This window comes from Chionomys nivalis, chromosome 4 (assembly GCF_950005125.1).
Source record: "Chionomys nivalis chromosome 4, mChiNiv1.1, whole genome shotgun sequence".
Classification (NCBI taxonomy): Eukaryota; Metazoa; Chordata; class Mammalia; order Rodentia; family Cricetidae; genus Chionomys; species Chionomys nivalis.
In genome coordinates, this window is record NC_080089.1 from 63,110,707 (window position 1) to 63,254,198 (window position 143,492).

Below are 143,492 nucleotides of genomic sequence, written 5' to 3' on the forward strand. Positions count from 1 at the left end.
ACCAGCCTTCTCCTTTATGTAACTGGCAAGTTCCTGTGCCAGCCAGCGTCCTTCCAAAGCAGCCACCGCGTTTCTTACTGCTTCCATCCTCGCTGGTGCCACACACCTTCAGAGTCAGAGCCTGGGCTAGAACCAGGAGACCTGGAGTCTAAGCCTTGTTCAGCCCCCAGCCCCCATGGGGGTGGGTGGGGTCTCTCTACTCCCTGTTCTGCCGCCTGAGACTAATGGCCTGGGTACGCACGCATCTTGAGTCTGCAGTGCGTTTCCTAGGCCTTTCAGGAACAGCCCTTCCTTCTGTCTTTGCAGGATGCTTCCAGCGCCTAAAATGAAAACATGCAGCTGTTGTGTGCTGCCCAGTAGGTTGAGTTCAGACAAACCATAATGGGCTCGTTCCCAGAGGGACAGTTCGCATTTTTTGGAGCTTACAAAGCCATTCAGTCAGTCAAGGGAGATGGCTGACCTCCACATGCCTAATATGACATGGGTACAGATACACGTACATAAACTAACTAAATAAAATGTCATTACATTTCTTAAAGAAAAATTTTAGGGTCACGCATGGTGGCCCATGCTTTTAATTCCAACACTCAGAAGACTGAGACCGGTAGATGTCTATGAGTCTGAGGCCAGCCTGGTCTATTTAGCAAGTTTCAAGCTAGCTGGGGCTACACACTGAGAACACCAAAGGTAGGGAAAGGGGGAAAAATTAATTTAAAAGAGAGCTGTTCAGATTCCATATACTGGGCCTACATTACGTTTATTTTATTTTAAGACAGAATGTCACTTTATAGCCCCGGCTAGACTTGAACTCATTTTGAGGAGTGTGCCACCATGCGTGGCCCAGGGAATCTCAACTAGCAGCCGGTACAGAGAAGTGTCTGAGGTCTGCCTAACTCAGACTAGCCCAGCAGCCTCCTCTCTCTCAGAAGCAGAGAGTCATGATATTTCACTGAGGACGGTATTCTGGAAAACACCTTGAACTCAACCCCTGCCTTTCCAGTTCCTCTGCAAGGCCATGGAGGGGAAGCTACTGTGGGTGCTAGCCCAGTGTCCAAATTTGGGAAATTTGGAGGTGAATAGAGCTGAGGCTGGTCTATTCAAAGACTCAGGAGGTCATCTTTCTGGTCAGCCAGGTGTTGGCTGGGCAGGGACCCATATACATGAAGGAGTACCTCCACTTCTTCTGAACCAGTGGTTCCCAACCCTCCTCATGCTGCAACCCTTCCTTATACAGTTCCTCCTGTTGTGGTGACCCCCAGACATAAAGTTATTTTCATTGCTACTTCATAACTGTAATTTTGCTACTGTTGTGAACTGTAATGTAAACATTTGTGTTTTCCGATGGTCTTGGGCAACCCCAGAGAGATGTTTAGTTGACCCCCTCCCCAGGGGTCGTGACCTACAGGTTGAGAATTGTTGTTCTCGACCCTCTTTTTTATCTTTTCCCTTTCAGTCAAGCACACAGACCTTTGGAAGGGCACAGGGTACCACGGGAGCCCTGGGTAGGAGTCTAGAGCCTCAGACCTGGTCACCATAATGTGTCAAGTGCCTTCCCCAGGCCCTGGTGACTCCTAGAACAGGGACAAGAATTACTGCCACAGTCACCACGTCTGAGCCCCACCCTAAATTCCCTCTTTCAAAGATTATATCCAAACTGCACACCATACTTGCCCTTACTAGGAACTTATGAAGGATGTGCCCCTATGGCTCCTTTTTATAGGGGAGGAGAGAAACAAGGAGAAATTGACTGGGAGAGTCATCTCACAAATAAAAAGACGTTCATTTCACAAATATTAGCTTTATGTAAGTCAAAGCATGGAGGCCTTCAAGGGATGGCTCAGGGGGAAAGAGTGCTTGGTGTACACACATGAAGATCTGAGTTCAAATCCCCAGAACATAAAAATCTAGGCTTGACCTCATGGGCACCTGTGACCCCAGTGCTGTAGGGGACAGATGTGGGAAGATCCTCCAGGCTTGTTGGTTGCCAGTAGAGCTCCAGGCTCAGCAGGAGACGATGTCTCAAGAGAACAAGGTAGAAAGTGACAGAGGACAGAGGATTGTCCCTTCTGGACTCAACAAACGCACATGGATGTGCACACCAGCACAGGTACACACACACACACACACTGTGCAGAGCTGAAATCGCAGCTCTTAGGAGGCTAAGGAGGGAACATGGAAAGTTTAGGTCACCTGAGGTGCATAGCAAGACTCTGCTTCAAAGGAGAGAAAAAGAAGGCAGCATGTACAAAAATGGCCCTAAGTGCATTCACAGACACTTCACAGAAAAAGACATGCAAATGCCCTCGGCCTTTGGAAGGCTTCCTAACATGGCAAAATAAAAGAAACGCAGATTCAAACTGCCCTGGGATACTATTTCTCACCTATCAGATTGGCAAAAGTACAAAAGTTTGGCAACCCTCCTTGCTGGGAAGGCTGCTGAGAAGCAATCACTCTCACAGGGGGCTGATAGAATGCTTTATAGATATTAAATTAATATAAATCAATCTAAGGGTAAAGTAGATTTTTTAAATTAAAGTTAGGAGGAGGAGGGGGCTGGAGAGATGGCTCAGTGGTTAAGAGCATTGCCTGCTCTTCCAAAGGTCCTGAGTTCAATTCCCGGCAACCACATGGTGGCTCACAACCATCTGTAAAGAGGTCTGGTGCCCTCTTCTGGCCTGCAGACATGCACACAGACAGAATATTGTATACATAATAAATAAATAAATAAATATTTTTTTAAAAAAAGTTAGGAGGAGGATTGGGTAAAGGAGACCCAGGAAGTGGGCCTTTCTTAAGGCCCTTTATTTTGTCTGGTGAATGTTTAGTTTGCTTCCCATCACTGTGGCAAAATGCCTGAGGAAACCGCTTTAAAAGGAGGAGAAGTTTATCTGGACTTACAGGGTCATAGTCATCGGTCACAGGGTGCTTGGTCTAGCTGCTCCGAGCCTGTGGACAAAGCTGCCCACTTAACAGCAACTGAGAAACAAAGGCAAAGGAGGGACCCGGGTCCCAAATATCCCTTCAATGAGGACCTTCTCCCACTCGACCCACGGCTTAAAGTTCTACTATTTCCCAATAGCACCATCAATGGAGGCCATTTTCAACAGAAATGCCGGTGAGCAATGGTAAAGAGTTAATCCATAGGGAGCCGGGTGGTGGTGGCACATCCCTTTAATCCCAGCACTCTGGAAGCAGAGGCAGGCGGGTCTCTGTGAGTTCGAGACCAGCCTGGGCTACAAGAGTTAGTTCCAGGGCAGGCTCCAAAGCTACAGAGAAACCCTGTCTCAAAAAACCAAAAGAAAAAAAAAGAGTCAATTTATAATAATTGACTTTGGAGTCACAAATAAAAATTAAGTGACTAAATAAACTGGGCGGTGGTAGTACACATCTTTAATCCCAACACTCGGGAGGCAGAGGCAGGTGGATCTCTGTGCGTTCAAGGCCAGCCTGGTCTACAAACCAAGTTCCAGGACAGTCAGAGCTACATAGAGAAATCCTGTCTTGAAAAGCCAAAATCACAAGATCCTTATATTTTAGAAATGGTGTTGAATGTGAGTGAAGTGACAATGACTTCTGGAATTTTCTTCAAAAGTAGTTCAGCTCCTGAGGACCTTGAGAAGGCTTCATGGGTAAAAATACTTGCCATGCAAAGCTGATGACTCACGTGTGATCCCTGGATCCCACGGTGACAGAAGTGACTCCATGAAGGTATCATCTTACCTTCATACATGCACACCATGGCACACATGAGCCCCCTAAAACACACACACACATAATAAATAAATCTCAAAAGAACACTAATAATTTAAATTACTTCAGGGAGAGGGTAGACAAGCCATGCAGAGGTACCTGCTGGGTCTCATCCACTATGGGTCTCAGAGGTTCATTAAAAACAATTTTTTCTATTTTCACAGATGTTACAAATTTTCCTGCAGAGCAATGGTGGTGCACACCTTCAATCCCAGCACTTGGAAGGCAGAGAATGGCAGATTTCTGAGTTCAAGGCCAGCCTGATCTACAGAGAAAGTTCCAGGACATTCAAGACCTGTTTAGGGAAGAAAAGAAGAGAAGGAGAAAGAAGAGAGAGAGAAGGAAGGAAGGAAGGAAGGAAGGAAGGAAGGAAGGAAGGAAGGAAAGAAGGAAATATTTCTAACAGAGCTGGGAATACACCACAGTGTTACATTGTTGTGGTGTTACATTGTTGCGATGTTACAGTGTTGGGTGTTACAGTGTTACAGTGTTGCAGTGTTGCAGTGTCACAGTGTTACAACGTTGCAGTGTTCCATTGTTACAGTGTTATGTTGTTGTGGTGTTGGTGTTGCGGTGTTACGTTGTTGCAGTAGTGTTACAGTGTTGCGGCGTTACGTTGTTGCAGTGTTACGGTGTTCACCTACCAAGTATGAGACTGTAAATTCTAATCCCCAGGACAGTTTCTGCTCTTCTTCCTTCTCCTCCTTCTCCTCCTCCTCTTCTCCTTTTTTTATACTCAAGTTAAAATTTAAAAATTAAGAGTTATACTTTGGGAACTGGAGAGATGGCTCAGTGGTCAAGAACACTTGCTGCTCTTTCAGAGGTACTGAGTTCAATTCCCAGCATCTACATGGTGGCTCACAGCCATCTATAGTGGACTCTGATGCCTTCCTCTTGCACATACAGATAGAGCACTCATATACATAAAATAAATAAATCTTTTTAAAAAGAAAAAAAAGAGTTATACTTTGGAATAACTGTTCTGAACTGTAGTTTGTCACACAGCTGGGAATCTAAACACACATTCCCCTGAAGTCCCTCTGATAGGGATCAACCCCAGAGAAGTGGGCATCTATATTTGCACAAAATCCATATGTGCAGCCGGGCGGTGGTGGCGCACGCCTTCAATCCCAGCACTCGGGAGGCAGAGGCAGGTGGATCTCTGGGAGTTCGAGGCCAGCCTGGTCTACAAGAGCTAGTTCCGGGACAGGCACCAAAGCTACAGAGAAACCCTGTCTTGAAAAACCAAAAAAAAAAAAAAAAAAAAATCCATATGTGCGACATATTTAGTGACATTCTTCATAACTACCCCAAACTAGAAACAAGCCAAATGTCCTTCATCTAGCAAGCAGATAAACAAATGGCACCGTGTCCATGCGAAGCCATCGAACAGTGACAGGAAGGAACGAGTGTGGATTGCTTTCCAATCCCTGGAGCCAAGTGAGAGAAGCCAGATTCCATGTGTGCAGGCACGCCATGAGGACAGAGAGCAGGCTGGAGGTGGGAGGAGGGGCTGCCTACCTCAAGGCTCGATGAAAGTGTTCTGTATCCCGATTGTCATGGTGCTTATGTAGTTGCTAAACATTTGTCAAGTCTCATATAACTGTACAGTTTCAAGGGATAACTCTTACAACACGGGGATAATAGGACATGGCGCTTGAAAATGGATCAATTGTGTGTTGATTGACTATCTGATGCATGAGTAAAGGAGGGGAAGTCAAATAAGGAGAAAGGCTTGAGCAAGAATGTCTAAGACCTACAGGACCTTCGGGTAGGAGTAACAAGTAACAGCAGGGCACTCAGGGTGGAGTCCTTTGACTCCCCGCTAGCCTACCCTTCTGAATTCTCCTGTCCCCACTACCTTGCCTCCTGAAGGAAACTATCTTCAGTTCCATGTGTTACCCAGCTCATTCACTCATTGCTCAAGTCCCTCTGGGAGCTGAGCAGGGCCTGTGTGTGCAGAGATGCCCATGCTGGCATCCACAGAACCTTCCTGGTGTTTCTGTACCTTGTTCAAGCTTCAGGAAATAGGACTCTCACCCTGTCTGGGGAGCAGCGAGCTACCCATGGGAGTAAGGAGTGGGGGCAGCACCTCCTGCCCACCCACTTCTCTGAAGGGCCTCAAGCCAGTGTGAGAGATGAAAGTCCCTGAGCAGGGGGATGAGAGAGCACAGACCTCTCACTCCAAAGTGTCCCCAGTGCGCTTTTGTGGCTCTCAGGGTTCCCAATCACCCCAGTTGCTGGAACCTTAAGTCTCCCGACTTTCTTGAAGGGAAAGTACCATGTCTGAGTCTCGGAGTTTCATGTGATACATGTGAACATGTGCACACACACATTAATTAATTAATTAAAAAAACCAAGAATGGAAACTGGATAAATGGATCATTGGTTAAGAGCACTGACTAATCCTTTAGAGGACCTGGGTTCAATTTCGGGAACCCACATGGTGGCTCACAACCACCTGTACCTCCAGGTTCAGGAGATCCCATGCCTTCTTCTGACCTCTGTGAGCACTGCACATACAAGGTGAACAGATGTATATACAGGCCAAATACCCATACCCATAAAATAAAAATAAATCTTAAAACAAAAACAAAAACACATGGTAATGTATGTCTGTAACAGCAGCACTCAAACTGTGGAGGTAGGGCCACTCGTGGTGGCGCACGCCTTTAATCCCAGCACTCGGAAGGCAGGCGGATCTCTGTGAGTTCGAGACCAGCCTCGTCAATATAGTAGACTCCAGGACAGCCAGGGCCACACAGAGAAACTCTGTCTTGAAAAACAACAATTAAAAAAAAGTTGTAGATGTGGGTGGGTCAGAAGTTCAAAGCCAGCCTCGGCTGCACAGAAGCTTGGAGGCAAGCCTGGACTTCATGAAACTCTATCTCAAAAAGAGTTCACACATCCAGCCAGTCGGTGGTAGTGCATGCCTTTAATCCCAGCACTTGGGAGACAGAGACAGAGGCAGGCAGATCTCTGTAAATTTGAGGCCAGCCTGGTCTGTAGAATGAGTTCCAGGATAGGCTCCAAAGCTACACAGAGAAATCCTGTCTTGAACTCCCTCCACCCCACCCCTAAGGAAAAGAAATAAGAGTTCATACAGCGCTATACAGCCCCATGCTCCAGGACTGGCCGTCCTGTTGGTGGCCAAGCTGCCCTCCACATGGCCACCAGAGGGAGCTCTGAACAGTACCAGGCCTCCAGCCTGACCCAGCCTTGCTCTGTACCAGTGCACACAGACAGGACTGAAAACCAACATCATCTGCCTGCCTGCTCAGCTACCACAGCCTTCTCCGGGGCCCAGTTCTCACTTCAAACCCTGTAGCACTGTAGGGCCACAGTTACCTATACACAATACAATTCTATCGTTTATCTGGAGCTCAGATTCGACTGAACAATCTCTATTATATTTGGAAAGATGACTCTAAGAAACCACACCCTTTTACCAAAAGAGATATGCCATCTTAATGTCCCCAGGGCTCGGTATATGGAGGTGCTCCTTCATAGCAGAAAAGCAACGTCTGAGCTGAGTCATCCCCTTGCCTGCTGACAAGGATTTCAAGCCTGCTTGCTTCAGAGGAAAGATGTTTTGTGGCGTGCAACCTGCCAGACTCTCTGAGGTAGTTCTGTGGGAGGCCAGACAAGCAGGTACTTCCTGAATGAGGAGCCAGCCTTCCAGCTCTTGCTTCTCCCTAGCAGAGTGCCAGGATGGGCAAGGACTGGCAGGGTGTGTCCATGTCCAGGCTCCCACTGGCAGCCTGCTCTGGGTGCTTTTGCACTTGGGTTCTATCTATAATGTGTCCCATAGTAGTGGGGAGAGGGATCCTATGCCAGGCGCCAGCTGCCCCATGGCCTGCCGGTGTCCACTGCAATTATTATGAGTAAACAGTTGACCAGCCCTCATCCCATGCCAACACTTGGCCCTTGTTTCTGGGTCCCATTCTTTGTGGCTGACATTTCGTTAGGGTCAGGCAGCACTGGGGTAACCCCCGAGCCCCAGGCCCATTCTAGGGAGAGGGGGCTGGTCCTGGCCATGCAGATACTTGGCGTGGGGAGCCCAGGCAGACTGGCTGTCGCCAGCTAGGCAGCCACCCCCTTATATCCAGTGTGGGTCACAGGCTGATATGGAGCCGGGGGAGGCCAGCTGACTCGGATGCTTTTGTTCTGGGCCTGGCGTGGTCTGAGTGTGGTGGCTCCTTCACTGAGGAGACATAGACAATGGGCGGCAGGGTCTGATAAGGTGTCTGCCAATGGTTCCCTCCCAGACAGGGCCCACTGCTCCCATGAGCCCAGGAGGACTTGGCGCATGCCTGTCACCAGAGGACAGTCCCCCTGGGGTCTCAGCTTCTCCACATAGGCCAAAACAGAGGCCAGAGGGAGTTTTGTGTGGAGAACTTAGCAAAGCATCCAGAGGCTCCAGGCTCAGAGAAGCCTCAGCAGCCTGGTACTCTCCTGAAGAGAATGTCAGGAAAGGCATCTCCCTTGGGAAGTCTATAATATTCCTATATAATGAATGGGGCTCCTGGGGATGGGGGGGTCTCTGGATTGTCCTAGATCCCCTCAAATAACATCAGAGTTGCCTTGGATACACAGGCTCCTCTATATTTGGTTCTGTGGTAGGTAAAGGGGTTTGGAAAGAGATAAGACATGGCCCGGGACTATATAGGGCTTCCAGAAGGAAGCAGCTGGAAGATCTGCCACCACTCACCTAACCCTGACCAGGCCTCCAGCCCCAGGCTCACAGAGTGGAGAGGCACCCAGCCAGTTTGGGGAGTTATGGAGCCTGGGGTAAAATTCAGGACTAAGAGACCACAGTGCTGAGGTGCCCGGGAGCAAAGGATCTAGTCTGATGGAGGAGGCCTGTCCTGGTCCTGCCCTGAGGAAGACCTGGCTTCTTAAGAAGTGTGTGTTTACTCATATTGTGACAAAAGCAACTTCGGAAAGGAAGGGGTTTATTTCAGCCTCCATCACGGTGGGAAAGGCGGGCAACAGATCCTTAAGGCATCCGGGCACAGTGCATCCGCGGTCAGGAAGCAGAGAGTCCAGTGCTGGGCTCAGTTTACGTTCTCTGTTTTATTCAGCTCGGATCCCCAGCCCCAGTATGATCATGACACTTCTCACAGTCAGAGTGGGTCTCCGCCCAGTCTAAAGACTCCCTCACAGACATGCCCAGAAAACCTCTTAGGTGCATCTAGATCACATCAAGTTGGCAATCAGCACTGACTATCATAAGGACTCAAGACACCCTTAGAAAGACCACAAAACCAGGCAATTCTGAAGTCAGGCCTCTCAGCACCCCAAAGGCAGTTGGCGTGATCAGGTGGCCTCAGGAATTACCAGAGAAGGTTTTCTGACGGTAGTTTGTGTTCCCCCCTGAAGACTGCATCAGAACCGTGGGCTCCAGATTTACCCACAGTAAGTGGAAGTCAGGGCTGGCCAACTGCCGTGTGGCTGCCAGGATGAGCAAGGCCTTGCCCTGAGGCAGGTGGTGGGAAGTAGGCTGGCAGCAGGGAGTCTCAGCCTTCCCTCAGGCACACTGATGGCTTTCTCTGACTTAGAGGCTCTCTGGGGCCTCTTAGGGATTAAACCCTAAAGAGAGGGCCACAGATCAGTGACCTGTGTGGCCCCAGAGTGACCTGGGATTCTTCCTGCCAGAATCCTAGGGAAAACGGAGCAGGAGCACCCAAGTTACTGTATCTGGAGTTCCTTCAAGGGACCCAACAGTCTCACAGCCAGGCTCCACACCCTCTTCTCCAGTTCAGAAAGAAAGACCTGGAGTTCTGAAATTCTGTTTCCCCAGGGAAGCTCATGGGGCCTTCTGCCCTGTCCAGCCAGCTCACAGAGACCTCCCCAAGCAAGGCCCGGACCAGGGGTCTGGCCTCATGAATACACATGCGTTCTCCTCCATAATCAAACACTGTTCCTCCCCCAGCATCACCTCGCTGCTAGGACAGTTTTCACTGTGCATCCATAACCCCCACTGTACACCCAAGTACCACAAGCCAGGATGGAGGCAGCAGACCCAGCTTCTGCTCCAGACACGTCCAGCCTCTGGGAAAGACAGAGCCATAGAGTCACAGGAACAGGGAGTAAAGTCAGTGCTTGGGCTGGGTCACTGTCACCTCTGGTCCTTCCCTCAGGCCACCTCCTCACTCCTCACAGACCACCAGGCTATGCACATCAAGATGATGCTAGGACACAGGGAAGGCATGGAGACAAAACAGGGGACTACGAAGTAGTGAACCTGAGGGAAGGACTGGGGTGACAGGCTCTACCGTGTACAGCACCTGGTAGAGAAGTCACTGCTTGCTGATTTAACAGTGAATGTGCTCCTTCATCCATCCAGGGGGTGTCCCCTTCAAAGGAGGGGATGCCGACAGACCCTAGTCTGGCCTGGCTTCCAACCCTCCCAACCACCCAGAACTTGGCCTGGATCTGCTTCCATGACATCGGGCAAGTTACTTCTCCTGCTTTGGACTTGGAACATTAATGGGGACAGGGAGGATGGGTAGGGAAGGTGTAGCCTCCCAAACAGATGACCTTGGAGGCACCTGGATAAGGTAGAGCAGCTCCTTGCTTGGCAAGCCTGAGACCCACCAACCCATCTTTGGGGGACTCTGTAAAAAGGGCAGGGTCACCCCTAACTCAAAGATCTTTACTGTACACCAGGCCTGGGAACCTGAATGCCAGTGAGTAATGATATTGTATGATCATAAGTGCTCTAACTTTCTCAGCACAAAACAAAACACTTGCACACTACACACACACCACACGTGCGCACGCGCGCGCACACACACACACACAAAATAAAGCCAAACAAACACAAAGCCCAGCAGAACTGTGTAACCGTGTAACCATGGCAGTGACAGCAGCCGGTGGCAGGGAGGAAAAGGCAAGGGACAGCCTTCTGGAGAACGACATCATCCCTCTGCTGCGGGGCCAGGAGGCAGGGATGTTCGCTGGCACCCATCCTGACGAAGGTATGGCCGCAGCCTCCCTCACTCTTAGCTGCCCACACAGGCTTTCTGGGTTTTTCATTTGTTTAGCCTTTGTATGTAACCCCACTGTGTATACAACAAGCATGCAAACATGTATGTGTGTATACATACAGTCATACATGGTACCAGGTTAAAAAAAAAAGGGGCATTTCCAATGTGCCAGAAGCTTCTCTAGAGCCTCCTTCCAAGCAGCTCCCTCAGGGATAAGTAGCCTGGACCACTCCCCACAGGACATTGTCTGCTCTTGAACACATCGATGGACACCATGGTACCTGTCTGTTCCTTTGCATCCGGTTCCTTCACTCAGCAAAATGTCAGACAGCTCAAACTGAGGAGTCTACTGGTGGTTTCTTTATATAGTTATTTATTGGTTTTGTTTGTTTGTTTTTGAGACAGAGTCTTTCTATGTAGCCCTGGCTGTACTGAAACTTACTATTGTAGACGAGGCTGGCCCTTACTATTATAGACCAGGCTGACCTCGAACTCACAAACTCACAGAGATTTTATGAGTTTGCCTCCTATGTGCTGGGATTAAAGGCATGCACCACCATGCCAGGCTTGGTAGTTTCTTTTTAAATGTTGTCTCTTTATAATATTCTATGGCAGGCCATAACTTCTGATGTGGTCTGCTTTCTTCTTCCTCCTCTCCTTTCCCTCTCCCTTCCCCTCATGTTCGGCTGTGTTTTTTGAGAAATAGTCTATTCTAGACTAGGCTAAATTCAAACTAACTACATAGCCTAGGACTACCTGGAACTTCTGACCTCCTGCCTCTACTTCCTGAATGCTGGAATTACAGGCATGTGTCACCATGCCTGGTTTACATGGTGCTGGGGATTGAACCTGGAACTTTGTGCATAGTAGGTAAACACTCAGCCACTGAGCTACTTCCTCAGCAATCTTTTTTTTTATTATTATGTATATAATGTTCTGTCTGCATGTATGCCTGCCCACCAGAAGAGGGCAACCAGGTCTCATAGATGGTTGTGAGCCACCATGTGGTTGCTGGGAATTGAACTCAGAACCTCAGTCAGTGCTCTTACTCAACCTCTGAGCCATCTCTCCAGCCCCTCTTCCTTAGCAACTTGATTTTGTGTTTTCAGGGTCTCATTTTGTATTCCTAAATGGCCTGAAACAACTCATTAAATAGACCACACTGGCCTCAAACTTGCAACAATTCTTCTGCCTCAGCTGCCTTGGTGCTGGGATTGAACAGCATGAACTACTGTGTGTGTGTTAATGTGTGTGTATGTACACGAGTGTAAGAACATGTAAGTATACATATGTGTATAGGTGTACATGTGAGTGTATGTTTATGACTTGTATGTGAGTGTGTATGTGTGTGTGTTTATGTGTGAGGGTATATATGAGTGTGTGTAAATGTTTTTGTGTGCATTAGTGAGAGTATATGTGTTTGTATGTGAGTGCATAGTGTATATGTGTGTGTGTGTGTGCGTGTGTGCCTGTGTGTGTGTGTGTGTGTTTAGACAGGGTGTCCCCTCTGTATCCCTACTAGCCTGGCTATCCCTACGTGTCACAAGCCAGCCTCAAGCTCCCAACAATATGCCTGCCTCAGTCCCATGGAAGCTGGGATTACAGTTACATTCCAGGACGTTCTTTCTTTCTTTCTTTTTTTTTCTTGTTTTTTTCGAGACAGGGTTTCTCTGTGGTTTTGGAGCCTATCCTGGAACTTCTTTTGTTGCTAGGCACCAGGGCGCATCACCCTCAACACCCTGCCTGAGCCTGCGGCCATGTGCAGCTAGGTTTTACAGGTGGGTCCCTGCACACTTGGCACTAACAGCCGTTTTCACATCAGGTGCAACAGGCTCCACTGGGGATGGAGAGGAGGACTCAGAGGGCGGAAGTCGCCCTTCAGCTCACGCAGACCGAGTGCAAGCAGCCTGTCCGTGTTTCTAGCATCTTTTGGGACAGTCAGTTTACTCCTCTACCCAATTCCATTTCGTAGAACTGGGCGGTGTGTGTGTGTGTGTGTGTGTGTGTGTGTGTGTGTGTATACAACAGCAGGGGGAGGCACAGGACATTCTTGACAAGGAAAGCATGCCTGAGTCCCAGCCTGCAGCAGTCAATACTCCCCACTGAACTTTTACCCCGCACCTCTGGCCTTTCCACTGGTTAGGTGCCAGACTTACCTCACAAAGCAGAGTGATGTGTGCAAGGTCATAAGGCTAATGGGTCGCACAGTCAGAATCTGAAGCCAGGTCTGGGGCGAGAGGTACAGCCAAGCATGGGGTTCAATCTATCAACCTAAAATATAATAAATAGGAAGCAAACTAGGATTGCTTTGCCTGCTCTGCTCTGAAGATGAAGGTGACCTTGATCCTGCTCTCTACCTCCCAAGTGCTGGGATCACAATCATGCCACCTCAGGCTCCCTTATGCAGTGTTGAGGATGGAACCCAGAGCTTTGGGCATGTCAGGCAGGCAGTCTACCAACCGAGCGACATACCCAACCCCTTCTTCTGGCTTGTCACCATTCAAACCTCGAAACTGGACTCAGGGCCTGGCCTGTGTTTCTGCTGGGTCCCATGTTCGCTTTGGCAGAAAGAGTGAATGAGCAAACGCCCTTGACCTTCACAGGTCATAAAGCAGAGCATCAGCTCGCTGAGAGGTGCTCTGGTCTCTCAGCCCAACAGGGACCCCCGGGCTACCCTGACTCCTGCCGCGGCCCCCAGACTCTGGGCGCCGCAGGCCCCGCGGGCCAGGGTAACCGGCAATTTCCAGGGCCGCTCTGTACTTATCCTGATGAAGGGTTCCGCGGCCCTAATGGCCGGGCGGGCACGGGTTCAGGGCGGGCGCAGCCGGCCCAGCCGGTCCCGTGCTCCTCTCGCGGGCGGCCGCCTGGCCTGTGTCATCTACCAGGAATTTCTGTTTTCCCCTCCGCGGGGTTGGAAGAAAAAACAATAATTAGGTCACTGGGCAGGCGGCAGAGAGGGTGTGGGACAGGCCAGTGGCGCCCTGTTGGGCAGGGAAAGGGTCTGGGAGGCCCCAGGGTGCTGCCTCACCCCCTCCAGCACTGCAGGATGCAGGAGGGGGCCCTGCCGTCCCCACCCTACACTCTAGGTCCAAGCTTCCATTGCATTGACCTGGTACCTTCTGCATCAAACTCTGACCCTGAGATGAAAAAAAAAGGTCGCGGGGGGGGGGGGGGCGTGCAAGGGGCAGAAAACGGCGGTAGCCTTCCAAGGAGTTTGCTGGGAGCATGGATGCGGCCCGTGGCATTAAAGAAAACATAGAAGAGGAATGAGTTTGGGAAGACTAAGGAGAGAGTAGTTGTAAGCAGGCGAGGGGTTTGGGCTGGAGGTAAAAACGCAGGTGTGCTGCAGACATGGGGTCCACCAGAGACACAATAAGAACATCCGTGTAGCTCCGCTGACTAAAGACAGTTTTGGTGCTATGAGTCTCTTAAATGCAAGCCAGCAACTTTACCTGGTGCTCAGCTAAAGAGAGCCACAAACTAGAGGAAAGTGGTGTGGACTGGCGCGGACTGGCGCGGAAGCTGATCTCAGCATTGTGCCTGCAAGAAACTGAAGGACTGTCTGAGAGGGAACCCCTGGATTCAGCTGTATCCTCTGCTGCGTGTGCCAGCCTCTGGGCTCGGGGCACCCTTCGATGGATTCTCAGAGTGACTCCCTCTGCTGTACTGTGGAAGGGCTGAGCTGAGGCTAGGAGGTGGGCAGGATGGAACACGAAGGGTCCTACAGGCTAAGGCAAGGAGTTCAGACTCCCGCCGAAGGGAAGCAGGAAGCAGTGGTTTAGAACAGGGTGGAGGGACAGGATCCGATTTCTGAAAGCTCATAACTGGGTAATAGCTGCCATTTCTTTAGCTATGAAGAACTGGTGCTGGCCGGGTTTTACACCCAGCACTGGCGATGATGGCAACCCCATTAAGAGTACAGCCTGCTCTTACCACAGGAAGCCGAAGCAGGCTGGGGGTTGGGCGAGAGCTCACCTGCCACCAAAGGTCAGAACCAGATCTCTGATATCCCAGGCGGGTCCTGACTCATCTGGGGGCTCCAGGGAACTTATCTGTTGGGGAAGACATGCTCAAGATGTCTCAGGCCCCATACCAGCCATTGTTTGCTGTTCTCACCTGGATGTTATCCCTCAGTGTATCCCTCAGGGTGGCTGGGACCTGGGATCCTGCACTTACTTGGTCAGGTCATCAGAGCACCTAGGCAGCGTTTGCCATCTTGGGGTACTCAATGGACTTCCCTCCATGTTTATGTTCTAGACAGAAGAATGGGGAAGGAGAGTCCCAGCTAGTTCTCCTTAGGGTACATCACATACACTCACTTCTCACTGGTACAATTTAAGCAAAGGACACTGGGTAATGTAGTTTCTAACTAAGTAGCTCATGTGCCCAACAAAACAAAATATAGAGGGATGGCCTACCATGGCTAAGACCCTTGGTTCACACCCTGGGAGGGAAGGAACTCAGACATCTAAAACTATGGAACAGGACTCTATAAGCTTTTTCTATAAAAAGTCAGAGAGTTTTGTGGGCCATACTGTTCTCTGAGGCGCTGCCTGCTTTTTCACAGATGATGCAGCAATAAGCAAGCGTGTCAGCGCCTCCAAAATCATTCGTTCATGCACACGGAAACCTGCATGCGATCTAATTTCCATGGTCCCCAAAGTAGATCTCTTTCATGTTTTCCAGCCATTTAAACATGTAGATAATGGCATTCTCATAATCCCAGCTCTCAGGAGGTGGACGGACAGGTCACTACAGTTTAAGACTACTCTATGTAGCCTGTTCCAGGCAAGAAAGGGCTACATAGCAAGACCCTAACTCAAAAACAAACAAAAGCAAATAAAATGTAATTGGGGCCTGGAAAGATGGCTCAGTGGTTAAGAGCACTAACTGTTCTTGCAGAGAACCCAGGTTTCAATTCCCAGCATGCACAACCACCTATAACTCTAGTTCCAGGGAATCTGAGGTGGTTTGAATAAGAATTAAAGGCACATGGTTTTAATCCCCAGCATTCAGGAGGCAGAGACTTGGGGGATATCTGTGAGTTCGAGGCCAACCTGGTCTACAGAGCTAGTTCCAGCACAGCCAGTGCTACACAGAGAAACTCTGCCTGGGGGATGAGAGAGGGTGTCTCTCCATAGGCTCATAGAGTTGAATGCTTAGCCATCAGGGAGTTGAACTACTTGAGAAAAGTTAGAAGGATTAGGGGTGTGGCCTTATTGAAGGAAGTGTGTCACTGGAGGTGAACTTTGAGGTTTTGAAAGCCTATATCAAACCAGTCCCCCTTCCTCCCTCTCTCTCTCCTTTCTGCCTTCAATCAGAATGTAGCTCTCAGCTACTGTTCCAGTGCCATGTGTGCGACTGTGTTCTCTGCTGTGATGATCTCAAACTAAACCTCTGAAAAACAAGCTCACAATTATGCTTTCCTTTATATGAGCTGCCGTGATCATGGCGCCTCTTCACAGCAATAGAACAGTGACTAAGACAAGATCCAATCTCTCCTGGTTTCTGCCCACAGTGCACAGATGTGGTGGATAGACATACGTGCAAACAAAGCATGTATGTAAAATTAAATTAATGAACTAAGAAATATTTTGGGGGCTGGAGAGACAGCCCAATGGTAAGAACACTTGCTGCTCTTATAGAGAACCCAAGTTTTGTTCCCAACATCTGCATCAGGAAACTCCCAATTGCCTGTAACTCCAGCTCCAAGGGATCTGACACTCTTGCAGAAACTAGCGGCCTAAGGATAAGACAAGGAAATAGCAGGAGCTTAGTCCCTGCCCCCTTCCAAGATCTTTTAGATTTCAGAGTCCAGGCTCAAACCCCTGTGCCCCCAAAGAACAGGATATAGCTGCCAAGCACCTCCCAACAGTGCTTTCCCAAGTCCTGAAAAAGGCCAGACCTTTATCAAATAACCTTTAGGATCATGTGTGCCTGCCTTCCGTGGACCCCCACCCATGGAATGCTGTCACAGGACTAGGTGTTGGGGGAGGGGGAGGGGGGCGACGAAGGCTCTGAGACCCAGGCTTAACTCTGATCCTTGGATTCCTGCCATGGCTTTGCAGTTATCTGTCAATCTTGTCCCCGGGCCTCAGTTTCCTCCTTGGAAAATGGAATCACACCATCTGTCAGACTTTGGAGCTGAAAGCAGAGCAGGCAGGTGTCAGGCAGGTGTCTCTTGGTTAAAGAGCCCAGACTTGGGATTCCTTCTATTCCTACTTCCTTTAGCTTGTCTCTCTGCCTAGGCTGACCGCCCATGGACAGATTAGAAAGGATGATACCAGAAGAGGCCCAAGGCATCTGGAAGGCGTTTGGCTGACGTGGGCTGTATTAGTAGTCATTACTTAACTGATGGCCCCAAAGGTCAACAATGCACAACAGCAAATGCTTATCATGTCACAGTTTTGTGCAACAGGGGTCCAGGCATTTCCTGGCAGGGTCCTCTGCCCCAAAGTCAGGCTGCCATGAGGCTGTGGCCAAGCCTACAGAAAGAGACAACTAGCTGTCCTAGGAATGAGGTCTTCTTCAGCTTGCTCTCGGAGGTCACTAGCCTGAGAGCCTACGGCTTCTTTCTGGCCTTGCTGGCCTAAAGGATCTTGGCTGGAGGCCTCTTGCTCTGCAGATCTTTACCATCTGATATTTTCCACTGGGCAACTCACAGCACTGATTTTGCTCAGAGAGAGCAAGAATGAAAGCCATGGTGCCTTCTCGGTAACCTGGCATCAGGAGAGGCACCCTTACTTTTGCTGTGTCTGATTGTCAGAGGCAGGCAGGTACCAGGCACCGGGCGCTAGGACCAGAAGTGGGATTGTAGGGATGCATTCTAGAACTTCCTTGCCACACCAGTCAAGCTTTGCTCTGGCAGACCTCCTACATGGGAGGACCCACAAGCATGCTGCTGGTAAACAGCAGACCATGGAGGGCTCCTAAGTCAAAATCCAAGCCTGTCCACCCCATCTTTATCATGGTTGTGTCTGTTTGATGGCCAGGGAGTCTGCAGCAGCAGGGGCTGCATTCCAGGGCTGGCACTGAACATTCCAGAGGCATTCAGTTAATTAGTGCTTTGCCTGTCCCAGGCCTGGACCACCCACCTCCCCAGAGTTCCCATGGGTTGGCCCCAGGGACACCAACCCCCACTCTACCCTCTCCCACCCCCATTCATGTCTTTGAACCGTATAAACAGGCTCAAGTGTGGGCAACCAGGGTCGCACAGTCGTGAGTCAGTGATAAGGTGATAAATGATTTCTAGGGGCATATCACTCGTCCACTGTTGCCAGAACCTCAGGCCTGGTCCTCCTGGGGTGAGGGGTACCCCAGCAGACCTCAAGTGAGTGAGTCTCCACTTCATCATTGGTTGGAAAGGGACACTTTCTCAGATTCCAAAGCCTGTGACAGAGTCACTTTCCCTGACCAAACAAACTCCTCTGAGCCCTTTCTCACTGGGCTTCATGCGAGGGCCTCCTAATCTTCAGTTTGCCTGAGCAGCTTTAGAAGAAGAGCCCAGAGCTCGCTCCATGACTCTGGAATTTCCACCCTCACTCACTCAGTGACTACCAGAGTCCCAGCTGGTCCATGCTGAGCTCAGAGTGGAGTCCAGCCTCCTGAGAAGGAAGGCCTTTGTTCAAGATTGCTTTCTAGTGCTGTGATAAACGCCACAACTGAAAGCAATTTGGGGAGGAAAGGGTTTATTTCACTCCTAACTATAAGGAAGAGAAGTCAGGGCAGGACCCTGGAGGCAGGAGCTGATTCAGAGGCCACAGAGGGGTGCTACTCACTGGCTTGCTCCCCATGGCTTGTTCAGCCTGTTTTCTCATGCAACCCAGGGCCACCCAGCCAGGGGTGCCCCTGTCCACCACAGGCTGGTCCCTCCCACATCCATCATTCATCAAGAAAATGCCCCATAACCGGGAGGTGGTGGCGCACACCTTTAATCCCAGCACTTGGGAGGCAAAGGCAGGCGGATCTCTGTGAGTTCAAGACCAGCCTGGTCTACAAGAGCTAGTTCCAGGACAGGCTCCAAAACCACAGAGAAACCCTGTCTCGAAAAACCAAAAAAAAAAAAAAAAAAAAAAAAAAGAAAAGAAAAGAAAGAAAATGCCCCACAGACTTGCCTAGAGGCCAATCCAATGGAGGCATTTTCTCAACTGAGGCTCCTCCTCTCCTCCCCAAAAGAAAGTAACCAGCATAGCTCAGCAATACCTGCTTCTCACAAGGGTGACAATGGGTGGGAGGGAGGCACCAGAGAGCTGAGAATGGGGTGTGTCAGCCTAGCGAGATACCACAGAGTGACTGGGCCAAGCCAGCCGAGGTCCCAGGAGAGGAGGCCTCCAAAGGCACTGAAGTGAGCAGCTACCACTATGCGCATGGCGTCTCTTCCCCTAGGACCACTGCTCCTACCGTCTTTCCTCAGGGTGGCCAGTTTTCCAGGTTCTGTTTCCACATCTACCTTAATGTAGAAACTCCAAAGTTTCAGCTTGCAGAACTCGCGGACGCCCACAATGAAAAATGTATTTCTACAGGATGAGAACTTCTTGCAAGTGGAGTGTGTGTGTCTAGGAATGTCATCAAGGGGAGACGGCTGCTGGAGCTCCCACAGCCGCCTGTACCATGAGGAGAGCACAGAGTAGGGGCCCGTGCGCAACAGAGAAACAAGTGGAGAGGCCTGGATGTCACTGTGGTGTCTTCTGTTAGCCACGGGCCTCTTGGAGACTAGATTTCTATGCCAGACACAAATAAGCTTCCTTATAGTTAAACTATTGCGATTTTCATATTTGATATATTTTTTTGATTTTATTTATTTATTATGTATACAATATTCTGTCTGTATGTATGTCTGCAAACCAGAAGGGTGCACCAGATCTCTTCATAGATGGCTGTGAGCCACCATGTGGTTGCTGGGAGTTGAACTCGGGACCTCTGGAAGAACAGTCAGTGCTCTTAACCTCTGAGCCATCTCTCCAGCCCCATATTTGATATTTTGATGACTGTTACTTTCTCCCAGAGCGGACCCTAAAGTAGATAAAACCGGGAAGCTTCTTGCCAGACTCCAAAAATGTCGCTTAGCTGTCAGCACCTATGGGTGATAATGCCCAGCTTCCCCAGCTCCCAACTAGAATGAGCCTGGTCTTTCTGCGTCCTCTGAATACGAATGAGGAAACGGAGGCACAAAGGGGCTCAGAAATCCTAGGGGTTTGGCAGAACTGGGACTTGAATTGGGACCGAACGCCACACTGTTAGCTTGTCTTCTTGTGGCAGGAGAGCTTCCTAAGTTAGGGAACCACCCTGAAGGCACCCAGTCTCGTCTAAACCGGATGTTGAAGACACATAGCACCTCCCACCTTCTTCTAGAAGAAGAAAATGAGGAGCAGGCCCTTGCAAGCCCACTAGGGACCACGAAGAACAGGGCTCAGGCCCTGGAAGAGGTCACAACTTAGGTGACCCCGGGCAGCTGCATCACCCACCTCCCCAGTGCTGGGATTACAAGCATGTGCTACCACATCAGGTTTGTGTGCAAGGGTGCGCATGCATACATATGTGTGAGTGTGATCACACCCCTGCAATGGCTCGTGTGTGAAGGTCAAGGGTCAGGTCCCTCCTCCTGCTGTGGGTCCTGAGGATAGAACTCAAGGCCTCAGACTCACGCAGCAGTGCTTTTCCAATGGAGCCATCACACCAGCCCACACCAGCTTGTTCTGTTTTGGTTTGGTTTTTGGTTTTTGTTTTTCTCTGTAGTTTTGGAGCCTGTCCTGGAACTATGGAACTAGCTCTTGTAGACCAGGCTGGTCTCGAACTCACAGAGATTCACCTGCCTCTACCTCTTGAGTGCTGGAATTAAAGGTGTGCACCACCACTGCCTGGTGTCACACCTGGCTTTTAAAGTCTGAGTTCGAGGCGTTGGAGTCATGTATTCCTACTTGTAAGACAAGTGTTTTACTGACCGAGTCACCTCCCAGACCTTTCTTTCACTTTCAGAACAGACGTTTGAAGTGGTAACTGATTTCTCCTTCATGGGTCATGCTTCTGTTGTTTCTGAAAACTCACTTGCAAAGCCGAAGTTACTATGGTTTCTAGCATGTGCACCCAGAAACTCATAGTTTTGCTTTACATTTAAATATGTTTTGCTTTTTATAAAAGATGTGACATTAGTGGGCGCTGGTGGCACACACCTTTAATTCTCACAGTCAGGAGGCAGAGGCAGGCAGACCTCTGAGTTCCAGGCCAGCCTGGTCTACAGAGCAAGTTTCAAGACAGCCAGGGCTACACAGAGAAACCCTTTCTCAATCCGGGTGGTGGTGGCGCATGCCTTTAATCCCAGCACTTGGGAGGCAGAGGCAGGTGGATCTCTGTGAGTTCGAGGCCAGCCTGGTCTACAAGAGCTAGTGCCAGGACAGGCTCCAAAACCACAGAGAAACCCTGTCTGGAAAAAACCAAAACCAGGATGAAACATCTATTTGTCTGTACTCATTTTCTTGAATCCAGATGTCCAGTTCTCCTGGTACCACTGTGGAAAGTGTTATCTTCCCACAGTTTCTGAGACATGAGCCTCTTTTCTCTCCCTGGTCTGTTGGTCTGTTCCCTCACCAGCATCGCACAATGCCGGCGGCTGCCTCTTCATAATATAAGCCAAGGTTGATGATATCAGCCCTCTTTGTTCTTTGCTTTTATGATTTTATTGGCTTTTCTGCCCATATCCACAAAGTAATTCACTGAGTTTAATTGGGGTTGTGTTGAACATTCAGAACAAATCCAAAAGAAATGGCATCTTAGAGATGCAGTTCAGTTGCTGGTGGGTTTGGCGGGCACACATAAAGCCCTGGATCTGATCCATGTGAACGGGCTGTGGTGGTACACACCTCTAATTGTGGCCCTCAGGAGGTGGAGGCAGGAGGATCTTAAGTTCAAGGTCATTCTCGGCTACACAGGGATCTTGAGGCCAGCCTGAAAAACATGAGACACCATGTTTCCAAAAAAAAAAAAAATAGTCTTAACAAGGTGGAAGGGTCCTATCTGTGAACTTGGAACAGGAGAAACCTGGCACAGCTCTTGTGTGTGCGTGCGTGCGTGGTATGTGTTCATGCACACGTGTTCAAGCTCATGCACACTGGTCTTAACCAAAGTTTGATATTTATTCCAGGTAAAACATTAGGTTTACAGTTAGAATACCTTGAAGCCATCACCACCCCTGTCATTAACACGGCAGCTGTGCAGCAGATGGGAGCAGGCACACACAGGGTCACCGGCACGCCTGGGAGCTAGGACCAGCCCTAAGCTTTCATCCTGCAGCCTCCCCAGCCCCCTGTTAGCTTCCTCCTCCTCTCACACCTTCCCTTCCTTTTCTGGCATTGCCACAGTCTCCACCACCAGCCTAGGGCTCCTAGGCCTTAATGGAGCCCTCTGTGTTCATCTTAGCATCTCTGCTGGTGTGGAGGTTGAAATGATCACCTAGCTGCTTTCCTGGAATGTGCTTGGTTTGTTTCATGGCGCTGATGAGCTCTGTGATACTGCCAGTGTTGTCCCCCAGGTGGACCTTCAGCTGAGCCCAGCTTGCCTCTGGGATGTCTTCAGCGGTGAGATCGGCCGTCTGTTTGCCCAATCCTCTACTGCACTGTTTCTGTGAGCTTCTGACTGGTGCTGGATTCTTCCACGGTCAGTCTTCCCAAGCTCCCTCTTGATCTCTTGCAAGTCCTCCCTGTGTCCTGCAGGTCCCCCTTCAGCTGTGGCTCCTCCTCCTTGGTAAGGGACTTCTGCTGCTTCTGTTTAGACCCTACAGGTACCACTGAAGACATCACCTTCCTCCTCAGCCATTTCCTCCTCTTTCAGGACCACAGAAGGTGGGGTCCTTCAGGCACTCTGACAAATCACAGCAGGCGCTTCTAGCTGATGGCAGATGCCTGTTCCAGAGACGGTATCTCCCATGGGGAGGGTGTTTGCAGTTCCCTCTCCAGAGACTCTCTGAGTGGCCGCCTCCAGTTTCACCTTGCTAGCCTCCTGTTTACCCTCAACTTGGCCCATGCTCACCTGGGCTCTCTTCACCAGAGCCCTTGGGAGGTTTTGAATATGGATGTGAGCTAGCTGGCAGGCAAGAAGGTTAGGGAGTACAAAGCCTGGAACAACAGAAGCAGTGATGTGGGCACCTCCTGGTATGGGTGAAGAACTAGCCGGTGAGTTTGCTGTGTCCTTATATAGTCTTCAGTGACGCCAGCATGCCCCACTGATAGGCTGACTAGAATTCTTTGACATTCAGGCTGTTCACCCTTCTGTATCAGTCCCCTTGTTACCAGGCCTCGTGGGCCTCTGCTTCATGGAGAGCTGGAAGCTGGGAGCTGTTGGTGCCAATGACCCAGAGCCGGGTGACTCTGTTGCCATCGCTCTGGTGCTTAGCTGTGCTGAACGAGGTCATTCAGGCGCAGCTCATCCTCCAACACCTTGGGAAAATGCAGGCTTTCCTCACTGCTACCTCCACCCTTCTTGAACCTTCTAGAAAAGTAAGAAAAAGTCTTGAGCAGCACCACTCTTGGCTGCCTCGTTCTCACAGGCTATCTCCTCACTCCCCAGTTCCCCTTGCAGCCTCTCCTGGCAGCTCTCAGTCTGTGGTGACAGCCTGTCGGGGAAGAGTTTTGGAATGAAGGACGAGAGAGCTAACTCCAAGATCATCACTGCCACACAGGACAAGGGCAAGACCCAGTGCAAGGGACCAAAAGGACACTGCCCTCCATTCCTGGTGGCCATGGAGGATCTCACACAGTGTGTACTCTGCCCGCCAGGTGTCCATGACAAGAGGACGAAGCCGCTGATCCCTTTACTGCCTCCTCCACCAGGTACCTGACCATGGGCTCCTTTTAGTTCAGCATTTTGATTTGTTCTTTCCAAGACCTTAGGGGCCATGTGGCTGTGGAGCCCTGGATCAGGACTTGGGGAATATGAGTGTCAGCAACTCACAGGAAAGGCAAGCAGTCTTGTGACCAAACATGGTACTGTCACTATTGTATGGGGGATGTTCTCAGACCTCAGAGGCTGGGGTTGAGACAACACCCTACAGGGAGGACTGCATAGGGTGACAAGGGTTTGGTGTCCATCTAACCCACCAGTCCTGTAATGTCTTCTGGGATGGTGTGAGCAGGCAGACACTGCACACAACAACAGGATCTCAGCAAGATGGTGTCCTGTGCCTCCTCCCAGGGACACCTCAGCCTCCCACTTTGCTCTCGAGCTTTGCTTCCCTAGAGTCCCCATGGCTCCGGAGCCTGCTGGTAAGAATTGCTGACAGCCATTGGTTCCCAGTGCAGGCTCAGCTCCAAGGCCCTGCATGGTGCCTGGATAGTGGCTGTCAATGAATACAAGCATCTTCCTGCAGGAAGGGGGAATTAAAGGGGAGGGGCACCAGCTCACACCAGGCTCTGGGCCTCAGGGTCTCGATGCTGTTGGCACTGAAGCTTGAAGCCAGGACCTTCTATATGCTAGGCAAACCTCAAGTTATAACCCAGGTTGTCCATTTTCTTTTTATTTCATAGAAGGGGCTTAGGTGGCCTTGAACTCAGGCTCCTCCTGTAGAAGTATACAGGCTTATACTACTAGTCCCATGATGTCTTCTCTTTGTTCTCCTGTTTTCATAGTCCTTATGTAGAGACGCAGCTGCTGTGTGCATGTTAGATTGTATCTGCGTATGAAGGCCAGAGGTCAATTGTGTGTGCCAGGATCCATCTGTGTTCTATTGTTACCAGCCAGCATCTTTGCCTGGCAGGGACTGGCAGGTCTGGCTAGGTGGCTGGCTGTGGAGCTCTGGGGATCTCATCTCGGTGTCTCCTTCCCCAGGGTTAGAAGAGTTTGCAACCATGCCAAACTTTTAGAAATGATTTTAGCTTTATTCATTAAGTGTATGTGCATGGTGTGAGCCTAGCACTTCGTGCTATACATTATCTGTGGAGGTCAAAGGTCAGCCTGCTGCATTTGGTACTCTCCTCCCACTGTGACCTCCAGCAATTAAACCTAAGTTGTCAGGCTTGCTGCCATCTTACCGGCACTGGCCTTTTGTTGTTGTTGTTGTTGTTCCGGGGGATTGAACTCAGGTCTTCGCACTTCCACGGCAAACACTTTACTAACTGGGCTATTTCCCCAGCCCTTCTCCCTCCACTTTTCTATTTCAAATAGGGTCTGAATATGAAGAACAAGCTAGCCTTGACCATCTTCTGAGCCTTCTGCTTCTGTCTCTCAAGGGCCTGGGTCCCAAGCATGGGACCATGCCAGGCTTACTCCACACTTTGTGAATTTGAATGTGCACATGAATTCCCCAGGGGTCTTGTTAACATGCAAACTCTCTGAGTTTGGGGGAGGGCTCAAGACTGTGCACGCCTCCCAGACTCCCAGCCTTTATTTTTATTTATTTTTTTTTAAAGATTTATTTATTATGTATACAACATTCTGCCTCCATGTATGCCTGCACGCCAGAAGAGGGCGCTAGATCTCATTACAGATGGTTGTGAGCCATCATGTGGTTGCTGGGAATTGAACTCAGAACCTCTGGAAGAACAAACAGTGCTCTTAACCACTGAGCCATCTCTCCAGCTCCTCCCAGCCTTTATTAATGCTATTAATAATGATTCTCATAGTTGGGTCCGACCGTGGCCCAGGATAGCTATGAATACAGCCCAACACAAAACCATGAACTTAAAGCACTGTAAGGGCTTTTGCTTTTGCTTTTTTTGAGAATTTTTAAAAGCAACTCAATTGAGTTGTCCTTCAGTGTGAATTTTGTAGACGTTGACCCCGTGTTGCAAGATCAAAAGGCCGGACAAGCCTGGGCTGTGCATTGTTTCTCCGGCCTTGTAATGCTCCATCTCTCCTCTATGCTACCTGTCCCATTCCTTCTTATCTTCCGGTTCTAATAGAGCTCTCCCTACCAATGACCTATGAAGTCTCTGAAAGGCATTTTAAGCAAAGCTACCTAAGGTGTCAGCAAGATGGTTTAGTGTTAAAGGTCCTTGCACCCAGGTCAGATGACCTGCGTTCAGTCCCTGCACTGCATATGGTAGAAGGAGAAAATGGATTCCTTCAAGTTATCTTCTCTCTCTCTCTCTCTCTCTCTCTCTCTCTCTCTCACACACACACACACACACACACACACACACACACACACACACACAAACACACACAGTTTTTTAAAAGTAAAACAATCCAGGTGAAGGTGGCACATCTTTATTAATCTCAGCATTCAGGAGGCAGAGGCAGGGGGATCTCTGTAAGTTTGAGGCCAGCGTGGTCTACAGAGCAAGTTCCAGGATGGCCCATGCTACACAGAGAAACCCTGTCTTGAAAAAACAAAAAACAAACACAAAACAAACCAACTAACCAAACAAATTAAAAAAGAAAAAAGAAAGAAAAAGAAAGAGAAAGAAAGAAAGAAAGAAAGAAAGAAAGGAAGAAAGAAAGAAAGAAAGAAAGAAGAAAAGGGGATAGAAAAGAAAAAAAATCTACCCAGGGGATTCGGCGGCCACATGGTCTAACTTCAATGGACAAATCAGCATCTCCAATGCTTCTGGGGACCAAGAGCCCTTATATGTCACCTGTACAAAGGAACGAGCACAGAAGTCGGCCCAGAAGGGCAGACCAGTGGACTAAGTCTGAGCATGAAAACCAGACAGCTGGGGACCTGGGGACACAGCAGCAGGAGTTACGTATCATATCTTACTTTGTTGAACATGTCACTAGCAGATATGGGTTTGAAGTCCCCTAAGTGAGCATTCAGCTAGTTAAAATACAGGTTGCTGGGCTCCACATCAGGGTTTCCATTCAGGCAAGTGTGCTGCTGCTGAGGTGTGTGCTGAGGTATATATGCCCCGGCCCACGCTTTTCTGCCCAGTAAGTCTGGAGAGGACGCAGGGAAGCTGTGCTTCTCATCCATTCTCAGGTGCTACCAGTGTTGCTGGCTCAGGCACCAGCTTTGAGAATTTCTGATCTCAGGGAACCTCCTTCCTAGAGAAGCCTGAAGACCAGAGCTGCCAGTGCTGGGTCTCATCACATCAGGAATCTTATCAGCAGCCTGGGTGCCAATGACCCCGAAGGGGAGGCCTCTCCTCCAGGCCTGCTGCCTCCTGCCCGGCCCAGCACCCCAGCCCTCAGAAGGCCCCTCCACCCAGCTTTGTTTGCATTCCTGGAGCCTGTGTCAGCCTGGACAGCAGGCGTGACTATGTGGGCCTGGCCTGGTGAGCCTTGATGGCTGTCTCTGCGCTCCAGGCCTCCTGGGCCAGGCGGAGGTGGCCACACAGGACTCCCTTAGCGGTGACTCATACTTCCCCTCAGATTCCGGGAAATGCCTTCCCGCCACCACTGCCACTTTCTCCTTATTTAATGAAAAATTATTCGTAAATTTCCATGGCAACCTAAGGATGGGGAGGTTAAGGGAAGGGGTGGCCAAATCTATTCCCTGGAGGGACCCAAAAGATATTCTCTCTCTCTCTCTCTCTCTCTCTCTCTCTCTCTCTCTCTCTCTCTCTCTCATCCTTCTATCCCATCCCCATCCCAGCCCCAGCCTGAGTCCCCAACCCACTATAGAGCTTTGGTTCAGGAAGACCAGCCCAAGAAATGCTTGCTTTTGTTAAAAGGGAATGGTTTCACAAAGGCCCAACTGCAAGAAAGGTTGTAATTTGCCCAAATAAAACTTAATTCGATCCATGAAATAGTTGTGGTTTATTGTGTAATCAATGTGCTATGTATTTCAATTTAAAAGAAGCCAATATAATAGGGGGCCATCAGCCACCTCTGGGGGTTCACCTCTTCCCTTCCCTACACAGTAGGGCCATATAGCCTGCCCTGATAGATCATTCTGCCTGGGTCAAGGTCCGCTAAGACCTCTGGCTGGAACCACAGAGGCTCATGGGAGAAAGAGCCTAGAATATCAACAAGAGTCCTTGAAGCTGGTGGGGGCGGGGGGCCTTGGTGGAGAAATGAGAACTACCCCTTTTCCTAAAGCAAGCCTGTGCTGGGTGTCTGAGGAAGGGTCTGTGGGGACTGCTGGGATAGCGGGTTGCCAGGGCTTTCGGTTCCTATACTGAGGAGTCCCTCTGGAGGCTTGGGAAGAGTGCAGGGGGTAACAGGGAGGGGTAGTGGCCTGTGCCCATTTGCACCCTGGCTCAGAGTGAAGGCAGTGGAGCTGGGGTGGGGTTGCACTCTGACCTGATCTGGGGCGGCCTCTGGTGATGATTCAAGCCTGCATCACCACCACACACACACACCCCGCCACCACCTTTGCCTACCCTGGCCATATAGATGAAGGCATTGAGTGGGCAAGAATCTCAGCTGGCCAGGTGGTTCAGCACTTGGGAGGCAGAGGCAGGCAGATCTTCAAAAACTGGAGGCCAGCCTGGTCTACAAAGTGAGTTCCAGGACAGCCAGGGCAACACAGAGAAGCCCTGTCTCGAAAAACCAGCACCAAAAAAGTCTCAACTGGGGTTTATTCCAGAAACAAATAAGTAAATAAATAAAGTATCTCAAGCTGGCTATGCAGCCAAGGATGACTTTACAGTCCTGCCCTTCCCGCCTCCACAGTTCTGGGGATCAAATCCAGGGCTTCCTGCATTCTAGGCAAGCACTGTGCTGGCTGTCCCTCCAGAAATTGTCACATCGTGTTACCGCCCTGCCAGGGAGCGTTGGGGTGTGATGCCAGACTAGATTTACAGTCGTCTCCTTGGGAACCGACTGACAGACACCACCAAGGAAGGAAAGCGGTCCTGCTTCAAGCATGTCATGTAACAGGTAATCTTGGTGACAACCTGTGCCATGGGTGTCCATGGCCCCATAGAAGTCAGTGTTGGCCTGTCCAAGATACAGATGTTCTCCGACTTCGCTGCCTCCTGTACGTGGATGGAGGCAGGATGCATCTAGCAGCCCCGCCCATTTCTACCGTCTCTTCTGATTATGGGGCTGTGGTCCAGCGTGTTCCCAGTGCATTCTTCCCCTTAGGGGATTTTCAGAAGGGGGCCTTTCTGTGGCTCAATGTCACCTCGGACTTGCCTTGAGTCTCAGTTTTCTCCTTTTCAAAATGAGAGTAATTAACACACACACACACACACACACAGACCATCCTGAAGATTAAACAAAACTGTATACCAAAAGTACTCGTGCCAGAGCTTAGCATTCAGTAGACACCCTTAAATCTGCTTATCACAAAGAGCCCCCATTGGGGCTGGAGAGATGGCTCAGAGGTTAAGAGCACTGACTGTTCTTCCAGAGATCCTGAGTTCAATTCCCAGCAACCATATGGTGGTTCACAGCCATCTATAATGAGATCTGGTGCCCTCTTCTGGCATGAATACATGAATACATAATAAATAAATAAATCTAAAAAAAAAAAAAACCCAAAGAGCCCCCATTGAGGGCTGAGATACAACTCCATGGTAGAGCACCTACCTAGTATATGCAAAGCCCGAAGTTCAATTCCCAGTACCACACCTACATACAAAGGAACCCTCACTGAGAATACAAGATTTGAGGTAACTTCTAGACTTTGGTTTGGAGGCAGAACAGCTCAGATACGAACTCCAAGTCTGCTGTCAACTCACCAAGTATCTGGATGGGATGGAGCCTGATCTTACACAGCTGAATTTCAGTTTTACCATCTGTAAAATGGGTATCATAGGGGTGATGGAATGACAGATGGCTCCCAGCATCTAATCAGCCGTCACTGTTTTGTCATTGTCATCACCACCATCACCATCAGTGCTCTTTCGAAACACTGTGGTAGGGCTTGGCCTCGGGTGCTATGGCAACATGTGAGATTCTTGCTGTACGACTCCTCCTGCACTTGTTTGGGCAGCTCCTCTCTCCTGACAACTTTTTTCCCCCTTGTTTTTTGAAACAGGATCTCACTATGTAGCTCTGGATGTCTGAAACTCACTCTGTAGGTCAGGCTGACCTTGAACTCACAGAGATGTACCTGCCTCTGCCCCCCGAGTTGGCATTAAAAGTATACATGCTCCGGCCCAAGCTTTTCCGCCCAGCAGATCCGGAGTGGACTCAGGGAAGCTGTGCTTCTGATCCATTCTCGGGTGCTACTGATGTTACCGGCTCAGTGACCAGCTTTGAGCGTCTCTGCCCTCAGGAAACCTCCTTCCCAGAGAAGCCTCGTGGCTCTCCCAAAAAGTTCTTCAACTACACTGGGGTCTCTGCCCTGAGGCTGAGAACCCTCTGCATCCTGCTTCTGAAACAGACCGCGTGGGATCCAGTGACCAAAAGGATATTACCGAAAGCAATTACCCACAAGCTCAGGTTTCCCCTGACTTCTCCCAAGGTGTCAAGTCCTGGCCAGCCCTGCTGCTGCTGGCTGAGAGGGCAGGCTGTGGGGCACAGGAGAAAGCAGCACCTCCTGGGTCTGCACACTGTGTTCCAGGCAGAGCAGCCAGCAGGCTTCCTGGAAAGTTGGAGACATTCAGTGCTCCCCACCACCCTACAAGGACCGTGGGGGGCTTCCCCCCCCCCCCGCTGTCTGGTCAGATTGCCTTGGTGTCCACTGAGCCACAGAGCAGAAGGCCAGCTAGAAAGCCACGCCGTGGCCTGTGATTCCAAGGCTGCCACCTGCAGCCCTGAAGGATGGTGACCCAGCTAGAGCCACGGCGGGTCGCCTTCTGTTTGGCTAATATCCTGGCGTCTCGGAGCCTTGCCGGGGTGCTTCAGGGAACAAGTGTGTCCACAGTTGTTCAGTGTTACCCATGTGCAGGCTGTTTGTCACCACTTAGTACAAAAAACTTCAACTAAGCAGAACGGCAGCCGTCAGAAGAGTTTAATTGAGATTCGACACCAGAGCTTCTTGGTTGGCTTTTATCACAGATAATCTCTGCTTATAATTATGATGTATAGCGAAGTTTCTTGTAATAAAGATAATGTTTGATGTGTGTGGGAAATTCAAAAGGACTGATAAAGTAGAAAAGGAAAGGATACAGACAAGTTCCCTTCCGGAAGACCACAGAGAAGCTCACAAGTTACATGTTACATTCTGATACTCACGCCTTCATGTAATGAAAACATTTCATAAATAGCTTATAGAAGCGACAAGAAAGAAAAAGACTATAGTCTCGGGGCTGGAGGGGTTGCTCAGTGGTTAGAGCATTTGCTGCTCCTACAGAGGATCTGCGTCCAGTTCCCAGCACCCATGTCAGGTGACTCACGACTGCCTGTAGCTCCAGCTCCAGGAGGTCCTATGCCTCTGGCTTCCATAGGTGCCAGCGCTCACTCACACACTCACACGCACATAAACACTACACACAATTAAAAATTAAAATAAATCTTTAAAAACCTTACACTATCTCCACTTCAATGGATGTTCATTTTCCAATAGGAGTAAAGTCTTTTCCATTTAGCCACTCACACTTCTTTCCCATTTGTTGACCCCCCCCCCCATTTGTTTGTTTTATTTATTTTTTGAAACAAGGTCTCTCTGTGTATCCCTGGCTGGCCTGAAACTCACTCTGTAGACCAGGCTGGCCTCAAACTCACAGAGATCCACCAGCCTCTGCCTCCTGAGTGCTGGGATTAAAGGCGTGCCCAACTCTTTTTTCTTTTTATAAAAGTTTCTGTCTCCACTGAAGTTTTCAGATCTTTTTTCTTTTTAATTTGCAATTGCTCTTTACATATTTGGTTTTCATTTTCTTTCTATTTATGTCGTGTTTTAATGTTACAGAAGTTTCCAATGTTAAGGATACAAATACATACATCTTTTCCTGCAGAATTCCTTCCATTTATGGACATGCTTGGAGAAGCATTTCCCATCCAGAGATCAAAATCACCAACATTTGTGCGAGTTATTTTCTGGTTCTGCTGTTTTTGAATTTCATAGCCTCATCCATCTGGACTGTGTTCTGCTTTGTAGAGAGAGGTGAAGACGTAGCTGTTGTTCCCTGCCCTCAGTGCCTCAGTTTCCCCAGCAGCACTGGAGAGAAGCCAACTTCCTTTCCAGAGGCTTCAGACACTGTCTGTCACCACTCTGAGACCCTGCCAGCCTCCAGCGGTACTTTCCGAGGAGAGTTACCGAGTTGTTCAGCACTGACAAAAGCCTCAACCTTTTCCTGGGGCCACAGGAACCAAGGCAGCACTATTAACAACCTCAAGCAGCTCTTGGGTTCAGGAAAAAATAGATCACAAACAGATTTATCAACCTAACCTAAGCTCGGTGAGGTCGTGAGCAAGCACCGATGTGTGGGCACTATGTGTGCCAGTGGTGGAGAGGGCGTTAGGGCATAAATCCCAGAGGAAGGGGCGGGTAAACAGTACTATTGAGATGTCAGTGTTTGGAGAGAAGCACAGGTCATCCAAGAGGATCAGGGCATCTGGGGGAGGAGACAAAGCTCATCTGATGCCATTTTGTCCTTGTGTGTGCATCTCTCTGTACTGATGCTAGCCATCTATAAAGGTCGTAATTTGAGGCAAGTAAGATGGCTCAGCAGATAAAGGTGTTGCTGCTAATGTCTAGCTCTTCTTCTAAGGTCCCAGCAACAAATCAGGACATGATTCTACCAAAGTTCACTCTGGGGAACCAATGAGTTTATTTGGCTCTGTGAGACAGCATACGCGAGGGGCTACTTACAGGAATGTGGTGCTACTTCCCAGACATGGAAAGTCTTTACCCCGCAGAGATAGGGCCTTCCACAGCCTACAGATGAATGTCCCCTCCACAGGTCCAGCCCTATACTCTAGCCCCTCCCCCGGCCACTTGCAATATGGAAGAGTCGCATTCAGCAGGTGGGAGGCAGTGGCTGGATGACCAGGTGGTCTTCCAACCCTCAGAGCCCTCCACGAGGGGATGTAAACAGTGAGCAGAGGCCAGCTGGAATAGTTCTTCTGCAAAGAGGCTCAGCTGAGCTCTCCAAGACTGCAGTTGCGTTTCTCGAAGGATGAGCACACACAACAGGTACTTCCCTCATAGACCGAGGGAGTCCAATCCCCAAAACACATGTGTCTTAGTTAGGGTTTCTGTTGCTGTGAAGAGACACCATGACCAGGGAAACTCTTACAAAGGGAAAACATTTAATTGAGGTGCCTTACCTTTTCAGAGGTTCAGTCCATTATCATGGTGTGATATGGCTGTATGCTGGAGCAGGATTTGAGTGTCCCTACATCTTGATCTGAAGGCAACAGGAAGTGAACCAAGCCACTGGGTGTGGCTTGAGCATATATGAGGCCTCAAAGCCCACCTCCAAAGTGACATACTTCCTCCCACAAGGCCACACCTACTCCAACTAATAGCGTCACTCCCTATGGGGGCCATTTCCTTTCAAATACCATGATGTGTAAAGGTAGGAGAGAACCAACTCCACAAAGTTGCCCTCTGACCCCCTCGTGCACATCATGCCACAATACCAATAATTTAAATTAAAATTGTATTTTAAATTTAACTAACAATAATTTTTAAAGATTATGATTTTGTTGTTGGTTTTTTTTTTTTTTTTTTTTTTTTTTTTTTTTTTTTTTGAGACAGCATTACTCTGTGTAGCCCTGGCTGTACTGGAACTTTGTAGACCAGGCTGGCCTTGAACACACAGAGATAAACCTGCCTCTGCTTCCAGAGTGCTGGGATTAAAGGCGTGTGCCACCACCAGCCAGCTAGAGGGGACATCGTAAGCAGAGGACTGGAGGCATAAACCACCATAAACCACCTAGCCCAGCTTTGAGAACCTTAACTGGTTCAGCCTAGGGAGAGCGAGGACTGTAGACTCCTTTGTGCTCCCTGAGGAACTGGGACTTGCAAAGCAGTCAGTGGATGGTACCTTTACCCAGGAGGATGCCTGGGCCGGGCTGCACTTTAGGCAGCTGCTGGAGACAACTGGGTTACCTCTGAGAGACAGCAGCAACATTGCAACCTGTCTGGAGCAATGGAGGTCTGGGCTGTGCCAGCTAGGAGGAAATGAGCCTGTAGGCACCTAACTCTGCCAGTTGGGTATCCCAGGCTTAGGAGAGGATTCTAGGCCACTCCTGCTCAGGTCCAGCCTCAGTGTCCTAGCTTCTCTGGGACGAGAGCCAACTCTATTGAAGAACTCAGGAGCTCAAAGAGACATGTTAAGGCAACACTGTTTCTTTCCGTCACATTTTTTGTCTTTTTTTTTTTTTTTTTTTTTTTAAAGACAGAGTTTCTCTGTGTAGTCCTGACTGTCCTGGAACTCACTCTGTAGACCAGGTTGGCCTTGAACTCAGAGATCTGCCTGCCTCTGCCTCCCGAGTGCTGGGATTAAATGTTTGTGCCACCACTTCCTGGTGCCTTTCACCTTCTTAAGCAAGTTAGTGAGACCCACTGAGCCTCCTTTCTCCACACCTGTAGAATGTGAGCCTGGTGTCAGTCAGTATTCCCTTAGAGAATAGTCTCAGGGCTTCTGTTAACACAGGAAAACTCAGTGCCACTTCCCTGATGTCACTTCCCTTCTAACCAAGAGGGAAGCTGACAGGGAATCTGGGCTCAGACCCACTTCCCAGAGGACGCAGCAGAAACCTATACAGCCTTCTAAGCCACCAAGTGTGTGCAGTCCAAATCCAAGGTCAGGGCTAAAAACAGAGCAAGTGATCCCTCAAGACAAAACAATTGTCATCATGGCCAGAAATGGTTGAACTCTTTGCTCCCTGTTAGAGAAGAAGAAGGAAGGGGTAAAGAGTCACCATAAAGGGCCTGCTTGCTGCACACATCAAAAGGCTACTGATCTAGACTGTCTGTGCAGTACACCATGAATGTGGTCTCTCAGAAGGTTTTGTTTTTCCCCTATGCAAATTCATGAGCAAATGTGTCTCCATTAAAGTGCTAACAAAAGTGCATCTTGGGCCTTTGACAAGTACATACAAGATGGAGATGGAGTATAGTGTGTGTGTGTGTGTGTGTGTGTGTGTAAATGTGTTGTAAGGGTGTGTGTTGTATGTATGTGTGCTGTCTGTGTGTGTATTGTATGGGTATTGTGTGTTGTTGTATGGGTAGGTGTGTTGTATGTGTGTGTTGTGTGTGTTGTATTGTGTGTTGTATGTGTGTGTTGTGTGTATGTGTGTTATATGGATATGTGTTGTATGGGTGTTGTGTGTATATGTTGCACAGGTGTGTGTGTTGTATGTATATGTGTGTTGTGTGTTTTTTGGGTGTATGTATGTGTTGTATGTGTGTGTTGTGGGTATGTGTGGTATATGGGTGTGTGTGTTGTGTGTGTGTGTGTGCTCATGTGTACATTTCTTGACATTCCAAAAGCTGCATTTTATTTGTTGCTCATTGATGAGAAATTGAAAGCAAAACTGTTAAAAATAAACATTTACAATGAATAATGCTATTTAAACAGGACTAACAACAACAAAACCCTGACAATAAACAAGATTTTAGAAACAAATACTAAACACTGCTCACTGGGCCAGGCCTGTCTCAGCTATTCCCAAACATCCACTCTGGTAACCACGTGTCTTCCTGGCCGCTCTGGGGCACAAGGCCCCACTCCCCTCCCTACTTCAGTGGATGAGGAAACGAAGGCTCAGGATTTTGAGGGAGTTGCTGAGGTCTCTTAGATGGAGTCAGAGCTGGGTCTAGAGCCCCAGGAGCTGACTTGGAGGCCCGAGCACTCAGCAACCGCAGAAAGTAAAGTGCAGAAGGGGAGTCCCAGCAAAAGGATCCTGGGACCAGAGCAGTGTGAGTGTGATTCCTACCTCTGCTCCTGAGCTCTGTGACTTGGACAATCTGCTTTACCTCCTTGAGACTGTCTATCAAATGGACACAGAACTCAATGAGCTGGCAGAAAGTGCCAATAGCCAACAAGCCTTCAGTATTCCATCACTACAGGAAAGACTCCTGTTTCTAGGGTTGTTCTCCTACATTCCAGAAGCTCAACATGAATTCCCCACTACCAGCTCCTCTTGGGACATAGATTTTGGAATAAGAAAAAGGGGTTTTTCAGAGGCCCTGGTCTCCAAAGAAGCAATCATGAAACCATCAAACTCTCAGCCTTTTGTTCGAAAGGGAAACTGAGGCAGATAGAAGTCTCTCTCAGTGCCATTCTGCTGGATTTCTGATTGTACAACCATCCATGCTAAGGTTACCAAGCGATTCCCACAGGCTGTGGAATTCTGGGTGCATTACTTGTGCTCTTCTGAGCCCACTGTTGTCTACTTTGATAATGGTCCCAGAGGCTTCTGTGTGCTCCTCTGCCCTAACAATGGCCTATCTAGCCTAGACAGCCTTTCCTGACACCTCCTCACCCTCCCCTGTAGCTTCCCCATTCCTGGCTAGATGAAAATGACAGCAGGCCTCCGCTGGCTCTTGAGGGCTACGTGGAGTCCTCAAGGGTGAAATATTCGGGAACTCATTTCATTAAACAGAGCTTTGAGAACCGGACGGTAAAGAGGAGCTCACTGCTCAGAACCCTGTAGCTGGAAACACTATCCTTCCCATCCGGTGTCTGGTGCCACAGAGACTTTGAAAGCACAGGGAAGAGAGCAGGTTGGTAGGGGTGGGGGCAGGACGATGCATGCGCACATAGGCCACGGATGCATGTGCCACGAATGCACGTGCCACGGATGCATGTACCACTGAACCATGCTCTTGAAAGTGAAACAGACTCATGAGGCAGCTCAGCACTAAGCATGTCCGCTCTTGCAGAGAACCCGGATTGGTCCCCAGCACCCACATCCAGCAGCTCACACTTACCCATTACCTCCAGATCCAGTGGATCTGACACCCTCTCCTGGCCTCTGAGGACATCTGTACTCATGCGTGCATACACGCACAGACTCGCATAGTTAAAACTAATAAAAATAAATCTCTTAAAGTAGAAGGGGGAGTTGTGGCGTCACTCAATAGGTAGAGTCCCTGCCTAGCATGAAATTGGATGTGGTAGAAGACACACCAGTCCCAGTACTTGAGAGGTAGAAGCAGGAGGATTAGAAGTTCATGGCCACCCTTGGCTACATAGTGAGTTTGGGGCTTGTCTAAAACAAACAAACAAATAAATACATAAAAGGGGCCCATGAGGTGGCTCAGTTGATAAAGCTGTCCTGGAACTCACTTTGTAGACCACGATGACGTCAAACTCACAGAGACCCACCTGCCACTGCCTCCCAAACGCTAGGATTAAAGGCGTGCGCCATCACGATCTGCTGTAAAACGCTTCTCTTGCAAACACAAGGGCATGAGTTTGATCCTCAGCACTCAGTGAGAAACCAGTGGGCATGCTGTGCACACTTGTAGCCCAGCTTTGGGGAGGCAGAGACAGGTACATCTCCAGGACATATCCACCAGCCAGTCTAGCCTTGTCTTCAAGCCCAGAGCCCGAGTGAGGGAGCATGTCTCAAAAAACAAGAAGGGGCTGCTGTCCTAGTTGGCTTTCTATTGCTGTGATGGAAAGCCATGACCAAAAAAGCAGCCTTGGGAGGAAAGGGTTTGTCTGACTTCTACTTCCACACCATAGTCTATCACTGAGGGAAGTCAGAGCAGAAACTCAAGGCAGAGGCCTGGAGGCAGGAGCTGATGCAGAGGCCACAAAGGAGTGCTGCTTACTGGTTTGCTCAGATCCCTTTCTCTTTTCCTCTCTTTTCCTTTTTCTTCTTTTCTTTCTTTCTCTGTATAGTCCTAGTTGTCCTGGAACTCATGTTGTAGATCAGGCTGGCCTTGAATTCAGAGATCTGCCTGTCTCTGTCTCCAGGTGCTGGGAGTTCAGCTACCCACTTACAACACACACACACACAGTTTCTCTGTGTAACTTTGGCTGTTTTAGAATTTGTTGACCAGGCTGACCTTGAACTCACAGAGATACACCTACCTCTGCCTCAAGAGTGCAGGGATTTAAGGTGTGCACCACCATGCCTGGCTCAGCTATTTTTCTTATACCAGGACCACCTGCCCATGGATTACATTATCCGCACTGGGTTGGGCCCTTCCACATCAATTAAGAGAGTGTTCCACAGGCTTGCTCACAGGCCAGTCTGATGGAGGTATTTTCTTAACTGAAGTCCCCTCTTCCCAGATGACTCTAGCTTGTGCCAAGTTGACCCAACAAACAAAACCAATCAGAAACCCAGGTGGGATTGTTCAACGTGTAAAAGTACTTGCTGTGCAAGCCTGATAACCTGAGTTTTAATTCTCAGAGCCAAGAACCGACCCCATGGTGTTGTCCTCTGAACACCACATACCCTTCATGGCAAGCATAAGTGCACACACACACACACACACACACACACACACACACACAGTGATAATTAACTTAATTCAAAAACCAAGTGGGTGGTTCCTGAGAAACAACACCTGAGATTGACCTCTGGCCTCCACAAATACAATATGTATGTGCACCTGCCTGCATAAGTGCACACACACATACACACATGCACACACACAGGGATGTACACACAACAGGCAGGCACATCCTCACATGTGCAAAAATGCACACATATGTGTACACACATGCATATGCATGTGTATGCACACATACATGCATGTGTATGCACACACACACACATAAGTTCTGTTACATATATTTTACCAAAGTAAAACCCAAACCACCTGCCTTCCTTTCCTCTCCAAAGCCTCTCTTGGTGTTGGCCTCAAATGAAGGTGCTCCAGATTTGGCTCCCTATGTGGCCCCAGTGAACACTTCACCCTCTCTGGTCCTCAGTTCTGTGATGGGAATAGAATTAGAGGCACTCTGGGAATTTCCCAGCACTGATGTGTCCCAGCCTGCCTTCTAGATCACCCAATAGACCTCTCATCTCCATGACCATCTAAGATACAATAAGGCTGCAGGTCCTGAGTCCCTGAGCCTCAGGCAGGGTGAGTAGTCTTGGTGACTATGAGAAAAGCCAGCTGGGGGTTGTTACACCATCCTAATAAACACACCCCTCTGGAGGCCTTCCTGGTCCCTTAGAGTTTACAGAATACACCCACATCCCTGCTCTCTGTGACCCTTTCATTCTACAAACATCCTAGGTCTGTCCCCTGTGCCCAAGACTGGGCTAGCCCAGAGCCCTGGGGGAAGGGAGATGCTTTAGAGGCATGATGGTGGGAATATAATTGGAGCAGGCTAGCTGGAGATGAGGTCAGACCGGCCAGGGCTGGTGAATGGGAGATGAGGGAGCCGGTAGAGTCAGGCAGTGCCGGGTTCCCTCCACCATCACCTCTGAGATACTGACACTCTAAAGGCTGACCTCCATTCTTAGGGAAAGGAAGGCAGCCCTGCATCACGGAGAATGCACGCTTCCACTTGTTAGTGGATAGCATTTTGGGTAGAGATGGATTGGAGTGAGAAGCAGAGGGGCTTGGGCGGCCACGACTAGGCACACCAGGTGGCAGGCGACTGGCCAGGATCGCCAGAAAGTGAAAGATCTAGCTTCAAGTCCTCCTGCTTGCTGTGTATTCAAATCCAGTCCAACCCTCTTGGGTTGCCATTCAGGTCCCCTGGTAATGTCACTGAATCCTCAGTGCGTGCTGGTTCTGAGTGCCACCAGCATGAATTCGCATGCCCTTACAGTTCCCAGTACTAGCCAGGCCCACCTTTACTGATGAGGGGTTCAAGTAAGAGGTGGCGAGTAAGTCACTTGCCCATGGTCACTTAGAATAAGGCAGCTACAGTCAGAAACAGATGGAGGTTTGGTTTTTTGTTGTTATTGTTTTATTTTGAGATAGGATTTCTCTGTGTAGCTTTGGAGCCTGTCCTGGAACTCTGTAGACCAGGTTGGCCTTGAACTCACAGAGATCCTCCTTCCTCTGCCTTCCAAGAGGCACGTGCCACCACCACCCAGCCTGCACTGGAGTTTCTAGGCCTCTGCCGTGTGTGGGGTAGGAGACTGTAGGGTGGAGGAGGGCTGGTCAGAGATGAAGAGGTTTGCAGGACCAGCAGCTCCCTAGAGAGGAATAAAGTGTGCACGTTGCTGTGTGACTTCAGGCACTCAGATCCCTCTCTGAACCTCACTTGGAGGCATGAGCATAAAGTACTCAGGCCACCATTCCCCATTAGCTTGCTTTTCTCATTCCCAAATCAGTGGTTGAACCCTAACCCTCAAATAGACACAAAGACAAAGGCAGAGGCGGAGATGGGGACGGTCTGCTGAATGGAAAGAGCCCAGTGGAGGTATTAGCTCTCCTTCAAAAACTTAGTCTGTTTCAGGTGTCCCCTTGGGGCCTAAGCTGCCCGAGCATCTGTTTGGGGCCAGTAAATCCCACCTACCTCCTTTTCTAGGGCTAAGAGGGACCAGGCTCTCGGCGTTCTCCAAGAACTCGGGCTCTGTTTAGAAGCATCTCTTTGGAGCATGAGTCAGTCACCAGATCGTGGGTGGTCTGGGGGTGACCAGGATGTCACTGCTGGGTACTGGGTTGGAGGCAGCTGCTGCCCGAGATGGCCAACTAGCAACTCGACAAGCTCCAGGGACCCAGCACCCTCACCTGGAACCTGAGGGGCTGGAGAGGAGCTCAGGCCCTTTGGAGCAAAGGCAGTCACAGAACAAGTGAGCTGGCTCGGCTGGTAATGACACAGGTGGTCAGTCTAAGGACCTGGAACCCACGCGGTGATAGAGTTCTCAGGCCTCCCACGCGTGCACACACATACAAAACAAACAAACGAACAAACGAATGAATGAATGAATGTCATTTGAAAGGAAAAGGCAGCAGCTATGGTCTCAGCTGGGTTCAGTCCCCTCCTGCAGCTGGGTCCCTTACCAATGGTCTTTAAGAAGGTCTGATGACTGGAACTCATATGATGGAGTCAACCTACTCCTGCAAACTGACCTCTTCTACATGGATGTCATGGCACACACAGAGACACATACACACAAAGATAAATAAATTCAAAGAAAGCCTGGTGTTGGTTGCCTCATGGGTCCATTTAGAACCCAGCCTACCTTCCACTGCCCGTGGAGCATCAGCCTGGTGCTTTATTCCAGTGATGAGGGTCCCCAGCCTCCTTCCCCAGGTTTGGCTGTCTTAGTGGCACTGGTTCTGAGTTAGCGATCTCTCTTCAGAGCATAAACCTATGAAAACGCTCCTTCCCTGCTCCCCCATCTCACCCACCCCAAATCCTTGGCTCCAGCCCCCATTGCTATCTGTCCCATGAGTTAGAGATCCCAGAAGTGTTCAATTTCACCTCAGCACCCTATACAACTTATTCCTGGACTCACTCACGGCCTGTGGCAGCCCAGACCCTACACTGAGAATCAGGTCTTGGCAGCACGTGAGGGAGAGACTGGTGTCTTTAGGACGGAGTCTCAGTAGGGAGGCCCTGGAAGGATCAACTGTGGTTAGCCCAGGGACACCAGTGATCTTTGGCATGGGGACAGGATCACCAGAGGTGGGGACAGTCCACGGGTAAATAACATCGGGGAAACGAAGTTAAGTGATCTGTGATTCCTATCACTTGCCCTGTCCACCTGCACTCCCTTGTAACCACCACATGTGGGGACAGGAAGGGCTCACACGATCAGCAGAAGGCAGCAGAGCTGACGTGATTGTGGGATTCGGTAGCTTCCAGCTTGGTCAGTCCCACGAACGCCTTGCTCTGGGAAAGCCTTGTCATGAGAACTCCGAGGGTTGGCCCTTTCTGTGAGGAAGTGGCCCCGTGAGTGGCCCCGGAGCAGAGCTTTCAGCTCAGTTAGCCTGAGGCCCCCACAGCCAGATGCCTAGCTTGGCATAAGCTCTGCGCAGCCACCAGAAGCACCTGGCTCCTGCCACAGCAATCACGGGCAAGAAGAAATAGTGGTAAGTTAAACTGCTGCAGTGGGCTAATTTCCAGACTCCTCGGAGCTCCGTATGTCCATGTAAGTCTCCATGAGAAGACACGGAGCCCTTCTGTGAGGATGGCCCCCGGAAAACTGCTCTCATACTCTCTGCTCCTACAGCGTGATGGGCCATCCAGCCACCAACTGCAAAATGCCCTGTTTTGAATCAGAACCCATACTCTCTACCTTTCATATACCCTTAACACAGCTCATGTGGCAGATTTTAAGTGTGTGTGTGTGTGTGTTTGTGCGTGCTTGTGTGTATGTCCCCGTATCAAGGTCCTAAGAGAAGCCCTACTCCAGAGCTCAAGATGGGAAGTAGGTCTCCAACGTTCTTCCTCAGACTGTGGTGAGATGGTGTTTTCTAGTTTGCTCAGAGCTCTGAGACCTGAGCCTCTCCCGTCAGACCAGACCAGTGTCTGTCTGTCTGTCTGTCTGTCTGTCTGTCTGTCTGTCTGTCTGTCTCTCTCTCTCCCCTCCAGCACTCAAAGGACACTCAACGGACACGCTCCAGCCTGGACAAGGAGGAACAAGCCCTGGCTTGGTTCTTATGCATAAACAAATCCGCTCTCCTTTTCTTTCCTTTGTTCTGCAACCTAGAACTCCTACTTAGCTGCGGACAGCCTTCAAGTACTGATCCTCCTGCCTCCACTTCTCAAGGATAGGGATTACAGGCGTGTGCCACCACATCCGAACAGCTCCCTTTTCTGCTGACTCCCTCTGCTCCAAATCCAGTACGCACCGAAACCACGTCCCAGATAGCTCCAAGGCCTACTGAAGTCCAGAAGGTTTCCTCTTTGCAAGAAAGATAGCTTAAAAAAAAAAAAAAAAAAAGCTATAATGCAAACACTTTATTATCAAGAGTGACTGGTATTAGTTTTGTCTGGGCATTAATAGTTTAAAAAAACCATACACCAAACCCAGGTTTTCCACCTAGTTCTGCTGTATAATTTTCTTTAAAAAAAGGAAAGAGGGAAAGAAAGAAAAAAATATATCTGTATTGAAAGAATTACAAGCCAAAGTGCGTCTTTCTTGTTTCTCCATATACACACATTGCACCATATATAAATAATTACGTTGTAAAAATGACTCCATAATTACAAGTATAATATATATTTCCATATAATATATAAAACTTTATATTAAATCTAGGTAGATGATATCTGGGGGGAGGGCGAGGTTGTCCCTGGGGGTCGTCTCTGGGCGCTGACCCCCGGAGGTGGGGGGGACGCTGCAGTGCAGTGGCAGCCTCGATGCTATCTGTGGTTGTTGAGGAGGATCTCCAGCCAGCAGGGGCAGGAGGTGATGAACTGTCGCGAGTAGCAGGGTCCCCAGCCCTTGGCGAAGCTGATGCGCACGCTGTGTGGGTCGTAGGGGCCATGGGCGGCGTCTGCGTGCTGCAACAGCCCTGAGCGCTCAAAGTCGAACACCTTGATGGAGTAGCCCGGCGGCACCTTGCGCACGACCAGGGCGCGGCCTCCGGGCGCATCCAGCGTGGGGGAGTTAACGAAGATGGGGTGCTCGCCCCGGTTGTAGGCCCACACGCCGTCTGGCTCCTTGCTGAGCAGGATGCCGAAGCCGATTTTGCTGCGTGTGCGCCGCACCGACTCATTGCGCTGTTCCAGGTTGAGCTGGCCCAGGCAGAAGCCGCTGCCCTGAGGTAGGTCGTAGAAGATGCTGACGGCCTGGTCGTACACCGCATAGAGGCGGCCCACGCGCGTCCGGTGCTCCCAGTAAGCCACGCTGCACCAGTGGCTCGGCTTGGTGGCATCTGGAGACATGCTTGCATCTGCAGGGCAAGCACAGGAAATGGCAAGGTTACTGCGGGTGCGGAAGTTAGGGGAGCTAGGCAAGGTTTTCCAAGGACAACCAACATATGTGTACCAACCAGGCCACTGTGTGCCAGACCGTCAAATAACTGATCACAGTGGGGATTTATCGCTCTTTAAAATAATAAAAAATTACTAGGCAGTGGTGGCTCACACACTCTGGAGGCCGAGGCAAAGGGATCTCTGTGAGTTCGAGGTCAGCCTGGGTCTATAGAGCTAGTTCCAGGAACACAGAGAAATCCAGCCTCGGTGGGAAAAACAAAAACAAAACAAAAGAAAAAACAAGAAATCTGTGTTTGTCTGTATTTATGTGTGGTGGAAATCAAGTTCAGTCCTTCCAGATAGGTAGCAAGCATCTTTACCAACTGAGCAGTGTGCTCCCCTCCTCCCCACACAAAACGATGAACTTACAGTATGCAAACCATGATGCCTACTGTGTGCTAGACCCTGGGGTACACAGATAGGAACCACATCCAGCTTCTGCCCACTATAATTTTACATCTAGGAGAGATAAATACCAACAAACACAAATAGAACCTATAATCTACCAAGCGAGAGTAGCAATCTTATAAGACCCTGTTTCTAAGGCCACCAGGGGCTGCCCAAGGTGTACAGAGGCCCACGGGGATGTGATTCGAACCCCTTAGTCCAAGACTCCACCCCAGCAGAGCTCCTCAAGGGGCCTCCAGCATGGGACAGGGGTAATTAAGGTGGGCATCTCTTAGAGTAAGGCAAGGTTGCATACTTCCCTGGCCTTCGATAAGTACGGCTATCTGCCATGGTGGCATGCAACTTCTGTCTCAAGTCCTAGGAGGTAGAAGATGCAGGATGGTTCAAAGCAGCTTGGGCAACAGATTGAGGCCCCCATCCCCCACAAAGAAGGATGCTGACTCTGCCTGCCTCAGTCTCCCTGCGGTCCTTACCAAGTTGACTTTCCAGTTCTCCGAGAACCACAGGCACTTCCGAGCAGCATCACTTGGTGGTTGCTAAGTGCTATTCTGAAAAGTGGGCTTTGCTCTCCAATGGATGTGTCATTTCTGAGGTGTGTGCAGCTCCTCTCTGGGCCTTAGCTTTCCCACTGCAGAGCAAGTGACATGTGCTCTTTTCAGGTGGCCTTGAGATGCTGCCCCCACTCAAAGTGGGAGATTTCTGCACGTGTGAGGACCTCATGCAGGCAGGCCTGTCTTGGAAGGCGGTCCCAGATCCCAAGCCCTTGAGTATGGCACACTTTTCAGATGCCAAAGCCTCTGGTAGCCTGTCTTTGCTTTGGGTTCACAGCTCTGAGAGGCTCACAGCTTCTGGTCAGGCCCTTCTGAACACATTTACCCAACTCTTCCCAGGGAAACTGACCAACACACAACCTAAGCCCAGGTGAGCAATCATCACTGGGACCATGAGGCCAGCTCTCCAGCATCTGCTCAAGTCCTAATTCTCAGCCCTGGGCTCTGGGACACCTTTTCACCCATACAAGGCTGCCTGACTCCTAGCAGGAAACTGCCCAAGAGGCCTACCGTAGGCTGCCACCTTGGGCTGCACAAGGACCTTATGAACAGGCTCTTTGCCATTTGTCATTCAGGTGCCAGCCAGGTTCCTCTGTCTGCTGAGGGCAGTCAATCTTCACACCAGCTAAATGCTAGGTAAAAGGGGAGCAAGGGACAACAAGGAGATCCTGGCTATGCTCAACTAAGTGTCCTTGGCAAGTGGACTTAGATAGCTCAAGCTCGAGTCCATGGCAGGTGACCAGGATCAGAAAGATCCAGAACTCCATCCTGCCAAGCCACTGTTCCTCTCTGTACCCATCCATCTGGCACAGGCCTGGGAAACTCAAGGACCAGAAAAACAGGGCTATGCTTAGCGGTCATGAGCTTCCGGGACTGCTCACAGACAGCGGGATTTCCTCTAGTGAGCTAGACCAAGTGAGGTCAAGAAGCTAAGTGTAGGAGCCTGAGTATGCCGGGAGCAGAGCCAGGGTGGGTACCAGGTTTCTCTGGGCACCTCCTATGAGGTGTGCACTGCCTTCGTAGGTAAGGAAACTGAATCCCAGGTTGCGCACCCCAGAATCTGGAGCCAGGCTCACTGAGGGCACACCTCGTGCATATGGTGCTAGTGATAAGATGCAGGGTAGCCGGCAAGCCAAGCAAGAAATCTCCCGCTGAGCTACACCCAGACCCCAAGTGAACACACTAGAGGGCGCTCTTCTCCATTCTCTAGGCCAGTGGTTCTCAACCTACCTAATGCTGTGACCTTTACTACATATAGTTCCTCAAGTTGTGATAACCTCACCCCCCCCAGCATAAATTTTCATTGCTACTTCATGAATGTAATTTTGTTACTGTTATTAATTGTAATGTCAATATTTTTGGAGACAGAGGAGTCTCGACGGCTGCTCTAGGCAGAATGTCTGCCAGGCAGGCTCTTCCTTAAAACTGCACTGGGCCAGTCACTTCCCTTCTGTAAGCCTCAGTTTCCCTATCTGTAATGGCAACTGATCTAAGGGCCTGTGGGTCCTGTAGGCGCTTGCTTCCCTCGCTGACTAAGGGAACAGATTATTACTGGGTACAATGCATTACCGTGTCCATCTTCTCGTAAAGGAGGGAATGTGCCAGGGGCCGCATGCAGGGGGATGTGGGGGTGGAGTGGGAGGAGATACTTTCTCCTTGCCAGCTTCTAGAAAGCTTTGTAACTCAAGTCCAGCTGGACTCCCTGTTTCTCTCAGCTCCCTGCCCTGATCCCTAGCCTGGCCACAGGATCCTTCACAGGGGTGGGGGTTACCTTAGGAGCTAGGGTGAACAGCTCCAGCTGTCTGGCTCTGGATGCCCCGTGCTGGACCCATCTCCACCCCCTGTGGCTCTTAAGCTAACTGGCTTCCAAATTCCAGAAGGTAGCCAGCCTGCTGCCCTGTACGCCCTCTTTGACCACCCTCTCGGCCTTTAACTCCAGCATCCTCTGGTCCCGGACTAAGGCCCTACTCCCCATACTCCCTACATCTACACAGGAGCAGAGAAATCTCTCATGTCCTCTCTGGGTCCTCCTCCCCCATCCTTACGACTCTGTGAGCACACTGAGGCAGAGGAAGGAAATAAACAAAGCACATTGTAAGTGTCATGTGCCTAGTTCATGGAAGCCCGCCCTGAAGGTGAGCTCAGCCTCAGGTCTGAGGGCAGTGAAGGGTAGTGGGCACGGACCCTGAGAGGACCCCTGCCCCGAGTCTCAGAGTTCCTCAGAATCATCTCATCTGGGGAGATACCAAGGCGGCCCTAGAAAGGTGTGTGTGTGTGTGTGTGTGTGTGTGTGTGTACGTACTGTGGAGGGAGGGGGTGAACCCGGGACCTTAGACATGCTACACAAGAGCTCTACCACTGAGCAACACCCCAAACCCACACCACACTTTAAGAGGGAAATGGGGTGGGGAGCGATGGCACAGAACTCACCTCTGCTTTATTTTGTCCTATGAATATTTATTTTCTAATTCTTTCTTTCCCCTCCATGAACTAAGGAAAACTTGGTCTAGAGCGGGCCTGTGGGTTCTACAAGTGCAGTTTATACCTGGAAGGTGGCACCCGGGTTGCAGGGGGTGGGTGGCGGGGGTACCGTGTAGAGTGATTGCCTGATGACATGAAACAGAGAGAGGTAAAACTGGGCCAAACACTTTGAATGACATAGAACAAAGGCTGCAGCCACGTGACTAGCTGTGCAGCCACCAGCAAGCCACCCCTCCACCCTCCACCCCCCCACTGGAGACTTATCAATCATCACTGAGGGTTCTGCTCACAGGAGGTCGCGGTAGACTTGCTAGAAACTCAAACAGTAAATCAAGCAGTCATTTTGCTCATTGGCTCTGGACCTGTGGGAACCACCCAGGCAAGGGTACTCAAACTTAGGGGGGCTTCAAGAGGACAGTGGGTGGGAGAGCCCTTTTTACACTCTATGAGGCACCTTGGTTAGGCCCGGGTCTGACACCTGTGGTGACAGACCTGCCCTGTAAGAAAACTGAATGGCTAGAATGAGCTGGCTGTGGCTCCCTGCTCACACCCACAGCTCCCAAGAACTCAGTTTGGTGGAGACCTGTCTGCCGTAAATCAGTGCCCCAGCGACCGTGAGCGGGCAGGCTGTACCCATGAACCCACACGGGCCTACTCTCCTCATCCGGGATAGCATCTCATAGAAAGAACCTTTTCTATCTGGGGCTCCAAAGCCCTGGTCCTGTCATCTCCCACAGCCACCAGCCTAATTAGGGACCATCTCTTTAATTGCAAATAAATACCGGGGGAGTCAGACCAGAGCAACATCAAAGATGACCGAGGCCTGACCGAAACTCCTGCTCATTCTCATTTCCCCCCTCTGAATCCCTGGCCAGCTCAGGGCCTGGCCTAGTTCCCAGTCCGCTGTGGGTCCCGCTGGGAGGGGTGGGTGGAAGGAGGAGAAACGCGAGGAGCCGGGCTTTCTAGTCAGGATCAGTAAACTCCTTTCTCAACCTCAATTCTTCCTACCTGGGTAACAAGGAAGTAACTTCAACTCAGCTCTGAAGGGTTAGCCCCAGCAAGCTCTGGTCATTCCCTTGCCTGGAGCCCTGCTCGGGGATGGGGCGGCCCTTCCAGGAACACAGTTCAGCAATGAAAGGACCCAACTCCACAGACACACAGCAGTTCGGATCACCCTGCACCTGCTTGGCCAAGGAAGTCACACACAGAAAACCCACTGAAGGCCAGAGACAGAAAGCTCTTGGCAGGCAGAATAGCTGATAGGAAACACAAGGGCAGAGCTGGGTTTGTCTTCGTGTTCAAAGCTCCAAGTTCCACCCCCTCCCCACTGCATTAAATAAATAAAAAAATAAAAGTGAAGAAGGAGAAAGAAAAAAACAAACAGGAGGGATCAGAATAGTTGACAACCTGGGGGGTCGGGTGAGCAGGCAGAGGCTCAAGACTTCCAGGGCAGGAACGATGGGAACTAGGGTACAGTCTGAGGAGTCATAACCCAAACACTAGGCTAAGTAGGCTTTTGCTGGATGACATCTACAGTGGTCTCAGCAGGTCCCCAGGTGACAGCCCCCTGCTGTTTCCCAGAGGCACCCATATTCCTGCCACCAGAGGGTGGTGGCTGCCTGCTCAGAGCACCAGGCAAGAGTCCCATCTAAGCTCCACAGTAGGGCCCAGCCACAGGCTGGCAGGCCTTTCTCCAGACTCCTCTGCCCAGTCAGGGAGCCTAGAGACCAACATGTAATTGTGTGTGTGTGGGGGGGAGGGTTGGGGGGACTGGACCTCAAGAGGGCTGGTTGGAGTCTGGAGGAGGCAGGGAGGGTTGAAATCCCAAGAAATGCCTTTAGCTTCTTCGAATCAGCAATTTTCTGTCAAAACAAAGGGCAGGAGTGCGTTCCTGCGCACTCCCCCACAGGACCCAGCCAAAGCCCAAGCACAGTAAAACTTTTTCCTGCCCTCTCCTTGCCTTTTGGCCACAATGTCCAGGGTGAGCCATCCCAGAAAGGAACCCCAAAACATGCCCCTGTTAGATGGGAAGACAGCACTCTCAGAGGCCATATTCCTAACTTCTGCTGGGTCATACCCCCTTCCTGACCACCAATTAAAGAAATTAAAAAATAAAAATAAATTAAAAAAAAATAAAACAAAATAAAAAGACCACTCCACAGTAAACTCCAGGCAAGGACCAACAAATTCAATTCTTGCAGAGTGCCGAGAAGAGAGACCAGCTCTTCAAAAACCAGAAAGGTGAAGCAATTAGCTCAGGGTCACACAGCAAGTTGCTGGCAGAACTGGAAATAAGCCTAGGGCTTCCTCTAAGCCCTTTGCATGGGGGCCTCCAACCCCCCCCCCCCCACGAAAACTACTTTCTTCTGTCCCAAGTCATGCCTGTGGCTTCAAGTTCCCTTCAAACAACCAACCGCTTTTCATCTGCGGCTCCGGGGCCTGGGAGCAATTACGTAGGCCCTGCATCTGGTTAACCTAACACCCCTTTTAAAGCCTTGTTTGCCCATTAGATAAGTAGTTTTTGTTATCAAACTTAGGGGAAGAAGCGAGTTTCCACTGAGCTCTCCTTTGTCCTCTGGAGGCGCAGAAAGGGCTTCAGGTTTTGCAGCCCGTCCAGCAAGCAGTTCATTAATGACCCGCTTTCCTCGCAGGGGAGGGAGGGCCTGTCCTTCCCCCTGGCTGCAGCAGAAAAGCGGGGAAAGAATGCGCTCAGGGCCATGTTAATGGTCAGCAGCTTAGAGCCAGCCAAGCCTCTGCTGAACGCGGTCCAGAAGCCGGCCCAGCTGACAGGGGTTTCCTCCTCCCAGCTCCCACCCACCTTCCCAGCCCCCACCTCAGAGCCAGCACCTCTGCTCCCAGAGGAAGCACGGCTTCCAAGAGGAAGTTCCTAATCGGTTATTACATCACAGGCGCTCTGGCCACTGCTGCTGCCGGCCTGCACAGGGCCCACCACAGGGGCTCTTTCGACTGTGGGTCTCCAGTCTGGGGACAGACAGAGCGGTCCTCCCCATCCCCAGAGGGCTGCTTGGTTGTTCTGCTGGCAGGAGTGTAATGGGTGCAGAGAAGGAGAACCCAGCATTAAGGAGAGGGCCCAGGAGCACTCGGTCCTCTTGACTGATAACCAAGAGGGCTAACTCGAGGCCCAGAGAGGTGAAGCGGCTTGCCGAGGTCGCAGTAGAAATCAGCAATAGAACCGGGACCAGTTTGGTATTTGCTCTATGGGGCAGGGTTTCAAGCATTGGGTCAGGAGCAGGGCAGCATGCATGCAAACCCCAGCTCTGCCATTCACCAGCAATTTTAACAGTCCTGACAGAAAATATTCTAAAGAGAGACACTTGTGCCCCTCCCTTTGGCTATCAGACAGTTGTCCCCAAGGAACTGGAATTTCCCCAGGAATCTCATGCTGGGAGCAGGAAAAGGTTGAAGTCTGGTGTCTGTAAGAAGGGGAACAGAGACTTCACACAGCTCTGACAACTTGTCTGACCGCCTTGTGGGAGGGTCTGGATGCTAGACAATGGTGGATCAGCGATGGGCAAGACCACCCCTTGGACCAGGACGGCTTAGCATCTACTTAAACCCGAGCCTCCACGTCAGTACCCTAGAGATGGCCTTGGCTGGGTGGCACTGGACCTCTGTATTTGTTCCTCTTCCCGCTGTGGCAGCGTGGAACACATTGCCTTTCTAGGCCTTTCACTGCTCCCTGTCTCTTTAATTGCCTACAGAGGAAGGACAGCAGAGATCAGCTTGTACCCCAAAATGCCAGTAACACTATGCTATCTCAGGCAAATGTCTTTTTGCCCCCTCTGGTCCTCGGTCTCTTAAACTGTAATATGGGGGGAGGGGTGCAATTAGTGGTTACTCCATTGGGCATTGGGGTCAATTGTAATTGCATCAGATGATGCCTGGCTGGAAATGAACAACCTGGAAATTAACAGGTATCACTAACTTGTGTTTACTAGATCTCAGAATTGCTTAGATTATATTATATAAATAGCCTACATTCAAACTATTTACATCAAATTATATAATGCATAATTCACAAGGATATTCATGGAGGAATGATGACCATGGCAAAGATAAGATGTGCTAATGGAATCAAGACAAGGAGAAATAATAATATTAATAATGATAATGGTAATAATAATAAATCAGTCAACACTGAAGGAAGCCTTTACCAATGGCAGGCAGAGTAAAATAGGTTAAAGACACTACGTGGACAAACTGCTAATCCTCTCAGCTCCTCTTGGGTTTGGGTTTTTTGTGTGATGTCTGTCTGTGGGTGTGAACATGTGTGAGGAGGTCAGAGGTCAACTTCAGCTGCTGTCCCTCAGGAACCATCTACCTTATTTTTTTGAGACAGGGACTCCCACGGAACCTGGAGCTTGCACTAGGCTAGACTAGCTGGCCACAGAGCCCCAGGGACAGGTCTCCGCCTCCCCTGCACTGGAATTGATAGGTGTGAGCCACCCTGCCCAGCTTTGATGTGGGCTTCGGGATAGGAACTCAGGTGCTCACACCTGGGCAGCAGGCACTTTCCCAACTGAGCTATCTCCCAGTCCCAGACCCTCCCATTTTCTGATCAAAGAGCTGTGTCTACCTAAGAAGGTTGTGTCCAAAGTCAGCAGCCAGGAAGTTGCAAGATTAGGATCTGATCTCCTGTCTATCTAGGCTTAGAGATGGGGGCTCTTAGTATTATTCCCATGCCTGCTGCCAACTCCAGCAGTAGCAAGGATAACATCACAGGCACCATGCCCAAACCTCTAGCTCTGCCTGCTCTAAGATGTTATGCACCTCCCCCCCCCCCCGCAAAGATGGGATGTTAGAAAAGGGTCCTCTAGCCTGGGATGTATCTTAGTGGTAGAGAGATCTACCTGTCGACTACCTTCCTGGGAGGACAGACAGATTCTCAAATGCAGCCTCTAACCACTACCCAGAGAACCTGTGTGGTCCGAAACCATGTGTCCTGTTAGCTTCTCCCTCGCATCCAAATGCCCCACTCCTCCAAACCACAGCAGAGTGCCTGCTAGGGGGGCACAACAGAGGCTGCTGCCTAAGGAGAGGACTACATCCTGCAGCGATGAGTGCATTATGAGTTCTCTAGCACCCCATTCTTTTTTTTTTTTTTTTGGTTTTTCAAGACAGGGTTTCTCTGTGGCTTTGGAGCCTGTCCTAGAACTAGCTCTGTAGACCAGGCTGGTCTCGAACTCACAGAGATCCGCCTGCCTCTGCCTCCCAAGTGCTGGGATTAAAGGCGTGCACCACCATCGCCAGGCTTCTAGCACCCCATTCTTAGGGCAGACCCCAAGTCAGAGTCGCCTCGGCAACTGCAGAGAGGGGATCCAGCCCGAGTGACCATCTCTGCTGGAACCTTCTTGCTGCTCATCCATACAGTGGTCTGGGTTATCCTTGGAGGTGCCATCCAGGAGGGTGCTAGATCCCTCAGGAATCTGGTGACCAGCTTCTGAGAGGTCCAGCAGGTCCTGTAGAAAGGAAGGCTTGACCTTGAACCAAGTGGCAGCCTGGATTCTGCTGGGTACGGTTTCCACTCTTCTATCTCCTGCACAATTAAACAGATTCTGAAAAGAACTCCTCTAGCAGTCCTGAGCCAGAATAAGCCTCACCTAGCTCTGCTCTTATTGCTCCCTGCAGGGCAGTCTCCCCAGGAGCCCCAGGCTCAACCCCAGTGGGAAGAGGGACCAGTCAGAGGGTACAATATCCATCACACCCGCTACAGCCTTTCACCTACAGCATCCCAGGCTTCCCCTGCCAGAGACTACCCAGGAAGTCTCTCCCCAGGCTTTAGCGCTGAGCTTGACAGAACACTGCCAGCCACTCTAAAAAGCTACAGGGAGAAAGACTGGTCAGAGCCAGTGGGGTGGGCAGATGAGGCTAGAGACACAGAATGAAACCCAATAATGTCAGTGTAAGAAAAGACCACCAAACCCCAAGGAGCAGGGAAGTCTTCAGATACGCTCCAGATGAAGCAGGCAGGTGGGGAAGGACTGGAAAAAGTGTGTGCAGCAGACACTGAGAGAAACAATTAATAAATGGGACCTTCTGAAACTGAAAAGCTTCTGTAAAGCAAGGTACACAGTCAAAAAGACAAAATAGCAGCCTACAGAATGGGAAAAGATCTTCAACTCCACATCAGACAGAGGTCTGATCTCCAAAATATACAAAGAACTCAAGAAATTGGTCATCAAAAGAACAAATAATCCAATAAAAAAATGAAGTACAGCCCTAAACAGAGAATTCTCAACAGAGGAATCTAAAATGGCTGAATGACACTTAAGGAAATGCTCAACATCCTTAGTCATTGGAGAAATGCAAATCAAAACAACTCTGAGATTCCATCTTATACCTGTAAGAATGGCCAAGATCAAAAACACTGATGACAACTTATACTGGAGAGGTTGTGGGGTAAAGGGAATACTTCTGCATTGTTGGTGGGAATGCAAGCTGGTACAACCCACTATGGCGATTTCTCAGAAAATTAGGAAACAATCTTCCTCAAGACCCAGCAATACCACTTTTGGGTATATATCCAAAGGATGCTCTATCGTGCCACAAGGACATGTGCTCAGCTATGTTCATAGCAGCTTTGTTTGTCATGGTCAGAACCTGGAAACGACCTAAATGCTCCTTGACCAAAGAATAGATAAAGAAAATGTGGTATATTTACACAATGGAGTACTACACAGCAGAAAAAACAATGACATCTTGAAATTAGCAGGCAAATGGATGGATCTAGAAAACATCATATTGAGTGAGGTAACCCAGACCCAGAAAGACAATTATCACATGTACTCACTCATAAGTAATTTTTAAACATAAAGCAAAGAAAACCAGCCTACAAATCACAATCCCAGAGGACCTAGACAACAATGAGGACTCTAAGAGAGACATAAATGGATCTAATCTACATGGGAAGTAGAAAAAGACAAGATCTCCTGACTAAACTGGGAGCATGGGGACTATGGGAGAGGGTTGAAGGGGGGAGGGGAGAGAAAGGGAGGAGAGCAAAGAAAAATGTAGAGCTCAATAAAAATCAATAAAAAAAGTTTTTAAAAAGTGTGTGCAGTAGAGGGAAGGAGGGAGGGATGAAGGGAGGGAGGGAGGGAAGAGGGAAGGAGAGAGGGATGATGGGAGGGAGGGAGGGCCAGCGGGAGCAGCTAAGCAGCTTATGGAATCAGCCTGGTTTAGGGAAAGAACCAGTTCCCATCACAAAAGACTCTGACCTTTGTTCCCATTCCTAGGCCTCTTTTTGTTTTACCCCAAGTCAGATGCTAAACCTCAAAGTTTACTTAGTATCTAGGATGGGGAAAGCCTGGCTTTTCTTTTTTTTTTTTTTGGTTTTTCGAGACAGGGTTTCTCTGTGGTTTTGGAGCCTGTCCTGGAACTAGCTCTTGTAGACCAGGCTGGTCTCGAACTCACAGAGATCCGCCTGCCTCTGCCTCCCAAGTGCTGGGATTAAAGGCGTGCGCCACCACCGCCCGGCAAGCCTGGCTTTTCTTGTTGCCCCAGGAGAGTCTGGCGAAGAATGGGAAGCTGGGGGCCTCACAAGAGGCTGGGACTGGGTCATCATCTCAGATTTTCTTTTTTCTTTTTCTTTCTTTTTTTTTTTTTGGTTTTCGAGACAGGGTTTCTCTGTGGCTTTGGAGCCTGTCCTAGAACTAGCTCTGTAGACCAGGCTGGTCTCGAACTCACAGAGATCCGCCTGCCTCTGCCTCCCAAGTGCTGGGATTAAAGGCGTGCACCACCATCGCCAGGCTTCTAGCACCCCATTCTTAGGGCAGACCCCAAGTCAGAGTCGCCTCGGCAACTGCAGAGAGGGGATCCAGCCCGAGTGACCATCTCTGCTGGAACCTTCTTGCTGCTCATCCATACAGTGGTCTGGGTTATCCTTGGAGGTGCCATCCAGGAGGGTGCTAGATCCCTCAGGAATCTGGTGACCAGCTTCTGAGAGGTCCAGCAGGTCCTGTAGAAAGGAAGGCTTGACCTTGAACCAAGTGGCAGCCTGGATTCTGCTGGGTACGGTTTCCACTCTTCTATCTCCTGCACAATTAAACAGATTCTGAAAAGAACTCCTCTAGCAGTCCTGAGCCAGAATAAGCCTCACCTAGCTCTGCTCTTATTGCTCCCTGCAGGGCAGTCTCCCCAGGAGCCCCAGGCTCAACCCCAGTGGGAAGAGGGACCAGTCAGAGGGTACAATATCCATCACACCCGCTACAGCCTTTCACCTACAGCATCCCAGGCTTCCCCTGCCAGAGACTACCCAGGAAGTCTCTCCCCAGGCTTTAGCGCTGAGCTTGACAGAACACTGCCAGCCACTCTAAAAAGCTACAGGGAGAAAGACTGGTCAGAGCCAGTGGGGTGGGCAGATGAGGCTAGAGACACAGAATGAAACCCAATAATGTCAGTGTAAGAAAAGACCACCAAACCCCAAGGAGCAGGGAAGTCTTCAGATACGCTCCAGATGAAGCAGGCAGGTGGGGAAGGACTGGAAAAAGTGTGTGCAGCAGACACTGAGAGAAACAATTAATAAATGGGACCTTCTGAAACTGAAAAGCTTCTGTAAAGCAAGGTACACAGTCAAAAAGACAAAATAGCAGCCTACAGAATGGGAAAAGATCTTCAACTCCACATCAGACAGAGGTCTGATCTCCAAAATATACAAAGAACTCAAGAAATTGGTCATCAAAAGAACAAATAATCCAATAAAAAAATGAAGTACAGCCCTAAACAGAGAATTCTCAACAGAGGAATCTAAAATGGCTGAATGACACTTAAGGAAATGCTCAACATCCTTAGTCATTGGAGAAATGCAAATCAAAACAACTCTGAGATTCCATCTTATACCTGTAAGAATGGCCAAGATCAAAAACACTGATGACAACTTATACTGGAGAGGTTGTGGGGTAAAGGGAATACTTCTGCATTGTTGGTGGGAATGCAAGCTGGTACAACCCACTATGGCGATTTCTCAGAAAATTAGGAAACAATCTTCCTCAAGACCCAGCAATACCACTTTTGGGTATATATCCAAAGGATGCTCTATCGTGCCACAAGGACATGTGCTCAGCTATGTTCATAGCAGCTTTGTTTGTCATGGTCAGAACCTGGAAACGACCTAAATGCTCCTTGACCAAAGAATAGATAAAGAAAATGTGGTATATTTACACAATGGAGTACTACACAGCAGAAAAAACAATGACATCTTGAAATTAGCAGGCAAATGGATGGATCTAGAAAACATCATATTGAGTGAGGTAACCCAGACCCAGAAAGACAATTATCACATGTACTCACTCATAAGTAATTTTTAAACATAAAGCAAAGAAAACCAGCCTACAAATCACAATCCCAGAGGACCTAGACAACAATGAGGACTCTAAGAGAGACATAAATGGATCTAATCTACATGGGAAGTAGAAAAAGACAAGATCTCCTGACTAAACTGGGAGCATGGGGACTATGGGAGAGGGTTGAAGGGGGGAGGGGAGAGAAAGGGAGGAGAGCAAAGAAAAATGTAGAGCTCAATAAAAATCAATAAAAAAAGTTTTTAAAAAGTGTGTGCAGTAGAGGGAAGGAGGGAGGGATGAAGGGAGGGAGGGAGGGAAGAGGGAAGGAGAGAGGGATGATGGGAGGGAGGGAGGGCCAGCGGGAGCAGCTAAGCAGCTTATGGAATCAGCCTGGTTTAGGGAAAGAACCAGTTCCCATCACAAAAGACTCTGACCTTTGTTCCCATTCCTAGGCCTCTTTTTGTTTTACCCCAAGTCAGATGCTAAACCTCAAAGTTTACTTAGTATCTAGGATGGGGAAAGCCTGGCTTTTCTTTTTTTTTTTTTTTTGGTTTTTCGAGACAGGGTTTCTCTGTGGTTTTGGAGCCTGTCCTGGAACTAGCTCTTGTAGACCAGGCTGGTCTCGAACTCACAGAGATCCGCCTGCCTCTGCCTCCCAAGTGCTGGGATTAAAGGCGTGCGCCACCACCGCCCGGCAAGCCTGGCTTTTCTTGTTGCCCCAGGAGAGTCTGGCGAAGAATGGGAAGCTGGGGGCCTCACAAGAGGCTGGGACTGGGTCATCATCTCAGATTTTCTTTTTTCTTTTTCTTTCTTTTTTTTTTTTTGGTTTTCGAGACAGGGTTTCTCTGTGGCTTTGGAGCATGTCCTGGAACTAGCTCTGTAGACCAGGCTGGTCTCGAACTCACAGAGATTTGCCTGCCTCTGCCTCCTGAGTGCTGGGATTAAAGGCGTGCGCCACCATCGCCCGGCTTCTTCTTCTTCTTCTTCTTCTTCTTCTTCTTCTTCTTCTTCTTCTTCTTCTTCTTCTTCTTCTTCTTCTTCTTCTTCTTCTTCCTCTTCCTCTTCCTCTTCTTCTTCTTCTTCTTCTTTTTTTTTTAGACCTGGTCAAATATAGCCCAGGCTGATCTTCCTCTGCAGCCACGGATGACCTTCTGACACTCCTGCCTCGACCTCCCAAGTGTAGTAATACCAGTGTGCGCCATGCCCAGTTTATGAAATGCTGGAGATCGAACCCAGGGCCTTGTGCATGCCAGGCAAGTGCTCTGCCAACTAAGCCACATCCCCAGCCCATTACCTCAGGTTTTCAATGTCCATGGTCAGCCTGACTTCCCTAGTGGACTTGAGACCACATCAAACAACATCCCCCCTCTAGGGGTTCGGGTGGGGACAGATGGGGCAGGTGGCACTGTACTCCAAGTTTCCACTTCGGGTTCCCACAGAGGAAGACCTGGGGCATCTCCATGTTTCTCTCATTGACACACAATGAAGTCATCAAAACAAGGCCCCTAAAGCTGTCTTCCAGCACCTGCTGCAGCTGGCAGAAGCCCACCCCCTCAGACCGTGCATTTCGAATCCTACCATCCGGTGCACCTCTGTCCACCCCATATCTCAATGCATATGGCCATGGGCAATGAGAAACGAAAATGGGAGGGACATGGATTTGGGTGGCAGAGCTGGTTTTCTTACTTGCCAACACACCAATCCATTTCACAGACTGAGAAACTGAGGCATCTTGAGGTAGCTCCCAGGTGGTCATCTTTATTTAGCTCTGGCTTTAAACACCCTTTCCACAAGGCATGGCTGGGATACTGCAAAAGACTTGATGTCACTCAAAGGCCTGCGAGTTGCCTACCGAAGAGGAAGTGGTTAGGTGACCAGGAATGCAACCTGCACCTCCCAGATTAATTAATAATTGGGAGCTGGCTTCCACCCAGGCAGAGTTGGAAATATTCGGTGAACCCAGGAGTAGTTAACTGCAGAGGGCGAAGGAGAAGTTCGCCTTTGCCTGTGACTAAGAGGGAATACACAATGGCCATGATTTACGGGCTGGATCACTTGGGAACCTCCTCCGTGGCTGACTGGGGCCTAGACTTCAGGAATGCAGATGCCATCAGCCTAGTGCCCATGAGGAGGGAGGAAAGGCTGATGGTGGCTGGACAGGCACCAGTCCTGTGAAAGGGATGTAAGTCACATCCTGGGTGACCTCAGGGTAAGGGACTGTGCTGGCCACCTGCTGGAACTGAGTTTGTAGACGGGGGCTAATACAAAGGCCTCCCATCTGATCATTCTCACTGGCCAGAATGGTGACACCAACGCTTAAAGTCTCACTAGAGATGTAGCTCGGTTGACGAGTACTTGCCTAGCATCTGTGGGTACGATCCCCAGCACTGCATAAACCAGCAGAGGTAGGTAGCACACACCGATAATCCCAACACTCAGGAATCAGAGGCAGGAGGCTCAGAAGTTCAAGGTCACCGCTCAGCTTCATGGCTAATTCAAGAGCAGCCTGGACTATACAACACTTCTTAGTTCATCCGCCCACTTCACCTTACAGTAGATGACGAAGGGAAAGACATTCAGACACTGGAGGAAGGACAGAAATGTGGAACACAAGCAAAAACTGTTCCTGTGTGTGAAACCCATGCTTCTGTCCATGCCAAGCCTTTGGGAGACTCTAAGAAGAAACCACATGGGCTGGGAATGGTGGTGCACACATTTAATCCCAGCACTCAGGAGGCAAAGGCAGATGGATGTCTGTGAGTTCAAGGCCAGCCTGGTCTACACAGTGAGTTTCATACAAGTCAGGGATACACAGTGAAATCCTGTTTCAAAAAAAGAAGAAAAGAAAGGAAAAAAGAAACCAAGTAACCAGCCTTGGTATGAAATCCAAACAGACGAGGAGAAAATCCAACCGGGAGAACAGAGTTCCCTGCCGCAGCTTAGTGCACAGCCCTAAGATCAACCAGTGTCTTTAATTCCCAAACATAAGAGAGATCTTTCCCTTCAGTAAACAACAAGTTCACACGGGCACTCTGTGCCACCAGGAAAGCGAAATGGTGGTTGCTGTTGGGTGATGTCAAAATCAGGCCGGAATCCAGGTCCTAGACACTCAGGAGGCTGAGGCAGGAGGACAGGGTTGCTGGTTATAGAAAAATCGAATGGATAAAATACATGGGGTCATTAGCAAGAATAATTTGCTGCTGCTGGCAACTGCCATAGGGTGTTGTGGTCACCTTCCTCCACACCACACGGCGGTGCCCTGATCTCATCCACAGCTGGTCAATCTATGCGTGCCAGAGAATCAGCACCTTAGGGGGACAGTCCAGAAGGTTTCTGCATCTCCTGCTTTACCTATTGTGTGCCTAAATCTGCTCCCCACTTCCAGTCCTGGGAGGGAGTTGAACGTAGGAACCCCTGAATGCAAGGCAAGCATTCTACCACTGAGCTATATCCTCAGCCCTCCTTTTACTCTTTCTTTTGAGATAATTTCTCACTTAAATTGCCTAAGGTGACCTGAACTTGTGATCCTCCAGCTTCAATCTCCAGAGTAGCTGGGATTACAGGACACAGGCTATAATTCCTGCACACACATCTACAAGCATGTAGCCCTGCCCCACACCCATCTCATGATTGGACCCCAGAGCTCTCTGATGCTCTGAGAATGCAGGGAGACTTTTGTTTTCCCTTCTCCCTAAGCACTGAGGCTTCTGAACATAAAGCATGCATCTTGCCAAAATAAATTATTACGCATGTGCAATAAAGCATCAGTAATTAGGACTCATAAATCCAAGCTTCGTAATAATTCTGAAAGTAGCCGGGTCGAAGTTGAGAAAAAGTTTTGATAAACAAATGCAAAATATAAATACGATTTAGAACAACTGTTTATCTTACTAGCACTATATAAACAGTGCACCCCAGTTACACACTGCGCTCATCTGTCCCTAATGCAGCCCGCCAGGGAACTCTCCCAGGAAACATCCCAGCCAGCAGCAGTCTGGGACGGTTAAAAACCGCAAAACCTGGGTTCTTAGTGTCTTTTCCTGTCGCCCCTCACCCTGTCATCCTGAGCTGATGAAGAGACCCTGAGTTTCTAGAGAGTTCTATTTGGAAAAGAAGGCAACGGGATAGCTAAGCTTCCCTGGCCCTCCTCTGGTAGCCAATGGCCACCCAGAAAACAGTGGGAACTCTTGGCTCTACATGCCACCCAGTTTTCTGTGCCCAGCTTCAAGAAGTAGCATTTCCTAGGGCCTTTGGCCAGGGGACCTTGCCAGCTCAGGCATTCCCACTGAGAGTGGGCAAGAAAACTTCAGGCATCGGCTACAGCTAACAACCAAAATGCCCAACTGGTGGCCTTTCTCTGGGGCCATTTACAGATTAGCTCTGCTCTCCCCAGGGAAGCTGTGAGTGGACTAAGGTGGTCAGTAAGTAGGCAGAAGAGGGGCGGGGGTGTGGCTTAGTCAATCAAGAGCCTGCTGTGCAAGCATGAGGACCTGAGTTCAAGTCCCAGCACCCACGGAAAAAGCCAGATGTGGTAGTATACGCACTTGTAATCCCAGCACTGGGGAGGCAGAAACAAGAGGATCCCAGAGATTTGATGGCCAAGTCAGTCTAGCTTAGCCAGTGAGCCCTAGGCCAGTGAGACTTCATCTTGAAAAAACATGTTCCTGAGGAGCCAACATGCAAGGCTGACCTCTAAGATTACATACTTTCCTGCACACATATCTGCACATGTGGCCCTGGCCCTGGCTGTAACATACACACAAGAAGTCAGGGGAGCTGAGGGGCCCACAGACAAACATGGTGCATGGGGGGGCAGGTGGCAGGAGGAGGCCCTGTGAGCCTGTGAAGCAGTCAGCTGACAGGGTGCCTTGGTCCTGGCTTGAGAGGACAGACTGCAAGGCCCCAGAGATGTGGGCAGGGGGCCAAACTGGAAATACCGAAGGCTGTTCCAGCTTGGAGAGGTGGCCCTGCCAAGTCGGAAAGGCAGTGCTGATGGGGATGGGGATAGTGTGTGTGTGTGTGTGTGTGTGTGTCTGGGGGGGGTTACTGACAGGTTCCGGCCAGGCAGGTCCCTAAGGGCATAGTCTGGAGCAACCTCTTGGGTCTCAAGGCACGTGGGGGCTGGAGTCCAGCCAGGCAGACCCAGAGCCGACAGTCTCCCCAGGGTACCTCTGTCTTAGCACTAACCCACAGCACTGCAGCCTAAGGACCCTCCAAGTACTTTAGAGACATTGGTCAGACTCTAGTACACAGGACCACTCTCGCCTCCCTTTCTAGCTCCCGTTCCGAGAGATGCTCATCAGAGCCCACCAAGACCACCTCCCACCAGGGGCTCTGCAGCTGGCTCCTGTTTAGACATTTTAGAATCTTCTAGCTCACCAAGACCCTGACTGCATTCAGGGTGAAGGAATCAGCCTTAAAGCAGATCCCAAGGCTGGCCAGGGCCTCTCTGTGTCCTCTGAGGAGGCGGCATCCTTCAGGGTAGGAAGATTGGATGCTCTTTTCTCTTACATTACCAACCCCTCTGCCCCTTTCTGGTGGGCTTTACATATTGATATCCATAAGGCTGGTGCAGAACGCTTCCCTAACAGGCGCAAAGACCTGGCTTCCACCCCAGCCCTGGAATATATGCATATCAATCAGACAATGATAGTATAGTTTTCCATGTGAGTGTGCCCTGCCACAAGATGGACATCATCCACAGGCACCATGGGGACCGTGACCTCTTTAGTCGTGCAGTCTGACAGCAAGGTGAGCGGTTCAACCCCTTTCCCTCCTCTTGACAGCCAGAGTCCAGCCACTTCTACCTTGCAAAAAGCCCCATCCTGCTGGCTCACAACACAGTCAACAGAAAACCACCCTACTCAGGCCTTGAACCCACGGAGTTCCACTCAGAAATGGTGGAAGCATACTTCCTGAAGGGAAAGCGTGGGTAGGGTGTTTTCAAAAACCAGTCATTGTGGGTTTGGGTTCCAGCCAGCAGAACTGTGAGCAGAGATGCGAGCAGAGAGCGTTTACTTGGGAGGGGGGTTCCTCTTGCACCAGACAAATGCCTACTGCAGGCAGAGCCAGGAGACTGAAGTGAGAAAATACCACGACTGTCAAAGGAAACTGAGGAGGCTCTTGTTTATGCCTTCTGGTCAGTTCCGAATTATTTAGGAGCTTATATACACATTTTATTGTTTTCTCCCAATCAAAAAAAAAAAACATGAACAATTCCAGAGTGACCTCCAAATTCATAGAAAGTGCCATTTACAGACACTGAGGGTCACAGTCCTGCTTCTGCCTCCGAACAGGTTCTGTGGTCTGGGGAGACTGGCCATCACCCCGTGGGTCACATGAAGGTTTGGGGGTAAGGGGGCTTGCCTATCGTAGACTAGCAGAACCCTGAAAACTCTAGGGGGCATTGCAACTTGATATCAAAAGGCAACATCATGCTGCCTCAAAGAGAAACCTGGGGGAAGTCAGAAGTTCTAATGGATTTGTGGATAACTGATGAACGTCAGTGCTGGGGGGTCACTGAACACAACCTCCTCCATTTAGAAGAGAGAAAACCCAGGCTTGGAGGCTGGCAGGTGGGACCCTGTTGTGGGTACCAACAAGTCGGAGAAACTAAGACAAGTGCAACCAATGAGTCTAGCCACGTGAATTATTTTGCAAAAATGGTCTGTTTGTTCTTACGGGTAGCAGGGAGAACCCCCGCCCCCCTGGCTGTCGGAATAACTCCCGGCCCGTGCCTGAGAAATGACCCGCCCCGGCACCACCATGGACTCTCAGGCAGAGGATGTGCGTTGCAAAAATGGGGCAAAGTTTCCTATTCTGAAGATAACATTGTAAGACACAGGAAGTTTGCGAGCAAGGCCTGTGTTTCCAGAAAGCTTCTCTGCACACCCATTCACAGCCACCTCCATTGTACAAGGCTTCAAGACAATCTGAGGCTGGCGGGGGGGGGGGGCAGGTTGTGCAGGACAGGGACAGTGTCGTGAATGGCAGCAGCCATGGCCCAGGTAAGAGGCCAGAGACTGGCTTTAGTGGTCACAGCTCACTGGACATCCCAGCCGCAAAGCCTGAGCCTCCTCTTCAAGTCGTGGCTTCCACAACCACAACAGAAAAGGGTTGAACGAGTCTACTGGGGCCCTCATGTCAAGATTCCCAGGCCCCACCCCTGGAGACTCTGATTCATGGGTCCTGGGTGGAGTCTGAGATTCTGTGTTTTGCACAAGATTAGGAGGCCCCTCTGCTGGCCCCCTGGGTCATAATCGCATGAGTGTGGAGGATTCGGCAGCCTGGCACAGAGGTGGGAGAGCTGGTTTCCTCATCACCGGATAACATGGACAAGGAGACCAAACCAAATCAACCTCCTAGCATGAGACGGACGCAGCTCCTCCAGTACCAGGCCTGGGAGACTGGCTGGGAAGGAGACACTCTGGAGCCAGAGTGATGACTGACTCAGTGGGTCTGGGTGTATTTGAGGACAGGCCCTTGGGAGAGCGTATACCTTTCGTGTGGGACTCGGAACCCAGGGTGAGGGTTCAAATCCTACCTCTACCACTGGTCCAGATGAATACCGGGAATGAATGGTCTTAGTGTCTCTGGGCCTCTGTTTCTGCAGCTGTGTAATGGGTCAAGAGCACCTGCCACAGACAACGGCTGGAAGATGAACGACCTAACAGCCGGCACGTTCTGTGAGCTCACCACATGGCAGGCAGACCCAATTCTCAGAAGGCCCCTGAGAGCTAAAGGTTATTAACTGTCCTGCTTTACTGATGAAAAGAAACTAGAGCCTCCTGATCCGTTTAAGGTCACGACTATAGGGTGGCCCAGGATCCACACACACATCCAGTCTGAGGCTCTACTCCAGGCAGGAAGGCTCCTGGCTGAACCGCCTTCCTTCCTCTGCCTGAAACATACAAGACGCACCTCGCATGCCTCTCTGTGAGGACACGACCCGAAGAGAACATCAAAAATGAGGGACAGCAAGCCCAGCTATGGGGAGAGGGTGTCAAGTGGATGAAGTATGGGCAGCCACACAGTGGGATAAGACAGAGCAGGGAGAGCCCACAAGTGGAAGACGAGGCTCCAGTGGGCTTCTCTGATCTAACCCCAGAACCACAAAAGGTACAGTAAGGGTGTGGCCGCAGAGGCTGGTTGGGAGCCCAGCATATGGGACCTGGTACCTCTGACCAGGTGAGTCCTGGTGTCATGTATGGGCACAGCAAGTCATGGCACGATGCTGCGGGGAGAGGGTCTCGGACCCATCCCGTCTCCACTGTCCATGTGTGCACATCCAGCACACTATAAAAGGCAAGGACTCTGGCCCCCACTTCCACTGGATCCTAGAACTAACCACAGAGTACTAGACAGTGGGGTCTCTGCCAATGCTGAGTAGAGGAGTGGACACAGTGTCCAGTGCTGAAGAAACTTCTGGGTCCCAGGCTCCAATTCAGAGGTAAGACACATTACTCTCGTTCTAAACCTCCAATGAGGGCAGGGGAGACTCTCACTTGCTAAAGTGCTTGCTGCACAAACACAAAGAGGACCCGAGTTTGGATCCTCGGAACCAAAAGAAAAGCTGGGTATTGGAACCCTAGTGCTCGGAGCTGGGAGGGTTGGTAGGGAATTGAGGGGGGCAGAGGGAGATGCAGCCTGATCCCTGGAGCTCACTGGCCAATAGGTCTAACCAATCAGTGAGCGCCTTCGCTCCTACTTATTTGCAGTTATGAGCGCCAAAGGTGTTTTTAAATGTTTACCTTTATTAAAACACACACACACACATTTACTCTGTGTGTATGTTGGTGAGGGGTGCATGCGTGCACAGGTGCCCATGGAGGCCAGTAGAGGGTTTGGATCCCCTGGAGCTGGAGTTACAGGTGGTTGTAAACCGCCAGATGTGTTTGCTAAGAACTGAACCTGGGTCCTCTGGAAGAGCAAAGCGCTCTTAACCACTGAGCATGCCTCCAGCCCCAGGAGTTAACTTTAATGAAGATCATATAGTTATACTGTGTGGAATATCGCACTGCTACAGGTCTAAGGACAAAGCAGAAGTTCTAAAGAGCCAAGAGAGGACAGATGTAGTTCATTTGGTAAGGTGCTTGCCTACCACACACCAAGCCCTGGGTTCAGTCCCCAGCATTGCATAAACCAGCCATGTGGCGCACACCTATGATGTCAGCACCCCAAATGTAGTGACAGAAGGATTCAAAGTTCAAGATCACCCTTGGCTATGTGAGCCCTGAGCCAGTCTAGAATACATGAGACAGAAGAAAAGGAGAGGAGGAGGTAGCAATGGCACGATACATTCCCCATAAATACTACCCTTAGGTCTAGTCCAGATAGGGCAGCCTACTTCTGTAAGTTCCCTCAGTAGAGATGAAGAGGCAGGAGGGTTGCTTCAAGTTCAATGCCGACCAGGGCTACCTAGTGAGACCCTATATCAAGAAAAAGAAAAGAAAGGAAGAAAAGGGAAGGGAAGGGAAGGGAAGGGAAGGGAAGGGAAGGGAAGGGAAGGGAAGGGAAGGGAAGGGAAGGGAAGGGAAAGGAAAGGAAAGGAAAGGAAAGGAAAGGAAAGGAAAGGAAAGGAAAGGAAAGGAAAGGAAAGGAAAGGAAAGGAAAAAGACCAGGTTTGGTGGCATGTTCCTGTAATTCCAGCACTTGGGAAACAGAGGCAAGCAGATCTCTATGGAGTCCAGTCTGGTTTACACAGAAGTTCAAAGCCAGACAGGGTTATAGGGACCTTCTGTCTTTAAAAAGTTTGATCAACAAAGTTAAGTTCCATGCACTTTTCTACCAAGTGCCTCTGTTCTGATTAGTTTTATGTCAACTTGACACCAGTTAGAGTCATCTGGGAAGAAGAAACCAGACTGGCATGTGGGGTACATTTTTTTAAATTAATGACTAAAGTGGAAGGGTCCAGTCAAATGTGGGTGGTGCCCCCTATGGGTAGGTAGTCTTGAGAGCTATAAGTAAGCAGGCTGAGCCTGTCAAGTGGGGAGAGCTGCCCTCCTCCATGGCATTGCTTCAGTTCCTGCCACCAGGTTCCTGCCAGAGTTCCTGCCCTGACTTCCCTCAGTGCTGGGGTGTGAGCTGAAATAACCCTTTCCTTCCCAGGCCGTCTTTGGTCATGGTCTTTATCACAGCAATAAAAACCCTGACCAAGACAGCTGCACCCCACAGAAAGCAACCTGATATAAAGGAAGTCAGTGTGGCGTTTGCTTCAAGGAGGGTCCCCACCCTGTCAGTCATACCATTCATATTAGTGTGGCTGTCCTTCTCTTGCCCCACTGGGAAACCACCCTACATCTGGAGAGACTCTGGGCTGGGCCTCCCATTCTGTCACCTGCCAGCACTTCCTTCTTGGTCTGTGGTCACCTAAGCATTCACAGCAGGGTTCACGCTCAGTGCAGGACAGGCCCCTCAGGGCCCTGGATTACTGTCCTGCCGGCTCTCCAGCCATGTGGGCAGGACATCCCACAGTGAGGGTTGGAGCCCAGAGGGATTGAAACAAGTCAGAACAGGCCAGGGCCCAGAGGCAAGAACTTCAGCCTTGAGGAAGAGGGGTCCTGATGGGTGTCCCCAGGAGCAACAGGAGGGAGAGAGAAGCTCCAGCAAGTCCCATCCTGTCTCTGGGCTCCACAGACCAACCAGTTCGCCCATTCTCTCAGTGCCCAGGGTCTCTGCCTTTCTGGCAGATTCTAATTAGGGTAAGGGTAACTAAAGGAGCTCCCAGCTCCCAGGCACTTCTCACTGTAAGCACCATGGCTCCGGGGCACCTCCCACTGTGTGCACCATGGCTCCCGGGCACAACCCACTGTGAGAACCATGGCTCCAGGGCACCACCCACTGTGTGCACCATGGCTCCCGGGCACCACCCACTGTGTGCACCATGGCTCCCGGGCACCACCCACTGTGTGCACCATGGCTCCCGGGCACTCCCAGACCCAGACTTGCCCCTTCTGAGGCAGGTCTGGGGGATATATCTCACATCTCCCAACATTCCATCAGGATCCAGTGGTTTGTGAGTTTACAAAGGCACTCCCTAGCCATCTGCTGGGGTCTCAGCAGCCTCTACACTAGATCTTTACGTTGCTGGGAGACTAGGTTATCGTCTAAACTTCACAGATGGGGAACTCAAGACAGTCAACAGCAGTGGCCCCAGGCTCCACCCAAAGCATGAGGATTCCCAGTCGGACTTTTTATCCACTACGGTACAAATGCCTCAGAAAGACATAATTCGCATCTTGACAATTTAATTGTTGGTTTGTTTTTCTGTTTGTGAGCTTTTTTGGTTTTTTGAGACAGGGTTTCTCTGTGTGGCTTTGGCGCCTGTCCTGGAACTCGCTCTGTAGACCAGGCTGGCCTCGAACTCACAGAGATCTGCCTGTTTCTGCTTCCCAAGTGCTGGGATTAAAGGCGCACACCACCTGGCTATTGTTTTGAGACAGGGTCTCTCACTACGTAGCTCTGGCTGTCCTGGAACTCACTATGTAGCCCAGGCTGGCTGAGATAGGGAAGGAGGAACATTCCTTCTCAGGGAAAGAGGCAGCCCTGTCCCCACTCCAAGCTGTGGCCTCCAGTCGCTCCCTCCTGACTAACTGTGCTACTCAGGGCAGGTTACTTCCCCACTCAGGCTTTTGTTTCTTCACACCATGGGGGCTAGGCTATCAGTAACTCTGCTGTCCTCAACCACTGGGGCAGATGGCTTTTGGGTGGAAGGTTCTGCTATGTAGAGGGGACCCTCCCCTTTGTGAGTCCGTGGGAGGGAGGGAGGGAGGGAGGGAGGGAGGGAGGGAGGGAGGGAGGGAGGGAGGGAAGGAGGGACAATGGAAACAGGCATTTCGGAGCTGGAGTAAACAGCTCTGTTGGCATGGCAGAGCAGGCAGAGCCAATGAACCAGAATCCTGAAACCGTTAAAAATAGGAAAAGAAATGGCACAGTTCACATATTTTTGCAAAGCTAAGTTAAACCAACATCTGCAAAAAATATCCCCGTTAAACAGAATCGCAGGATTTCATTAAGTAAATTGCAAGTTGGCAAAAATTCTGAAAGAAAGGGGAAAAGCCACGGGCTGGCCTGTAATCTAAACCTTATTTTAACTCTGACAGGACGACTGCAAAGGGCTCCTTTTCCAAACGAAAGGAAAAATAAAATAAAATAAAATCTAAGGGAAAAAATAAAAGTTTTTTTCCAAGAGGGCCTCCCGCACACCGCCCCTCCCCCAGCCTCCAAGCAGGCTGCATTTTCTGTAATTGCAGTGGTACCTAGTGCCCCAGTTTTCCCACGGATACAGCAAATGGGGGATAGAGGGGGAGGTGTGGGGGAGAGGGAGGAAAAAGTGAACACACAGACAGAGTCACCACTGTCACCTCTAATTAAGATGGTTTTTTCCCCCCTTACCAAAATGGCTAGGAGCACAGAACCCTGGGACTCTTTCCCTTCCTCCCAAGCCTTGAAGTTCAGCCCCACTGTGGCTTCGCCTGGCTAAGCGGTGGAGGCTGGGCCCAAAAGCCAGGGCATATGGTGTGTGTGGGGGGGTTCCCTGCTGTTCCTCAGCTTGGAGCCTCTATCATTCATCTTTAAAGTGGGGTACAAACAGTAACCACTGCCCACAATATGGGGTACTGCTGGGGCCGTGAGCAGCAAAGAGAAAGGCACCCTATAACATGCAAGGGGCCCACCGTGGGCCAGGGAGGGTTGGGGGGGACCCACAGAGTCCAGGGAGGGCTGGGGGGACCCACAGAATCCAGGGAGGGCTGGGGGGACCCACAGAATCCAGGAAGGGCTGGGGGGGGACCCACAGAGTGCAGGAAGGGCTGGGCGGGGGGGGGGGACCCAGAGAGTGCAGGGAGGACTGGGGGACCATTGCAGCCAGGCTTTGGGGATGAAATAAGTAACCAGTCTGACCTTGTTGTAAATGCCACTAAAGCAGAGTGGTGGGGACTTCTTGGTTGTTGATTCTGCAGTGTGGGGGATGAGGCTGGGGCTTAGTGCTCCTGGACCTTAAGGTCTGCCTTGGTATTTAACGGTAGAACACACGCTTCCCCCCACCCCCACCCCATCACGACCACCATCTAAAACAGATAAATGACAGTTGCCCCACCCCTTCCCACCAGGCCTGAGAGAATCCAAACATCCTCTCCTGGTGCTCCTGGGAAACTGAGACAAGCAACGAATGTGTCCTGAGCCGATCTTTGTCACACAGTGGGGAATACAGTCCTGTTTCCACACTGAAGGGGCCTAGAAGTCCAGGAAGACCTACCTGGTAGCTTGTGGGCAAGCTAGCAGTGTACCTGCCAGATGACTTAGAGCTGAGCTGTGACCTACCCTAAACACCAGTATAAACCTTTGAAGGGTCCAGACAGCACTGGGGCCAATGAACAACCCTTCTTCAACCAACCTACCCACTGTTGAAATTCCAAACAAGATTTACTATAAAAAGATGTCGTGTGAGTGTATAGTAATTTACAGGGTCAGAGAGGGAAATACTTAGCCAAGGTCACACAGTAACAGGAGAAACTGTGAATCAAGCATCCTGCAGATCTCACCCTCATCCTCATCTGGACCCTAACTTTCTTTTTCTGCCAGCATGGGATCCTTGCCCTGCGTCTTCAGGAAACTTTTGAACTACGACACTATCGCTAGATCAATGGTTTTCACCCTTCCTAGCGCTGCAACCCTTTACTACAGTTCCTCATGTTGTGGAGACCCCCAACCATAAAATTATTTTTGTTGCTACTTCCTAACTGTAAATTTGCTACCGTTATGAATTGTAATGGAAATATCTGACATGCAACCCCAAAGGGGCCACGACCCACAGGTCTAAAGTCAAGGTGGGTTTTTTTCTGAGCCTCAGAAAGGCCATCTGTAAAACCAGGGTTGTGATTAACTGTACCTCAATACTGAATCACCTTGTGATTGACACCCTCAAGACAGGTGTTAGGACTCTGGGAAACACACACACTAAAATGGCTCTGTCAATAAGCCAGCGGGTACTCATTCCACACAGCCCCACCTGCCGGCCCAGAGACCCTCTGAGAAATCCACATAGTGTACACCAAGGAGGGTGACTGAGCCCCTCCACTGGGCAGCAGAAGAGAGCCTAAGGCTGGAGAGATGGGTCAGCACTTAGGAGCACACACCGCTCTCACAAGACGGCAAGACCTCAGTTCCCAGCACCTATGCTTGGCAGCTCACAGCCACCTGTAATTCCAGCTCTGGGGACCTGACACCCTTCTGGATTCTTGGGAAACGCACTCATGTGCACACAACCTCCCCTCCCCCTGCCCCTGCCACCGCCATGTAAACAATAATTAGAAATAAAAGGAGGTCCTGCAGTGTTGAGCGCCTCCCACCCAGAAGAGTTAACAGAGCTGCACACGGGGCTATGGATGAAGTGTGTGTCCATGTGTAAGTGTGGACACAGTCTAGATAGAGGGGGTGGGGCTGAGTGGACTGAACTAGAACAGTCCTTCATCACAAAACAAGCCCCGCCCCTCCTGGGTAGAGTCGCCTGGCTGCAGATGTGGGCATCGGGAGACACAGGCCAAGGACAGCCCGCTAGTGACAGTGGCTATTTCCATACTGAATTAGACACCTTAGAATCGGAGGGCTGAGGGGACTGGAGCTGCCCAAGGACTGTGTATGCTCAGGGGCTGGCAAGGATAGGATGCCGGAGGGAATGAGCTGTGTGTGGCACTAGTTACCACGGGGAGTCGTCCTGAGTTCCCCATATGGCACTGTTGCCCTCAGCAACATGAACGTCCCCCAAACTCCAGAGTTATAGTCGTGCTGCAAGGTTAAGGTCAAGTTTCCTCTTCAAATTCAGCAAGGGCTTTGGGTGTGGGAAGGTCTGAACCAGGGAAGGTAGAGAGAAAGTTGTGGATCCCAGGAACCACCTTACCATGGCAGGGACTGGATAAGCCACTCTAATCATTCTAAGCCAGAGTCACCAAGCTTTCCAGCCTAGTCTCTGATCTCCTAGGACTCCAGTTCCCTGGGATGAACTCTTGAGCTGAAGGACCTCTGACACCTCTTACAAAGGGACACAAAGGGAGAGTTGCCTCAAGTCAACATTACCTTCCTGCTTGGCTATGTCCAAGGTCACCCAAGGGAGCCAGAGGACTAGGAAAAGACATGGACCTCAGAGCAGCAGAGCTGGAGCTAGGGAGGAGCCATGGGACTCCCCAGAGACAGCCTGACTCACACAAAGCCCAGAGAAGCTGCCCACTACTAAGGTGACACCAGGACAGGCTACCCGGGCACACCCTTAGCTTTACCACGTATCCCTCATATCCGATCCTAAAAGTGTGATGGTCCCAGTGGGCCTCAAGGCCTGTGTGTGAGGCTGTGGAGAATACAGCCAGGGGGGATGTATGATGTTCCTGGGTACCTGGCACACTGCAAACAATCAGGCAAACTCTGGAATGTCCATCATGATGTCCACATGATCTAATGAGAAGGACCACAGCAGATCTTTGTAAATCCCGTTACATCCTAGGTCTCTGCCCCCTGGATGCCACTCACTATAGATACCCTATCCAGACTGGTGGTCCCCTCCTCAGGAAAGTCTCTCCACACCCACCTGGACCACTCCACTATCACATACAGAGGTCTGTATGGGCTTCCCAGTGGGCATCTGCCATTAACCTGTGAGCATTTGAGGGGAGATCCAGCTGCAGTACTATGAAGAACGTCTGTCTTAGAAGAAGGACTCAAAAGTCCCCCATGTTAGCTGCAAGCTGGGATCAGTCCTGGCTCCAGCTGGGGGTTCCTCTATACAAATGTGCCAATGACCAGGTCTGTGGCCTGCCGGATGATGGAGCGAGTTCCTCAGGACCACGGCATCTAATACAACCAGCCCAGTCCCCTGAAACACCTATCCCAGTATAACCATAAATCTCTCCTGAGGGGCAAAGACAAAAGCAGCTTCCTGGGTCTCAGTGACATTAGTACAAATATGAACAATACCCTCAATGGTTTTCCAGGAGTGAATGAAAGGAAGCTCGGAGTCAAGCACTTAACAGTCCATTAGCAAAGGGGCTTTTGTTATGCTTTGAAGTGCTATGCCCAAGTGTTTCACACAGCACATTCCAACAGAAGGGACAAAGAAAAGGCAAACTGGCCATTGAGCGCTGGGTGTCACAGAGTCCCGTGTGACCTGAGAAATCACTAGTATGTCTGGGACCTTTTCCTCTCCTCCTGGGTTCTACCTGGGCCTATGCAAGTGCTGGGAATGCTTGGTGACAGCCAGAAGCCAAGGTCCCATGAGTGCAAGCACCTGCCATAGGGTCCCAGCCAGCGTGGTCAAGTGGCCTCCCCCATGGTGGGCCACCTCCCCACCAACCAGTTTTACAAGGTATTGCCTTTGACTGTGATACGTGACCGTGTCATTAGGAAAGCAGAGGCTCGGGAGATGCCTGGACTTGGGTTTCCTGCTGTAGAGGAGGCACTGAGGGCCATGGGGAGAGGGTGCCCATTTGGTACCCTGCAGTCTGCCATCGAGGCTAACAATCTGCAGGTGAGTAGCTTCCAAGAAGCCGAGCTGGGACTAACCCCTTTCTCTGATTCCGCCATAAGAAGAGGAACGCCACGCCTGCAGATCTCCGTTACCAACATCCTCACCAGCTTCCCACAGAAGACCTGTACACACACACAAGCGTCACCACAAGGATGAGGTCTCTCTGAACCACCAGGGACTAGCACATGGAAATTCAACAGACATGAGCTGAATAAATTAAACCCATACTACCGCTGAGTGTTGAGGACTCATCAATTCGGGGCAGATGGCCACACCTGGGCTGCTAGGAGCTCATTCGGGTACCAGGCGTGCACATCCAGGCATAGTGGGATAATGTCACAGCCCCGTCACCCCAGGGAGGACAGAGCACATATCCTACTGGTTCCCAAAGTCCCCACAGGACACAGCTTCAGCTGCCCACAGAGGCAAAGGATTCCAAATTTTCCCACTCCCAGCCTATTCTTGACCCAGCCTTTCCTGGGTCAACTCCCTTTCTGTCTCGAGCCCTGCTCTTGTTAACACCCAAATTAAGAAAACCTCCCCTTGGCGTTGAGCATAGTGTGTGGAAGCCAAGCTCTAGTTCCTTGAGAACCGAGGAGAGCTGAAGGACCAAGGACCAATGCTTATCTATGAGTTCCGTGCCCTGCTGCTATGCACAGGCCAGCTCCTAGGAGGTGCCCACACGGAGCAGAGTGTGGAGTTTGGTGAGTCACTCTGGGAACATCCACTGGCCACAGGACGCCTCAATCTTCTGAGTGCACAGAAGAAAGCCTGTCCTTGTCCTCAGATAAGAGGAAAATGCCTGCAGAGAAAGGGGCGTGTGCCACCTCAGGGTCTGCTGGGGCAGCATCTAGGGCAGACCTCTGCCTCCCTGAGAGGTGACTTGCCTTGCTATCTTTCATTGTAAACTGACTCTAAGCCCCTCCAAGGTCAGGCTGTGAGAAGCCCCTCTGTGTACCCCTGGCAGCTGGGGGGTGTGATGGAGGGCTGGCCACCTTAGATAATCAACAAAGGGTCATCGGTTCACCTTTCAGAGAAAACACCCTCACAGGGATGTGTGTGCTCTCAGATCTGCACGGTAATCTTGAAGGATAAAAGCTGGCCAAAGCTGGCCACCTTGCCTGCAAACACAGAGCCTGTGTGTCTGACAACAGACCTTCACTGGCACCACTGTCCCAGTAACCTGGCACTTCCTACTAAATCCTGAGCACTTGGGCAGGCCAGTGGCTGTCCAGGGATACTGTGTCCCTGTCCCTTCCTTTCCTAGAACTGCATAGGCCTGCAGGATTTCTACTCATCTTTTTTTAACTGGATACAGGCAACAGAAGCAGAAAGGAAGCCACACTCAGTCTGGGTACCAGGCATGTGGACGGACAACGTTAGAAACTGAGCTGGTACAGGGGAGCCTGAGTTGGTCCCCAGTACTGTGTAAAGCAGCAGGTGTGTGCATGCACAGGACCCCAGCACTGGAGGTCAGGAGTGTAAGGGCGTCCTAGCCGTGTAGCCAGTTTAGGCCAGTCTGAGATGCTGGAGCCCAGAGCAGGGAAATGGTAAAAAACAAAACAAAACAACAACAACAACAAAAAAAAAAAAAAAACAGGGAAGGGAGAGGGCAGGGAAAGAAGCCGAGTCTCAAAGAGGGCCAGCGACCAACCAGGACTGCCCAGTTCACACCCAGCAAAGAAAACATTGGGGACATTTGGAAAAGCACACCTCTACCAAGTCTCTCCCCGTGGCTTTACAAGGAAACTCCCGCGGAGTCTCCTTTTCCAGATAATCCCGGGCAAAGGCAAGTTAAGGAGCTGAGCAGCAAGGAGGGGGAAGAGCAAGGGAAGGGGGCAGCAGAGTGACCCCCTCCCAGGAAAGGGCCCTGAGAGCTACTACGGAGAGTCAGGGCAGTTTCCAATGCTAACCTTCAGATGAAAGTGTACCCTTCAATTAAATGTTGAAACCGTGTTTTCTCATACTAAATCACTGAAGCGTTTGCGCATTCCTTGAATATCTCGGGGCACTGTTCATTTTTATTTATTGTTGTAACCCAATGCCCTCAGCAGTGTGAATGGTGCTATTCGAGGGAAACTTGTTTTGCAAAGGGGAAAGCTGTCCCAGGCCTCTTAAAAGGTTCATTATGTGCAGGGTAACTGGGCTCTATTAATGATCCCGGACTATATGGGCAGGGCTTGCTTCCCAGGGAGCGTTCTATTTTCCGCCCTTCTGTAAACAGGTCCTCTACACAAATGCTTTGATATTCAACTCCTCCCCGGCTCCCCACCACCACCACTCTTCCCTGAGCCTACTCCTTCTGGAGGAGGGCGGAGTGGTGGAAAGAAATCATCGTGCACACAGATTTTTTCAATTAAGCCATGCTTGGTGCCAAAATATATGGATCCCACTAATAGCCATAAGTAATCTGAAGGTCTTTCCCCCAAATATTTTGATTATTTTACAAATCCCCCAAGGAATGTGCTCTTAGGGTGATTTATGGTGCCTGGGGAGGCTTGTGATTAGAGGGGGGGAGATCTGGCTACAGCGAGGCCGGGTTAGGATGTGGGGCTGGCTAGGGGCCAGGCTCGGGAGAAGTGGGGCTCTCAGGGGAGATGGCAGGTCACCTCTGCAAAGGCGAGCAGGATGAGGGGCAGAGGGTCTGAAAGGGACAGATGGGTGTAATCAGTGGCCAAGGAATTGACAGCCGAGGCAGAAGCGGCCACCACAGACAGTCCCTGATGGTCTAGTCATCCGAAAGCCCTTGGAGTCATTTCTTTGTTCATTTTTGTTTCGTTTGAACACAGGGTCTCTCTAAGTTGCCCAGGCTGGCCTCAAGCTGGATATCCACCTGCCTCACTTTGTGGCAGGTGCCAACATGTTTGCTTGCACTTGTGCATTCTTCGTGTGGGAATGTATGGGGGGGACTGCACATGCATGTGTCTATGTGTATACATGTACATGTGTATATAAAAGCCAGAGATCAACTCTAGTGTCCTTCCTCAGGAGCCATTCATTTTGTCTGTGTGTGTATGAGATCTTGTTGCATGCATGTGTGTATATGTATTTACACATGTGTGTACACATGCTTGTGTATGAAGACCAGAGGTCAATTTAGTGTCTTCTTCAATTGCTGTCTACCTATTTTTTTAGATAATGGTCTCTCAGGCAACCTGAGGCTCACCAAGGAGCTAGCAGGTCTTAGGGATCCTCTCATTCCCCAGCCGCCTATACTGGAATTGCAGGGGCGCACATGCCTGGCCCTACCTCTGTGGATGCTGGGGTTCATGCAGGCACGGTAAGCTCTTTCCCAGTGAGGCACCACACTTACATTACGAGTTGGGAATTTCTGCTGAACCGCTGTAGAACTAGACCTCTCACTTTCCAACTCATTAGAAAAATGGAATATATACGCATTTATTTATTTATTTATTCATTTATTTATTTATTTATTTGGAGGCCCTGGCCTGTGTCTGAAGGTCAGAGGACATCTGGTGGAAATCGGTACTCTCCTACTATGTGTGTTTCTGGGACTGAATTCAGAAAGTCAGGCTTGGCGCCCTTGCTGGATACACCTTTACCATCTCGCCAGCCCATTTTTCAGTTTTTAATCAACAGCTACAACTAAGGGGGAAACACAGAGGCTGGGAAAGCTGACTTGGAATTCAAGCTCCCTACGAATGATTTTCTTTTTTTTTTTTTTTTTTTTTTTTTTTGGTTTTTCGAGACAGGGTTTCTCTGTAGCTTTGGTGCCCGTCCTGGAACTAGCTCTTATAGACCAGGCTGGCCTCGAACTCCCAGAGATCCGCCTGCCTCTGCCTCCCGAGTGCTGGGATTAAAGGAAGGCATGCGCCACCACCACCCAGCCCTTACGAATGATTTTCACATGAACAGCAATGCCGGCACACAGATTGGGTGGTCCCCATGGCCAGGTGGTTCGGCCAACAATACCTCCCAACTCTCAAGGCTCCCTCCACCTAAGCCCCAGGAATTCCTAGAGAAGAAATGGGCTGGGACTCACAAAGACTGGCCAGGACCCACGAGTTAGTCTGGACAAATGGTTCCCACTATGAACACCTCGCCAGCCAGAGGGACATAGCAATCCACGTCCCAGAAGGCTCACCCTGTGGCCCCTCAAACCATGCAACCTCTGCCAGGCCATCCTCTTCCCACTTGCCAGACAGAGAAAGGAATCTTTGTTCCTTCCTCTTGGCTGAGGGCTACCCGTGAAGAGCAACGGGACAAGCTATAGTAACTGGATTACTCTGTAAAATGAAAATCAGCCAGAAGGAATTTCACATATTAGTGCTGTTATCCCAATAACTAACATGCTAACTGTCCCAACACACAACATCCTGGGAAGTGGCTTAAATATTCCTATCCCTATTTAGATTTCAAAATAATGTTGACCCTGAAAGCCCATGGGTCCCTGGGTCCACATAGCAACCCGAGGGATTCAATTCTTCACATTCAAATCTTTCTTGACGTTTAGGGGATCCATGCTGGGACGCTTGCTGCACTCACAAGAGGGACACTGACCATCAGACTCACAAGCCAGCCTCTGTCAAGACACTTTCCAATTGAAACTCTTCTTCACCTGTCCCCAAGCCTGAAATCAGCCACAGCTGAAAGCAGCTGCAAGCCCAGATGTAAAAACCAAGGTAGTCACTGTATCTCCTTCCCATACCCAAATGATGTCCCAAGATGGCACCCTCCCCAAAGGAAGTGATTCTCTTGTAGGTCTCTCTATGAAGCTCTGGGTATGCTGGAACTCACTCTGTAGACCAAGCTGGTCTGAACTCTCAGAAGCCCATTTGCCTCTGCCTCCCTAGTGCTGGGAATAAAGGTGTAAGTCACACGCCTGGCTCTGTTTCATTTTCTGAGACAAGGTCTCATGGAACCGCAGCAAGCCTTGAGTTTGTTATGTTGATGGGCATGACCTTGAACTTCTGATGCTCCTGCCTCCACACGCCCAGGGTTGAGACGACAACTACATCCCGCGTGCTTATCTTATGTGGTCGGAGGCCAAAACGAAGGACTTTGTGCCTACTAGACAAGCACACTACCAACCGAGCTACATGGCCAGCCTCAGGACTGACGTTTTAAACAATTTATTTTTTATGTGCACGGGTATTTTACCTCGTATGTCTATGCACCATGTGCATGCAGTGCTTATGAAGGCCAGAAGAGGGCATCTGACCATCTGGACCTGGAATTACAGTCTGCAGCAAGCCACCAAGTGGGTGCTGGGAATCCAACCTGGGTTCTCTGGCAGAGCAGTCAGTGCTCTTGACCACTGAGCTGGAGGTCTGTACACAGCCCTGTCTCTAGTCCATGTCCCACCCCATCCCAGGGCTAAGCCAGAGAGGAACAGAAACACGTGCTCAGCAAACAATAGGCTGCAGGTAGGGACCTTGAGGATGCAGAACAAAGAGCCAGCTTGCGGGGAGGGAGACCTTTACTTCCAGAAACTCACGTGACAGTCTAGTCACATCCTGCATCCTACACCCTACACGCAGTCCCACGTGTCTTTTGAAAGCTTCCAAGTCTGTTGGGGTCAGAAAACCCCAGCCTTGCAAACATGTAATAGGACAGGAGTCACAGGCTGTGTGGCTGCCATGCCCGCTTCTCTTACCATCCGGCCTGCTCCACTGCCCCTGCCTCGATGCCCTCTAGCAGATCACAGGAGCTGCCAGCCAGGTACCTGTAAAACCCCTGAAGGCCACACCTCTAGCTTGGAGTGGGCCTTTGTCTCCACTCTAAGCTGATTACAGGGAGTGGCGTGAGAAGGAGTGCCCAGGGCTGTGGAGGGATTTCAGGGCCTTCCCATCAGATACAACGCGATCATCACTATGGATGAAAACAGACGTGCAAGAACACAGAGAGCATTGACTACCAGCTAGTCCCTGTCCTTCAGTATCCAGGGCCCAGAAAAGGAAAAGGACTTACCCAAGGTCACACAACAACCTGGAGGCGGAGGCTGGGCTACAGTGCACTTTCCCAGTCTTTCTCCTGTAGCTAGGTTCTCTGTCAAGAACCCTGAGGAAGGAGGGGTGAAACCTAGGAGAGAGTAGAGAGCTACTGGGGCTGCTTTAATAAGGCCGGGTGGGTGAGAAGACTCCCTTGGTGGAGTCAGGAGCTGAGGCAGAAGGCATACCAGCCTGAAGGCTCCAAAAGACAGGGCTGGGGTCTGGGGAGAGGGATAACTGGTTTAGAACTTAAGATTTCCAAAGCAGGATGCTTGACTGGGGCCACTCTTCCCGAAAATAAACAGCACACGATCTTATTCAAAACAGAGGGGCCAGGGGAGGGGCTGGATCGCCATGTTCTCCCCACTGGAGGTGGGAAGAGAAGGCAGCAAGAACCAGGACTGGACAGTAAAAGACCCTCACCCCAAGTCACCCAGGGAGCTGGGGTGTCGCCAAATCAACTCTTTTCCTACCACCTCTGACCACAGGTATCTAGTCTCTTGGTCCCAAACTAAATAACAAAAAGAAAAAGAAAAAACCCTGCCCCAGAACCAAGACTAAACCTCTTAAAAATAAAACAAAGGAACAAACAAAACAAAAGTGAAGCTTAGTCAAGCCTGGGCTCAACGCTCAGACCCTACATTGACCTAGAGCAAGGACAGGGGCGTGTAGCATGCAAGCAGCCCAACATAGTGGCCCATCCCGTGTTCTTTCCTAGTCTACTCTTCAGCCCTTTCTTGAACTATGGATACTTGCCCACTCAGCCAGTAACTGCGGGCAGTGACCGGACTTTTGGCTTGGTGAAGTCATGAACAAGACAGCCTGTTATTAGGAGCTTGCTGATGATGAGGCTCTCTATGCAGCCCTAGCCAGATGCCAGGGACAGAGATGCAAGGTGATGTCCGTGGGTCTGCTGTGGTCCTCCTGCAGGCAGGTGGAAGCCATCTGAGGACAGAGGCCAGGTAGGAGCCCTGTGACATATTCCCAGGGGCCTGACCTAGCAGGCTGAAGGGCATTTACTCAAAATCTGGGAGCGGACTATTTACCTAATGCCTCCCTTCCTCTGGCAGGAAGTCGCTCCCAGAGCACTGGTTTTTATTTTTTAAAAATTTTCCCCCAACCCTTTCTGGGTTCCTGGTTTGGAAATCGCAAAGGATTGAGAATTACAGGACCTGGGTCTTCTCTTCCATCGCTGCTGGGAGAGAAAATGGATGCAGCCTTTCAGGAGGGCACTTTGACCTTAAATGTGCATGACCTTTGACATGGCAATCCCATTTCTAGGAATTTATCCGAAGGAAACTGTCGGTGATTTGGATTTGAGTGCAAGCACGCTTGACCAGAGGTTGTGTTCATGGTCTGAAAAGAGAGAGAGAGAGAGAGAGAGAGAGAGAGAGAGAGAGAGAGAGAGAAGGAGGAGGAGGAAAGGGGGGGAAAACATAAAACAAAACTCTGCCCCCTCTAAAAGCCCAGAGCTGAGGGACTGGCTGAGTAAACACGCCGGGTCCATGAGAAAGAATACTAAACAGCCATTGAAGGTCACAGGGAATATGTGTTAAATTAAGGAAATGTCCTCAATATGGCCGAAAGGAAAGGCGCTGCAATGTGTAGGCTTCTTCTTTCCACGTATCAACGTACAGAAAACAGCACACCTCCCCAGCTCATGTTTTAACTTCCTTTTTTAACTCCTTTATTCACTGAAAAATAAGATGACGAGAAAAAAAAATATTCCAAATAATTACAATGACAACAGGATTATTTGCTTTCAGAGTAACAAGAGTTGAGGGTAGCTTGTTTTTCCCTTAGGCTTTTCTTGCTTTCTAAATGTTCCACATTAATCACGAATTACAAGAAAAAAAAGGAGGGAGGAAGAGGAGAGAGAGGGAGGGAGGTAGGGAGGGAGGGAGGGAGGGAGGAAGACTAAGAAATGAAGTGTTGGTGGCTTACACGTATAATCCCAGCACTTGGAGGTACGTCCAAGTTGCCAAGTTCAAGGTTATGCCCAGCTACACAGTAAGTTTGAGTGTAGTCTGAGCTACGTGTGAACTTGTCTGGGGAAAAAAAAAATAAGAGGGCTAGGTAGGGAACCCAGGTTGGATTCCCTCTTCTGACCTCCTTGGGTTAGTGTGCGTACACTGCATACAGACATATACCCTGGGACACACAAATATACTCATAAAAATAAATAGGGTTAAGGTGGTGGTTCAGTGTTCAAAAACACTTGCTAGGAGAACCAGAGTTCAGATCCCCAGGACCAACAAATAAAAAACCTAAAAGCTGAGTAGACACGGCAACCCTGTAATCCTGGTACTCAGAAGACAGACAGGAGATCCTGGAACAAACTGTCCAGACCAGCCATATCGGGAGCTCTTGGTTCAACAGAGACCTTACCTCAATAAATAAGGAAGAGAACGATTAAGGAAGACCCCTGATGTAAACCTCAGGCATCCACACACATGCACATACGTACATACATGTGCACATACATGTGGGCAACCATACATGTGCACATACATATACACACATACAGTAAAAGAAAATTCTACTGGTTCATGTGTTAACTAGAAGGAAACCGAGCTTCACAGACAAGGACGACCAAGAAGGGAATTCTTGCACAAGGCCTTTTCTATGCTATCACGTTCGAGACTCACAAACGCCCTTCCAAGGGCACACCCACTTAACAGATGCAAAATCTGACTTGATGCCAGCTCAGAGGCCACCTGCTCACCTTCTGAGCCCTGACACCTGATGCTCCAAGAGAACACAGCACAACAGACCTGTTGTATTGGTGTGTGTGTGTGTGTGTGTGTGTGAGTGTGTGTGTGTGTGTGTATGAAGGGGGAATGGTATTAGGAGAAAAACTCCCTATCCAGAATTGCCATTCTCCTCCTGACGGCAGAGGAGACTCTCAGAAGCGGGGGTCGGGTGGGGGTAAGGGATGAGGGGGTAGGGGCTCTGCTAGCTGGAGCAGCTGTCGCTCCACCTTCCCTGGGCAACTTCTGTATCATGGGCATCATAAGGCATTGATGACTCACAGAAGACCAGGAAAAAAGGACCAATATTATACAGATGTAGCAACTGAGACCCACAGAGGAAAAGACTAGGTAGCCAAGGTGTGGGCCCTTACCAAGGCTGAGATCAGAAAAGTTTGACAGGAGGACCCCTGAGCTGTGAGGACCGGTTGACCCTCCATGCCCTCCTAGGGACAGGCTGGGTCCCACTCTGGGACCACTCTGGGACCACTCTGGTCCCACTCTGGGACCACAGCACTACTAGGGCTGACCTATGTGGGGTCTGACTGCCTAAGAAGACCAAGCTGGGAGAGGGGCGATACACATTCTAGCACAGGACAGGGCTTGCGACATCATCTGCCAGATGCTGACAAGCAGGGAGCTAAGGTAACTTAACTCCCCAGGCAGCTAATGGGACTTGCCTTGAGGCAGGTGGATCTCCGCAAGTTCGAGGCCAGCCTGGTCTACAGAGTTCCAGGACAGCCAGGGCTACACAGAGAAACTTTGTCTTGAAAAACCAAAAATAAAATAAAGAACTCAGCTGTCTGCGCTGACAAACTTAACCCACGAAGCCATCTCACCCACCCTTAACTTGCAGTTTTTAAAACTGCCCCCAGACTGCACGCTCCTGGGCTCTACCCTGGAGACTGAGTCCACAGACCTGGGCCTGGTAGTCTGCATGGAACACCGGCTTCCAGGTAGACCGAGGAGCCCTGCCTGGCTGGGGTGGGATTTGTGCAGGGCGTGTGGGGAGAGCCTAGCACTGGTGTGATCACCTGATCTCTCTACTGAGCTCTATCCTGCTCTGGCCTGGTTCTCAACACATACTTCTTAGGGCTCCTGCATCCCCACCCTGAACTGTGGCCCTTCCAGGAAGATCACCCCAACTGGGATAAACGGTCATTTGGCCTCCCTAGCACCTGCACATGCATGGTGAACACACACGGGCACAAACACATAAAATCAAAAAATTAAATTTTTAAGAAGAGACGGCCTGTCTGGTGGGTCCTTGGGAAAGACATTTGGAATATGCCCTCGGTGTTCAGTCCTGTGCCAGGTACATATAAGTGCTTCAGTAGTTAAGGCCCTGACTTTTGGTTACATCCCCTTTCATGCACAGGAGCAAACAACCCTGCTGATATCGGTTGGCCTGAACTACAGTCAACTCCATAGCAAATGAGTGAGCCAGTCTTTGCCCCTTCCTTCTGCTCACACTTCAGTGGGGACCTAAGGCCACCCAGTACCTGACTCGCAAGTCCTCTTGAGGGTGGAGTGGCAGAGGTGCTAGGGAGGGCTCCGTTGTTGCTGGGGAATCGGCAGTACTATTAGCAGTGAGCCTTAGCCGTGTCTCTTCCAGCTGCCAGGCATTTATGAGGCTGGCTGTGTGCCGGTGGCCGGAGAACTCCAATGGTCCTCCTCTCCCTGCCTTCCGGATGGAAATAATTTGTGTTTGAGAAATAACAACAATAACAAAAATCTCCATCTCCTTTGAACTTTGGCTCCTTCAGGACCAGGTGGGGAAATGGCGGATGTATGTGGGCTCTCTCTAGAGGCAGGTGGGGGAGAAAGTTCCCCAGCCCTCACTCACCACTCCTGCTAGCCCCTGGCTGATCTGTGGCATCCCAGAGCCCACACTGGAGCCGTTTGGACTCATTGCACAGAACTTCCCTTCTCTCCTTAAGCCCTGCCCTTAAAGAAGTCTATCCTTAGAGCCCTGGGCCATGACAGAGCCAAGCCATCAAAAGCCTCTGTGAGTTCGAGACCAGCCTGGTCTACAAGAGCTAGTTCCAGGACAGGCTCCAAAACCACAGAGAAACCCAATCTCGAAAAACAAAAACAAACAAACAAACAAAAAAGCAATGTTTATAAAAGTGTAATGACAGCGGTAGTGGTGCACACCTTTAATCCCAGCACTCCAGAGGTAGAGGCAGGTGGATATCTGTGAGTTTGAGAATAGCTTGGTCTCCAGAGCGAGTGCCAGAACAGGCTTCAAAGTTACACAGAGAAACCCTATCTTGAAAAAACAAACAAATGAGAGAAAGAGAGAGAGGGAGGGAGGGAAGAAGAAAGAAAGAAAGAAAGAAAGAAAGAAAGAAAGAAAGAAAGAAAGAAAGAAAGAAAGAAAATAGCAACAAGGAAGACATTTATATAATGTTAAGGAGAACACAAAATTGTATGTATGTATGTGTTTTGTGGGGTAATCAGTTCTTTTATCTGTTTGTTCACTGTGAGGACAGTGATCCAGCCCAGGGCCTTACGTATGCTAGGCAAGTGCTAGTCTGCTGAGCGACATCCCCAGCACCAAAACTGTACTTTTTTAAAACAAGGAGGAAAAGTTAAGCAGAAAAAGTCAAAATACCCTTAAGAACAATGATGCTGTTTCCAGAGTCTGATTCTGGGAGCTCCCAACATCTCCTGTCTTGTGTCCTTTCCCTTCCCTGCATCTCTCGGCACTTTCTAGACTTCCCAACTTCCTCTAAGCAACAATAAAACAGAAGCATGTCAAAATGGTACTGCACACCCCTGGTCCCTGATGGACCCTGCCTGCACTCTCCACCCACCACACACCCTTGTAGACAGAAGGCCTGCATAAACTCTCTCCAGGAACTTCCGGGAGTTGGACACTCACATTCACAGCCTTCTCCAGTGTCCCAGAGGCTACAAGATGGAACGATCCACTCCTGGGTTTCACCTGCAGTCGCGAGAGAGCTTTCGCTTTCCCAAAGCACCCCAGGATCCAAAGAAGGATGGCAACGAATTCACTACAGTAACTCAAGAGTCATCTTGGCTCCCTCTGCTCATGACCTTGCTCCAAAAGTGAAGAGCCTCCCCAACTGTCAAACTGTCCATCTAGACAAGCATTCAGCGGAGACACACTCAGTCCACCATAGGCCTCTTCCCTCTTCCCACCCCAGGTAGTCATCACCAATTCTTACAATGATGCCAAAAAAGGCGTGTGTCAGTCTATTTGTAGTCTGCAATATCCTATTGTCCCCAGGATTGTCTGTCCCTTTTCCCCAAGGATAGGAGCTCCCCAAGGACAAGGGGAGGGAAAGAGTATATATAACATTTGCATGGGGGGTGTCAAAGGACAACTATTTTGCTTTTGCTCTTTTGTTTTTCCCCACCGAGACTTTGCGGCCTGTCCTGGAACTCACTCTGTAGACCAGGCTGACCTCGAACTTACAGAGATCTGTTTGCCTCTGCCTCCTGAGCACTGGGATTAAAGATGTGTGCCACCACTGCCCGGCTTACTTTTGTTCTTGAGGCAGGGTCTCACTATGTAGCCCTGGTTGACCTGGGACTTTCTATGCCTGGTCTACAGAGATCCACCTGCCTATGCCCCCAAGTGTTGGGATTACCAGAGAACAATTGCAGCGCTTCGTTACCTTGTATACCAGCTGTGTATATAGAAAGACTTCTCAGAGGACATTTACACAAAGTATACAGTACAGACATAGGAAAAGCTGACAGGAGAAGGACAACAGCAGGGCAGGGCACTAAGTAGTGAGGCCAGCAGAGCCTGGGAGATGCTGGCAGAGCCTGATGTCCTGGCAATTTGAGGCAAAGTCCACATACAGGGAACCCTGATGAACTTTTCCTTTCTCTTCTTGTGGACTGTTGGGATGATGCTAAATTGGGGAAGGGTGTGAGTTCCCAAGAGGCTGGAGCTCCAGCCCATCCCTAGCACATTCCTGGGCACAAACTAGGGCAGGGACTTCAGGAAATTTCTAGAGGTTCCCTCTCCCCCACTGGTTTTCCCTTCTACATTCATACATGATGGATTCTGAATCCTCAGGCCAGGAATCCTTAGACTAGGTCATCCTTGGTCCAGGTGACCCTTTAGTCACCTGCAGAACTCACCCACCTGAGGGGACAAGGGCAGAGAGGTGTACTGTGGAGGTTCTGCTTTCCATAGGTGTCTGGGGTGAGGCTCAGACATGGCCAGAGGACCCTACCCTTGTGTGGTTCTGCCACCAGGAGGTACAAAAAGACAACATTCCATAAACCATGTGTGGGGTCTGCATCTGTCAGTGTTGTGTCTCAGCTCCATGCTTTGTAAATCAGACGGTCCGGGAAGGGCTGTCAAATACTCACAGGTTATGCAGGCAAACTGTGAGTCTCCCATGTTCAGTGAAGAACATTCTAGTATCACTGTCCCAACAACTGTGGGGGACATGCCTATGCAAATTGTTTTTATTGATAATCTCAGATTCAGTGCCAGTGGGAGTAGGTTGGGGTGGTACACGCCTGCGATCCCAGCATTTAAGAGGTAGAGGGGGGAGGATCAGGAATTCAAGATCAGCCCAGGCTACCTGAGGTGCTGTCTTAAAAGGAGTGGTGGAGGGAGCCCCTGGAGAGACGCCTCAGTGGGTAAAATGCACAAGTATGAGAACTCGAATCTGCATCCCCATAACCACCAAAATAAAATCCAAGCAACAAGGCATGTCCCGGTCATCCCGGCACTGGGGTGCCTGTCTGGCAGCTTTAGGTTCAGTGAGAGACTCTGCCACAATAAATAAACTTATAAATTGGAGGAAGACACCTGACTGCCGACTTCCCATGCATGTATGGGAAAGCTTCTCCCTCACCTGTCAGCATGCACCTTATATGAATACACACCTTAGAAGTGGGTAGCCTGTACTTATATGCTAATCCTACACCTAGGACTTCACGGGTCTTATCTGAGTCTCCCTTTGGTGAAAGGAGGAGGAAGGAAGCTCCATAGGACATCCCTGCTGCCTCCTTACTCTTAAAACTTTGCTTTAGGAGATTTTGTGTTTTCAGGCAGGGTTCCTTGTAGCTGAGGCTGGCTTTGAACTCACATCCTTTTGCCTAACTTCCCAAAAGCTGTTTTCACCAGCGTGAACACCAAGCCCAGCGGGGAATGAGGTTTAGATGTCCTTCCTGATCTTGCTCCAGTCTCTTTCTGGTAGGGGAAGAAGTCATAGCTCCCAGCGATGCCAAAGGACAAAGAGCATGGGTCAATAGGCGGGCGCCAAGCCATCTACGTTTGCTCCAGTCCAGTCCTGGATGACGGCAGGACTGTGCTGTCCAGCAGGCTGTGGTCACTGCGGGGCCCCGCCTTTCTTATATGAATCAAAAGCTCCGGGACAATGAGTGTCCTAACTTCCTCCTGAGTGCTGCCAAGGCCCCAGCTTTCCTGTTCTCGAGAGTCCACGCCAGCACACTATCCTGCTGGTTAAAACCCCTGTGGCCTTCTGCCTGGACCTGAGACAAGAGGACCTACCCTCTGCCACACAGTAAACCTGTAACATCAAAAGGCAGCCTGGGTGGTAGAAGCAATTATGGAAAAAATACACCAGGGAAGTGGGGGGCTCTGAGGTTAAGAGTGCTTGTTACTCTTGCAGGGGACTAGTGTCCAATTCCCAATATTCCGTGGTAACTCCAGTTCCAGAGGATCCAATGCTCTCTTCTGACCCCTATGAGCACCGGGCATGCATACGGCACACACACATGCAGGCACATAAAATTTAAAAATCTGAAAAAGGGAAAAAGAAAAGAAAAGCACACCAAGCACAGCTAGCAAGATGGCTCAGTGAGTAAAGGCACTGGCCACCAAGGTTGACAACTGGAGTTCTGTCCCTGGGACCCACACGGTAGAAGAAAAGAACTGACTCCCACATACATACCATGGCGCGTGTACACACACACACACACACACTCACACACTCAAATAAATAAATATAACCTAGAGAATATTTAAATAGACCAAAGCTACATTGATACCACTTCAGAGCTTAGTCCTATGGCAGTAGGTGTACCCACAAAACCATACAGCCAGAACCACTCTCTGTCTCCAGAACCCCTTGCCCTATAAGGCGCCACGCTCCACTGCAGTTTTAGAGTTTGGCTAACTGGAGGCTGGGAGACAGTTCCAACAGTACAACACTTGCTGTGCAAGAGCGAACAAAAGCCTGGCGCAATGGGCACACTCGCATTCTTGATGTAAGATGAGGACAGAGACACACAGAGACAGGACGCAGGGAAACCACGGAAGCGCTCCAGTCAGCTGGCCTAACCTACTTGGTGAAGTTCCAGGCCAATGAGCAACCTTATTTATAACAAAAAGTGGAACCCCAAGGTTCTTCTCATGTTCACCCTCCCATATACATAGACACACACGTGAGCACACACTGTTGGGTTTGAATCACAGTTCCTTCACTCGCTCCCAGAGTGACTAGAAGGTGAGGGACACCCTTCTGGGTTTCAACTTCTTCACCTGTAACGTGGGATAACTCAGAGGTACCAATGCAAGTCAAGACTAAAGGGCAGTCAGCAAATGTTTAGAACCACTTCTGGCCTTCTGAAGGGAAGGCCTAGCGAGGGCCCTCACCAGCCCTCGTCTGCCCCCTGCACCCTGTCTGCCAGGTTCCTAGGACTTCTGTGGTAACAAAGGAAGGGACAATTGCCTCCCTTCCCAGAGGTGGAGCAAAAGAGGCCAGTCCTAACAGGTCCCAGTGTTTCCCCAGCCCTGTCCAGAGCCCCATTCCAAACCAAAGAGTTACAAAGGCCTTTAAACTCCACACTCAGTACCTCAGGGTGAGGTCAGCCAGAATCCACTTTTCCAAACAAGGGCTTTTAGATTTTGATAACATTCAAACATAACTGGCCACTTCTGAGTGTCAGCAATCCTGGAAGGGCCTCAGGCCTCCTGGTTGCCAGCACCTATGGCTGCCTCCAGCCTCGGAGTCTCCGTCTGGTCCTACAAAGGGATATATATCCCTTCAAAGCAGGGATAAAGTGGAGGGAGAGGAGATGGACCTCTCCCATCAGTCACTATGCCACTAGGCTAAGACTCTGCCCTTTCTTATCCATGGAAAAAGGAGAAAATTCCAAAATAAGGTCTTAGCCATTCTCCAAACCTAAGCAGACAACCTGAGCTGTCTATCTGGGACCCACATGGAAGAAGGAGAGAACTGACCCCCACAGCTGTTCTATGACCTCTACACATATACTGATCATGACAGCGCACCCCCACATATACACGCACCAAAAAAAAAACCCCACATTTTTTAAATGTATTTCTAATGTGACTGGAAAACATTTGTGGTTTTTGTTTTTGAGGGGGATGGGTTGTTGGTTTCGGAGGATTTTATTTGTTTGAAGACAAGGTAGTCCAGGCTGCCTCTGAATTTGCTATGTACAGAAAATTACCTTGAACGTCCTTGAACTTGTGATCCCCCTGACTCCACCATCTAGTTCTAGGATTGTGTGTGAGAGCTATCACATCTCGCTTCTGCAGAGCTGGGGACTGAACGCTGGGCTTTGTGCATGTCAGGAAAGCACTGTACCCACCAGAGTGCTGAGCCATAGCCCAGTCTCATACTCATAGTTGGCTTTTGAAAAGATACCCACCAGTGTAATTCCCAAGAATTCTACACCTGCTGGGTGGTGGTGGTGTATGCCTTTAAACCCAGTAATTAGGAAGCAGAGGCAGGAGGATCCCTGAGTTCAAGGCCAGCCTGGTCTACAGAGTGAGTTCCAGGACTACTATTACTACCCTGTCTTTAAAAAAATGTCTAGACCTCTCGATAGATAGATAGATAGATAGATAGATAGATAGATAGATAGATAGATAGATAGATAGATTGATAGATAGATTGATAGATAGATTGATAGATAGATATAGATTTACTCTTTTTACAAAAATCAATTCATCATAGATTACATAGACACCTAAACACAAAAGTCTCCAGAAGAAAATCTGGTGGCCCTGAAGTTTGGAAGAGCCCTTCAGAAGGCAAGAAAAGCACAAGATGGAACAACTGAGAAAGTGAACATCAACAAAATTAAAACCTTCTGCTCTTCAAAAGAAACCATGAAGAAAATGGAAAGACAAGCCATAAGCTGAGGGAAAATATCTGCAAACATCTTCTACACAGCTGATACCTAGAATATATAAATAACAGCCTAAATCAATAAGCATATGATACAATATAAAAGTCATATAAAGATCTTCATAGACACGTCACCCAAGAAAACACACAGGAGGTAAGCTATGCAGAGAAACACTCAATATATTTCACCAGTAGGGAAGTTGGACACTTACACAAGTGACATGAACCCTGGATTTCATGAGGAAACCCAAAGACAATGTTTGTTCTGTTTGAGACGCCTCACACAGCCCAGGCTAGCCTAAACTTGAGGCACTAGAGGATGACCTGGTGTAGTGATATTTCATTTGTATTTGAATAAATAAAGCTTGCCTGAAGTTCAGCAAGCAAAAGAGTTGCACTGATCAGCCTTACAGACCAGGCAGTGGTGACACACACCTTTAATCACAGTAGCTATGCTAGTTTGCCATAGAAATCGGGTGGTAGTGGTGCACACCTTTAATCGCAGCCCCAGAGAGGAATATAAGATGGGAGGAGACAGCTCTCAGGCACAGTCTCATTCTGAGATTCTTGGAGGCAAGATCGCTATTTTTAACTGAGGTAGAGATAAGAGCCAGTGGCTGGCTGTTTGGCTTTTCTGTCTGACCTTCAGGTTGAACCCCAATTTCTGTCTCTGGGTTTTTATTAATTGTGCTACAACCTGGAACTGATTCTCCTGCCTCTACCTCTCCGTGCTGGGATTACAGGTGGGAACCTCCTGCCCAGTCCTAGTGTTTCAGATGCTTGGGTATTAACTCTACACACATCAAGCCTATAAGAGCACCTTATGACTACGCTTCCCTAGTAGCCCTATTTTCCATCTTAATTGTGTGGTAATGGTTACAAAGGGGCAAACTTCATGCAACAGGATACTTCAAAACAAAGCTTCAGGAACACACAATGTGCCAGGAGGTGGTGGCACACTCCTTTAATCCCAGCCCTGGGGAGGCACAGACAGGTGGATCTCTGTGAGTTTGAGGCCAGTTTGATTTACAAGAGCTAGTTCCAGGACAGGCTGGCTCCAAAGCTAGAGAGAAACCCTGTCTCGAAAAACGACCATACAATGTACCTTACCTGGGCCAAACAACAAACTCTGCTGTCTCCAGACGGCTTGGTTTGTTTTTCTCGCTACAGGTGAACCGAGTGATAGAGTCTAAGGGGCCATGCCAGCCTAGAGAGAGGTACAGTGTCTTTCCAGGGTTACAGGCTCTGGAGACAGGCGGATCTGGGTGCAGGTACCAGCTACCCTACTCACTTGTCAACCTTGGACACCTTACTTCTCCATTCTGAGCCTTCGTTTTCCTTCCATAAAATGAACACAAATAACTATCGGACCTATCTTATTAGGAGAGAGTAAGTGTGCAGAATAAGAAACACAGCAAGATGTCTGCCCCTCGTTCTGTACTTGTTTACTATGATACACCTGCTGTGACCATCGTGACTGCATCAAAGAGCAGTCTAGTCATAGGGGAGCGACTAAACCACACCTCCAGCATGAGGTGTTGCCAAAGGGCAGAAGCGGACCAAGGTCCTGCCCAAAAGCCATGCATTGTCTCGCAGGAGACAGAAGGTCTATATGACGTCAGTCCTCTGCACAAGCACAATAGAAATAGAACAGTCACTAAAAGCACAGAAAAGAGAAGCCACTGAGGGCTGCAGTCTGCCAAGTCTTTCTGGAAAAGGAGGGTTTTTAGTAAACTTCAGAACCAAATTAGGGGTTGTGGAAATCTCTTAGCAGGTAAAGTGCAAGCAACACACAAGAAACTGAGTTCAAATCTCCACACTCAAGTAAAAGTTGGGGGTGCTGCCATGCACATACACCAGTGTACTCAGAACTCCCACAGAAAACATCTATCTAGCATCCATCTCTGTACATCAGCACACATACACATCCAAGAATACCACACACACACACAAAGGCAAAAAGAGAAAAAAAAACCATACAGAGTCTGAGGATGCAGCTCAGGCAGTAGAGTGCTTGCCTAGCATGTACAAAGCCCTGGGTTAGATCCACAGATCATGGAAAGCTGTATGGGCACAGTGGCACAAGCCCAAATTACCAGCCCTCAGGACGCAGAGGCAGGAGAATCAGAAGTTCAAGGCCATTCTCAGCTATGTAGCAAGTTCAAAGCTAGCCTGGATTACAGGAGACAATATCAAAATAAACAAACCAAATCAAATAGGATACTAAATCAAATCAAAAGAACGAGAACCTGGGCAGGGAAGGCCTGAAAGACTCCTCTCCCGAACCTCTCTTTTCCACCAGATGGCTCTGCCCATCCTCCTAGGGCTGGCGCCCAGCAGTGTGCATCCTTGGCATTTCCTCCTCCAAACAGCCCTGTGCCAAGGGGCATGACAGCAGAGCTTAGGCACTGGATGTGTGTCCCCATTCCTTGTGGGTGGGGTTGGCCTGGGACCTTACCCACCCCACCCCCATCCATACACAGATCCCAGCTTGCGTGTTTCTTTCCGATAGCTTGAATGTCAGTTTGGCTGTGGTACTTTCTTAAGGCTAAGTGTTTGCTCTGCAGCACAGTCACCCCCCTGCCTGTCCCTCCAAAGCCTGGTCCTTGTCTCCAGCCCTGGACCCCTCAAAGCTCTTCCTGCAGGCCCCAGTGTTGCCTTTGATGCACACCACCCTCTTGACTTCAGTGTTGCTGTGTGCACGGCCCCTTTAATAAGTTATTTCCGTGGAAAACCCTGGTAACTGGGTCATGAATCAAGCCTATAAACACCTCTTACCCATCAAAGTACCCAAGAAAGGGAGGGTGGGCAGGCAGAGGAGACCCTTAGGGTAAGTGGCACACTGCCCCTCCTGAAGCCTACAAGAAGCCCCTGGCACCTGGGCCACAGCAAACACACCAAGAAGATGATGAAGTTGCCCCCGAAGCCAGGCATCATCAAACAGCCGAAGGACACTGCCTGTCTCTGTGTCCCAGGGACGATCTCAATCCAGCTCCCGGCAAGATTTACAGCTCAGAGAGGCCAAGCTGGCTGTGGCTCCTGGGGCCCAGGAATGTCCTGTTTTGGCTCCCGGTGAAAGGCCTGGCTTATTGGAGACATGCTTCTTTTCCAGTGCTGAGTTTCCTTCCACTCTTTTCTCCTTTTTGTTTTTCCCAGAGTGCACTACCCAGGGCCTCTGCTTGAGAAGCTCGAGGCTCAGCACTCAGATCGATTTGAGTGACAGGTTGGGCATTGCTGTCATGTAGGCAGGGTCCTGGACCCAGAGGAGACACCCCACATCTAGTCCCAGTTCTGCTGCTTAGAATGAGCAAAACCTCCCCTCCAATTGCCTCCCTGACAGGAGGATATACGAGAGACTGTATCCAAGGTTCAGTCTGTAAAGGCCTGCTTTGTGAACATGAGGACCCGAGTTCAATCCCCAGGGCCTACATTAAAAGGATGGGGAAAAACAAAACAAAACAAAACAAAACAAAAAACAGACATGGTAGCATCTGCTTGTACTCCCAGCACTGGGGAAGTGAAGACAGGCAGCTTCCTGGGGGGCTCATTGGCCAGCCAACCCTGTTTACTCCGCAGGCTCCAGGCCAGTGGAGAGACTGGTCTCAAAAACCAAGGTAGGTGGCATCTCAAGAAATGACACCTAAGGCTGCCCCCCGGCCTTCAAATACACCTGAACATACACAAACACAGACACGCACACCGAGGCTATGACCTTGGAAGCAATCCCCAGAGCCTTTAGTAAAAGGTGACAGGTTAATAATGGCCAATCAGCATTCCCACTCCCAGATATGTGCCCAAAAGAAATACCCCTGTGACTCTGAGAAGGCCAGCTCGGAAACGTTTATTGTTGCATCATGGGTAGGGCTCCAGATTCCTGGAACTGCGATATAGGTGACCTAGACGCATAGAACTCACTGATCCTCCACCTGTCCCACAAAACTCGAGAACAGCAGGCAGTCAGGCCCCAGCAGCCCTGAGCATTGACACCCACACTCTGCTGAATGAAAGAAACTAGATATGGGGCCCAGAGAGACAGATCAGTAATAAGAACATGGCTCTGCAGACATCGGGACCAAAGTTCAGAGCCCAGCACCCACATAAGTATTGGGTGTGGTCCTGAACACAATTGTAGTCCAAGCCTGAATGGCACAGAGGCAGGAGGATTGCTGGGGCTTCCAGTCTCACTGAGGAAACTCTAGCGTCTGGTCTGGAACACAGAACTGGGCTGACCACCTCTAGAACTCTGGTTCTGTCCGAATTCTGCATGGCTGCCCATCTAGAGCTAGCTGCCACCTTCTGTCTTGCTGGGCAGAGAACAGAGACAGCCCCAGCGGTCCTGAAGAATGAAAGTAGCACCACCAAGCCAGGGACCCAGGAAGCCCAGGTCTTCTGCTTTTTGGTCTTTTCAAAGTGACACCACATGGCCTTTCCATCCATAAAAATGGGCCTTTCAGTGGGATTCCTTGATTCTCAGTCCTCTTTGCACACAGGCCAGCCCAGTCCTTCCCAACTCACACTGAGTGACCTTCCTATCACCTCACCAATCTGGCACCACCCCAACCGGGCAATGATGGTTGGCTTCTCCAACTCTGTCCACTCTAGCCTGATCCTAGGTGACTCAGAGAATAAAATCACTCACAGGTTTTTTTGAGTAAGAATCTCATGTAGCCAAGACTGACCTTCAGTTCAGTGTATAGCGGAGGATGATCTTAAACATCTGATCCTCTTGCCTCCACCTTTCAGGCTCTGCCATTACAGGTCTGGCCACCATGCCCCATATATGAGGTGCTGGGGATTGAACTCAGGGCTGTGTGCATGCTAAGCAAGCTCTCTACCAACTAAACCACTTCACCAGCCCCCCACTCCTCTCTTAAAGGTCACCAGTGTGCTGGCATGGATTCACCTCACAGTCAGGGCTGGTGGCTTTGAGGTCAGCTCCAAATCTGAGACCTCTGTTTATCCGAATCCAGAAACTTCTACCATAAGAGGAGTAGGACCTTCTAACACAGGGCTCAGGGTAGCGGGGGCTGGTGATAGACTGCTCTGTGGAGTTCAGTACCTCACAGACTTTGCCCTCTCAGGCTGGGGACCGTGGGGACAGGCCCATGCATTTCAATTATACTTTCCACAAAAAGGGGACAAGCAGAAAAGGACCATGGGAGGAAACTTTCGTACGAAAATATCTGGTCAAGGATCTTCAGGAGATATTTTCTTCATGACTGAGATGCCACTCAAGCCAGACAAAGAAACTATGAAGTGCAGCCCCTGAGTGCTGCAGATGCTAGGAGAGACTGGACTAGAGAGAATGTGAGGGAAGGCCAAGGGTGCACATGGCCAAAATTAGACAGAGGTAGCTAACTGCCCCTTCCAGAAGCCCTCAGAAAACCTGCTGCTTTCGCGGCGCCACAGACCAGAGTGAGGCCATCTAATCTGACTTAGTGTCAGAGTACCCCTGAAAAAATCTACAGCCCCTGCCCCAGCTGCACACGCCAAGCCCAGCGGCTCCCTGGTAATTCACTCCTTTCCCGCCACCAGCCGAGGAGCAGAGATACCTTGCGGCATAGGACGACCCGTCCGCTACTCCATCGCCATCTCGGCCTGGCAGCCCTGGCAACTAATTCAGCAGAATGATACAATGAAAGCTAGGTCTATGGTGACAGTCAAGGAGCTGCTGACAGTCCCTAGTTAGGAGAGGGAGGTGAGGATCACAAGATCCTGGGAGTCCAGCCATTACTGCCTCTGCCTTTCCCCAGTCACAGGGCTCTTGGAAGGTGCTAGGGTGTAGAAGAGGAACGTTAACAGCAAGGAGACTATGGTAAGGCTCCCATGACATCGCCATTCATGGGGGGGGGGACTTTGCAGTGACTCTGGAGTCATAAAGGCTCCTCTAAGTACCCTTCACCCATGTTCTGTGAGTAAACCAGTAAACGCGCTGGTTCTCCGAGCTGGATTGGGATAAAATCCTAATGCTGGTCACTGGTGCCCTATCTAGAGTCAACAGACATCTGTTCGTGCTGAATCTTAGCTCCCTGAGGGCAAAGAAGCCCCAGAAGCTCAAAGACTTTGCACTTTCCAGGGGGCAGACAGAGCACCTTATTAGACACCGGGAGACCCCATGGGGGCCAGCCAAGCTTTCCGGCTTCCGAGTGAACCAAGACAAGCAACTTAACCTCTCTGAGCCTCGGTCATTTCTTCCTTTAATTTGGCTAATAAAGCGGCTGCTCATGGAGGTGCTGGAAAATTCCATGAACTCATAGATGTATGGCACTTGAGAAAGCGCCTGGCACAGGGCTCTGTGTTCCCAGTGTCATTAAATTTATGTGTGATGATTGCTCTGTCTTGATCTTCATGAACTCTATCACAAAATGAGCCCCTGCTATGAGACAGCCTGATGCTACACAATGTCCTTTAGGACCAAGGATTTCCTAGGGTTCCCTGGCCCCAGTGGCTATAATCCCTCTGTTTTAACCATTCCTTCAACATACAGAACAACGTCTCAGGATTCGTCTCTCCATCCTCCCATCCCTCCCACGTCTACCTTCAGCTGTTTCTACACAAGCTGTTCCCTTTAGTAAGAGAACACTTACAGTCTGTTCGAAGCGGGCGCTTAGTCAGCCTACAAAACCCAACCCAGAATGGCCCACTCTGTGAAGCTTTTCCTAACACCCACATTCCCAACAGAGTTCTGGCATCCGGGACACCAGTCCTCTCCGCCTGGGTTGCTGTGTCTCAAGCCACTACTGTGCTTCAGGACAATAATGAGAAGAGCAGCTAAGATGGTGTAGGCCATAAAGGCCAGCTTTGCATCCTCTTCCTAAGGTCTAAGATCTGGAACCAACATCCAGGGGCACATCGGCACCTTGGAGCCTGAAATCCCTGACCCATTGGACTCCTGTGAGATGTGGGAGGCAAGGACCTTGCTGGCTTGGGGTCACGGGCAGGAAAGGGTAAAGCTAAGACTGGAACCCACCCTGGCAATCGGCCTTCTCTCATGATGCTCCCTGGCATGTTCTGAAGGTGCCCTTGGCCTCACCACACATGTGCACGCGTGTGCACATGTGTGCACACACACACGCACACATGGTCCTTCTGCAGCAGCCACCTCTATCACTCTGCATGCCCTGTCACCTCCAGCATCCAGCCTGGGAGAAGGCAGCCTCTGTGAAGTGCCAGGAGCTTAGAGGAGGGATATGGAGATTAAAAAAAAAAAAACCCTGAGATGGGTTTTGCCAGCTGCAGATACTGCTCACGTGGGGACAGCACCGGGTCTCACTTCTTCCCTGCCATCACTCCAAGGTGCCTCTCTAATCCAGGGAGGCCCCAGGATCAAGTGTGAGACCGCCCACCCCCCACAGAGTGCCACCATCCTCAGTCCAAAGCCTAAAAAAAACACCTTTTTAGCTAGCATTTCCTCCTCACTGTCCCCATTCTCCAAACCACCCAGTGTCCCTAAGGCTCCCCCCAGGAACACCATTCAGTGATAGTAGCATCCAGGCCCCACTGGCCACTAGGTGTGACTGCACGGAAACTCGCTAAGCTGGCCCCTATATCCCTGCATGCTATGGACTTGGTAAGAACGGTGGCTAAAATCTGAACCAGGGCTGGCGAGATGGTTCATCGGGTCAAAGTGCCTGCTGCCAGCCCTGACAACTGCGTTGCATCCCAGGACACACATGGGTGGTAGGAGAGGGTAAAATCCCATAGGCTGTCATGTAATCTCCACACGCATACCGTGGCATTCAAGCTCACACACGTATGCACATATAAATAAACGAAGAAACGGATGGCAGACTTCCAGCCATCCTTTAAAACCCCACCTGGGTACCCCGTCTTCTGAGACTTCTGGCTGCCTTTCAACAGGAGGTTCCTAATTGCCTCCTGCCGCGGCACCTGATATGGGCACCTGGAGGGCAGAACTGATACAGGTCTCACCTCCTGGCTAGATACCTCTTAATAGCCACACACCTCACACAGGACTACACAGGTAACTGACCAGAGGCTCAGACACCTTCTTTAAAGGGCATGTTATTATTGTCCCCATTCCACAAGTGGGAAAACTGAGGGGCAGGATGGCTAAGCAACCACCCCCTTTCAAGTAATCAGGAGGCAGAGCAGGAACTTGAACCCAGAGCTAACTGTTGTGAAGCCCCTGTCTGTCATTTACTGCTGCTGCAAGGCTAGACCTGTGCTGGCTGAAGCTGACAGAGCCCTTAGGGACACAGAGACACAGAGCCTTTGCCAGACAAGGCCTGTGTGATCCCGGCAATCAAGGAGAGACAGTGACATTGTCATCTGTGCTGAAGATGTGAGCAAAGAACGAACACTCAGCCGCGAGGCAACAGTCGTAGGACAGGCACCATCCCTACCAGGGAGCGGGTGGAAAAACAACACAGGTCCACCTATGTTTTGACTTAGCTCCAGCTACCAACACTTGCTGTGTGGTTCACAGCCAGTCTCTTAATTTCTCTAAGCCGGTCTCCAAACGGTTAGCATGGAGAATGTAAGCACGAATAGGGCCTGGGTCCCTAAGGAGTTTCTGATTGGGTAGACACCAGATCTAGGTCAGCCCCACTACTGCAGCGGTACTGCCTTCTCGTAATATGCTCTCTCTGATAGAGCTCAGACTGAGAAGCTAGCACACACAGTCAAGGCCAATGGAAACGACAGCCTAGTCCTCGCTACCAGCAGCTTATACGGCATACAGATAATGCCGGGCTAAATAAACACCCGGCCAATTACCTGATAGGCTCTTGATTATTCACCAAAGGGTGATGGTGAGGTGCAAAATACCAGGCAGGTGCCCTGGCACGGGATTAGGCAGGCCTAAGTGCTCAGAGCCCACCACCTTGAGTTCTCATGAAATGACTCGAGTTCACAGGACAGCCAGCACACAGCCTGGACCAGCAGAGGCTCCTTCCTTCTTTCCCTCAGCCAAGGCGCAAAGGTCCCATGTCAGGAGCACTCTCCTTCTTCTAGGCTAGAGTAGGGGATGCTGGGAGAACCTTGCCTGTCCCACCAGCTCTTCAAAACACCAGTTCTCTCTGCCCTCTCATTCTGCAGTTCTCTGAACAAGAACATATTCTGCCTTCCAGAAGCTATAACTCACAGCCACTCGCACCTTGGTGTAAGTTCCTTTATCCCAACATACCTCATCCGCAAATGAACTGAAGTCAAGGGAACAGGAGAGGAATGTTAGTGCCGTAAGAAAAATGCCGAGTGGGACTTTGGATAGCCAGGGGACAGCACTCCAGACACAGGGAATCAAGGCAACCACAGCACCAGACCTCCAAGAACACTCCCTAAAGAGACCCCAAGGCCGGGGATTTGACTCAAATCCCACTGAAGACACTGGGTGTGAGGGTCTCCAGAATCTGGCTGAAGTCCCACATCTACCTCTCCCACCTGAGTGACGTGGGTGCAATCACCTGTGCCCTTTGACCTTCAGTGTCCCTGCGTAGACCACAGAGCCCAACTGACAGCCCATGTTAAGACTGAGTATCTAAGGGGACCCTGGATAAACAGGGGACGGTACCTCAGACCTAAATGAAGCAAGGAAATCATAGCACCAGAGTTTCAAACATCCCCAAGAAAGAGGCCTTTCCTGCAGTTCCTCACGTGTCCTTGCCTGCCTGGGCCTGTGACTAACCCCTAAATCCTGTCATCTCCCAGTGTGGCCTCAGTCACAGGACAGGAAAGAACAGAGACTCTGAACAGGAGCTGCAGAGAGTCAGGAAGTTCTGCCAGGCTGTGACTGTCTCTGTGAGCAAGACGTCTGTTCTATAATATGAAAGGGACCAGGTTGTCAAGGGCACCGAGCCCTCAGGACATAGGAGAACAGAAGGATGGCACAGTCAGTTGGTGGGCTTGCTCAGTGGCTGCACAGACTCATCAAGTCCTGTGTCAGTGAGCCCTCACCTCACCTCAGCTCTGGCACTGAAGCCGGCCAAGTCTCCGCCAAGTTATTCTGCCCAAACCTCCCCATGTACATTCTGCAAACTGGGACTGTCCACTCAGCAGTGAGAGGAAGCCGTGCAAGAAGGCAGTCTGACTAGGCTTTGGGGTGCTGTTCAAGAAGGGACCCTGTGGGTACACTTGGAAGGATCCCAGGTGTCTCACTGGATGGCAGGACAGAGTCAAGGAGAGAAAGAACAGCCGGTACTGATCTGAGTGTGAGGTCAAAGGACACCAAAATTACTACCGGCACTGCAGCCGCCCCAGTGGTCCCTGACCATCAAATGCCCCAGTGTGACCCACACCCTGTGCCCACTCCGCCCCTGACCTTTGGACTCCTCGATGCCCTCCTGTGTGACATCACTCTATCCCCACAAGATGAAGTAGCCATGACTACTCTCCACAAAGGCCTGCTACCTCCTGGGCCTTTCCCCACCTGCAAAGGACCCCTCCCCCAGTCTTCCCTCCAGTGACAGCCAATACCAACAAAGCCCAAGGCCCAGGAGGACCCAAAGAAACGTTCCACTTGCTTACTCAGGCCATCAGGAGCCCAGCCCAAAGCCCATTACCACCTCATTCCCTCATTCCATCCTCCCACAGGGGAAACCCCAAACTTTCTTCCCTCATCTTCTAGACTCTCCGAATACCAACCACTAGACGCTTTCTTCATGACAGTCAAGACCAGCTAGTGGCCTCTTCATTGCCCAGTATTATAGACTCAGCTCGTAATTATCTGGGCAGAAATCCCCAGCACAGACCACCTCAACACAGTTCAGCCTACAATCCCCACCTCTGGGGTGTGCTGAGGTTCATGCCCTTCAAGCAGGAACCAGGCACCAGGCCTCCTCTGGTGCAAACACACTGTGAAAAACACACACAAGTCTCCACTACTAACAAGGAAAGAGGATGTCAAAGTGCCCATCTGTCCTGCAACCCAGCTAACAAAAGCCATGAGAGCTGGCAGGAACCCAGAATCCTAAGTGAAAAAAAAAAATCAGAGCCCCTTGTTCCAGAGTCACCTGTGACTTCTGCCTTCATGGGCAGATGAGAAAGAATGGTCTGTGGTCTAACTGTGTGTCACCCAGCCGGCTGGATCTTTAACATGGTTTTTGTCGTGGTGTGTGGGGTGAGGGAGTTGTTGTTGTTTGTGACAGATCTCACTATATATCCCCAGCTGGCAGGAACTATAGACAAGGCTGGTCTATATCACATACATTTACCTGCTTCTGCCTCCAGAGTGCTGGCCTTAAAGATGTATGCCACCAGACCTAACTACCTGGGCTGGATCTTTGAGGGAGGGAGAAAATACCGAATAAAAAGAGAGAGTAAAAGTGGCCTGATTAGGGGACCAGGGGCCAGAGAGCAGACAGAAGCTGAAAATAGGATTCCTGTACCACTGCAGCCATGAGCTCATTGTAAGGTTTCGCTTTCTGTCTCCATCTCTTTTATTTGTTTGTTTGTTTTGTTTAGAGACAGGGTTTCTCTGTGTAACAGTCCTGGCTGTCCTGGAACTCACTTGGTAGACCAGGCTGGTCTTGAACTCACTGAGATCCGCCTGCCTCTGCCTCCCAAGTGCTGGGACTAAAGGTGTGCTCCACCACCGCCTGGCTCCGTCTCCATCTCTTAAAACAGTCACACTCTTGGGGTTTCCTCCCAGGACTGAGGGGAGACCAGGGAATGGACAAAGAAGGGTGCAAGACTAGGGAAATGGACAGGTGTCTGGGAGCAGCCAGAACTGTGTCACCTTAGACAAGTGACAGAGGGGAACTCTGGGAATATAGTCATCAGGCTACAATGAACTGTTCCAGATGAGGGGAAGGGGTGTCACAATAGTAGTAAGGAGCTCGGGCTGGAGTAGCAAGGTTCCTGTGGCCCTGCGGGACACAAGGAATCACTGTACCTATGAGTTTCGACAGCCCAGCTGCCCTGAGATGGTGTAAGGTGCTGGGGTGGGGCCCGGATCACGGTGACCACTCATCCCCACTACCTTGCTTTTACAGCTTGGGTGTGGAGTCAGGAAAAGATGCAGAGGCTCAGCAAGCCACCCCTGGCCCCAGGCCACAAATTCAGCTGCCACACAGCATACCCTACCAGCCAGGCTTCCAGAAGGACACTCAGACCTCACCAACCAAGTCCCTGCCCCTCCTGCCCCTGTTCCCCCTAATCACCCTCTCACAAGAATGTGAGGGGCCTTAGGGCCAGCAGCTGGGAATTTCAGACAATTAGGGGACAGCACCAAAGTTGGGGTTCCTTCCCCTGCTTCCTGCCATCCACTGCCAAGTACGGGACATAGACACCACCAGCTTTTAGCAAACGTCTCCCCCGCCAGTCTGCCCAAGCTATCTGCTTTGCTTACCCATGGGCCCTCCCCCAGAGAACAGAGGGAAGACAACTTATGTGTGACCCATCCACCTTGAGGAAAGTGTCTCTGGCTATAACAATGGAGAGGCCTTTCTAAGTCACAGGAATGAGAGAAACGTGGTGGAGACGAAGGTTAAAACCTGGCAAGTTATCTTCAGGTTTCTGCCCACATAAACCATACAGCTTTGTAGCACAAGCTGGTCTTGAACTCTTGCCTCAGCCTTCTGAGTACTGGGCTAACAGGCATGCAACGCCATACCCAGTTCTTAACTCCAACAACACCAGACACACACACACATACACATATACACTGGCCATCTTCCCATTCACAGGGTGGGCGGATCAGAGCACAAAAATCACAAGAAATCAAAATCTTTCCAAAACTCCATCCATCGATGTACCCACATCTATCCCCATTGGTACCGGCCACAGCAACAAATGAGAAGAAAATATGCCAACCTGAGAATTCGCCCGGAGCAGTGATGAGGGAGTTGGTGGCCTCGGTTTCAGTGTAAGACAATGTGGAATCGGACAGATCTGTTCGAGGGGGAAAAGAAAGAGAACTCAGTTGGCTGAAAGATACCTGTTCCTGTGCACAAAGGGCAGATGTCCCAGCAACCTCTTATTTAGTATGTATTTATTCCTGTAGCCCGGGCTAACCTCTATTTCAGTACGCAGCCCAAGCAAACCTTGAACTCCTGATCCTCTTGCTCTTGTCTGCTAAATGCTGAGGTTACAGGCATGTACCACCAAGATGGGTTTATGCAATGCAGGGAATCAAACCCAGGCCTTCATGTATGTTAGGCAAGCACTCTACCAATTGAGCTACACCCACAGGCCCCTCACAAGTTACTGATGTCTCCCTGTGATGACCCAGTCTCAGGATCACCCCAGGACCGGGCCAACCATCCAGCCCCGGAACTCTTCTGGAAAAACGCAGACCACTGTGACCCTGACACCTGGAAGAGTCTCGGTGGCCCTGACCACAGAAGTAGTACACAATCAGGGGACTGAGCAAGCACCAACTTGAAGCCTGTTTGGGTAAGGTTAAATTAAGTCCCTGAACAATTCATAGTTGCTAAACGCAATCAAACCATTAAAATTCTTGAAGTTGTTCGTTCTTGCTTCCTTCCTTCTTCCCTTTCTCTCTTCCCTCCTGGAGCTGGAGGAACCTAACAAATCACCAGCCACCTCCGTCCCCACACGCCTCTAATTAAGAGCCAAGCGTTTGCTCTCAGGTTAACTTCTGTTGTCTCTCCCCTCTCCCACTCCCCACCATCAAAATGGCCTGTGGAGCTTGGGCCGGGTTTTGCATTCATGCTTGTGTTTTAAAGCAGGCTTAATTAGGCAGTTCATAGGGCATGCATCATCGGCCATCCCCTGCCCGCGGTGCGCTGAGATGGAAGGGAACTTTTTCCACCCCACCAGTTTCATAAACTGATGCTCTGGGGGACGGGAAGACTTGGGAGGTTTTCTCCCCCTAGGTATGGGCCTCTGCAATGAGCAGTTTAGGGTTATCCCTAGTAAAGGACAGGCTTGACCAGGAGCTGAGAAGCATGGACCAGAAGGCCTGAAATCTTTCATCTTCTGGTCACCCAGATCCAGCTCGGCTAGCCCCAGCTGGCCCAGCAGTCACCAGGAAGGGAGGTTCCCTGGGACAAGTCCCTCAGCATCGGCTCTGGCTAGCTAGAATTCCATCTCGTCCTGCAGGGTTTTTTTTTTTTTTTTCTTTTACCACATAGCTTGAAGAGCAGGAAAGATGAAACATTAACTAATTTGGCTCTTTTTTTTTTTTTTTCATTTTCCACTTGCCAGATGCTGAGTTTTATTTTGGTTACTGGTCTCGTGATCAGAGAGCCACAGAAGCGAACTAGTTTTGCGTGTGTGTGTGAAAATTCAAGGTAAAGGAAATAATCATCTTTTTTTTTTTTTTTGAAATAATCATCTTTTAAAATAGTTTTAAAAATAATTTTTATTTTATATGCATTGGTGTTTTTCCTGCATGCATGTCTGTATGAGGGCATCTGATCCCCTGGAATAGGAGCTACAGACAGCTGTAAGCTGCCATGTGGGTGCTGGGAATTGAACCCAGGTCCTCTAGAAGAGCAGCCAGTGCTCTTAACTGTTGAGCCATCTCTCCAGCCCCAACTTTTTAAGATACTGTACTATTTCTCAAGGCACAAAAAATATTATCTGCTGGTAACAGTACTGAAAATAGAGACACAAGAATATTTTTTTAAAAAAAAAAACTCTTCAATGACAAAGATTTAAATTTTTGCATGTTTGAGTGTGTATATATAGGTGCACATTGTACGTGTGTGTATACACCAGAAGTCAACTCTGGGTGCCATCCCTCGCTTTGCCCTATGAGCAGGGTCTCTCACTGGCCTATGTCACGAAGTAGGTTAGGCTGGCTGATCAGTGAGTCCCAGAGAGAACTCGTGTCTGGGCCTCTTCAGGGGTAGGACAGGCATACCTCCATATCTGGGGAATAAACTCATGTCCCAGCACTTTACTGACTGAGCCACCTTCCCCACCTTGAGTTTTCCTTTGGTACCTACTGTCCCCAGTGCAGAATGCCTGGAGCCTCGATGCTACTTCTCATCTGAAGAATCCGCACCAGGTCAAGGGCTGGGTCCTAATACTTGTTTTAAAAATTTTACATTATTTGTATGCGTAGGTGTGTGTCTCCATGTAAGTACGTGTACACTGGAGTTGGAATCACCGACAATTCTGAGCTACCTGACGTGGGTGCCGGGAACCAAACTGCTACATCTATCCAGGTAGCATCCTGAATTTTCAGAAAGGGTAGGAAAGGCGAGTGACTTCTACCTTGCGAAGCTGCTCAGTACCTGTCACACCCTTGCCACGCCCTCAGATCTAGCCTTTCCACGGAAGCACTCAAAGGCAGCCTTCCTGTGGTGGCTGCTATAGAAAAAAATCTCTCTCCTAGATCTCTCCCAGCCTCTAACACCACGTCAAGCCATGGAGGGATCCTGGATGGGATCTGGAGCCCCAGTTCGAGATGAACCTCCAGCAACAGCCGGCAGTATCAGAGGTCACCATCTTTTTCTATAGAGAGCAACCATCTTCAGCCATGGGAGCTTCACACCATGCCCAGCTTACTCAGCTCTGCACAGTAGTAAAAAGGAGCAGAGGTGGGCAACGTGAAGGAGATGTCTGGGCTCCCGGCTGTTTGCCTTCAGACCACCTACATTCTGTGCGCCTTCCATGTTCCGGGCAAGGTTCTTGCAACTCTGTTTCTTTTTTCCACACCATTTAAAACAATAAGAACAGCGCCAGCCACAGTGGTGCACGCCTGTAATTCCAGCAAGCAGGAGGCTGAGGCAGGAGGATGGAGAGTTTAAAACAAAGGCAGCCTAGACTCTATAAGGAGATCCTGTCTCAATCAATCAAATTAGTAAATGCCATTCTTATCTCTTATGCTAAGATGGAGTTCTGTGAGCCCCTACAAGGGTCGTGTTTGCTTTCTGGGATCAGGTGTCCCACCTGTGAAGTAATGGGATACCTGTTAGCTTCTAAACGGTCACTCTCCAGGGCTTGTTTGTTTTCCCCAAGCTGACTGACAGTTCCTCTAGCAATGATCCTGTCACTGGTTATGAGCTTTTTTTTTAATATTTATTTATTATGTATGCAATATTCTGTCTGTGTGTATGCCTGCAGGCCAGAAGAGGGCACCAGACCCCATTACAGATAGTTGTGAGCCACCATGTGGTTGCTGGGAATTAAACTCAGGACCTTTGGAAGAGCAGACAATGTTAACCTCTGAGCCATCTCTCCAGCCCCCTGGTTATGAGCTTTTGACTTTTTCTTTCTCTAATGGAGAGAGGCATCTTCTATAGGTATGACTGCCTTGAGTCAGGAGATGCTGAGGCCAGCCTATCTATGGCAGGAAGATGGGGAAGCCATAGCCTGAGCTGAGGCTGCCCTGGGTTGGTGTCTCAGCCCTGCAGCTCCTCAGCTAGGAGTCTCCCTCTCCTCACTCAGCTGACTCCTCCTCATCTACCACAAGACCATGACCCCTCTAGTTCCCAACGAAGTAAAGAAAGCTCCCTGTGCACAAGGCACACAATCATCGCTACTCAGCCACTACCTCCAACACCCTTGAGGGACAGCCCTTGCTCCATTAGCCATGGATCAAACTCCTCAAGCAACTCTGGAGTGGATGTATTTCTGACCTCACTGGGGATGAAGAGCTGAAAGGAACCTGGGGTGAGCCCCTGAGTCCATGACCCTGGAAAGTAACCTTCCAAGCTAGAGTTCACATACTCCAGAGAGGATGCTTCAACCATAAACTTAAGTCTTTGTGGTCAATTGGAAATGTTATAGCACCCATACCATGCCAATGGACTCTGGAGGCCTGGGCCTCACAGTAACCACTGGTTACAAAGTTGCTGTGTTGGAACTCTTAGGGCTAGCTCACCTGCTACTGGAACACCACAGACTACAGCCCTGCTCTAAATCCACTGGGGAGAGCCCAGGACCTAGGGCATCTCTGTTTTTAAATACTATTTAATTAGTTGTGTGTGTGTGTGTGTACAAGCAAGTGCCCCTGAAGACCAGAAGAGGGCATTGGATTCCCTGGAGTTACAGGCAGTTGGGAACCACCTAGTGTAGGTGCTGGGAACTGAACCCACATCCTCTGCAAGAGCAGCAAGTGCTCTCAGTCCATGAACCATCTCTCCAGCCCCTCATCTGCTTTTAAAACTGCATGAGTGCACCCAGATCATGAGCTGAGATTTAGATCATATAGAAAACACGTCTAGCCATTGCAGGGGACTTATCTGAAACGACACACCATCTCCACTAAGTTTCCTTGGAGACAGCTAGGGCACCTGTCTACCTGTCCAGATGGGGAACAAGGACAGATACAACTCAACAAAGACACCATGCCCGGTCTGCCTGTCACACTCCCAGTTAACACACTGGTGGACGATAACCCAAGGATGGGAGAGGAAGGGAGGAAAAGAGACCCAGAAATTCCAACCCACCTCCAAAGAGCAGCTTAAGTCAGAACCCATTCATCTCCCACAGGCCCATGTTTAAGGGTCATATAGAGGTTAACGAGGAGCCTGGAATTTGAAGATGTAAATAGTCTCTCTCTACAGCATCCCAACCGTGGGAGTGTTTGTAAAACTTCGCCCTGTTTGAAAGCACCCAATTCAGCCCACCCCCTCGAGGGGAGGGCACACTTACCCAGTGGCTTGTACTGGTCACGAGGGGACAGCCGAGAATAGGGAGGTGGCGGTGATTCTGGAAGACAGGATACAGCATGTCACACCTGGTGTTCCACGTGCTTTTAACTATTAGTTTCCTCAAATAATAACCTCTGACCCCAGGAAGTTTTCCATGCCTTCCACCGTCTCTGCTGCTCCCTCGGGCTCTGCCCCTACTTGCGCCACCTATGTTTTGTGAGCTCCAGAGAGTTCCCTCACCTCTCTAAGACGATTTCCTCAACTATAAAACAGGGGTGATAATCACAGACCTCTTGGTTTTGCCAGAAGGGCAAAAGATAGCATGTGCGGAATGCTTAGCACAACTTTTGGTCACATCCCATAAACAGCATCTTTATTATCGTCACAACTAGGAAAACACCCGTGCAGTAGTCAGTGCCCGGGCTGCCAGATCATATACAGGAGGCTCTCAGCTCTGTTTGCATTTGGGCTAAACACCGAGTATAGTCTCTTGGTCTAAGCACAGGCCTTAGAATAGCTGGGATATACTTAAGCTAAAATTTTGTGTTGCTTGTTTGAAAGGAAAACTGAATGGGCAATCCTAAATTTTTATTTGCTAAGCTCAACAAGCCAGCTCGGAGTTCAGAAGGCCCACACATGGAAATATGGTTGGGGAGGAAAAGGGGGGCAGGGAAGAGAGCTGGTTAGATAGACTTAGTATGGAAAAAAGCTGCTGCCAAGATTAAGGATCTGAGTTTGATCCCCAGAATCCACATGGTAGAAGGGGAGGACAGACGGCCTCAAGTTGCCCTCTTCACAAGTGTTTCATGCCACGCCTGCGTCCCCACTACATACATGACAGCAACAATAAATTTGAAAAATTATTTCATCCACACGAGAACCACCATTCCTGGGTGTGGGGAGACAGCAGGGTTACTGGGGCCCTGCATCCATTCCCGTTCTAAGCCAGTTCCTTCCAGACCCCGGCCTCAGTCTCTCCTTTTGTCAGGGCCAGGCTTGCAGCTCAGACTCCTGATTCCTGATTGTCTACAGTGTTTTTCTTTGGGCTGCCTTTCATTTGCCTAAAATACTCCTCCTTCAAAACATATACTTTGCCTTCAGAGGAGTTTCTTAGGCTCTGCTTTACCGGGAAGTAACAATTTGCTAAACTAAGTAACAATCTGGGTGAATGAAATGACCCTCCATTTTCTGTAAATGAAACTGAACCCCATCAGATCGCAAGCTAAAACAAACTCCACAGTAATAAAGGGGTAATAACTATTATTAGGTGGGTATCAGGAATGACACAGGGGTAATGAGTGTTTTCGCAATTATAATAAGGCACCATTAGTTTCAGGAGCATTAGCTATGTGTGCTCCATACACCAAAAGGAGGCTCCCCTCTCCTGCCAACCTGTCCTCTGCAGCCAGAGTGGCTTCCCCAAAGTCAAGGCTGAGTCTAGAGCAGGGGCTGTCTGTGGTCGGAGGTCAGAGGACAGGTCAAACATGGCAAAACCACTGGAGACCTGAACATTTACTCTGTGCCAGATACTTCAAAATATCTGTATTGCTTCAAATTCTTTTTCTTTTTAAAGATTTACTTATTTATTTCATGTGCCTTGGTGTTTTGCCTGCATGCATGTCTGTGGAAGGCCGGTAGAAGCTCTGGGAACTGGAGTCACAGACACTTTGTGAGCTGCCATGTGGTGCTGAGAATTGAATCTGCGTCCTCTGGAAGAGCAGCCAGCGCTCTTAACTGATGGGCCGTCTCTCCAGCCCCATCTCTAATTCTTACAGACCTCAGGAACATGATGGTTAGTCATGCTCGTCAGACACCTGTTTCAATTTAATCCTTTCTCAGAGATTAAAAAATAAACACAAGATGGTATCCACGTTCCCGTTTTGCAGATGGGCAAACTGACTGGCTCCTGCCACCAAAGACAATCATGGCAGAGCTGAGATTTGGGCTCAGGCCTGACTTTGGCTTCACTGGGTCCTCTGCACTCAGTGTTCATTTAATGTTTCCAGGCAAAGACAAAAGAGTGGGAGAAAGGATCTGAGAGTCTAAGGGACCTACCAGTGACCTCAGACCGGACACAGGGAGGAAGACTACACACTTGGAGTAAGAGCTACTCGAATCCATCCTCAGCCCCAGAGGCCAACCTGAGAGAGGTCCAGTAGGCCAGCATGGACAGGTCTGGAGCTCCGTGGGAGAGGGGACTGAGTCTGGAGAGTGGAAGTGACTCCCTGGGAAACTGGCTGTGGAGCCTGAACCAGAGCCATGTCTGGTGCCCACCCTCTGGTACAACCCCTGAAACCCAGGGCATGGCTAGACATCTGCCCTCACACCGGTCTCCAGCAACAGAAGTAGTAGCTAGAGTGTAAGGAGAAACTGTCACCAATCCCAACCTTCCCCACCCAACACCTCTTTCTCTGAGTTATTTTATACAGTATCTCATATAGCCCAGGCTGGCCCTGAATTTAGTATAAACCAAGAATGACCCTGAACTACTAATCCTCTTGTCTCTACCTCCTGAACACACCACAGGCATATCCCTGGCCATCCCCGGGGTCTCTCACAGGCACTCTGAAATGCTCATCCTGTTTCCCCTTCTGAAGTACTCACTACCCACAGTCACACCTGGGTAGAGGTTCCTAACATCATCAGTGAGAGAGAAAGAAAACAGATGTCAGGACTGCAGACATTGCAGCCAGAGAAAGACAGCTAAGCTTCTGGAAGGGACTTAGTCCAACCACAGATCCTTCTAGAAAGTAAAAAGTATAAGACTTACAGTAACCAGCCAGAATACAGAGCTCTAGCATGTCAAAGGTCAAAAGCGGTGGGAGGCTTGGCCAAATTCAACCCCCCTTTTATTTTGGCTCTGAAACAAGGTCTCAATGCATAGCTCAAGCTAGCCTCAAACACATCAGGCATCCTCCTGCCTCTGCCTCCTGTGCACTGGGACTGGGATGACAGGCCTGCACCACCAAGGAAGCACTCAACTCCTTTGTTATTGATGAGGCACCTCACATCCAGTCAGTAAAGGACTGCCCAAGGCCATGCTGGAAGGCTGTCGCTGTTGGAAACCAACACCAGGTAATCTCAAATGGGGAGGGGGAGAGGCGGACTCAAAGATCACAGATCACAAGATTCGCCCTTTTAAAGTATACAGTCTAGTTATTTGTGGTACATTCAAAGAGTTGCATGACCATCACCATGATCTAACTGTAGGAGATCTTCAGCATTACAGAAACAAAAAAAACCCCACCTATCCTCATTAGCAGTCACTTCCTATATTCCAGCCCTAAACCCCAAGCAACCACTAATCTACCCTTTGTCTCTACGGATTTGCCTAGTTTGGAAGTCTCATGTTCATAAGATCATCCACTATATGGCCTTTTGTGTCTGTTTCTTTTGCTCAGCACAATGTTCTCCAGGCCCATCCATGCCTTGGCATGTGTGAGCACTTCACCCTTTTTTACGGCTGGATGGTATTCCATTGTGCGGCTCCATCACACTTCGTCTATCCATTCACCGCTAATGGACATTTGGGTTGGTTCCACATTTCGCTGTTATGAATGATGTGCTGTGAACAATACCGATAATTCTTACCTGTCGTTCCCTCTCCCCTCCTACACAGCCTCCAGGACTTAGGAGAATGGACCCATAGGACACTTTTCAGGCAGGCTAGGTGAGCCCTCCACTGGGCAGACACAGGATCAGAGAGAATCTTCAAGTTGACCCCTAGCTCTCCACCCACTGTCTAGAAGATGTCCTAGCCCTTATTAAGAGTTATGCTGATTAGCCAGGCAGTGGTGGTGCGCACCTTTAATCCCAGCACCTGGGAGACAGAGGCAGGTGGCTCTCAGTGCGATCGAGGCCAGCATGGTCTACAGAAAGAGTTCCAGGACAGCTAGGGCTGTTACTCAGAGCAACCCTGTCTCGAAAAACCAAAATAAATAAATAAGATTTATGTTGATTTGGAAATTTACACACTGTAAACTCTAACGGAGCCTTTCCAGTCTCTGCAGGCACCTCTGAGAGAACTAACTGGTCATGATCAAGAGAAAAAGATAAAGACATCAGAAACTCCAAGCCCCTCAGACCTCCAGCACTGAGGCATGGACTAGAAGAATCTCCCCTAACTTCCTCCAAAAATTGAGTAGTCAGCCAGGAGCCAACAGCACAGCACAACCCCACTCTGGTCAGCCCTCAGGGGCTACCTAGCCTTCTGGGATCTAGACCTTCATCTCCAGCCAGAAGGAAGCTCACAGCCTCTCTCGGAGCCTGGCGGGAGTCTCCATGTGACATTACTTTCCACCCATCTTTGTAGGGCAGCTCTGCTGTAGGACAAGCCCACATGCTTGACTGGGCCTCCGACTTTTTCCCCTCCCAAGAAATGACAGGCAGGCCGGCGTGGAGGGGGCCTTCTGGGTGCCTGTTTCTTCTTCCCTCAGAACCTAAAGGCTCCAACCCCAAGCCTCAGGATCGGGAGGACACAAAAGGAGCTCCTGGCGCTTTAAGGCCGAGGAACCTAACTGCCCAGATTCCCCCAGCAGCCAGATAAACAGCGCAGCCGGCTGGCGCCAGCAAGAGGCAAACTGGGCATTATCACTGCTTCCTCACCTCCAAGAGAGGAGCGGGGAGCCGACAGACAGGCCGAGGGGCCGCGAGGGGGCGGGGTGGGGCCGGGAAGCCCAACTTGAAATTGATCTCATTTCAAAGGGATAATGCCAGGCCAAATAAAAGGAAAAACTTTCTGGCCCATTCTAATTCCTCCAGGCCTGGCCTGGGAACCCTGTGTTTTCCTAGGCAGCCTCCTCCAGCCCTTTAGAAGTTCTCTCTCTCTCTTTCCCGGGCACAATTTGGATAATAGTAATTTACTGAATATAATTACAGAAAGAAAAAAAAAGTAGGGAAGCAAAGAGCAGGAGATTCATTCCAGAGTTAATGGATACTTGCAGGAGAAAGGAACTCTATAAACAGGTCAGAGCTGTGATTAAGGTATTTCTCCACATTTCCGTCCACATAGGCACCCACCAAGCTTCAGCGCTGCCTTTAGCCCTAAACAGAAAGGCCCAGGAAAGACAGCTCTCAGAGGCTCCAGACTGTCACGCACTGAGCCTGGTACTCGGGGCAAGGCCTCTGTACAGTACACCAGTTTCTAAGACAAAACCCAGGGGGCCTAGAACCTGCCAGGAACCTCTTCACCGCAGTTCTGGCTAACCCAGAACTTTACAGATGGGAGGAGGCCAGGGCCATCAACTTCCCAGGCTCAGAACAGAAGGGGGACCATACTTCCCACGTGTCTTCACGCTGGGAATCCTTGAGGGTGGAGGCCGGGCGCGAATGACTGGTGCTGGGTGTTCCCAAGCACTTTACTCTAGTTGTGTGCGCGAACAGGCAGTCTGTCTGTCTGTCTGCCTGCTTGCCCCATGCCCCAGCCCTCTTCCCTGAGCTGGAAAGTTGGGAGGAGCAGTCTCCTTATCAGGACGCGCTCCGCTGAACCCCTGCTATGTGCCCGCCCATTTCGAGGAGCCAGGCTGGCGGCCAGCCCCGGGGGCGGAGTGCGCAGCAAAGGGCTTCCCCAGTCCCCAGTCTCAGGGAAGGCAAGAGGGTCAACCGGGCTTACTGGAAACTCTTGCTTCTTTCCCACAACCACGGTCCTCAAAGGTGCCCCCAGCTGGATGACTAGAGCCCTCCCTAGGTTCGGTTTAGCAGAGGCAGGGAACAGATTCATCTTGCATGCCCCCCACACTCCTGACCAGGGGAAGGTGCCTCATGGGGGAAGTGGGGAATTAGGTTCCAATACTTAGTACAGTTGAAAATGTCTCTAGAGCCTTCCCACACATACACACTCATCCAAGGTCACTGTACAGAGCCTAGGTCCTGACTCTATAGTTCATCAGGCCCCTCTCAACTTCCCCCTGGCCAAGCAGGGCCAATTCTTAGGGCAAAGAGTAGGAACCAAGTGGGGTTCAATCCTAAGGCCTCCTGCTTTTTGCTCCTCCTTATCCGGTCCACCCACCTGAGCTAGCCCTCCTTAGGTCCTCCTCTTAGGCTGCTCCAGGTTAAAGGCGTGGCACTCCCAGAGGTGATCCAGTTACAGGCACACCCACAGCCCTCCCGGTGGCTCAGACCACTGACCTAGCCCCACCCCCTCACCTCCTTCCCACTTCTTCCCACCTCCCAGGAGAATTTCTTGACAGCATGAATCTCTCTCTCTCTCTCTCTCTCTCTCTCTCTCTCTCTCTCTCTCTCTCTCTCCTCTCCTCTCCTCTCCTCTCCTCCTCCCTCTTCCCTCCCCCCCCCCACACAAAGTACCTGATACAGTGTAAAGGCTCAGCAAACTTGTTGTTAATACTGCAATTTAGCCACAGGGGGAAGAAATCCATTAGGTAGGGCCTTAAGGAAGAGTATAGTGAGCCCCACCATCCATCTCCTACTAGGAAGAAAACTGAGAGGAGGCAATACCAGCACAAATAGGGTCCTTCCCCCAGAGATAGAAACTGCAGTTTCCTCCAGGGGAAGCTGTCAGTTAGCCTCCAGGCACAGAAAGAGCCACGGACTACCCAAAGTCTCTACACTGAGCCTGGAAGGACCGACCATGAGGAACACATATCAGGAATCACAATAACAGGGCCACTTTCTTTCTCTTCATGTCACTAGGCCCTCATCTATACACAGGGGAGAAGCCAAGCTTCCTGAACTCATGTTTTCTTTCCACACTGAGTCAGGAAGACCTGAGAACTGACCAGAGCCGGTAATTACCTGTCCCGTTCTCCCCAGCAAAAATTCCAATGCCTCGAATGTGTTCAACTACACCTAAAATGAGTGTTTCTCATGGTACAAAAAAACGTGTGTGAGAGTCTGTGCGCAAACTCTGAGCCCATCAGGGGCCTTCATCTGTCCTCACCTCTGCTCCTGTACCTGAGCCTGCCTAGGTAAGCAAGGGTGTGTGCGTAAGATCCCAGGAGAACAAAGGGGCTAGTAACAAAAGAGCTAGAAGCCTCTGACTCAAATGCCTTAGGACCCTCAACTCTAGAGGGAAGCTGAAGGCAAGAATTATAAGAGCTATAACGATGAAGGATCCTGGCATTCCACCCCCAAAGGATGTTGGAAACAAGAGACTGCCCTGCAGAATCTGGGCTCAGAGCATAGAAAGGGACAAGTAAAACATTTTGCAAACACTTTTGACGCTAGGCACGATTTGTCCGCAAACAATTTCACAGTCATATCTACCTAGGTGCAGAAAAGCAGAGATGGGGTATGGGAATATGCACACAAATGCTAGAAGCTGGCAACCAACTGGGGTGAATCCCTAAACGGGAGATGTCGCCTACTCCTTTGGCCTCTCCATGGCTTGCTATCCTGTTTCACAAAGCTGCAATCTTCTTTAAGTCCCAGAAGCTGGACTTAGAAAACCCGAACATGCCCCTTTCTAAATTTGCTGGCGCTCCAAGTGAAATTACCATTTGAAGTTGCAGACACCTACCCCTCAGCTTTCCTCAACCTACTGCAGGCTCCCAGTACCAGGGAGTATCCCGAGAGCATCCACAAAGAGGTGGCCACAGAAAAGGATCAGAAGATGAAGGCGTAGGTCGAGGCGACCCCGTGCGCGCGCGCTCACCTGGCCCGCAGAGCCGGCTGAAGTGGTAGGGGTTGCAACACACCGTGGGCCCGTCAGCGGCGGCGGCGAAGCTGTGGCAGCCGCACAGGGGTTTCAGCTCCACTGCGTGCTGCAGGTCTGGCCAGCGAAAGAGGCGGCCAAGCAGCAGCTGCGGTGGCGCGGGCTGGCCGCCCAGATGGAGATCTGCGCGCGGCACCAGCACACAACCACCCGGCACGCCGCCGCGGGACTCCACCGCCTCCAGCAGTGTGTCCAGCGAACGCTCCTTGAGTCGCTTGAGCAGCGAGTACGTGACCGTCTTGAGCTCCTGCTCCAGAAGCAGCAGCCTCGAGCGGGCTTCACGACTCCGAGGCCCGCCACCCTCCTCAGGCTCCAGAGACTGCCCGGCTTGGGGATCGCCGGCGTCCCGGGGCGCGCCCGCAGCGTCCCGCTCGGAGAAGAGACAGCAAGTCACCGTCTCGCAGTCACTCTCAGGCAGCCAGCTCGGGCCTCCAGGCTCCGCCACATCCAGCAGGGAGCCCTCAGCTCCGACCCCCGGCTCTGATACCGGCCTTGGGGGACCCCCAGTGCGCCGGCGCCTGCCCGCGATCGGGACGCCTCGCGGTCCCACCGCGTCCCGGGGCCGACGCGGGGCTACCGAGCGGACTTCAGAGCGGCCGCAGCCTCCGCCCTCTCGTGCCCGCGGGGCAGGCTCAGCTCGGCTGCCCAGGCTCCCATCCTCGTCGCCACCACCGCCGCCGTCGCCGCTGCCTTCCTCCCGATCAGGGACCACACGACTTCGCCAAAGTCGCCGCACCAGCCCCGAGCGTTTAGACCTGAACATACGATATCCTTTGGCGCCTGGGGTGGTGGGAGGGGAGGCGGTCTCCGGTTACTAGGGGTCCGATCCCTCAACGAGGCGCCGGCTGCGCGGGCCGCAGCCCCACATGAAGCTCTGCCGCGGGGCGCCGTGCAGACCGCGCACAGCCTGTCGTCGAAGGGGCACCGCAGGGCTGCAACATGAGGGAGCTCGCGCCGGGCCGGGCCGGGAATACGCGCGCGCCGAGCCGCAGTCCGCGCGGGACCAGCGGGCTACATGGACCGCGGTGGGCCGGGACTGCTCAACTCCAGCCGCCCTGGAGCCTTAGGGGAGTCGCGGGCGAAGCGAGGCTAGAAACACCCCGCATGGGCCGGCGAGCCTTCAAAAGTTGCGCGGCTGGAACACGAGCACAAAGCGCTTGCGTCGTACCCCCAAATGTGTCTGCACAACTCTGCCTTCAAGAGCCAAGTGCTGCGCTGCATGGGCTTTCCCTGCAGGATCCGAAACTCAGGCTTGTGGATAACTCCCAGATCCCTGCAATGAAATAAAGTAAAATAAAAATAAAAGCAAAGCAAGAAAAAGATCCCCAACAAAACCCCAAATGCTTGGATTTGCACGCACGAAAAGCAACTCCGTCTCAGGTCCCGGGCGCTCGGTGCACTTGGGGCAAATCCCTCCTGAACGCGAGTGTCAACACATGAGTGGAAGCCGTAAAAAAATCCCAAGAGCTGCTAGGAATCCTTAATTAAAAATGCAATCCACCGAGGCAGAGGTCGCAGCCCGCCCCACGCTGCGCTGGGTCGCTCCGGGCGCCGCGGCTGCCGAGGTCGCCCCCCCTCCCCCCTCCACCAAAGTGCCTCCCGGTGGCCCCGCGGTCCCAGCGAGGTTTGGCGAGGCAGCGCCCGGCGGCTCTTTCTCTGGGCTCGGCTCCCTCGCTCGCTCCCCCGCTCGGCGCCCTCTCTCTTTTTTGTTCTCCTCAAACGCACACTGAGGGCCCCCGGAGGAGCGCCGCGGAGTCATTGGCTGCCTCCCATCATATGCCAGTCTAGACACTTTGGCGGCTCCGCGGCGCTGATTGTTGCGCAAACAAGGTTTCAAGTTTCTTAACTCTTAAAGGAGAACACGTCCCATTGCTGAGCCCGAGGCTCCGAGGGGGCTGGTTCCTGGGGCGGGACGAACCCAGGCCCCCGCCCCTCTCCCGCCCCAGCACCCCCGCCCCAAGGCTTACAGCGCCGGCGACTCTAGCTCACGTCGCGCCTTGGGCACGGATACGAGCGATCCCGCACACGCGCAAGCAAACACACACACACCCTGCTACCCAGCTCTACTCAGTGAACCCACAGCGACCCGGATTCCAAGGCGGCCCTTTGCCTCTCCCTGGCTTGTGCACAAACTTGCAAACACTCATTGCACTTTAGAGTCGGTCCAAACCCCCAGCCTCAGCGCGGGCTAGTAAAAATGGGCGTGTGTGCGCGCCTTCCTGCCCTGCGTCTCTGGGGAACTAGGAGAGCGGCCGAGAAGTTGGGGTAGCGGGATCTTCTGTGACCCACGAAGGCTCCACGTACCTCCTCCTCAGAACTAGGGGTCTCACTACAGGCTACGTGGGGGCAGAGAACAACACTTCGACCGAGGGAGCTCCAGGATAGCCGGAGGTGGGGACTTGGACTGGGTGGGGTAGAGGCGGGAGTGCGCTTGCTCTTGGAAGTCTCCTCTCGGTCGCCTAGGCTATCCCGCCAGGCTGCTTGGCGTCCCAGGGCCCCCTCAAGGCCGGGCGCTTCCTTTTCCCTTCTTGGATTTACTTTCTGCCCCTTCGAGAAGGATGTGGATGAAGGGGCGTGCTTTCCCCAGCTATGTTCCACTATGAAAACAGGGGCAATTTGGGGGACAGACTTGCGGGGCCTGGCACGGGAAGGGTTAAGGCCGCTCCTGCCCTGGAGCCGGCGCGGCGGGGTACCTCCTCGGGCGTGCTAGCTAGTCCGAGGGTGGCAAAAGTTCAAGCTTGTAAAGTCCGGATTGGTCCCGCGCGGAGGGGAAAAAATCCTGGTTCCCCCCTCCCCCTCCCGGGCGTGGCGCCGATTGGCTCAGCCGCGGGGCCGGCCACGCCCTCCCCTGGCGAGCCGCGGCCCCACCCCCGGCGCAGCGCCACGCCCCCTTCCGGGCAGGAGTGGGGCCGGGAGCTCAATGAAAGAAATTCCGCTACTCTCATTGGCTTAGGGCTGGACGCCGCTCCCTGAGGGAGGCGGGGTGCAGTGGATGGGACGCGGACTTGTGATCCCCCCCCCCCCCCGAACTGGGCCGCTGTCGTGACCGCGGCGTGCAAGCCCAGGGCCAGGTCTGGGAGTGCACTGCGGGGGAAGGGCCTTGCTTGCAAGCCTTACCTGGAGTCAGGTACTCCTGTGCTGCCAGGGCCGATTGTCTCGCCCACCCCTTACTGTTTTAACCAAGGTGAAATAGGAATAGTCCTGACCACTGTTTCTCCTTTTAAAATGCTGGAGATGATGCTTGCCTCACAGAGCGAAGATTATAGGAAATAGTGCTTACTAATAAGGGTACACAACCCAAGTGGACCAGCAGCATCCACACGAACTTGCCTTTTGGTCTGTCTCTTTCTCATCCATGAAATTGGTGGCTCCTGAAATACAAAGAAAGCCCTACAGGACTGTGCACACACATTAGCTCCAGCACTTAGGAGGTGGATCAGGAGTTCAGGACTATCCTGAACTGGAAGCCAGCCTGGGGGCATAAGACCCTATCTCCAAAAGTCCCCCTAAAATAAAATAATAGATATAAAAAGAAACCAAGTATGTTTCTTTTACGAAGATATTTGTTGCCTTGACTTCAGGTTACAAGAATAATAACATGTGCTTTGAGCTCTTTACCCGGTAACAGAAGTTTCAAGCCTAACCGGCATGTATTCACTTACATCTCACGGCCTTTTATTTTCTCTGTGTGCAGATAAGGAAACTGAGGCACGGTAGGGTTGGATACTTCCAAAAGAGTTCCCACACCCCCAGCCCTGGAGAAGTATATGAGCTGAGGCTTTTGACTCTCCTGCCCCTTACTCCTAGCACAAACATCTCTTCCTACAATGTCCTTGAGGTATACCAGGCCAGGAGAGACTAAAGCAGGACTTCAAGAAGCCTGCTACCTCAAACCAGGGATTAGAGAGATGGCTTATCACTAAAGTGCCTGCCATGATGGCCTAAATTTGGATGCCCAGTGGTCTATGTAAAAAAAAAAAAAAAAAAAAAAAAAAAAAAAAAAACAGGCACAGTCGTGCTGGTCTGCAGCCCAGACGTGGGGAGGTTGGGGCAGAGAGGCAGATATCTGGGGCTCTCTGACCAGCCAGCCTGGCTGAATGGGTGAGCTCTAGCTTCAGTGACAGATCCTGTCTCAAAGAAATAAGGAGAGGCATCAAGAAGACACCCAGTGTCAACCTCTGGTCTCACACATGTACACACCCACAACACATATACTGTAAACACACTAAATAAATGATCAAATAAAGGAATAAGCAAGAGGGCTGCTAACATAAGCAAAATTCAGCTTCTTGGCACTTACTCAGTGGGACACGTATGGTGGGGACAGTGCCTAGGAAGAACACCCCTCACTGCAACCAGAGTCTGGTAGGCCTGAATTCAGGACCAATGCTATGGTACTTCTCCACTTGATAAGTGTGGGTCATCTATCCACTATAAAGTGGGAATAGGAATCACAGTAGGGGCAGCTGCCAACATTAAGTGAGAAGAAGCCTTAGATCTGCACTTTGCTGAAGGCCTGCTTCTTCTCAGGGCCCATCCAACTTAGTGCTTGGCACACCTTGTAGCCACTAGAGGGTGTGTGCAGTGGGGCGCAGCTGCGCAGGCCTGTGGAGCCGCAGCTCTGACCTCCACCCAACTAAACTGCCAGGATTCCCTGGGATGTAGGGAAAAGAGAGGGAAGGAGGAAGGCAGGATCCCAGCTGCCCATCCTCAAGGGCTGCAGCTGCAGGAAGTCACCCAGGAAGAGGTGACTCTGAGCCCTTGATTTACCTCCGTCCTTCCTCTCTCCTCGGAGCACTCCATGTGTCTGCACTTCAGTACTGTCCCACAGCACAGTTCCGTGTTCTCTCTTCTGAGACAAAGCCTACAAGGCAGAGATGGGTAACTTGTCAGGCTAGAGCACCCTCATCAGAAAAGGCCGCTGGGAACCCACCTGTCTGAGAGGGCACTCGCCTCGCTTCTCCTGACCCCCAAACACTCAGTCTCTGTGGGGCGGCTGAGTTAAAATCCCCCACTTCACTGAACTCTCCATCCTACCTGGCCAAACCCTCCTAGGCATCCTCCTCTCCCATCCTCCTGACAATACAAGAAAGGTCTTGTTCTTTCTTCCTAGACTCTTTTAAAGTGCCGCAAACACAGAGGTTGGACTATTTGTTTCTGATCATATAGCCAGTAGGTGGCAGAATCGAAACCAGGTAAGTATCTCCTTTAGAGTACACCTGGTTCTAAAAAAAAATTGGTCTTTTGCCCTTGGGAAGTTTCCACACTAACTGGTGAGGAACGAGGCATGAGACAGCAGAAATCACAAAAGCTAGAGCTTGCTTTCTGGGTGGTGGGAAGGAATCTGGATCTAGGGAGCACAGTTTACAAAGAAGTCATCACAAAGCCTGGCCACCTCTTGCCATAACTAAATGGATTTACCAGAAGACTCATCATAACCCCTGCACAGAGACTGATGCAAATGTCCAGATCCTGCCTATTAACTCTATGGAGAACAATTATACATTCTAATCTTATAGACCAACCATAGGGCCAACTGGCTAAGCAGAGCTGTCTGCTCCTTTGGTAGGCAAATCTACTTGCCAGCATAACCCCAAGTGGAAGAGCTGGGGCACACTTGAGAGTGATAGAGAGCCCTCTGAAACTCTGATACATATTCTCCAGACTCTCCCTTGGGGGGACAATGCCCATATACTCTAATGGAGTTTTGGGTTCACTGGTATTTGTTGAGCTCTGCTGGGTGCCCTGCCCTCTTCTCAGAGCTGAGGAACCTTCAACAAACAAATTCCGGAAATCATGGAATCTGGTGGGAAGACACAGACCACCACAAAGCAAGCACGGTGCTCAGAGTACTGGAAACAGACACCAAGGTCTGGGAAGAGAGAGGAGGTAAGTGAGGGAAGGCTTCATTGGGAAGGTGACATCGGAATGAGGGAATGAGGTTTTATTGATGACATAATGAAATTGAAGTCTTTGTGGTGACATTGAAATCATAGTGGTAGTTGGTGTGTTGGGGGTGGGGAGCTTTCTATCACATTGTCTGCTTGCAAAAAGCTATAGGGATGGATAGCAACGAGCACAAGGGCCCCGAGGCAGGATCATGCCTCGGATGCATGTGTTTAGAACATTCCAGGACCTTCACAGAGGTAAAGAGGTTAGAGAAATACTGGGGGCAGATGTGGGCTCATGCAGGCCATTGCTGGGTCTTTGGCTTGTATTCTAAGTCAGTTGGAAGATACTGAAGGTTCTGAGCAAGGGGGAGGCAAAACCTGCTTTCTAAGTTATACCGTTGACTTGCAGTGTTAGGGACCAAACCCTGGGTCCTGTGCATGCTAGGCAAGTGTTCTACCGTTTAACTGAGGCTGACTTTCAGGCTGATCTTCTGTTTCAGTAGGTTTCCTCTAACTGCATGTGGAGAGTAGCCTGCGGACCAGGCCAGCGCAGGAGCCTGGGAGGAGGCCTTGCAGGTAGTGACCAGATCAGCAGCAGCTGGGACCAGAGTGGAGGCAGTGGAGAAAGGGGAGCAGTAGACAAGGCTGAGACACACATATCTAGGCTCTTTTGTCACATGTTGGGTGACTTTGAACTTGGTTTTTTTGTTTGTTTGTTTGGTTAGTTTGATTTGTTTTTTGTTTGTTTGTTTTTGTTTTTTTTTTTTTTTTAGTTTTTTTGAGACAGGATCTCTGTGTAGCTTTGGAGCCTGTCCTGGAACTCACTCTTTAGACCAGGATGACCTCAAACTCACAGAGATCCACCTGCTTCTGCTTCCCAAGTGCTGGGACTAAAGGCGTGCGCCACGATGCCCGGCCCCATAGCCCTCTTGAGTCACTTGCTAGTGTTATTCTAACCATCCGAGGCCTCCTGCACCAGGCAGGTGCAGGCAGGGTAGACTAATGGGTAAGAGACTGGGCCACAATGTCCAGGTGACCTAGACAGGAAATCCAATTTTTCTACCAGATGACTGACTACAGATAGACCACCTGTCCTCCCCAACTCCTCTTCCTCCTCCTTTTTTTTTTGGGGGGGGGGGTATTTTGTAGTGGTGGTGGTAGTCATGAAGGTGAATTGAATGCAGATTGAATGTAGGGCCTCATGCTTTTGAGGTGAACATACCACAGCTGAGCCACCTTCCAAATCTTTCTCTGCACTGCATAATTTCTTCTTCTTCTTCTTCTTCTTCTTCTTCTTCTTCTTCTTCTTCTTCTTCTTCTTCTTCTTCTTCTTCTTCTTCTTCTTCTTCTTTTTTTGATTTTTTTTCGAGACAGGGTTTCTCTGTAGCTTTGGTGCCTATCCCGGAACTAGCTCTTGTAGACCGACTGGCCTCGAACTCACAGAGATCCACCTGCCTCTGCCTCCCAAGTGCTGGGATTAAAGGTGAGCGCCACCACCGCCCAGCGGGTCCTTTTCTTCTTCTTTTTCTCCTCCCTGAGAACGGGTCTTGCTACAAGGCCCAGATTGGCCTAGAACTCAGTCACTAACCCAGGTTATCCTAAAACTTGCAATCCTCCTGCCTCCACCTCCCCCCCCCCGCCAGCACTGGGGTTACAGGATTGTCCTATCACTTCTAGTTTATAAAGATCTGGGTCTTAGATGGCTGTGACATTGAAAGGCAGTTTGGAATACCAAAGTTCACTGTCGAGAGGCTAGAAAGAGGGCTCATTCTGAAAAATACTTGTCTTGTGAGCAGGGGGAGCTGAGTTCAATTCCCAAAATGCACAGTAAAAAAGATGGGTATGGTAGCTGGATAGATGGCGCCATGGTTAAAAGCGATTGCTGCTCTTTCAGAGGGCCTGAGTTCAGTTCTCGGCACCCACATCAGGCAGCTCACAACTACTTGTAACCCCAGCTTCAGGGGATCCAGAGTTTGTGACCTCTTCAGGAACCTGTACTCATGGACATATACCCACATAAAAGATACATACACAGCCAGGCAGTGGTGGCACATACCTGTAATCCCAGCACCAGGGATTCAGGAGTTCAAAGTCTAGGGCAAGCTCCAGGACAGCCAGGACAGTTACACAGAGAAATCCAGTCTCAAGGAAGGAAAGAAAGAAGAAAAGAAAGAAAGAAAGAAAGAAAGAAAGAAAGAAAGAAAGAAAGAAAGAAAGAGAAAAAAGACACATACACACAATTAAAATTAATAAAAATTTAAAACACAGACATAGTGGTACATACTTGAAATCCTAGCAATGGGGAGACAGAGACAGGTGGAGCCTAGGGTTCCCTGGCCAGCCAGCCTAGCTTTACTTGGCAAGTTCCAGGCCAGTGAGAGATTTTGTATCAAAAAAAAAGGGGGGGGGGGACTGGAGAGATGGCTCAGTGGTTAAGAGCACTTCCAAAGGTCCTGAGTTCAGTTCCCAGCAACCACATGGTGGCTCACAACCATCTGTAATGAGGTCTGGTGCCCTCTTCTGGCCTGCAGGCACACACACACTGATATTGTATACATAATAAATAAATAAATAAATATTAAAAAAAAAAAAAAAAGGACAGTGCCGGAGGAAGGACATCACTCAAGGTTGAACTCTGGCTTCAACAGCATGCACACACACACATGGTGTCAGCTGGACAGTGGTGGCGCACGCCTTTAATTCCAGCACTAGGGAGGCAGAGGCAGGTGGATATCTGTGAGTGTGAGGCCAGCCTGGTTTACAAGAGCTAGTTCCAGGACAGGCTCTGAAGCTACAGAGAAACACTGTCTCGAAAAACAAAACAAAAGAAAACAAAATACAAAAGCAAAAGAAAAAAAAAAGAAAAAAGACAAGCATGGTGTCTGACCTGGAATAAGAGCTCAGTAAACCATAGCTCATGTTAGCGAAGTGAAAATAGAGCCAGTCGTTACCAGGTGGGACCACTACATTAGTGGCAATGTTGAAAACTCAATCTCTGGGGCGGGCCCCCTCTCACTGTAAAGTGGTTGGCTTGGCAATCAGGGTTAGGATTGTGTATGGATGATCCTGAGTCAGGCAGGGCAGGACTCACAGGACTCATGGAAGGCCCTGTCTACTTAAGAAGCTGAAAAATGAGCCCCAGAACTCTTAGACTGCGCCCAAACATGGAGGGAAGTAACTGAGGTGGCATGTATGCAAAGCAGTTGGAGATGTGGCTGCTCTACCCCCAGGGTACCGCAGTCAGTCTCCAGGGAATACGTGGGCACTGGGTTGCCTGCCCTAGTGGGATCACAACTGAGGCTGGCCAAGGCAGTCAAGCCCAGCAGTAAGGATTCTGGGGCCTTGGGAAGTTAAGGATTTTTTCCTGGACAAGTGACTTAATTCACAGGTGTTGGGAAATTGTTTCTTCCTTCAAAACAGTGTAATACAGCCCAAGCTGGCCCTGGACTTGTATAATCAACTATGAACTTGAATTCTTGAGTCTCTTGTCTCTACCTTTCCAGTATTAGCAGTACAGGAGTGTACTATGGCAGATTTATAAGGTGTTAGCAATAACCCAGGACTTCCGGCTTGCTAGGTAACACTCTACAAACTGAGTTACATTCCCCAGCACCAGGAAATGTATTTTTACATGATATATTTTTTCTTTTATATATATATATATATACAATTTAAAATTTTTAATTGCTTGGGTTTTCCATACATTTACATAATGACTTTTAATTGTTCCACTCCCTATTTTCACTCAGCTCCCTCCCTCTTCTATGCTATAATTTATTTATAACATATTCCATTTTGAATATTAAAACTGGTATATCCAGATATACCAGAGAGTAGAATGAAAATGTCCATGAATATTTGATCGGTGAGGAGAGCCCCCCTCAAGACTGTCACTACCACTGTGAACGTTTCCCCAGACTGACCTAAAACCTGGTTTCCAGGGAGGCCTCACTTTCCCAACCTTCAGGGAGACACAGAGATCCTCATATAGGAGAGTATCCAACAACACGGGTGCATGCCTGAATTCAAGAGCACATTTGCATTGAGCACAGCCCTCCAAGGCTAGATTATCTGAAGAACCATGTACAACGTGCACAGTCAATCACTCCTCCACACCATGGAGAGGGAGCCTTCTGTCTTCCTCTCTAACCAGGCTGCCAGCTGGAGACCCCCTCAATCGGGTAGCCTTCCAGCTGCCATGCCCTTAGATAGCTCACCTGCATCTCTCCTCTTCCCTCTGGGACTCCTGACCTCAGAGAGCTCCCCACAAGCTCTCCAGCACCCCAGATTTCACTGTTGCAGTTCATTTGCCTTTTCCTCTGAACTCTGAGCCTCCCTTCCTTGCAGGGCCCTAGTATTGGCATGAACTTTTTCTTTTTTTTTTTTTTTTTTTTTTTTTTTTGGTTTGTTTTTACGAGACAGGGTTTGTCTGTGAAACAATCCTCTGTAGACCAGGCTGGCCTCAAACTCACTGAGATCCCACCTACCTGCCTCTGCCTCCCGAGTGCTGGGATTAAAGGCGTGTGCCACCACCGCCTGGCAGCATGTTCTTCTTTCTCAGGAGTGGAAGTAACTTTCCACATCCCTAGTCTAGTACCCTGGGACTACTCCAGAAATGCTGGGAGAAGGGAGGCAGATTGGAATTTCTGACAGATTCAGTCCAATGGGGCTCCACTCTGCAGCTAGGTCTGTCCTGTTGGTCCTCACGCTCAGCCTGTGCCTCTCGGTCCTCACGCTCAGCCAATCACACCCCAAACAGATGTGTTTCCATCTGTGCTATTTCTGAAGAACAAGAAGTTGCACTCCATAAATATTATTTTATAACAAAAGACAGAATATTTCCGGGCAGCGGTGGTACATGGCTATAATCCTACCACTCGGGAGGCAGAGACAGGCGGATCTCTGTGAGTTTGAGGACAGCCTGGTTTACAGAGTGAATGACAGGACAAGCTCCAGAATTACACAGAGAAACCCTATCTTGGGGTGGGGATGGAACAAAATATTAAAAACAACCTTAATTGTTTCACTATAGTGTCTAATAGTGAACGATTGTTCACCATCAGCTATTGAAAACGAAAGAGACATCCTGAAGATGAAAGAACAAGATAGAAAGCAATTGAAAAAATAACTTCTGGATGGGCTGAGACATGGCTCAGTGGTTAAGCACTGGCTACCTTTTCTTGTTTCTTTGGTTTTGAGACAGGGTCCCTCTATTATGTACCTCTGGCTGTCCTGGAACTTGCTGCATAGATCAAGCTGGCCTTGAACTCAACAGAGGATCACCAGTCACTGTTTCTCAAGTGCTAGGATTAAAGGTGTACACCACCGCACCAGCCTAGCCTCTAGCTGTTCTTCCAGAGGACCCAGGTTAAATTCCCAGCACCTCCATGGCAGCTCCCAATCGTCTATAACTCTAGTTGCAGGGAACCATCGCCATCTTCTGGCGTCTGCAGGCATTGCATGCACATAGTACACAGAAATACCCATACAGACAGAATATCCATACCCATAAAATATAATATAAAACAAATCTTTAATGATTAAAAAGAAAGCTAAGGGTTGACCACAACTGGCCTTGGGTTACTCCCACTGTCCTGTTCCTGAAACAGGGTGCAATGTACTCCAGGCTGGGCATTAACTCACTGTGTGGCTGAGAATGACTTGAACTTTTGATCCCCTGGACTCTACGTCTCGTTTGCTAAGATTACAGGTGAATACCATTAGACCCTGCTCACCTCACTTAAAAAAATTGCAGATGGGCAGTGGTGGTGCATGCCTTTAGTCCAAGCACCTGTGAGGCAGAGGCAAGTGGATCTCTGTGTGTTCAAGGTCAGCTTGGTCTACAGAGTTCCAGCACAGCCAGGGTTACACAGTGGAACCCTGTCTCAAAACCACCTCCCAACCCAAAAAAATTGTTTACAGATGCATAAACAGTCTTTGGAGAGATGTACAATACAACCAGGCATTGGTGGTACCTGCTTGTCATGACATAGGAGGATTACTGTGACTTCCAGGCTACCATGTGAGACCGTCTATACCTGGTAAAGATGGATGCATGCCTCTAGAGCGGTGGTTCTTGGAAAACACAAGATATTTACATTACAATTCATAACAGTATCAAAACCGCAGCTATGAAGTAGCAACAAAGGAATTTATGCTTGGGGTTCACCCCAACATGACGAACTATATTAAGGGGTCGAAACACGAAGAAGCTTGAAAAGCACTGTGCTAGAGGAAGGCACAGGTAGACAGAAGCTAGACCACGCTTCAGCACAGAACCATTTGGGGTTTTGTTCAATTGCTTGTTTCGTTTGGTTTGGTTGTGCTGTGTTGTGTTGTTGGTGTGTTTCGAGACAGAGTCTTACTAGGTAGTTCAGGCTGGCCTCAAACTTACCATTTCTGCCCCAGCCTTCCACTTGGATTGGGAATGCCGGCGGTGTCCTCCACCACACCCAACTTTTTTCTTTTTTGTTTTTATCGCTAATTAATTCTGGAGGGCATATGTGTCTCGGAGAGAGAGGGCAGAGGGCAGCGTGCAAGAGTTGACTTTCTCCTGCCATGTGGATCCCAGAGATCAAACTTAGGACACCGAGTTTGGTGGCAAGTACCTTTCCCCCTGAATCATCTCAATGGCCCCCACATCCAGCTTTTTAAAGTCATCTAATAGTAAACCACTAATACTTGCACTCGCCACAAAATCTAGACTGTTCTATTGGGGACAAAAGCTACATCCCACTCTCTGTCCCCTGCCCTCTGGCGTACAGGTAACACCTGTCTGTCCCTTCTGAATGCTCTCTCCCCCAAGCAGATTCCTCAGAAACAGTTTAACCAAAGGCTCAGAAACAATGAACTTGTCATCCAAATTGTAAATGTCGGTTGCAGAGAGGAAGAAAATCAACAAAAGAATTGTTTATTAAAGAACTCTAGCCGGGCGGTGGTGGCGCACGCCTTTAATCCCAGCACTCGGGAGGCAGAGGCAGGCGGATCTCTGTGAGTTCGAGACCAGCCTGGTCTACAGAGCTAGTTCCAGGACAGGCTCCAAAACCACAGAGAAACCCTGTCTCGAAAAACCAAAAAAAAAAAAAAAAAAAAAAAAAAAAAAAAAAAAAAAAGAACTCTAATCTCTGAGACTGTCCACTGGCCTGCAGAACAGGACATGACTGGGTGACAAATGAAACCGACAGGAGCAAGCAGAGACAGCGCTAAGGGCTAATGGCAGGGAGGCGGCACGTCCTGTCTTGCCTTGCTCCAGCCAGGCCAGGGCTGGCTTCAGGCTTTTGCCTGTTCCAGACCCTGTGTGCAGAAAACCCATCAGAAACACTCCCTGTCCTCTTTCCCTCCGGCATGAGTTACATTCAGGGAAGGGATGGAGGACAGAGTCACCAGCATCCTCCGGGGCCTGGTGCTATACACGGCAGCATAATGACCCTTGCAGGCCCGAGACGCGGCCATCTTTCCGGACTCCCAGAAATGATTGCAAACATAGTTGACAAGTGTGCTGACATAAGAACCACGTCCCTCAGGCTGGATTTGTTGGTGTCTACTTGTTATTGTCATGAGGTAGCCCCAGTAAGCCTGGAGCTAGCCTAGCCTGTTAAGTCCTGGTCCTCCAGCCCTGGCCTCTGGAGTAGCTGGGACTGCAGCCCTGTGTGCCTCTACCAACCCTACCTTATAGGGTTCTGGGGAGACAACCCAGGGCCTCTGGTACCCTAGGCTGGCATTCTAGCCATTGAGTTACAGCCCCAACCCTTGTTTCTTTTGATTTTAAACAAAACTAAAACACCTCATAAACGACTGTGAGCGCCAGGTCCACACATACAGTCACTAGTGAGTAAGCAGGCCTGCGCCTGTGCCCCAAGCATGGCTTGTGTGTACTAGCCAGTAACTGTGGCTCTGGAAAGAACATTTTAGCTTTGCAGTCCTGAAGATCCAGGCTGGATCCAGCACTTACCTACTGGGTCACAGTCAGGCTACCACAAAGGCTATAGGGTTCAGGAACCCCGCCCCCAGGGTGACATGCCCATTGCTTGTAACTGAAGTTTCCACAAAAGAAGGAATGCCCTGGTTGCTCTGGGGGGTCAGGTTCACGGGTGGTGAGGAAAGATAACATTTAGCTCTCACTGTGCTTGGGCTCTGGGCTTGCCTATATGTCCCAATCACCTGAGAATTAAAAAATAAATAAATAAAAAATAAATAAATAAAATAAATAAATTTTAAAAAATGGCAGAATCACCACCCATACCAACTTCCAGCTTCATGAGTACTGACTGGACTACAGGTGAGAGCCATCATGCCCAGTCTGTGGCGTGCTGGGCAAGCTCTCTGCCAACTGAGCTCTACCCACAGCCTTGGCCTTTGTTTAGGTTTTTGCAGCCCCGCTGGTAATTCTAACACGGCCCACATTAGCTACTTGTCTGTCGCTGTAATCAAACACATGACTAAGTCAACTTACTGACGCCTTTGTTTGGACTCACAGCTGCAGAGGGGTGAGTCGCCACGCTGGGTGGGCATGGGAAGCAGCATGCGACAGGAGCAGAGAGCTGAATGCTCACCTCTTAAACCCCAAGACCAAAGCAGAGCAAGCAGACTGGATCAAGTGGGGACTTTGTTCTACTCTCAAAGCCGGCCCCCTTCAGCCAGGCTGCCTCACCTAAAGTTCCCCAAACAGATCCACCAACCAGTGGCCAAGTTTCAAATGCCAAGGGCTATGGGGGACATTTCTCATTCCAACCAACACACAGGTCAAGGCCCTGCCCTTACAAAGGCCTTGCTGTAGTGGGAAGGAGTAAGCCAGGGCAGGTGCCTCACACCTGGGCAAGCTCTGAGACCATAAGGTCTCTCAGTGGCTGCCAGAGACAGAACAGAGTTGACATCCCTCGCCCGAGGCCCTTCTGAAGCCCTGTCTTTAACACTATATTCTTTTCAACAATTTTTTTGAGATAATAATGTAATTATAACATTTCTCCCTTCCCTTTCTTCCCTCCAAGCCAGATACCCATATACTCTTCCCCAGTCTCCTTCAAATCCATGGCCTGTTTTTCCACTAATGAATGCATATATGTATATGTCTATCTTGGCATGTGCATTGGCATCATAGTTGTTCAGCTCAAGTTTGGGCAGTCACATTGGTGAGACTTTAATGGCACAGCTCTGACATTACTAAGAGGCACAATCTCACAGCAAATGCCCTGACCCTCGGGTTCTTACCTTCTTTCCACCCTCTCTTCCACAATGTGTTCTGAGCCTTGACCGTGGAGTGTTTTGCCAGTGTATCTGCTGGAACTGGGCTCCACAAGTCTGCATTTTGACCGGTTATGATTTTCTGTAATGGTCTCTGTCTGTGGCAACGGCAAGTTTCCTTGATGAGGGGTCAAGACTACACTTACTTATCCATGGGTCTAAGGACAAATGTTTACAGATTGTTGTTAGGGATTATGCTGGTTTAGTAAATTTGCAGTTGTATATTCTCCTCCAAATGCCATGACTTCACTAGCACTGAGCAGTTAGCTAGGTTTCCAGGACCAGACCTGGCTTCCCTCTTCGTGAAGGGGTCAGAAGTCTAGAGAGCTATTGGTCACTGTCAAGATACCCTAAGGGTATCATGCATACTAGTCATTGATACGGTCATTTATGTAGATAGGTGTTTCCCCTGCATGAATGTCTGTGTCAGGAATGCCTGGTTCCCTCAGAGACCAGAAGAGGATGTCTGATTCTCTGAGACCAGAGATACAGATGGTTGTAAGCCATAGAGGGGACAGGGAACACGCCTCATAACTAGAAAAGTAATTTGAGGGACTCTCTGTCAGTGGTTTCTTCTAGGCTTGGTATTGTCCCCTACATACCAACCTTCAGAGTCCAAAGCCATCTCAGGTCTGCTAAATTAGCCCTACATGGTTTAACCTGTGTTTTTCACACACATATTCAGGAGATCTTGGGCTTCATGACCCTTTAACTTTTTTCTTGCCTTTTTTTGAGACAGGGTCTTACTTTGCAGCTGAGACTCCCCTTGAACTTACTTTACTCTCTTTGCCTTTGCTGATCAAGTGTTGGGATGACAGGAACATGCCTCCATGGTCAGCTTCATAGTAACAGTTTTGAGTTAAGAGAGGACCTGTGTTCTCCATCTCACATCTTGGTCTGGAAGGAATTCCATAGTATACATGTTTTTTGTTGTTTTCTTTTTCTTTTTTTTTAAGTTTTCCCTTACTTTATCTATCTGACTGCAAGTAAAAACAGAAGGGGATTCATATTCCATTGGTCTGGAGCTATAGGAAGGCTAAATAAGGAAGTTGCCTAGAGGCAAATTTTGTTCAGGAATAGGTAAGGAGAAGCAAGGACCAGGGAAGAGGTGGTTGGGAGGCCTTGTGGGGGAGAATCTTGTAGTCATAGCAGTGGGGAAGATGGCAGGTATGAGACAAGTTTGGTTCTTAGGCCTGGCCAGCCCACTGCAAGTGTCCTTAGAGGGCCACAGTCCCTGTGGTCAGCAAAGGTAGCCCACAGAAACTGCCAACTTGCCTCCAAGTACATCCAGGTCATTCTTCCCAACAAGACAGTATTGTTTTGAGCTCCAATGCGGGGCAAGAAAAACAGAGAGTTCAATTGTTCCTGTCATAATGGGTATATAATTTATAATAATGTTGGCTATTAAGGGATTTTTCATGATTAACTGGCAGCGGTGTGCTATTTCACTGTGTTTTTGCCTGTTATAATGATCTTGAACTCTGCAAGGCGGTTTTGAACTTGTTCAAATTAAGCCCTGAATACAAAGAAGGGCAAGATCCTTTCAAATAAGGGGGAAGTGGGGTGAGATGACCCCGGCTGGCCTCCTCCCAGAAACGGGGCTGAGCTATGCATAACCAGCTAGGCTGAGACTGCTGACTTCCTGGGAGAAACCTGCCCAGAAAGCTCAGGCCAGGCCTGTGTGGTGAGCTCTAAGGTAGCTTCTATGTGTGCCTAGGGAAGATGGGTGTTCCAGCCCACCTTGACTGCGTATCACACAGCTGGGTCATATTTCCTTCTCCATAGAAATAGACTTGCTTAAAAAACAAAACAACAGCAACAAAAACCTGGAGCTGGAGAGATGGCTCAGAGGTTAGGAGCACTGTCTGCTCTTCAGGACCCCGGTCCAATTCCCCAGCACCCACATGACAGCTCACAGCTATCTGTAACTCCTGTTCCAGTGGATCCGATTCCCTTAGCCAGGTGGTGGTTGTGCGTGCCTTTAATCCCAGCACTCGGAAGGCAGAGGCAGGCAGGTCTTTGTGAGTTTACAGAGTGAGTTCTAGGACAGCCAGGGCTACACAGAGAACGTCTGTCTAGAAAATTTTTTAAAAAACAACCTGTGGGGCTGGAGAGATGGCTCAGTGGTTAAGAGCATTGCCTGTTCTTCCAAAGGTCCTGAGTTCAATTCCCAGCAACCACATGGTGGCTCACAATCATCTGTAATGAGGTCTGGCGCCCTCTTCTGGCCTTCAGGCATACACACAGACAGAATATTGTATACATAATAAATAAAAAAAACCTGTGTGTACATACATATAAATACGTGTGTAGATGCATGTACCCATGTGAGTGCAGACATGGAGACCAGAGAGTGGCACAGAGCGGCATCCTCAGCCACTCTTCACATTAGTTTTGAGTTTTCTCACAAGCCCAGGGTTCCTCATTTCAGCTGGGCTAACTATTGCACACCAGGGTCCCTGGTGCTGGAATTTCAGGCGTGTACCATTGCATGTGGGCTTTGTGTTTTTATGTGGGCGTTGGGGATAGAGCTCAGATCTTGTGCTTGCATGGCAAGAACTTTACCAACTGAGACATCTCCCTTTTTTTTTTTCTCAAAATGTGAATGTCTCCTTAAGACTTTTGGTCTTTTTCATAAAGATGTATTCTTCCTCTTAGAAAACAAAATCTAGGGGCTGGAGAGATGGTTCAGTGGTTAAGAACACTTGCTGCTCTTGCAGAGGGCCAGGCTTTGTTCCCAGCACCTATATAGTGCTTAACAACCATCTGTAACCCCAGTTCCAGGAAATATGACCTGGACACTCTCTCCATGGTCTCTGCAGGTAGGTCCTGCACACATGGGGCACACATGCAGGCAAAACATTCTTACACATAAGAATAAACAAATACATTTTAAGGTTTTTTTGCTTTTCTGTTTTGTTTTAGATTTGGTTGTTCTGTTTTATGTGCATGCATGTATATGTACCACATGCATGCCTGGTGCCCAGAGAGGTCAGAAGAGGGCATTGGATCTCCTGGGACTGGAAGTAGAGAGGTTTGTGAACTGCTATGTGGGTACTAAGAAACAAATCCCAGGCCTCTACAAGAGCAACACATGCTCTAAACAATAGAGCCATCTGTCTAGTACCAAATAAATATTTAAAAAAAAAAAAAAGAAAGAAAGAAAGAAAGAAAAGGAAAAAATCAAATCGTAGCATCGACCCAGTGATAACTAGACGCAGACCTCTTTGATAAGGTGCTAAGGAAGGGTAGAGGTTGTGACAAGCCGAGATCAGGCCCAGGGTGAACCAGGTACCTGCTTCATCACTCCAGCTCGTTAGAACAGTGGGCTTCTGGACAGGAGGCTTGGTGCCTATGGCAGGTGCAGTACACCCCGTGGTGGTCTGACTGAGAATGGCCATGGCCTCCAAGGCTTTTATATTTGAATGTTTAATCACTGTCACCATCACCAGGGAGTGGAAGTATTTAAGAAAGACTGGGAGGTGTGGCTTTGATAGAGAAAGTGTGTTACTGGGGGTGGGTTTCAAATGCTCGAGTCAGGCCCAGTCTCTCTCTCTCTCTCTCTCTCTCTCTCTCTCTCTCTCTCTCTCTCTCTCTCTCTCTCTTTCCTGCCTGCCGATCAAGATATAAAGCTCTCAGCTACTGCTCTGGTGCCATGCCTGCCTGCTTCCTCCCACAATGTCAGTGGACCATCTCTCTAAAGCTGTTTTCTCACAGCAACAGAACAGCAACTTAGACACACCTTTTCTCTAATAACAAAACAACTCATTTTTTGCCACATGGTGGTGGCGCACGCCTTTAATCCCAGCATTTGGGAAGCAGAGGCAGATGGATCTCTGTAGGTTCTAGGCTAGCCTGGTCTACAAGAGCTAGTTGTAGGACAGGTTCCAAAGCTACAGAGAAACCCTGTCTCGAAAAACAAAACAACAACAACAAAAAAAAAACCCAAAACCAACCAAACAACAACAACAAAACACACAACTCATTTTCATATGGACAGATTCTAGACTGTGTTCGGGAAACAAGGCCGGCCAGAGCATAGTCCCATGATCATCCCTGCCTTCTATACTTGCTTAGATCGTGTAGCTATTCAAGCTCAATAAGGTTAAACAGAAACACTATGTAAAACTCCCAGGAACATTGTGTGCTGGAAGTCGACACGGTGGGAAGCACCCTTTCCTTGGCCTTTACCCTCTTTCCTCTGTGATCTAGAGTAAGGTTGTGACAACGGCCTCTAGAAGCCATTAGTGATCTAGATAGAGTCTGAGTCTGGGTATGATGACGGCCTCTAGAAGCCATTATAGAACACAGAGCAGCTCTGCAGATTGAAGTCACACACTAGAGATGGCAGAACAGAGACAGAGAAGAGCCTCGGGCCTAGACTTCTTGAATAACCTTACCCGGCTTGATTGCCTCTTCGTCTCCTGCCTTTCTCCATAAGCAGGAAACATCTCACTTAATTGCTGTTACTTTGAGTTTTTCAATTATAATCTATCCAACTGAATCCAATTTAAATAACTGGGATTACTGCAATGGACAGAATGCATGTGCCCCTCCTCATGTTGAAACTCAGTCAACAATGCGGTGGTGTTAGAAGAGAGAGTACCAGGGAATAATTAGGTCATCTTATGAAGGGAGGTCCAGGGGTTTCCTGACTTCTGCCTTGTGCTGTCAAGGTGAAAATATGACCATCTGCGTGAATCAGTCACACATCCCTAGACAGATACTGAATCCACTAGTGCCTGGGCCTTGAACATCACTGCCTCCGTCGAGACAATCCTGTGGTTTTTATAAGTCTATCTCCCATCCTGGCTTCCTTCCATAAAGCTCTCTCTCACCTGCCAGTCAAAATCTCAGCTCTAAGCCAGGCACTGTGGCCTGTGCCTGTAGTTACACACTTACGGTGCAGAGGAGCAGGAGTTCAAGGTCAGTCTGGGCTACCTAGACAGTCCGAGGCCTGCTTCGGGCTGTGCGAGACTGTCAAAGTAAACAAACTATCACTTTCAAGCAAATTTACTTGATATGTGAATGTGAGTGCAGGTGCCTGTGGAGGCCAGAAGACCAGGCCCCCCGTGAGCCACCCAACATGGATGCTGGGAACTGAATTTGGGACTGCAAATGCTCCAGCCACTCTTAACCACCGAGCCATCTCCAGCCTCTCTATATTCTTTCTTAATGGACTCAGCCATGATCTTGACCAGTGAAGTATAAGCAGAATGAGGCTAAGCACTTCAGAAGCAGCCTGGGGTTGTCCCTGGGGAAGCATGTCAGCTTGGTGCTTCTTCCAGCAGGGGTCCATGTGTGACTAAAACTTGGAAGACACCGGTGACCACCAAAAACAGGCACAGAGGTGCAGGTCTATGATCCCAGAGTTCAGACCCAGTGTCAACAAACAAACACAGCTGGGCGGTGGTGGCTCACACCTTTAATCCCAGCACTTGGGAGGCAGAGGCAGGCAGATCTCTGTGAGTTCAAGACCAGCCTGGTCTACAAGAGCTAGTTCCAGGACAGGCTCCAAAACCACAGAGAAACCCTGTCTTGAAAAACAAAAACAAAAACAAACAAACAAACAAAAAAAAAACCACAACTGCCCGGTGGTAGTAGCACATTGATCCCCCGCAAGGGAGGATTTCTGAGTTCGAGGCCAGCATGGTCTACAGAGTGAGTTCCATGATAGCTAGAGCTACATAAAGAAACCCTGTCTTGAAAAAAACAAACAAAACTAATGATACTAAATGTTGGCATGACAGTTCAGCAGGTAAAACTTCTTGTCACTAAACCACTATGGCACCGTGGCATGCTAAGTATGCCTGAGTGTTCTCTCTCTCTCTCTCACACACACACTCACACGTGCACACACGCAAGCACACACTTTTAAAAATGCTTTTAAAAATCCTAATTAAGGCTGGCCATGGTGGTGCACACCTTTAATCCCAGCACTTGGGAGGCAGAAGCTGGAGAATCTTGGTGAGTTTGAGGACAGCCTGATCTATAGAGCGAGTTCCAGGTCAGCCAGAAGCTGTCTTGAAAACAAGCAAACAAAAAAATCCTAATAAAGTTGGGCATGGTTGGTACATACCTTTAATTTCCGTACTCGAGAAGCTGAGGCAGGCAAATCTCTGTGAGTTCAAGGCCAGCCTGCTGTTGTACACAGTGAGCTCTAGGTCAACCAGAGCTACAAAGTGATGCCCTACCTCAAAAAACAAAGACATCCTAATAGAAAATAGAAATAATAGAAAAAGAGTTTTGAAAAGTGATTATTAACTAAAAAATTCAATGACTGAAAGTCACAAGGATTTAGGGAATGTTTGTCTATCCTGACTGAGGGCCATCTGTTCCCTGGACACTCATTGGAGTTTTGCAAAACCCTCTCTCTACTTTCTTCTCTATGGGTGAGCATCCCCATCTTCCCAGCCCTCCTACTCCTTTGTGGTTTTGTTTTTTGTTTTGAGACAGGGTCTCACTATACAACCCTGTCTATCCTGGAACTCACTCTGTAGACCAGGCTGGCCTCGAACTCACCCACCTCTGCCTCCATATGAGCGCTGGGATTAAAGGACTGCACCACTGCCCCTAGGCTCTCCTACTCCTTCTTTGTTTTGTTTATTCGTTCAGTCATTCCAACACTCCAGCTACAAACGTGGTAGACACTCTTTTTTTTTTTTTTTTTTTTTTTTGGTTTTTCGAGACAGGGTTTCTCTGTGGTTTTGGTTCCTGTCCTGGAACTAGCTCTTGTAGACCAGGCTGGTCTCGAACTAACAGAGATCTGCCTGCCTCTGCCTCCCAAGTGCTGGGATTAAAGGCGTGTGCCACCACCGCCCGGCCGTGGTAGACACTTCTATGGGGCACATCAGTCTCTGCACTCAGGAGGACACACTCTTGCTTTGATGGGCTTGCTTTATGTTGCTATGTGGACTCTTTCCTCTCTCGCTCCTGGAGGAGGGAGGATGAAGAGGAAGAAGCCATCCTTTGAAAGACTGTCCCTCAGACCAGAATTTTGAGTTGAAGTTGGGGTTTTTAACTTACTCTACCATGTCTGATGACAAAGCAAGGCTCAGAGAGGTGAACCAGAGTCTCAGTTATGAAACAGCAAACCTGAACTTGAGCCTGTTCTGACAAAATGGCAACCCCCTTTACCTGCCTCCGCAGAGGTCTCTCTGGAGAGGAAGGCACCATCCTCGTTGCCAGGGAGCTACAGGCATCAGGACATCCTGTCCTGCCCTGCCATAGTCTGCTGTAACTGCTTATATGAGCCCTACCCCAGCTGCCTCTCCCACATCTCCACTTAACTCATTGCCAGGCCTCCCCAAGCTGTTTGTCTACCTCATGACAGCAGACCTCCCAAGTCACCTGTACCTCTGAGTCATGCACCTTGTACTGCTAGAAGTTTCCTTACAGGCTGTACCTCTCAAACACCCGCTACGATGTCAGCAAACCAGACGCCACATTGCCTGAATCTCCCATCAGCATGATCCATGTTCTCAGCCTGCCCCACCAACTTTCTTTTTTTTTTTTTCTTTTTTTTTTTTTTTTGGTTTTTCGAGACAGGGTTTCTCTGTAGCTTTGGAGCCTGTCCTGGAACTCCCTTTGTAGACCAGGCTGGCCTCGAACTCACAGAGATCCGCCTGCCTCTGCCTCCCGAGTGCTGGGATTAAAGGCGTGCGCCACCAACGCCCGGCTCCCACCAACTTTCTATCTCCAGTTCCTACTACATCTTCCAACTAACCTGGGTTAGCTGTGTATGGGTAAACACCGCTCCAAAGACAGTGGCTTAACAAAATGCCTGAGATTATTTGACAATTGTAGGGCCAACTGTTGTTTACCACTCTGGGCTATATAGGAGTGGTTTAGTCCATGCCTGAAGACCATCTGACCACCACTAGACGAAAAGGAATGACCAGGCCACATGTCAGCATCATTGTGACCAGCCTGGAGGTGTATCAATCATCTGCATGTTGCTTCATAACAAATTACACAACTAAAAACAACAAATGTAGATCCTCATACTTTCCGAGGTCCAGGAAGTGGGGATTGGCTCAGCTGACCACTTACCCAGCATGCACAAGGATGTGCAGGCTCAGTCTCCTACCTGGCACAAACCAAGTGTAGAGGACCAGGTGGAGATAAAATGATAGGTAGTTCAAGGTCATCCTCAGTCTTCTCTTTAAGACCCCAAATCTACAGGCATGTTACCTACTTTGCAAACAGCCTGGGGTACTTGAGACCATGCCTTAAAAACAAAACAAAACAAAACTTCAAAGAACAGTAACCCACTTCTGAGTCCCTCACATGGCTACATGGTTTTGGCTCTGGACTGGGTTTCTCTGGTTGGTTGGTTGGTTGGTTGGTTGGTTGGTTGGTTGGTTGGTTAGTGGGTTGGTTGGTTGGTTTGGTTGCTGGATTGGTTGGTGGATTGGTTGGTTGGTTGGTTGGTTGGTTGGTTGGTTGGTTGGTTGGTTTGGTCCTCTTCTGCCTCCCAACTCCTTCTCACCTTTCCGTTTTTGCTCTTCTTTCCTTCTCCTCCCTCTCCTCTTTCTTCTCCCTTAAGACAGGATCTCACCATGTAGCCCAGGCTAGCCTCAAGTCCACTGTGCTCCTGCCCAGCCTCCCGAGTGCTGGAGTTCCATGTGTGCCACCACACGCAGCTCTTCATACAGCTCTTGATGGCTCTGGGCCTTCCTGGCTTCAGCTGGAGGCATTTTTCCTTTCCACACGAGCAGCTTACGACATAGAAGCCATGTTCCTCCAGGAAAAGCCAACAAGGAAAGGAGAGAGAGAGACAGAGACAGAGAGAGACACACAGAGAGAGAAGCTCTGCAGCCGAAAGCACCAGCCAGCCATGGACAATGAAGTAGTATACTGTTCATTAGAAACCATGTGTATAGCCCATACTCAATAGAAGACAGTAACTGGGGACAGTATGATATGAGCTGTGGGAAATGGGAGTCACTGGGCCATGTTAGAAGCTGTAATGTCCCTTCAGGCTTGGTTCTGGGTTAGAGCAGGTGGTAAAAATAGCTGGCACTGTGATAACACCTCCCGAGGCTAAACCCCAAACCTACAAAAGTTTGACCAAAGCAGGAGACACATAAATTCAACCTTCCTGAAGGGATAGAGAAGAAGATCCCAACTCTTGCCAGGAAGTGGCTCAGCCATTGCCAAGGACACTGACCCTACAGACTGGAGAACTCTGTCCATTTCTTTATTTTTAGGTAGACACACAGGTTTCCCCCTGTTCCTAATGCCTCTGCCCTCCAATCCCTGTCTACCTCTGTCTGTTACCAGCCTTCTAGGTTCAAGGCTCAATGTCCCTGGTTGTTACAGAATAATCTTTTTGTATGCTGTGAAGATGTGTCTTTACCAAGGCACCTTCTGATTGGTTTAATAAAAGAGCTGACTGGCCAGTAGCTAGGCAGAAGTTATAGGTGAGACAGCCAGACACAGAGAATACTGGGAAGAAAAAGGGAAGAGTGGGCCGGGCGGTGGTAGCGCACGCCTTTAATCCCGCACTCGGGAGGCAGAGGCAGGCGGATCTCTGTGAGTTCGAGTCCAGCCTGGTCTACAAGAGCTAGTTCCAGGACAGGAACCAAAAGCTACAGAGAAACCCTGTCTTGAAAAATCCAAAAAAAAAAAAAAAAAAAAAAAAAAAGGGAAGAGTGGGAGGAAGCACCAAGAGATGCAGAGCCAGCAGGATGGGAAGTATGTACATGAGGTAGACAAGGTTCAGAGCAGCACATAGATTAATAGAAATGGGTTAATTTAAGTTAAAAGAGATAGCTAAAAGCCAGTCTAAACTACCAGGGTAGTGGTGGCGCATGCCTTTAATCCCAGCACTCAGGAGGCAGAGGCAGGCAGATCTTTGTGAGTTCGAGGCCAGCCTGGTCTACAAGAGCTAGTTCCAGGGCAACTAGGACTGTTACACAGAGAAATTCAGTCTCGGGAAAACAAAAACAAACAAAAAGCCTCAGTTGTTTATCAAGCATTTATAATTAATATTAACTCTGTGTGGTTATTTGGAGAGCAACTGGTGGGACAGAAAAGTCTGTCTACACCTGTTCCCTTCCTTTCACTGTGGTGACAATCACACAGATAGTGTCTTCACGCAATCCCAATCCATTCTCTCACAGTTCTGGAAGTCTGAAATGTGAATGGCTATCCTTGTGCTAAAATCTAAGCGTTGTTAGCGCTTCCTGCCTTCTCTTTAAGACCCCAAGCCTACAGGCATGTTATCTACGTATTTGGAGTGAGGTATACATACCATAACATGCATGTTGAGGTCAAAGGACAGCTTGTCAGAGCCAGTGCCCTCCTTTCACCACGTGGGTCTGGGAATTGAACCAAGGTCATCAGGCTTGACCCAAGCACAAGCACACTCACCTGCTGAACTGTCTCAGCAGCTTGGCTCTGGGCCTCTGAGGAAGCTCAGAGGACTAAAGAATTCACTCACTTGCCCTGTGCAACTTCTAGCGGTGGCCTGTATTGCTTGGCTTGTGGTCGTCTTCCACGTCACAGCCACAGTGACTGGGGGTATCATTCACACTACTCATTGTTGCTCTTCTGTCTCTGTTTCCACCATCAGGGAGGACTCTTGTGATTAAGGCCTCTCTAGGACCCAGGACAATCTCTGTAACACAGTCAGCTGGTTAACAACACAGGTCCATCTGAACCTTCGTTCTCCCTGCTTATGTTACCTAGTGCATTCCCAGTTTCCAGGGACATTGACATCTTTGGGCCATCATGCAACAAGCTGTACTCCCATCTCTTCCTCACCCCGAGGTCCTTGTGAGCAATGCTGACAGGCACACTTATTGAGCATTTACTATGTGCCTTGCCAGAACCCCCCACCCAACTTCTCTCCAAAGTTCTCTTAATGATGCCATCCATTCTGTGGGGAGCCTTACTTTAGAGATTTGATTCTATAAACTAAGGCACCAAGCTGTTCCCCAAAACTATGCAGAGCAAGTGCTGGGTATTAAGCTGAGCCCAGCAGCATAGGCCTGTCATTCCAGCTACTCAAGAGGCTGAGGTAGGAGGATGGCAAGTTCAAGGCTGGCCTGGACGACTTAGTGAGACTAATTAATACTTGTTGTCAATGTGACGGACTCTAGAAACACATAGGAGTCAACCCTCTGGGCATGTGTGTGAGGGACTTTGTCACTGGGTTCACCAAGGTGGGAAGCCTCACACTGTAAGCTGAAGCCTTCTGTGTGCTGGAGTCCGTGGACTCAGTAAAAAGAAATGGAGTTGAGTACCAGCGTTTGTCTCTCTCTGCTTTCTGACTGTGGCTAAGATGGGACCGGCTGCCATTGCCACCAGGACTTCCCCGCCACAGTGTTCACTCAGATCGAGTCAAAACAAGCCCTTCCTCCTGATGTTGCTTTTCTCCGAGATTTAGTCTCAGCAACAAGAAAAGTGACTAATACAGGAGATGCTGTCCCAAAATAACACGTAAAAAGAAAGCTGGATGCAACTCAGTGGAGAGCAAGCAGCTAGCACATGAGAGCCCCCAGATTCAGCAGTAGTACCGTTTAAAAGGGGTGGTGGAGTCGGGGCTAGATACCGAATTTAAATCCAGGTCTACCCACTCCAATAGCAATGGTCTCAACCACTCACTTTAGCCACCCCCTTTGAAGTCACTGCTCCTCTCTGCTCTGTCACTAAGTGATAGGGTCTCTCTTTACAGATTCCCTTCTCAAGTTCCCACTTAGAGAAGCTGCCTCTCCACCCCTCTGCCAAGACAACCCTTGTAGCCCAAACTAATAAACACCCAGAGACAGATATAGGGGTTAAAGCTGAAGATCAGAAAAGCAGAGCAGTAAGCCACTAGAGAGACCTTTTACCTCTACCAACGCTCAGACCAAAGGAGCGATCCTCAGACTGCCCAGACTGTACTGTGTCTCCACCAAACCTCAGACTCCACACTCCAGTGAGCTCCTGTCTCTTCCCCTTTATGTTCCTCTCTCTGCCCAGCCATATCGCTCCTGTCTCCAGCTCCCTAGTGCTGGGATTAAAGGTATGTGACTCCCAAACACTGAGATTAAAGGTGTGAGCCATCACCCCCTGGATCTGTTTCTGGATCGATCTCCTGTAACTCAGGGTAGCCTTGAGCTCACAGAGATCCCTTCGCCTCTATCTCCTGAGTTCTGGGATTAAAGGTGTGTGTCCCCACTCCCTGGCCACTAGTGGCTTAGCTTTGTACTCTGATCTTCAGTCAAGCTTTATTTATTAAAATATAAATCAAATCTCACTCCAAACCTGCCTGTGCCTCAGCAGTTAGATCCTCATCACCCACATACACTTCCTCTAACCGCACGTGGCTGAGAATTTTCACCCTGGAGGTGGGGGTACAACCAGGCAACATCTACCCACAGACTCCCCTAAAGTCCCAGTCACAAACCAAAACTCCACTCTATCAGTACCATCTCAGGGAACCAAGGAGTGCATTAGGCTAACTTACAGAGCAATGGGCAGAAGCAATGGTGACCTTAAAACAGCCATGTGGAGCCGGCGGTGGTGGCGCACGCCTTTAATCCCAGCACTCCGGAGGCAGAGGCAGGCGGATCTCTGAGTTCAAGGCCATCCCGGTCTACAGAGTCAGTTCCAGGACAACGAAGGCTACACAGAGAAACTTTGTCCATTCGAAGACCAGCGCCAACAAGGTGGTTGACTTCCCCAAGGCTGTTTAGATGGAGCCCCCTTCCTAGTATTTCCCCTGGCTATAAATGCTAGCCCCACCCAGAGGCCCTAAAGCTGCAGGCAATTAGGATAGAATCTCCTATGACTGTTTGGGAGGGGTGGCAAGACACTCAGGTGAGGAGGGACCTGCCTCCTCCTTCTAAGAAGAAACATCAACACCCAGCTGCAGTGAATGTACCAGAGAGGTCCCAGCTAAACTCCTCAAGACCTTGGCAGTTTATCCAGGAGGACAATGGAGGATAACACTACTGTACATGTTGTGTGTGTTGTCTGAGGATAACACTACTGTACATGTTGTATGTGTTGTCTGAGGATAACACTACTGTACATGTTGTATGTGTTGTCTGAGGATAACACTACTGTACATGTTGTGTGTGTTGTCTGAGGATAATACTACTGTATATGTTGTATGTGTTGTCTGAGGATAACACTACTGTACATGTTGTATGTGTTGTCTGAGGAAGCCGAGGCTCAGTGAGTTCATTCTCCACGGCAGGGTTCTTTAGCACTGGTCCACGCAGTAGAACACAGGCCTGACTCCAAAGCCAGTTCTCCCTGGAACTGCCCATCCCAGGAGCTGCAAACAAACTTTTAGGGGTAGGAAACACACATAGCAATGCACAGAGAGAAAAGCCCTATGAGAGAAGAGGCGGGACTGGAGCTGTGGCCCAGAGGGCTGGGGTCTTGAATGGTTTTGGAGGAGTCTTCCTCTCCTAATCTAGGGTTGGTCAGTTTGAACAAAGGCAGGGAGGCTGATGAGATCCCAACTTTAGGATGAACAAGCCAGGATTCATCCTTGAACATGTCCAACCGGTCCAAGGTCCAAAGCTGAGGGGGCCCTTCTGGTTATAGAAAAAGGCAGCCAGGTCTTTGTTTTCAGCTCCTAAGCTTTTGTCTGGCAGCTGGAAGGGTTATTTTGGAAGTTGGAAGCTCACCGTCTTTATTCCCTACTGACAGACCCTCTCCCTATCTGCCTATCAGGGAAATTTCATATCTAGTCCCTTGTTTGTTGTCCATCTGGTCACTCTATAGCTGTTTTTGTTGTTGTTGTTGTTTGTTTGTTTGTTTTTGAGGTGGTGT

At 49.9% G+C, this 143,492-nt stretch overlaps 1 protein-coding gene across 2 annotated transcripts; it reads right to left on the reverse strand.

Moving 5' to 3' along the window:
• Nucleotides 1–42,421: 42,421 nt before the first annotated feature.
• On the reverse strand, nt 42,422–116,409 carry Smad6 (SMAD family member 6). 2 transcript variants are annotated; one of them, XM_057769070.1, is made up of 5 exons: nt 116,311–116,409; nt 114,526–115,858; nt 106,918–106,974; nt 102,160–102,237; nt 42,422–43,230 (listed from the first exon to the last, which is right to left on the reverse strand). In XM_057769070.1, the coding sequence occupies exons 2-5, from the start codon at nt 115,346–115,348 to the stop codon at nt 42,698–42,700; spliced, it is 1,491 nt and encodes a 496-aa protein (XP_057625053.1). In that variant the 5' UTR covers nt 115,349–115,858; nt 116,311–116,409; the 3' UTR covers nt 42,422–42,697. The 2 variants fall into 2 exon arrangements, with proteins under 2 accessions (XP_057625053.1, XP_057625052.1); XM_057769069.1 differs by having other exon boundaries at nt 115,946–116,409.
• Between the last annotated feature and the right edge of the window lie 27,083 nt (nt 116,410–143,492).

Excerpts from the sequence above, each read along its gene's own strand:
- Smad6 (XM_057769070.1), bottom strand. The coding sequence starts at position 115,348 with ATGTTCAGGTCTAAACGCTCGGGGCTGGTGCGGCGACTTTGGCGAAGT. Across the intron at positions 102,238-106,917 it reads TGACCAGTACAAGCCACTGG|ATCTGTCCGATTCCACATTG; the intron begins GTAAGTGTGCCC and ends CCCCTCGAACAG. Across the intron at positions 43,231-102,159 it reads TGCTCCGGGCGAATTCTCAG|ATGCAAGCATGTCTCCAGAT; the intron begins GTTGGCATATTT and ends CTTGCCCTGCAG.